The sequence below is a fragment of the Coregonus clupeaformis genome, chromosome 35 (genome assembly GCF_020615455.1).
Source record: "Coregonus clupeaformis isolate EN_2021a chromosome 35, ASM2061545v1, whole genome shotgun sequence".
Lineage (NCBI taxonomy): Eukaryota > Metazoa > Chordata > Actinopteri > Salmoniformes > Salmonidae > Coregonus > Coregonus clupeaformis.
Window position 1 is genome coordinate 17,600,167 of NC_059226.1, and position 121,899 is coordinate 17,722,065.

General features: G+C 43.5%; 3 protein-coding genes across 4 annotated transcripts; all 3 read left to right on the top strand.

Moving 5' to 3' along the window:
* The first annotated feature begins 19,667 nt into the window (after positions 1–19,667).
* Positions 19,668–26,605, top strand: LOC121569605 (tRNA N(3)-methylcytidine methyltransferase METTL2). Its single transcript, XM_041880694.2, has 9 exons — positions 19,668–19,833; positions 20,977–21,065; positions 24,177–24,451; positions 24,683–24,732; positions 24,932–24,992; positions 25,075–25,214; positions 25,342–25,448; positions 25,630–25,695; positions 25,983–26,605. The coding sequence occupies exons 1-9, from the start codon at positions 19,679–19,681 to the stop codon at positions 26,144–26,146; spliced, it is 1,107 nt and encodes a 368-aa protein (XP_041736628.2). The 5' UTR covers positions 19,668–19,678; the 3' UTR covers positions 26,147–26,605.
* Positions 26,606–27,885: 1,280 nt separating this feature from the next.
* Positions 27,886–38,146, top strand: LOC121569606 (serine/threonine-protein kinase tousled-like 2). Of its 2 annotated transcripts, XM_045210886.1 has the most exons (21): positions 27,886–28,511; positions 29,691–29,773; positions 31,712–31,783; positions 31,895–31,964; positions 32,090–32,133; positions 32,240–32,341; positions 32,503–32,604; positions 32,763–32,855; positions 33,071–33,181; positions 33,302–33,438; positions 33,645–33,797; positions 33,888–33,954; positions 34,051–34,148; positions 34,241–34,322; positions 34,701–34,792; positions 34,924–35,013; positions 35,368–35,537; positions 36,087–36,225; positions 36,343–36,454; positions 36,586–36,693; positions 36,893–38,146. In XM_045210886.1, exons 2-21 carry the CDS (start codon positions 29,693–29,695, stop codon positions 37,064–37,066), a joined length of 2,097 nt encoding a protein of 698 aa, XP_045066821.1. In that variant the 5' UTR covers positions 27,886–28,511; positions 29,691–29,692; the 3' UTR covers positions 37,067–38,146. The 2 variants fall into 2 exon arrangements, with proteins under 2 accessions (XP_045066821.1, XP_045066822.1); XM_045210887.1 differs by lacking the exon at positions 32,240–32,341 and having other exon boundaries at positions 27,887–28,511.
* Positions 38,147–41,460: 3,314 nt separating this feature from the next.
* Positions 41,461–80,114, top strand: LOC121570229 (C-type mannose receptor 2). The gene is made up of 29 exons (XM_045210888.1): positions 41,461–41,694; positions 55,418–55,852; positions 58,025–58,198; positions 58,390–58,554; positions 58,865–58,978; positions 59,624–59,767; positions 60,289–60,480; positions 63,214–63,368; positions 63,536–63,640; positions 65,379–65,494; positions 65,615–65,763; positions 66,109–66,329; positions 66,519–66,664; positions 67,073–67,169; positions 67,436–67,565; positions 70,815–70,847; positions 70,952–71,118; positions 71,371–71,539; positions 71,640–71,782; positions 72,031–72,145; positions 72,530–72,696; positions 72,912–73,020; positions 73,236–73,474; positions 73,703–73,868; positions 74,058–74,207; positions 78,374–78,493; positions 78,798–78,977; positions 79,720–79,743; positions 79,874–80,114. The coding sequence occupies exons 1-29, from the start codon at positions 41,577–41,579 to the stop codon at positions 80,092–80,094; spliced, it is 4,464 nt and encodes a 1,487-aa protein (XP_045066823.1). The 5' UTR covers positions 41,461–41,576; the 3' UTR covers positions 80,095–80,114.
* The last annotated feature ends 41,785 nt before the right edge of the window (positions 80,115–121,899 follow it).

The window sequence follows — 121,899 nt, forward strand, 5'->3', positions numbered from 1 at the left end:
GGGGACGAGTGGTTGACGGGTTTCAATACACCGATGGGTCACTTCGAGTATCAGGTGATGCCGTTTGGACTGACCAATGCTCCAGCGGTATTCCAGAGTATGGTGAACGACGTCCTGAGAGATATGATCGGTCTCTTTGTGTTTGTTTACCTGGATGACATTCTGATCTTCTCAAAGGAACCTTCCGACCACGTCCAGCATGTCCGGCAGGTTCTGCAGCGATTGTTGGAGAATCGCCTGTTTGTGAAGGCCGAGAAGTGCGAGTTTCACGCCCACACGACATCCTTTCTCGGGTACATCATCTCCAGGGGAGAGATTAGGATGGACCAGGAGAAGGTTAGAGCGGTTCTGGAATGGGCCCAGCCCGGTACGAGATTGCAGCTCCAGAGATTTTTTGGGGTTTGCGAATTTCTACCGCAGATTCATCCGGGATTACAGCCGTGTGGCCGCTCCGTTAACTGCCTTGACTTCCAGCATCAGGACCTTCAAGTGGAATCCGGAGGCGGATCGAGCGTTTCTGGATTTGAAGAGGCGATTCACCAACGCACCGATTCTCTCTCAACCGGACACGGCCCGTCAGTTCGTCGTTGAAGTGGGACGCGTCTGATGTGGGAGTTGGCGCCATCCTGTCGCAGCGATGCTCCACGGACAGTAAACTCCATCCCTGCGCCTACTACTCTCGTCGCCTTTCGCCTGCGGAGAGGAATTACGATGTGGGTAACCGGGAGCTTCTCGCGGTGAAACTTGCCTTGGAGGAGTGGCGCCACTGGTTGGAGGCGGAGCAACCGTTTATTGTCTGGACGGACCACAAGAATCTTGCTTACGTGCAATCGGCTAAACGTCTCAACTCCCGTCAGGCCAGGTGGGCGTTGTTTTTCGGACGATTCAAGTTTGCCCTGACGTTCCGACCTGGATCTAAGAACGGCAAGGCGGACGCCTTGTCCCGGATGTTCTCCAAGACGGAGGAGAGTGGGTCCAAGACCGAGACAATCCTCCCCCGGAACTGCGTCGTGGGAGCAGTTATGTGGAAGATTGAGGAGGAGGTGCTGGCGGCCCTTCGGACTCAGCCCGGTCCCGGTAACGGTCCACCCGGTCGGTTGTTTGTGCCTGAGTCGGTTCGTCCTGCTGTCCTCAAATGGTCCCACACCAGCAAGATGGCTTGTCACCCTGGCGTGGCTCGGACTATGGCGTTTCTTCGCAGACGTTTTTGGTGGCCTGCCATGGCCGAGGATACTCAGGGTTTTGTTGCTGCCTGTCCAGTGTGTGCGCAGAATAAGAGTACCAATCGGCCCAGCTCTGGACTACTTCACCCCCTTCCTATTCCCCGGCGACCATGGTCGCATCTGGCCCTGGACTTCGTCACGGGGTTGCCCGCTTCTGAGGGGAACACGGTCGTTCTGACTATCGTGGACAGATTCAGCAAGTTCGCCCACTTTGTGCCAATTGCCAAGCTTCCCTCTGCCTCGGAGACGTCCGAGATCCTGGTTAGGGAGGTTTTCAGGGTCCACGGTTTGCCCAGTGATATCGTTTCCGACCGTGGCCCTCAGTTTACCTCTGCTGTCTGGAAGTCCTTCTGTTTGGCCATTGGAGCTACGGTCAGTCTCACATCTGGTTTTCACCCCCAATCCAATGGTCAGGCGGAGAGAGCCAACCAGAAGATGGAATCAACGCTACGCTGTCTGGTCTCTTCCAACCCCACCTCCTGGGTCTCTCAGTTGCCTTGGGTTGAGTATGCCCACAATACTCTTCCTACATCTGCCACTGGGATGTCTCCCTTCCAGTGCCTGTATGGCTACCAACCTCCCCTGTTTCCTTCTCAGGAGAAGGAGCTCTCAGTGCCTTCTGTTCAGGCCCATATTCGGCGTTGCCACCGGACCTGGCATCGGGCCAGAAAGGCACTCCTTAGAGTTTCGGACCGGTATCAGCTCCAGGCGAATCGTCGCCGGATTCCCGCTCCCACCTATACCATCGGAGATAGGGTTTGGTTGGCCACACGGGATCTTCCGTTACGGACTGAGTCTAGGAAGTTGTTACCGAAGTTCATTGGTCCGTTTGTGGTGGAGAAGGTGATCAATCCAGTGGCAGTTCGACTCAAACTACCGAGGACGCTCAGAGTCCATCCCACCTTTCATGTCTCCTGCCTCAAGCCTGTCTTCCTCAGTCCTCTGTTGCCTCCTCCGCCTCCTCCTCCTCCTCCTCGGATGATCGGAGGTGGTCCTGCCTACACGGTGCGTCGCATCATGGATTCCAGACGGCGGGGCCGGGGTTTCCAGTATCTCGTGGACTGGGAGGGGTATGGTCCTGAAGAGAGGAGTTGGATTCCGCGGCGACAGGTCCTAGACGCAGACCTCATCAGTGACTTCTACCGCCTCCATCCTGGCGCTCCGGGAAGTCCGCCCGGTGGCGTTCGTCGGAGGGGGGTACTGTGACGATCCCGGCTGTCTGAGTCGGGTCCTGTCTGGTGACTAGTGTTCCTGCTCGTATTCTCCAGTTTCCCGAGGGTTCGGGAACGCTCCGGGGAGCGCTCTGGTTTTCCGCACCTGCATCCCATCAGCAATCTGCACACCTGGTCCTGATCATCACCCTTCTTAGGCTCTGGCCCAACATCCAGTTCCTGCCGGATCGTTAGCCATGAACAGTATGTTGTCAGCGTATCAGTCTCTGAGCCAGTAGTGTTAGTTTTGTTGTTTTGCACCTTTTTGACTTGCTGTGTACTGACCTCCGTTTTGTTCTGTCTGCAGTCTCTCACCCGGAACCTTCACCCAACCTCTGCCTGATGGTCGGCGGCTGCCGAGCCAGTACCGGACCAACCACTGCACCCTCAACAACCCATCCACGCCACCCGCTCTGTTCCCTGGATTATTCAGCTTCACTCGGACTCTATTAATAAACACTCACCTTTGTCTCACGTACCGTGTCCTGGTCTGCTTCTGGGTTCTGGCTTAGTTAACCGTGACAGATTTAAAAAATTGAGATTACACTCATCAATCTTTCTGTCTTTTTTTGCAATTTTACTCTGCTATGAAACATTTGAGAAAAAATTATCTGCGTTTGTGTTTTCCTTTTTTATATAACATTTTGTAATTTAATGAGTATCAATAATACATAGTGCAAACCAGTACAAACCCGATTTGCCATGGCTAAAGATACGGAGATTTCTGCGCATGTGCAGGATAATGTTTTTACATACAGTGGGGAAAAATTTAGTCAGCCACCAATTGTGCAAGTTCTCCCACTTAAAAAGATGAGAGAGGCCTGTAATTCTCATCATAGGTACACGTCATTTATGACAGACAAAATTAGAAAAAAAAATCCAGAAAATCACATTGTAGGATTTTTAATGAATTTATTTGCAAATTATGGTGGAAAATAAGTATTTGGTCACCTACAAACAAGCAAGATTTCTGGCTCTTGTCGTATATGATGAATGGTGGCAATTATTGCTGATGAACAAAAGGAGTCTGCTCATACTGAACATTGATCATAAGGTTTATTCAGACCACAAGCTTCAGCATGAGTAACAGACTTGCAGGGTCTGGAGAGCAGTGTCCTCCAATTCTAATGGCTGCTCTAACGTCTCATCGTTTAACCCCTATTTATAAACACTGATGCCCCCTCTTCTGGCCAATCACCAGTCTCCCCTGTCTACAACCCACCCCCTGTCTGTGGTATGTGGTATTACACCTAAAACATTCCCTCTTGATACTACCATAAACAACATTCTATTTCTTCATGAAAAACATTTAACAAAGGCATAATCTTCAGATACTATATTCCCCCCTTTCGAGACGAAATAAACGTCTCGAAAACAAACAGAATAAGATTATGACTATTAACCATTTATCTCCTTGAGTATCTTTAACATTAAACCAAACACATTCTCCTCTAGAGTGTAAATACCTTCCTATGAAATACCTGTTTATGAAGTGTGAATACATTACTATGACATATGAAGAAATCTCTATGGAGTGTAAGAGCGAAAAACTGTCCAGCAGCCATCCATCCATATCAATCAAGACAGTAAAATTCTCTCACGGTCCCTCTGCCCCAGGCAACCACCGTCGGTACTCCAGATAACCTCATTAACCATGTAAATGCATTTGAAACTATGATGTAATTAAATACACATGTAAACAAAATCCTATCCATAAATATCCATTGTACGGCTGGTCAACCCATCGAATCGCACAATGAATCTCTCCTTCCTAGACCTTCTCTGTCCCTAAACATTCACCGAAATAAACAAAAGCATCTAAGATCCTCATCTGCATTCAATAACATCAAACATCATTCTACTAAAATCAATACCTAAGAATATGACACAATTATGTATTACACATCAAATATGTCTATATTTCATTGCAGACACTGGAATGTAGTCCACTACACTTCATCTCCCTGTAGTGTCCTCTTCCAATGGACTTGTTGATGATGGAATCAGCCACACCCTCCTTGTTTCATCTCCTCCAGTCATATTCTCCCTTCATATTGTCTTTGTTTGAGTATTCCAATCTCCACATGTTCTCCCAAATGCTTCTGGAATGACAAGAAAATAAACGACCAAACAGTATCCTTTGCAAAACAACCACTTTCAAATTAAACCTCCATTTCACCTAAGAATTTTAAAAAATGATACATAAATGATGCATGAATCACATTAACCTATCCCCCCCTTGATTCATAAATCATACTAAAATCATACTAAAAAAAAAAATGTTTTCCTTGAAACAATAAAAATAAAATGATCAAATAATCAAAAAGGATATTTATCCATTCAGTAGTCCATCTAGACCCCCTCGTCCGTCTTCGTCCAGATCCGGAACAGTCAACACCGGCATCATTCTCCAACCTATTTCAATCTCATAGCTTCCTCAAAAGTCAGTAAGATATTACACCTTGCTATCAAAGCTGTCATTAACCCATCACTGCCCCTACTGGCCTAATTGATCTTGCAACCAAATCCTTTCAAATGCATCCCTTATAATGCATCTATAACCCCAGTGATATTATCTGAACTATCTGGACTCAAAGTATAACTAATATTTATCAATATTATCTTCCCAAATGTTACACCATACCATGAATGAAGTCCCCCCTTCTCCCTTAAACTTATTCTTCAATGATAGGCTTGAAGACTATGACCTGTAGCCATGTCTCTTTTCACCCCATTTTCAACCCTAGCTTCAGATTTCTGTATTGGTACCACTCCTCTTTTAATGGTAAAAACCTCATATGGAAGCTTAAACGTTGACCTGTAACAACATCCTATCCCCCATAGGGTAAGAATATACTCTATCATCACAAACCCACCAAATATCTCTAAAATTCCCATAGTCACATTGTCAGTCAAAAGCTAATCTTTTAACCATCAAAGTCCTGCTTTTCTACTACCTGGTACATAAAAATTACATTATATTTGTCATCTCTAACCTTATGTTCATGCTTATCCAAAGTTATCATATAACATCCCAATATAATATTCCTATAAACATACCCCTTACCTCATATGTTTTATTATAACAACAATAACTTTTAGCCCTCAATGTTTCACCTGAATACTTCAGGTTTCCACTGTTACCTGACCTTACTTTCCATCTAACAATTCCCATAGGGTAATCCATTTACCCAAGAACACTTAACCCTACTGTTCTGACAACTACATTATTTTATCTGTCAATGACTGTTGCCGATACCACAGTCATGACAAAGCATAACCCTGACCCAGACCCGCTAGAGGCTGCGCAACCGTCCAACACGTCTTGGGCTGGCATCCCCAACAGACATCAACCCCCAAGATTCCTCACTGATTCTTACAGAATGAGTTAATCTATCTCTAATTTTCACAACAGAGGAACGAGCAGCACTGATCAGATGCCCCCCCCCTCTGTCATCAAAATCAAAAGACCCCATCCCGCAGCTTCCATGATGAATCTCTCTTCTCCGTTTCAGATTAATCTATATTGCTCTCTACTACTATCTGCTCTACTTTTTAACCCTATTCGTAGTAACCTAAACCCCTGAGTCTCTCTTGCTGCCTCCTTTAATTTCAGAAAAGTTGTCATCCTTCCTACATTTGCTATTACCATCGTATCATTAATCCCTTCCCAAAGTTACCATTAACGTTGTTGATTTAGTTGATGAATTAAAACCCTTAATTCCCTCTAGTGGGAAACTACCAACATCCTATTCAATTATTCCCTATTGGAGTGACTACTGTAATAAACTTATCCTTAACTCCCTCTGTGACTGTGGAAAGTTTTACAGACTTCAAATCTTCCATTATAAGCATCACCTTACAAATTACATAGCCCTTTAACCAATAATTCTTAACCGGAACAAATTTCTATGCTTTCACTAGATAAGTACACATATTCTCCTTGATCTTTATCTGTAACCTTCCGCAAAAATAATCCCTTATTTGAGTAGGTGCAACAGCTCCTACTTCTGATCCTGCTAACAATACTTATTCTCCCTAATTATCTCTCTCTCTCTGTGAAAGAAACGTCATCATCCTAAATGGCATATTATTATTATTATTCTCCTAACCCTCATAACAGTATTTTCCCCCTATAATTGATGCTGAACCCTTATAATCAAATGCGCTATATTTATGGCTTTAATAACTATCAATGTTGAAAGAGTTAAATTGCTTCTTACTGTTGTTATAATAGCCTCACGTGTTGATGTCCTTAGTTACTCCTAATTTTCCCCCAGTTTTCCCCTAAGACTTTGAACTCTTTCCTTGTACTTCCATCCATCACCACTAGTGTCACTTTTTCCCCAAATCGCAGTCCTATCTCTAAATCCCTGACTTTCAAACTTTTGATTACACAAAATACACCTATAATGACCTTGATCTCCCTGCTGGAAACTGTAAATATAGATACTCAATCACCCTCAAATCATTCAGCAACACATACTTTCTCAATGCATCTGCTCCTAATCGATTTAAACTCCTACCATATCTTCCCACTAAACTTTAAAATGTCCTTCCTCACTGTTCTCTCTCTGTCTTACTACTAACTTTGAAACTTAGCTTACTGTCTCAGAGTTCCTTCACCCCTAGTTCTCCTAACTTATTTTAATCTAATCTTTTCTCTCATAACATTTAAAACCTTTTCCCACTGATTTATTGACAAAATTCCTTCCCCACCAATTTTTAGAATACGTGATTGGGAATTCCCCACCTGCTCCTGACTCCTTTACACAGACTTGGCAAAACCGACTAAACACCTTTTAGCCTAACCTCAAATCTCTTAGTGTAAGAATATAACCCAAAATAACAGTCACCCCTATTAAGTTTTTTTTTTTCCCAGACAGATTGTCTAACAGGCAATCTAATACATTATCATCCTTCCTATGATATTATCTTTTAAGCAAATGATTCCCAAAAACCCTACTTCTTAAAATATTCTACCAGACAGTCAGTCATTTAGTGTGCCTCTGATTGAACCCTTCAATTTAAACCATGCATCTCTTCCCACAATATCCTTGATATATTGTCCTAATATTAGTATGTCTATTGTAATTCCTATTTGACTTCTATAACAGAGCTCAATTGATTCCCGAAGAGTAAACTGTTTTACTACTTCAAATCCCTATCCTAACCTAATTAGTTTATTTTACAGAGTGATATGTTTAACCTCTTTAGGCTGAACCCAGATAAGTTTTTCCCCTATTCACTATCACTTCTAATGGTCGGTTGTTTTTACTTCAATTGTTGGCTATTTTCTCTTCTTCTCTAATCGATGCTATCAGCTGATACCCCCCTTCTGGATATTCTAGGCACTCTAGAATATTTAGTGTTCACCTGGAGAACAGGTGATCTTCACTTGCTCCTGTATCTTCCTTAAAAATGTTCTCTTGTTTCCTCCTGACTTGTTGCTGTGGATAGGGAACATCTGGTACCCCCCTTTGCTGGTACAATTGCATTTGATATTGTTCAGTTGAAGCTGTAACAGTGATTGTTGATTTGGTTCACTCTGATTCTTCATACTTTTCTTCTTCTCCACCACCAGTTATAAGTTGTATTTGATTGAGTTTTCTTCGTCCAGTTCTTCTCGTTGTGGACCTATCAGTATTCTTCAAAAGGTTATCTTCTAAGTTCTGTTCTTGAAATATCATCTTCCATCATCTTCTGTGCCAGTCCTTGTAGGACAAACTCCTCTTGAAAATAAAGCACCTTTAATCTCCAAATCTTCATCGCTTTCTTCATCTTCAACTTCCATCAGAGATCAAATCTCTAGTATCCATTTCTTCTTTCCTCTCTTGCCACTTCCCTCTGATCACAGAGTCACCTCCACCCATGACCTCTCATGAATCACTCTCATTCTCCATCATCCTCTTCTCCTTCATCTTTCTAAACCTCCTTCTCTTCGTTTCCAGACATGTCGGTTCTTCTTACTTCTGGAGTTTTGAATTCATCTTCATCGTTGTTTCTGCTGGTACCCTATCTATTATTAATCTATATTTCTGATGCAATAATCACTCCTGGATGATTATTGTAAACTGAGAATAAACCTCCCTAAACTCTACTTTTTAAACCTATCTTATCGCTGACATATTTTATCAATTTCTGTTTGAGAATGAAGGGCAACTTTTGTTTCACTTGCCGGATACCCTAGCAACACTTTAGTTAAAGGATTACCACTATGCACTATATCAACCAATGTACTGACTTTCATAGTCCTGATAATTTTTTACCCACTTGTAACAAGCCTTTCTATTCCTTTATTGTGAACTATCCTATTTTAAACTATATAGGTTATGTAGCCTTCTTCCCTGTAATTCTTAATATAACCTAACAACTCCAAATAAATCCCAATAAGTCCATTAAAAATCATGAATAATTAAAACCAATTTTTATTCCTATATCCTATGTCCCCAATTTATCCATTAGTGTTGACTATATTACCACAACCCATCAAATGCAAATAAATTAGTCAACTCCAAAGCAATCCCAACACAAAGCTTTTAACCCTTCAATGAATGATACAATTCCCATCAAATGCCAGTGATACACAGAGCATCCAAAATGCAATTTTTAATGAAATAGTATTTGCCAAGCCTATGCAAAATCGTCATAAACTCACATATCTTGTAACAGTAACCTGTTTGATGATTTGATCCCTCCACCGCGTCACGTGATCACTTCCTGTATCTCCTCGCTCCCCCTCTCTCCTGTCTCTCATGACAAGGGACAAAGACACAGAAACAGCTTTTAATAGTTAATGCCATCACTGAGTGTTTCCAACCATTCAATATTCGTTCGTTCTACATTCACTCTGAAACTTTAACTCAGGACTAATTATAGATCGCCCAAAAACATTTTGATTTTAATCCGTCATTTAATTATTTAATTCACTCTATTATAATCCGCCACCATATATTTAATTTATAAATTCAATAGGTCCCAAAACAAGTTTCATCTTAACCCACCGCGTGTAAACTTCTAAGATTCGTGTTAAAATCTCTTTATGCGTATTTGTTCCGTCGTCTGTGTTCCTCTGTCTCCCCCTGCAGTTTAACCAATGTGTTGTTTTACAGAATCCCACGCATGCGCAAATATCATTTTAACCTCATGCTTGAGTTGCAGCATCCCATCGTGATGCCGTCTAGTGCCGTAAAACAAAACGTTCCCTAATCTCATGCCATAAACTCCAACTCCCCGTTCTGTAGTGTAATGTCGCAAAATTAAACACATGCCCATACATTTATTAAATAGATCGCTCCAAAACATTTCATTTAATTTTAATCGTCTTTTACCTTAATTAATTATACTCCGTCAACATATATTTGATTTATAACTTTACTACATCTCGCCAAATAGTTTCACGTTCGAACAACAGCCGTTTAACACCTAGGAGATTTTTCCCAAAATCTCTCTATTCTGTGACTATTGTCCCTTGGGGGGACCTATGACCCTTACCCATAATGCCGTGCTTTGTAGGCTTAGCACATAAACACATGTTGTAGTTTTAGCCCCGTAAAATCACACGCATGCGCACATCCCCTTAAGCCCATGCTTCCCACACAATAGACCGATAGCATTACGCTACAGCGTCACTATTTTATACGTTATACTCACACAATTACACATAACAGAGCTCACATTTGCGTAAAACTTTCAGTTCCACCACATACAAACAAGTTTAAGAGGCTTGAATCCATCGCAGTGGACCTCTAAGGTTGAGATTATCATGTAGCACGCAACACAATTAGCCTTTAGCATTAGCCTTTCGCTAACTGCAGCCTACAACATGTAACAAAACCCAGCATTGCGTTCCTTTAATTGAGTACTGTTTCGTTTGCCCTAAATTTATTCTGCCGTGGGTAAGGCTATTTAAGTGAGCGATCCCCCCCAATGCAACTATCCCGTCGAACAGAAGTTGAGCAAGCCATCCCCAATAAATTTTCAACCAAACCCCAGTCCAAGACTGACCTGAAACTCATAATGAGTTGCCAGGATTTTGGCCCACCCTGTTGGTCGCCTCGTCACAAGGGCTTATCTAAACCTGCAATGCTCTAAAATTGTATACATATCTTGGCCCCGACTGTTCTTGACTTACTATTCAAGCAACACATCTCTATAAACAATTTTTAAAATTTGTATAATGATTAGCCAGACCCCAGTCATCAGCAAAAACACCACCTGAGGCACGGTCATAAGGGTACACTCCTCCAGTGTACACAAGCAGTAACAAAACCAACAACTTAGCTGTGTTTGGTCGGGTCATGACTCCAGACCGAAGTTAGCTTGAGTTAGCTTGGCGACTCCAAATGCAGCAAAGAAGGATTGCATCATCCCTCCTGGCAAGCTCGCCATTCTGTCGTATATGATGAATGGTGGCAATTATTGCTGATGAACAAAAGGAGTCTGCTCATACTGAACATTGATCATAAGGTTTATTCAGACCACAAGCTTCAGCATGAGTAACAGACTTGCAGGGTCTGGAGAGCAGTGTCCTCCAATTCTAATGGCTGCTCTAACGTCTCATCGTTTAACCCCTATTTATAAACACTGATGCCCCCTCTTCTGGCCAATCACCAGTCTCCCCTGTCTACAACCCACCCCCTGTCTGTGGTATGTGGTATTACACCTAAAACATTCCCTCTTGATACTACCATAAACAACATTCTATTTCTTCATGAAAAACATTTAACAAAGGCATAATCTTCAGATACTATACTCTCACAGACCTGTAACTTCTTCTTTAAGAGGCTCCTCTGTCCTCCACTCGTTACTTGTATTAATGGCACCTGTTTGAACTTGTTATCAGTATAAAATACACCTGTCCACATCCTCAAACAGTCACACTCCAAACTCCACTATGGCCAAGACCAAAGAGCTGTCAAAGGACACCAGAAACACAATTGTAGACCTGCACCAGGCTGGGAAGACTGAATCTGCAATAGGTAAGCAGCTTGGTTTGAAGAAATCAACTGTGGGAGCAATTATTAGGAAATGGAAGACATACAAGACCACTGATAATCTCCCTCGATCTGGGGCCCCACGCAAGATCTCACCCCGTGGGGTCAAAATGATCACAAGAACGGTGAGCAAAAATCCCAGAACCACACGGGGAACCTAGTGAATGACCTGCAGAGAGCTGGGACCAAAGTAACAAAGCCTACCATCAGTAAAACACTACGCCGCCAGGGACTCAAATCCTGCAGTGCTAGATGTGTCCCCCTGCTTAAGCCAGTACATGTCCAGGCCCATCTGAAGTTTGCTAGAGTGCATTTGGATGATCCAGAAGAGGATTGGGAGAATGTCATATGGTCAGATGAAACCAAAATATAACTTTTTGGTAAAAACTCAACTTGTCGTGTTTGGAGGACAAAGAATGCTGAGTTGCATCCAAAGAACACCATACCTACTGTGAAGCATGGGGGGTGGAAACATCATGCTTTGGGGCTGTTTTTCTGCAATGGGACCAGGACGACTGATCCGTGTAAAGGAAAGAATGAATGGGGCCATGTATCATGAGATTTTGAGTGAAAACCTCCTTCCATCAGCAAGGGCATTGAAGATGAAACGTGGCTGGGTCTTTCAGCATGACAATGATCCCAAACACACCGCCCGGGCAACGAAGGAGTGGCTTCGTAAGAAGCATTTCAAGGTCCTGGAGTGGCTTAGCCAGTCTCCAGATCTCAACCCCATAGAAAATCTTTGGAGGGAGTTGAAAGTCTGTGTTGCCCAGCGACAGCCCCAAAACATCACTGCTCTAGAGGAGATCTGCATGGAGGAATGGGCCAAAATACCAGCAACAGTGTGTGAAAACCTTGTGAAGACTTACAGAAAACGTTTGACATGTGTCATTGCCAATGAAGGGTATATAACAAAGTATTGAGAAACTTTTGTTATTGACCAAATACTTATTTTCCACCATAATTTGCAAATACATTCATTAAAAATCCTACAATGTGATTTTCTGGATTTTTTTTCCTCATTTTGTCTGTCATAGTTGACATGTACCTATGATGCAAATTACAGGCCTCTCTCATCTTTTTAAGTGGGAGAACTTGCACAATTGGTAGCTGACTAAATACTTTTTTTCCCCACTGTAGCTGCTGCCCACTCGGTTGCCTATGAAGCTGCTGCTCAGCTGCCGCTTCCCCCTCCTTGATCAGCGATGAACGCCTTTGTCCGGTGTAGCCTACAAACTTCATGTTGTACACAAAGGACATGTGCATTCCATACCTCAGTAGACTATTAAAGCTGCGCTATGCAGAAATCGCGCTGTGATTTCCTGGTTGCTAAAATTCTAATAGCTGGCCTGATTTCAGATTATGTGACAAAACAAGCAACTATAGTGTAGAGAATTTTGTCGCCTGCATTCCCGCCTTTGCATTGTTAGGGCGGAGACATCTCGTCATTATATACAGATCTCTGGTTTCAGCCACTTGCGAATTATAAAGGATGTTCAGATGCTGGCTTCCCCTAAAGTACATTGATGTTTTGCCAAATTATATAATTACTCCTGTCTAAATAAAATAATTCAAAATACTTTACCAGAGAGTTTGACTTAGCCATAGAGGATCATTAGCTTCTTTTTTTGTTGAATAGCTGTGGATTGTTTCAAATCACAAGTGCATAGGCCTATGCCTATTTGGGAAGCCCGCAATTTGGGCAGTGCGTTTGGCAGTAGGCTGTCAGTGAAAAGCATCTCAAATGTGTGAAGATAATGTGTCTTCAATATCATTTAAAATGTTGAGACAAGAAGAAGGGGAGGTGTGTGGAGAAGATATGGGCGTCTCTCTCCAGAATGCATGCACTCTCCAGAATGTGCTCCACGGTCTCCCGCCAATTCTTGCACATGCATTGTTTCATTGTGTGAATTGCTTGCCCTTTGTTAATTTTGATCAATTTCCCATTACATATGTAACCAGTAGGCCTAGTAAATGTACAGTTAATCCCCATCATTTGGTTACATTAATTTCTGTTAATGCATGTATTACAGTCATTTACCATTCTCATTCTCAGAGTGGAATTGTTTTTGCAGAGTTCACAACCTGCTATACTTGTGAGAAACAAGTTTTGGTTTATTTCATAACCACCATTTAGGAGTTTTGTAAATGTTTTCATTGTCTTTTGTTTGGAGTGCTCCATGTGAGCGTTGAGAGAGTGTGCTAGCCTGAGCACACCAACCTGCTGAGTTGATACAATGTTGCACTTCACTAGCAACAGCTCAAGTCAAGACAGATAGAAAGGGAGGCAGACAGGTGGAGTAGAGAGATTAATGTTATTGAAAGAACCAGAATTTTCCTCAGGATATTTTCTACTGTTTTTATTTGTTGGCTTTAGGCCTATGTACTTTACTTGGTTGACGATGGAAGATATAGGCCTACTGCTGCATTGGCCTATAGGCTATCTCTGAGTTCCACACGCTAATTTCTTTAGCCGCCAATGGATCACGGTGTAGGCCAGTGTTTCCCAACCAGGGGTACTTGGCCTACATTATTGAAATGAAACTGTTCCACGAAAATGCGCATATAAAAAATATTCACCGGCACGCAGATAGGTAGAAATGGTAGGATACATTGAAACTATGGTCTTTATTATAAACCGGGTGGTTTGGATACTGGATGCTGATTGGCTAAAACAGCATTTAGCCGTGTGTATGTGAGACAATATACCATGACGATGACGTTTAGCCTTTTCACATTGATATCATTGAGCCTTTCACCTCGATAAAATGGCTACATCAACAATAGTTTGACATGCCGATGTAGAAAAGAAGCGTTTAGATGAACTTGAGAGAAACCAGAATGAAAAGAACATTGTGAAACAAAAAAAGTGGGCACTTACTTGCTTCACTGACTGGTGTGCAGAAAAATGGATACATTGTGAGTTTGGGAATACAACAAAAATGGAGCTGAACATCATTCTACGGGACTTTTATGGTTCAGTGACAAACATGAACGGCGAAGAATATTGGATTAGCAGCTACACTGGACTCAGAGCTGGTTTGAACTGACCTAATTAATACATAATTGGCATGTTAGTCACTCTAGAAGTGGTGCTAATGCTCGGTTTTTGCATACATTTAATGTAAGCTTGCTAGCTAGCCTGTGGTTATGTTGCATAGCAACCAGTCTTGCAACAAGACTTTTGTCCGGACTACTGGAATTTATTTATTAAAGCAACATTTTCAATTTAGATGTGTAGTTCCTTGCCTTACTGTGTTGGCAACCGGTTTATAAAAGCAATAAGGCACCTCGGGGGTTAGTGGTATTTGGCCTATATTCCACAGCTAAGGGCTGTATCCAGGCACTCCACGTTGCGTCGTGCGTAAGAACAACCCTTAGCCATGGTATACTGGTCATATACCACACCCCTCAGGTCTTATAGCTTAATTATAACACCCTTAACAAAATGTGTGCATGTGAGGTCCCGTGAAAAAAATGGGCCCGCCTATAGAAATTAAAGGCCCATCCAACTGATTCGTTCTGGCGCCAGCCCTGGGAGTCAGACAGGCAGTCAAAGTAGTGTTCTCTTTCAGCAACTCTGGCTAACGGCTACGATAATGTGTAGGGACTGCATCCTTCTTGTGCAACTGCAATTTCCGTTACAACAGACAGAGAAGGTTGTAGCCTTCATAATGATCTTGAATGATTGTTCAAATCGCTGCAGGGTTTTTATTTAGGCTGTTCAGAAATATGAGGAAGAGACATAGGCCGTGTTCGAGAGGATCAAAACAGTAATGTATAATGGGAAAACTGTGATTGACTGACTACTGATCTACAAATAATAATGAGTAATCATTTATGATGCAAAGTTCTTTGTAGATCAGTCATTCGGCAGTCGCCTGCACTGTCGGCTGCAATGTCGAACAAGCCCATAGGCTACATCATCATGGTTCATCATCATGGTTCATCATCATGGTTCATCATCATGGTTCAGAAGAGGGTGAGTAAAAAGACTGCTCATGCTCTCAAAATGTTGGCGCCCAGAGATGACACGTTTCCGAGGTGAGCAGGACGATTATGAGATGAAGTTATGTCGGGATGCCACTGGGAGCAAAGTCAGGAGAAGAGGAATATTGGGACAGGGACATAGAATGGTGGATTTCTGTGGAGGAATGGAGGGGAAAAAAGAGGAAGAAGTCGAAGAGAATGAGGAAAGCAGAGGTTGGATTTGAATTTGAGGAAGATGGTGATAAAAATTGAGATGGAGTGTCGATGAAGATTGGTGTCAAGTGCAAACAGAGTGAGCCGTGCGCCAGACTGAGTTCTAGAGGTAAAATGGAAGTGAATAAGGGCGAGGTGGAAGGTGTGGTGAAGAGCTCGGAACCCAAGCCTGGCATTAATGGACATGAAGAATCTGGTCCAGTAGGAGTTAACTTTTTGGAGAAAGTGGATCCTTGCCTTTAAAAAATGAGTTTGGTGCAGTTGAATCAGTGAAGGTAACCTGTAGTGGACTTGTGATATTTGTTTGTGTTCTTCTGACCAGAGGGAGCGGAAGCTCCGTGTCACGCAACTTGGGTCAAGATCTGTTTCTTGCTTTGCTCTTAGGAACAGGGCACCATTGAAAGGAGTGATTTCTGGGGTCGGTTAAGTGTGGACAGGGAGCAATTGAAGTTGAAGATTCCTGGTGTTTGTGATGCTCACCATTTGATGCGACACAGACCCGTTGGTGAGCGTGGTGAAACAGAGGAGTCACTGTCAGTCATTTTGAGTCAGAGTCTCTACTAGACAAAGTCATGTCAGGATATATCAGTTATCTTGTTAGAGCTTTTGTGCCGAATCCACTGCGCTGTTTCAGGTGCAACATTTATGGTCATGTCGCAGCAGTTTTAGGAGGGAGATTCCAAGTTGTGGGAAGTGTGCAGGAGGGCATGGGATAGAGGGTTGTGTAGTTTCGGTGGATAAAGTTGTGCGTGTCAACAGTAGGGGTGCCCATATTGCTGGGGATCAGAAGTGTTTGGTGCGAGAGAGGGAGGTTGAGGTGGCTAGTGTCAGAGTAGTGAAGAAGGTGTCGTATGCTGAGGCAGTGAAGAAAGTAGAGGAGGATGGGTCAAGGGTGAAGGATCCTGAGAGGATCCTTGTGAGTAGTAGATCTGTGCCAGCACAGAGGGATAGTCCAAAGAGTGATATACAGTATGCTTCAGTAAGGTTGGCTTCTTAGCGTTCATAGCAATGGTTATTGCAGAAATGGAACGTAAATCACAGAAAATAGATGTTGTGATGGCAGCTGCAGAGAAGTATTTGGGTATACGAGATTTGACTTCAGAAGAGTTACAGGGTGTGTTGAGTGGTGTTGTCCCGTCCTCCCAGGACGTTGGCATGGATCTGTAGCTTTGAGAAAGAGGTTTCCTAAGGGTTACCCCCTAGAGTCGATATCTGCACCCCCAAATAAATATAATTAGCATAATACAAAAATACCCATACAAATCTGTGTGATGGAAAATGTATTGTGGGTTGACTGCACAAAGGAGTAAACCACACTATCACTTTAATTAATTTGGCAGTACGCCCAGAACATTGCTCTGGGAACTAGAAGGAGTGATACAATATCTCTGTTTCAAGGTAAGAAGCCTCATGTGGTATAAATCAGTCACATACAGGAACCAACCATGCATATATGATTTGTTTGTGTAGCAGTATAAGAGGACTGAAAGGGAACCTCCCCTTTAGAGTTTCATCAGGCTTGTATTGAGTTTGTGAACCTCTCAACGCGTTAATAAAGATTGCTTCACTTACTTTAATTTTGAGTCCTTAGTGGTGAATTTCCACGACATCCAGACTAACCTAAAGATATCAGTTGTTTTGCATGGGCTGCGTCTCAATCTACCGCATCCGCCGGTCTTCCGCATCTGCGGTGGAAGGTGGTCGAGCTACAGCAGTGTTTGTCAGACCATGAGACATCCCAAAAATCGGTCTTCTCACGAAAACGCCTGTTTAACAAACTAATACTATGGAAAGATGAGACTCAAGAACATGATGGTGTTCCCCATTTTGCTCTACGACCTCCACAAGCATCCACAAGCATCACAGGACTCGTCTGAAGTTGGTACCGCTGATCTGCCAACTTCTGTCTGTAGTGTCCGAACAGTTTGGGCTACACACTAATGGCTCTATGGAAAGGTGACTCTCACAAACACATACATCTCAGTTGTTTTGCTCTAGGATGCCCACAAGCCTCACAAGACTTGTCTGAAGGTAGCCCAGACACTTAAACAAACTTAATTTTTATTAATTTTTTCACTGTCTGTTTTTCCATGTATGAATCTGTTATTCAATGCGTTTCTATGGACCAATAGCAGTGAGGCCAAATTCAATGTTTCATCAAATAATTTTATATATATATATATATATATATATATATATATATATATATATACACATATATATATACCTAAAGGGGTCCTAAAATTCACAATAAAATAGCTAAATTATCCTTGGTATGACCATCTTAAAACAATTCCATATGTTAGCTTAGTGGCGAGTGGCGCAGTGGTCTAACGCACTGCATCGCAGTGCTAGCTGTGCCACTAGAGATCCTGGTTTGAGTCCAGGCTCTGTTGCAGCCGGCCGCGACCGGGAGACCCATGGGCAGCGCACAATTGGTCCAGCGTTGTCCAAGGTAGGGGAGGGTTTGGCCGGCAGGGATGTGGGTTCGTTTCCCACGGGGGGCCAGTATAAAAAAAAATATATATATATATACATGTATGCTTCCACTAACTGTAAGTTGCTCTGGATAAGAGCGTCTGCTAAATGACTAAAATGTAGTAGAGGGACATCCCAAGGATCCCAGATAGCATGGACCGTTTACAGACGGGCGGGGCGGGGACAAAAACTCTGTATTCGCAGCCAAGTCTTCTTCTTCTTTAGGATTTGCTTGGCAGATCGCATCCAACTTTTATGTGCATACACCGCCACCTACTCTACTGGTGTGTGAGGCCTTTCACAACCTACCTACATGAAATTCTTGATATGGTAATACAACATTTGGAAAAAGGAAAATTACCCTGCTAACTATTAGCCCTCTATAAAAAAAAAAACACCCCCCCATTCCACTATTTAACCCTATCTATCCTACTCCAGACCAACAGTCTGAGGACAGAACACTACCACTCAACATCACCTGCAACACCACATTCCTTTGTCTCATGCCCTCCTGCACACTTCTCACATCTAGGAATCTCCCTTCCTACACACTGCTGCAACATGCCCATAAACTTGACACCTAAAACACCGTAGTTACTTACACTTCCTAACTTGACCTTGTCGAGTAAAGACTCTACATCAAAACTCAGCAGGACAGACAATGTTTCCCCACCCGGTCTGCGTCGCACCATACGGCGGGCGTCACAGACACCGGGAATCTTCCATTTCAACTAATCCTCCTCAACACAATGCCATCCCGCTATCAATGACGCCCTGCTCCAGAGAGCAAAGCAAGTCACATTTCTTGTCCCTAATCACGTGATCCGGAGTTCCCGCTCCCTCTGGACTGAAGAAACACAATAAATCATCACTATTCCACTGAGTTACTCTCAACAGTCCCCAACCTCTTATCCACTCATCTTTAACCTGACACCACATATGGATCAGCCAAAATGCAAGGATCCATTCCCTCCACAAATCTTAGTCCCACTGGGCCAGAATCATCCTTTTCATCCTCACTGCAGGTACTACTCCATGAACTCGTCAGGTTCCATCTCTGAGCTACTAGGGGGCGTTTCCCTCTTTTTGCACTTTGCGCCAACCTCCCTCACCACACCACTGCCCTCTACACTCAGCTCCTTCTCGGTGGTCATCACTGCACCTGCCACTCTTTTCACGTTCACTTTCCTTCTCTAGCTCAGTGCGATCCTCCATTCCATATTCCCTCAAAACATATTCCCCTTTTCTCCTTATCCGCCATCTTCTCCTTCACCAGATCTTCCAGAAGGCTTGTGAAATCCCACACTCGATATTTATTAATAATATGTCCACTTTTTTCCTTGTCCGTCATCTTCTTTCGTTTTATCTCCATTCATCCCCGCGCGGTAATCTCACCCGCAGCCACGTCCTCGATAATAATGGCAAATGTAGAGCTATGGCGCCCTCAACTGGTGTAACCGAGTACTCACAGGCAACCCTGATTTACTGACTGTAGTGGGATATCTTGTTGACAATGTAGTCTTTGCTTCAACTTCTCTGGGCATTCCTTCCGGTACGTCAATTCAACATGGCAGCGCCCAGTACTGTGGGAGGGATAGCGGAGAAAAACAGCACCGAAACGGGACAAATATTACCAGAATCCACATGTGGAGAACTGAAAACAACTCAGTTCGGAACCCGTTTCCTGACAGACCCACGTCAAGTTTTTCAACATAACGCATGGTTCGTATTTTAGCATGCATACTACTGGTGGTGGTGGTAGTACACACACGGATAGCCCTTGATCATGACTCTCAGTTCCATTACATTACAAAAGAGTCATTGGACGAAGGTGTCTTCTGTAGGGGGAGTTTTATCGTATCTTTCATATCAGCGAGATATCTTTTTTTTTAAAGTTTAAATTGATACACGCCTTTTTATATAGGGTTACCACACGCCATATTTCCATGTTATCAAATCAAATCAAATGTTATTTGTCACATGCGCCGAATACAACAGGTGTAGACCTTACAGTGAAATGCTTACTTACAAGCCCTTAACCAACAATTCCATTTTAAGAAAGAATACCCACAAACAAATATAATATGAAGTAAAAGTAACAAATATTTAAAGAGCAGCAGTAAAAATAACAATAGCGAGGCTATATACAGTCAATGTGCGGGTGCACCGTTAGTCGAGGTAATTGGGGTAATATGTACATATAGGTAGAGTTATTAAAGTGACTATGCATAGATAATAAACAGAGAGTAGCAGCAGCGTAAAAGAGGGGTGGGGGGGCAATGAAAATAGTCTGGGTAGCCATTTGATTAGATGTTCAGGAGTCTTATGGCTTGGGGGTAGAAGCTGTTTAGAAGCCTCTTGGACCTAGACTTGGCGCTCCGGTACCGCTTGCCGAGCGGTAGCAGAGAGAACAGTCTATGACTAGGGTGGCTGGAGTCTTTGACAATGTTACAGCGCTTGTTTACGGAAAACAGATTATTAGCTATCTGCGTCTTCGATCACCTGTGTGTAAATGGAAGACGGACGCCAGAAACATGTTAATTGTGTTAAACTCGGTTAAAACGGTAAGTGTACATTTTGCATTTGTGAAATTATTTTGATGTGATATGAAAGTAGAGGGATTTATGTTTCTAGAACCTTACTGCAATTGTAAATCGATTCATGTTTAAGTGGAGTATTTGGCTGTTCTGGCTTCCAGAGCCAATTTGCTTTTAAACAGAACATGTAAGGTCCTTGGACTATAAGGAGTAACGTTAGGCTCCATTAGTCTATTATTGGGGTAACATATGGACAGAACAGAACTAGGCATGGGTAGCATGTCTTCCTCATGGTTTCTAATGGTGTTGGTGTCCCATTCACTTTCAGGGACAATGTGGAGTGGACAGAAGAGCAAGAGGCAGCTGCCAAGAAGAAGGTCCAAGAAAACAGTCAGCCCCTCCCTCAAGAGAAGCAAGGTTGGTTCTGAACCAGAATCTGGGCTTACAGGATACGTCCTCCTTTAAGACCAGGAAGCAGCCATTCAACTTGCCATTCACCAGCTTTTCAAGCTTAATAATGTCAAAATACGTTTGGTACTTACCAAAGAAAGAAGTTTCACAGAGCAACTATTGTCATTACTGCCGTCCCTGCCAGTATGTACTTCCAAAAAAGGTCTAAATAAAAAGTTACACGCAACCGAGAAAATGCCTTGTATGGAAAGAATCTAAGTGCCAAATCCACCTCATTACTTCCACCAGAGATCTGTGTATAATGACGAGATGCTCATGTCTCCGCCGATGTTCATATCTCTGGCCGTGTTCAAGAGCATCAAAACGACTGTAGGCGACTGCCGTCTGACTGATCCACAAATCACCTTGCATCATAAGTAACGACTCATTATTATTTGAAGATCTGTCAGTCAGTCACAATTTACCCATGATACATTGCGGTTTTGATCCTCTCGAACATGGCCAATGCCTTGTCTGGATATAATCTAAGTATTGTTTTTGAGCAAGTGCACATGCGCCAAATCCACCTCTTCTGTACCTCCTTCAATATTAATAACACAATTAATATACACTAAATAAATAATATCTCAAAATATACAATCACTGTAAAAATGTACCCTATATTGTCTACTTAATGTACTTACATGAAATATTATTGCATTCTGTGTAGCGCGGTGAAACAACAGATTAGGACGTTCATACACTGTTGTAGGTGATAAAATCAGTTACCTTTCCTGCTGCTGGATCAGCCAACCTGTGCATGGCAGCAGAGAGGAAAAGGCGAAGCGAGAGGTTCCACTCTCGCCAAAATCTGTCCAAAAATAAGTCCAATGCGTTTCTATGGGTTTATTTTGGACCTAAGCTTGCCTTCCCGGATTTGGGACAACGACTACCATTGTTAGGGCGGAGACATGAGCATCTCGTCATTATATACCGATCTCTGGTGGCAGTAATGAGGTTGATTTGGTACATGCGCACTTGCTCAAAAACAATACTTAAGATTCTTTCCATACAAGGCATTTTTTCGGTTGCATGTCACTTTTTATTTAGACCTTTCTTGGAAGTATATACTGGCCGGGACGGCAGTAATGACGATAGTTGCTCAGTAAAACTCCTTTCTTTGGTTTAATTTAAAGGGATACTTCTGGATTTAGGCAACGAAGCCCCTTTATCTACTTCCCCAGAGTCAGATGAACTAATGGATGCCATTTTTATGTCTCTGCATCCATCCATTATGAAGGAAGGTAGTTTCACGAGCCAATACTAACTAGCGTAAGCTTAATGACTGGAAGTCTATGGTATCTACTAGCATGCTAGCAGTTACCAAAGACTTTCAGTCATTGCGCTAAAGCTAGTTAGTATTGGCTCGTGAAACTACCTTCCTTCATAATGGATGGATGCAGAGACATAAAAATGGCATCCATTAGTTCATCTGACTCTGGGGAAGTAGATAAAGGGGCTTCATTGCCAAAATCCAGAAGTATCCCTTTAAATGTGAAAATATTCCTTCAAACTGCACGCAGACATAAAATGATATCCACGAGTTCATCTGACTCTGGGAAAGTAGATAAAGGGCTTCATTGGCAAAATCCTGAAGTATCCCTTTAAGCTTGAAAAGCTGGTGAATGGCAAGTTCAATGGCTGCTTCCTAAGCTTAAAGGAGAATGTCTCCTGTAAACCCAGATTTTGGTTCATTGCACCCCACTGGTTCTTGGGAGCAGGTGGGTGGTGGTGGAGGGTGGGTGTTTCCATGGACAGTAACCAATTGTGGGAACAGTTTCCCAACCTGAGTGTATGGTATCAATTATGTCAGCACTAGACGCTGATAAGTGATCAAACAAACAACCATACATAGGCCTACCAGATAATTTTGTATATGTAGTGTATGTATGTGGACCCCCCTTCAAATGAGTGGATTCGGCTATTTCAGCCACACCCGTTGCTGACAGGTGTATAAAATTGAGCACACTGCCATGCAATCTCCATAGACAAACATTGGAGTAGGATGGCCTTATTGAAGAGCTCAGTGATTTTCAACGTGGCACCGTCATAGGATGCCACCTTTCCAACAAGTCAGTTTGTGAAATTTCTGCCCTGCTAGAGCTGCCCCGGTCAACTGTAAGTGCTGTTATTGTGAAGTGGAAACGTCTAGGAGCAACAATGGCTCAGCCGTGTAGTGGTAGGCCACACAAGCTCACAGAACGGGACCGCTGAGTGCTGAAGCGCGTAGCGTGTAAAAATCATCTTTCCTCTGTTGCAACTCTCACTACCGAGTTCCAAACTGCCTCTGGAAGCAACGTCAGCACAAGAACTGTTAGTTGGGAGCTGCATGAAATGGGTTTCCATGGCCGAGCAGCCGCACACAAGCCTAAGATCACAATGCGCAATGCCAAGCGTCGGCTGGAGTGGTGTAAATCTCGCCGCCATTGGAGCAGTGGAAACACGTTCACTATCTGGCAGTCCGACGGATGAATCTGGGTTTGGCGGATGCCAGGAGAACGCTACCTGCCCGAATGCATAGTGCCAACTGTAAAGTTTGGTGGAGGAGGGATAATGATCTGGGGCTGTTTTTCATGGTTCATTCTAGACGATTCTGTGCTTCCACCTTTGTGGCAACAGTTTGGGGAAGACCCTTTCCTGTTTCAGCATAACAATGCCCCCGTGCACAAAGTGAGGTCCATACAGAAATGGTTTGTCGAGATTGGTGTGGAAGAACTTGACTGGCCTGCACTGAGCCCTGATCTCAACCCCATCGAATACCTTTGGGATGAATTGGAACGCAGACTGCAAGCCAGGCCTAATCGCCCAACATCTGTGCCCGACCTCACTAACGCTCTTGTGGCTGAATGGAAGCAAGTCCCTGCAGCAATGTTCCATCATCTAGTGGAAAGCCTTCCCAGAAGAGTGGAGGCTGTTATAGCAGCAAAGGGGGGACAAACTCCATATTAATGCCTATGATTTTGGAATGAGATGTTCGACGAGCAGGTGTCCACATACTTTTGGTCATGTAGTGTAAGTACCAGAACAAGATCAGTATATGTAATAGTCAATTTGCATCTCTTCCACTGATTTGAACAGAGGACTTTGACTGCCGGGCTAATGAATACTGGAATAAATTCTACACCATCCATGAGAACCGCTTCTTCAAAGACCGCCACTGGCTCTTCACAGAGTTCCCCGAGCTGGCCCCACAGTGTCGCCTCAACCTGGAATCCTGTATTGGGGACCATAGAGCTGAGGACAGTGAACCACATGGTCTCGATCAGAGTCAGGGCCAGAGCAGTGAAGTCACCCCTTTGGCCCCTGGAAATGGTGACTTCCCTGGATCCAGTGCCATGTATCGCATACTGGAGGTGAGGACATATTGTATTGTATCATAGTATGACTGCAGTATCTGTTAGCTTGAGTGTCAGTCTGATTGTGTTATTATGCCAACTCATTGTCAGTCATTGTAATGTCAAACATGTTTGTTGTGAGAATGAGCAATAGAGTTGGCAAGAGCACAAACAGATCTGGGACCAGCTAAGTAAATGTGACCCTCAGGCATAAAGTAGGCTAACCTATGTCCTTGTTTGATTCAATAGGTTGGCTGTGGTGTTGGCAACACCGTCTTTCCCATTCTGAAGACCAACAAGTGAGTGGTGGTTGGGACCATGTGTATGGGGCAGTCCCATTATGCAGGATGCAGCCTGTTCAGTTTGACTTTGTATACTAGCTACTACCCTCTTCGTACGCACATGCTGTATATCTGCTATTCAGATCTCAATATGTTTTAGATGCAACCCTCTTAGCACCTCCATGTTCCCTGACCCTGTCTTCTTTGTGTGTGACAGTGACCCTGGGCTCTTTGTCTACTGCTGTGATTTCTCCAGCACCGCTGTGGAGCTGGTCAAGGTGAGAAGGAGAAATGCTTGATAGATGATGTCATTAGTTGGCTGATAAATAGATTCATGAATCTTGTCCCTTTCACCACCAGGCTAATTCAGAGTATGACCCCGGGCGTTGCTATGCCTTTGTTCATGACCTGGGTGATGAGGGAGCTATTTACCCTGTCCCAGACGCCAGCCTAGACGTTATAGTGCTCATCTTCGTGCTCTCAGCCCTGCATCCTGACAAGTAAGCCGCCCCTGTGTGATGTTTGAGTGTGGCAAGTGTGGGTGCGTGTATGTGTGCTTGCTTGCGTGTGTGTGATAGGGAAAATTAAGTGCAATCAAATTCCCATGTCTTTCTTTTTCTCTGTCAGGATGCAGGCCTCCATCAGCAGACTGGCTCGGCTGCTGAAGCCTGGAGGAGTGCTGCTGCTCAGGGACTATGGACGCTATGACATGGCACAGCTACGCTTCAAGAAAGGTTAGTTACCATAGGCACTCATGCGTGGGACTGTGTGTGATCCAATCAAATTGTATTGGTCACATACACATATTTAGCAGATGGTATTGTGGGTGTAGCGAAATGCTTGTAAATTGTGATTAGCAAGATGTACATGTGTTTGGGAAAATCTATTGAATTATTGAATGTGTTCCTTTTTCAGGAAGGTGTTTGTCAGATAACTTTTATGTCCGGGGTGATGGAACACAAGTCTATTTCTTCACTCAAGGTAATAAATCAATCAAATCAAAAGGCTAGTATGTACTGCTACCCCCCCCTTACCCCAACCCAAACCCCAACCCAAAAACAAAAACAAACAAAAAAAACATTGTAAAGTGGTGATCCCACTGGCTATAAGGTGAATGCACCTATTTGTAAGTCGCTCTGGATAAGAGCGTCTGCTAAATGACGTAAATGTAATGTAAATGTGATTTGCAAGTCAGTTTTGTTTTTGTTTTTTCCTTCTAAACGTTTTTGTTTTTTTGTGTATAATATCTCCATGACATCCCTCTCCAGATGAGCTACATGACTACTTCAGTGAAGCGGGTCTGGAGAAGGTCCAGAACATGGTGGACCGGCGGCTGCAGGTGAACAGAGGCAAGCAGCTGACCATGTACCGTGTCTGGATCCAATGCAAGTACCGCAAGCCTCATACCCAACCAACAGAGACACAGGATTGAGCCAGGAGCAGCAGAGAGAATACTGCGGCTTATGTCTGAACTAGTGTCTGAGGTAGAAGTGGGACTGCAACCCCTAGGAGGGGTGGATAGAATTGGGATACCTCCATGAGACCATTGTGATGATGGACACCATGGAGATGGATTGAGGGGTGATGTGTGCAAAGCATTAGGCATGTTTTGCTATTGGGTTCCTTCAGCCATTTGTCTACACAGCTCTGGGTTCCCCCAGGTGCCTTTTGATAATGTATCTCTGACTGAGAGGGTGACATGACTCAGAAACGGCATATAGAGAAGTCTGGTGAGCTCATGAAACCTGAACAAAGGGCTGGAAACCCAATATACTAATGTTTACGTTCAACAGACTGTTTACCATAATCCATTATTTTAGATAAATTGTGCTGTATGATTAAAAAAATATTTTACATTCACAAAATGATTAAAAAACAATGTGTAAACCCATCATTGTCACATGATTCCTTTCAGATAATTGACTTCACATATCAAAAGATGATTGCATTTACAGCCACCAATTGTGCAAGTTCTCCCACTTAAAAAGATGAGAGAGGCCTGTAATTTTCATCATAGGTACACGTCAACTATGACAGACAAATTGAGAAAAAAAATTCCAGAAAATCACATTGAAGGATTTTTAATGAATTTATTTGCAAATTATGGTGGAAAATAAGTATTTGGTCACCTACAAACAAGCAAGATTTCTGGCTCTCACAGACCTGTAACTTCTTCTTTAAGAGGCTCCTCTGTCCTCCACTCGTTACCTGTATTAATGGCACCTGTTTGAACTTGTTATCAGTATAAAAGACACCTGTTCACAACCTCAAACAGTCACACGCCAAACTCCACTATGGCCAAGACCAAAGAGCTGTCAAAGGACACCAGAAACAAAATTGTAGACCTGCACCAGGCTGGGAAGACTGAATCTGCAATAGGTAAGCAGCTTGGTTTGAAGAAATCAACTGTGGGAGCAATTATTAGGAAATGGAAGACATACAAGACCACTGATAATCTCCCTTGTTTTTCTGCAAAGGGACCAGGACGACTGATCCGTGTAAAGGAAAGAATGAATGGGGCCATGTATCGTGAGATTTTGAGTGAAAACCTCCTTCCATCAGCAAGGGCATTGAAGATGAAACGTGGCTGGGTCTTTCAGCATGACAATGATCCCAAACACACCGCCCGGGCAACGGAGTGGCTTCGTAAGAAGCATTTCAAGGTCCTGGAGTGGCCTAGCCAGTCTCCAGATCTCAACCCCATAGAAAATCTTTGGAGGGAGTTGAAAGTCTGTGTTGCCCAGCGACAGCCCCAAAACATCACTGCTCTAGAGGAGATATTCATGGAGGAATGGGCCAAAATACCAGCAACAGTGTGTGAAAACCTTGTGAAGACTTACAGAAAACGTTTGACCTGTGTCATTGCCAACAAAGGGTATATAACAAAGTATTGATAAACTTTTGTTATTGACCAAATACTTATTTTCCACCATAATTTGCAAATAAATTCATTAAAATCCTACAATGTGATTTTCTGGATTTTCGTTTTCTCATTTTGTCTGTCATAGTTGACGTGTACCTATGATGAAAATTACAGGCCTCTCATCTTTTTAAGTGGGAGAACTTGCACAATTGGTGGCTGACTAAATACTTTTTTCCCCACTGTATGTCTCCCTGAACTGAAACGTTATGGTCAGTTTTAGATTGCATGTAGCTAGTTTGTAAATCGACTTCAATTGGTCTAGACAGTAGGTTTGGCGGCAGGCGTGGTTTGAACAATCTCACGAGATTAAAGGAGATTTACCGATTATTGTTTACATTACAAAAAAAATTAGAAACCGAACCGAATCTATCCGGATTCAACTGAAATGATCGGAACAACGCAACTTCCGTAACAGATTGTTAGCTAGGGCGAGGAAGGTGAAGCCGAACACCAACTTTGTTCTGATTGAGCACAGAATTAGACCGAACATATCAGATCGGAGGACAAAATTATAACACAAAATACCCACATTGTTGGATCTATGCGCGATGAAAAGGGCAAGTGATGGCCATTGTTCGGGATAAAATACCCCAAAAGAGGCATGGTACGGCCCTTGAAGAAAGGAATGTGAACCTGGGGATACCCGTGTAGGGAGTGCAGAAAGGCGGGTTCGGGATACCCCAGGATTTCTAGGCCGAGAAGGGAATTATCAGTCGTTATTGGGGGGCCAAGCAGACGCTCGTCTCCTGACTGGGAACAAATCAACACCGAAGAACGGGGATTTGGACGAGGCCTCGTTTGGCAGTGTCGAGGTAGGGAGACAAGAATATTGGACAAATAAAGATTGGACCCGTGGAAAATATAATTACAACAGGTAACCTTGGTAGAGTTGTATTGTTCATGTTTTACTTCTAACATAAAACTTTGGGTTGGGTCAGAATAATATTCCTGAAAAACAGCAGTTTTCATTTAGCTAACGTTAGCTAGCTAGCTAACGTTACATGTTAGTCGAACATTTGCCATATCGCTATCCATCACCCTTCGCCAAGTAGTTAGCTAACTAGCTATACATTCCTCTCTTAAATTGGCCATTTTGCAAGTAGGTATATTTAGGAAATATAACATATATTGCTTTTTAGTTACCTAGCAGACGTATTCGCCAACGAAGTGACCAACTTGCTAGTTACTAGTTGCACCAGGTGGCTAACGTCTGACGTTAGTTAGGTACTGTAGTTTAACTAGTTAGCTAACACGCCTTTAGCTACAAAAACATGGACGTTTGGAATGCCATCACCAACAAGGCAGCCATACCCATAGACTAGCCAAGGGGGACCTGAATTATTGACACGTCAACTAAGTCGCTCTGGATAAGAGCGTCTGCTAAATGACTTAAATGTAAATGTAATGAACACATGATCATGAGTCATGACCATATCTATCATGTTACTCTCATTGTTAGTATTTTGTCCCCTGCAAGTGGTTGATGGCAAGCTGCCTGTAATATTTGACCAGCTAGTTAGTTAGCTAGCTAGTTCATTTGATATAACATTAACAAGATAGTTGGTCGCTGGCCTGACCCTTCTTGCCAAAACTGTCTGCCTTGTCACCTAGCTAGTTAGCTATGTGGCAAAATGACCCAATCAGATTCACTAATCTTATCACTATACTGTAATCAGTTTTCAAACCATATTTGCTGAAATGTCCCATGTCAGCACTAGAGTATGCATAGCTCTTGCCTGTTTAGTCTTTGCTTGATTTGGTATTGTTGATCAAGTTCTGTTGGAATCAGTGGTGGTAACTTTAGATTTTTAAACAAAAAACAGGTGTGTCCGAGGTTATCCATGAGTCACAGTTTCTAAGAATTTATAGTTGCATGCATCAACACATTCATCTAGACGCAACCCTGAACTGGTTGTGTTACTAAATCATGAAGCTGTTGGCAGATGACTTCCAACCCCTTTTATTCTTACTCTGTGTGATGTGCTTGTCTGTGCTATGGAAAGTGAACAGATGTGATATCAAATTGTGTGGATTTTGCTCATTGTCCCTGCAGCCATGATGGAAGAACTGCACAGCCTGGACCCGCGGCGCCAGGAGCTGCTGGAGGCTCGCTTCACTGGGGTCGGCGTGGCTAAGGTCTGTGTTACTACACTATATCATTGGTGATGAGAGAGGCCTATATAGGGTCCTGCTCCTTTCCCGCTCCACCCTTTCCCCTAATGTAGGACTGACAGAACGGGATCTTAGTATTGCACATTTATTTTAGGACCATATCTATCTTTCTTTGTCTCTCTCTCACCCCTTCTCTTTGTTTCTCCCTTTCTTTGTTTGATTCTCTATTTCTGGTTGAGCTTGGCCAGGGACAGGCTAGCCCCCTCCGCCTCTCTCTGGAGAATGTAGAGCTGTGTGTCTGTGTTTGTTGGCTGGTGTGATATGGTATCCTGTCCTCCTGGCTCATGATGTGGCGGCTGCATATGCAAGTGCCGAGGGCTGCCAAGAAGGGAACGGGCAGGAGGGGGAAGTGGGGCAGGGAAGGGCAGGAATGCCAGTCACCCTCACGCGTAGAAACCCTGGCCAGATGTTATGGCAGTAGCGCGCTGGCTTTTGATTAGAGGTCCTGCCTGGTGGTGCTGAGGTAGACTCCATCTTAGAGAGCTGCCTTTGTGGAAAGTGAACCGGAGCCCAGAGAGCGATTCAAAGCCAGGACTGGGCTCAATGCCAGCCATAGGCAGAACTGAGCCCAGAGCATGGTGCTGTCGCAGAGAAAATGGCGGCTCCCGCTAAGGCATCACACCACGGCCGCCCCGTCTGACCAGGGTCCGTCTGACAGAGTTGCAGTGTGTGGAAAGACTGGGAGAGAAAGAAAGGAAGTATTAGCCTAGAGAGAAATGAGAGACATATAGCCTGCCCTGGTGTTGGAGGTCTGAAAGCCCCAGGATATGGTGGGGGCAGCTCAGCCTGTGTCTCTCGACCTTGAACAGCCCTGTAGCTCTGCTCCCTATCAGTCATCCTGAGCTGCCTTATAAGCGTTGTGGCTGCGGCATAAATCGGTCTGGAATTGGCGGCAGAGAGAAATTTGCTGTTTTTCAGCTAATTTCCTGCAATTCTATGCATTTTTCCATGGCGCTGAGAGCATTTTGCAGAGGGAAAGCTAATTTCCTGCAATTCTAAGCATTTCTGTGTTTTTATGCTTAAACATTATAACATAACCAATGGGGACCCCAATCGGTGTCCCTGGGCATGTGCCCCGTCAGTAATACAGCCATTCCAAAAATACTCCTAAAATCAATGGTTTTGAATTTTTGATTCTCCCTGACTGTCTAGCTAGCTTTTATTTTGGTTATTTCTAGTTCTCAAAGATTATATAGGTCAATTATATTATATCTGTCAGGGGTTAGCCATTGAAGTTTACACTGAAAGCATTTTAACATCCTAAAAATGTATTTACAGGGAAACACTCAAAGCCCTCAATACCCTATCTGAGTAGTAGGATTTTCTAATTATTTGAACAAGGCTGGAGAGAATGAAGATGAAATAATGAAAGGTGAGCATGAGGGAGAAAAAGATTGAGAGAGAGACCTACTCCCACCTGCATTAGTTATGTCTGATGTTCAGCAATTTCAGGTTCAATTTAGTTCCAGGGAGCAGCATTATGTGCCCAGAATGACTAAGTATGTTTCTCTGATATGGCAGAGCCTGGTGAATTCAAAAGTGAGCAGTGAGTCATTTGAGTGACAGGCATCACCTAGGGAACAGACATTTAGAATTGTTAGGGTAGGTACAATGTGAAGACTAATGGTGTTGATATTAGCTCAACCTTATTCCTCTCTGACTCTCTTCTGCTCTCTCTTTCTCTCACAAACAATCACTCACCTTATCTGTTCACCAGACAGTAGCCATGGGGAGAAACAGTCAGTCAAATGAAAACAGAAAGCACAAGCCCCCATCCCTCCCTTCCACACCCCTGGTTTAACTGTGAATTAAGTTTAGTCCCTTCCTGCCCTTGGCATATCCTTCCACTCTTTGTCTGATGTGTAATTGTGTGGGTTTGTTTGTTTGTTTGTTTTTGAACAGGGTTCAGGCCACAATGAGTCATCCAATCAGAGCCTGTGCAGCGTGGGCTCTCTCAGTGACAAAGAGCTGGAGGTCAGCGTCCCACAGCTGTGACGCCATACATCTTTTCACTCTTGTTAGATTATATTTTATACATCATCCACTGTCATAAAGTACAATGTGTTTCTCCTACTCTTTTTCCAGACCCCAGAGAAAAAGCCTAACGACCAGAGAACGAGGAAGAGGAAAGCAGAACCGTATGACGGCAGCCAAGGTGAGGTGTCGCTCCCTTCCTCCATGATCTCTCTCATCCACCTCAGTCGTGCCTTGCCGGCAGCCATTTTGTGTCAGAGTTGATCAACGGCCCACAGATTTTCTGCCTTTTTTTCTCTTCTCCAGGGAAAGGAGGAGCAAGAGGACAGAAAATTAGTGATTATTTTGAGGTGAGTGTGCTCACCTATTGTCAAAACGCATCCATAGCATAGCCTACATAATGTAGCTTTGAATTCCTACTCTTTTCTTCTGACCTTTCCATTCAATCTCTGTCAGTTTGCGGGTGGTAGCGGACCTGGTACCAGTCCTGCCAGGAGTCTCCCTCCAGTTGTCCGCTCCTCCCCACAACATCACTGCCTCTCCAACCCCCCAGGCACGGTGAGCATGCTCCCTCACTTCTCCCTCCTCCCTTTTCACTGTACCTTTTTTCTCCCCCCGTTCCTAACGAACCTATCACGTCCTTCAAACTGACCTGAATGCAAAGCAGAATGTTACTGTGGTCCATGACATGATGTTAGTGGTATGTCTTTGTATCCCAGATGCAGCAGGGCAGCCCGTCCTCTATGGGTTCAGCCAACACAGAGCACTCAACCTGTTCCCTAAAGCCTGTCTCCCTCTACATGAACCACAAAGCCACACAGGTAGCTGTTACCTTACACCATCTGTACACATACACACACAGCACTGGTGATGTCTGTAATAACTCCTGGATGATATGACGTCTCCTTGTTTCTAATGACTGTTTGACTCCATCCTTATCTTCATCTCTATTTCTCGTCCTCCTGTTCTCCTCCTGCAGTCTGACCTGACGGTAGAGAAGCTAACTGCTATGGAGAACAACAAGAACTCTGACCTGGAGAAGAAGGAGGGGAGGATAGATGACTTACTGCGGGTGGGTACACATCTGCTATCAATGCGCCTTTGTTTTCCATTCTTTCTTCTAATGGAATAACATGTTCTTGGCCTCGTGATAAGACAGCATTATGATCCAGATATGGAAACAGATCTCCTCAGAAACTACCAACTAACCAATCTTTAAAACAGCTTTGTTTAATTAGAAGAACAATTAATTAATGTGATTTTGACTCGTGCTGTGTTCTGTTTCAGGCGAACTGTGACCTTCGACGGCAGTTGGATGAGCAGCAGAGGATGCTGGAGCGGTACAAAGAACGCTTGAACAAATGTGTGACCATGAGCAAGAAGCTGCTGATCGAGAAAGTGAGTTCTCCCTCTGTCCCTACCACAGGCTTGGGAGTCTAGAATACCTTAACCCATGTCTTTTGTCTTGACCAAGGACTAGCTTTCCCCAGGTATAATGTGTGTGTTCGCTCCCCCCAGTCGAAGCAGGAGAAGATGGCGTGTCGCGACAAGAGCATGCAGGACCGTCTTCGTCTGGGTCACTTCACCACCGTCCGACATGGTGCCTCATTCACAGAACAGTGGACCGACGGATATGCCTTTCAGAACCTTATCAAGTAAGGGCCACTCAAAAGCCTCTCTCACTCTGCATCTCATCCTCTCCTCCTTCATACTCCTCCTCTCTACCCTCCTCTGTTGTTTTAATCTCACTCTGTCTGTCTCTCTCTGTCTCTCTCACACATATCGGCACTAGAGGGAAAGATAGATTAGCTCAGCCTTACCAGCACTGACCATCCCCGTCACCTGTCTGTCTTGTCTCTAGGCAACAGGAGAGGATTAACTCCCAGCGAGAGGACATAGAGAGACAGAGGAAGGCTCTGGCCAAGAGGAAACCACCCTCCATGGCCCAGACCCCTCCCCCTAGCCTGGAGCAGAACAAACGCAAGAGCAAGGCCAACGGAGCTGAGAGCGACGCGTACGTACCTCGCCTCTTCCCCTCTCTGTTAAAATGCATACATTTTCCCAGGTTTGGTTGTGTATGATGGTGAGTTTCTTCTTCTTACAGGTTATCACAGGCGGAGTATCACGAGCAAGAGGAGATTTTCAAACTAAGACTGGGCCATCTCAAGAAGGTAGGGTGCTGTTTACATGCAGTGTGTATATAGTTTGTGTACTGTTGATCTGTTGGTTCCTGTAAAAGCAGCTAATATGCTTGCTGTGTATTGCAGGAGGAGGCAGAGATCCAGGCTGAGTTGGAGAGGTTGGAGCGCGTACGGAACCTGCACATCCGCGAGCTCAAGAGGATCCACAACGAGGACAACTCCACGTACGTGCTCTCTACCAGTGTTACTGTGTTCTCTTATTTGTGTGGGCTCTCTGTTTGACTTTTAAGCAAAATATGTCTGATTTCCACAACAGGTTCAAAGACCACCCTACGTTGAACGACCGGTACCTACTACTCTACTTACTAGGCCGAGGGGGCTTCAGTGAAGTTTACAAGGTGAGAGCACTCTGCCCGCTCATCAACAGTCATTGAAACTGACCTTTTGTCATCATGGTCAAAAGCATAGTTGTTTACCTATTGAACTAAGTACAGCGACTACATAGTCTACCACCCCGTGTAGCTCAGTTGGTAGAGCATGGCGCTTGCAACACCAGGGTTGTGGGTTCGATTCCCACGGGGGGCCAGTATGAAAATGTATGCACTCACTAACTGTAAGTCGCTCTGGATAAGAGCGTCTGCTAAATGACTAAACTGTAAAAATGGATTTCATATTGGTGCCAGGTTTCTCTCAGATATGATAAAGAATAATGGATGTGATGTTAGAATTATTTATTTGGAATTTATATTGATGTCATGTCTCTATCACTTTTGAAGGCCTTTGATCTAACGGAGCAGAGATACGTCGCAGTCAAAATCCACCAGTTGAACAAGAACTGGAGGGAGGAGAAGAAGGAAAATTACCACAAGTGAGTGTTGTCTATTTCTTATCATAGATGCTTTTGGATAAGACAGACAAACCTTTTTCTCAGAGTGATATGGGTAATAAAAGCACTTTGGTTTTAATATTGGAGTTAAACGTGGTCTCTCTCTGTTTCAGACACGCATGTCGAGAGTATAGAATCCATAAGGAGCTGGACCACCCGCGGATAGTCAAACTCTACGATTACTTTTCACTCGACACAGACTCGTAAGTCCCCCCTCTCAAACAGCAGCAGAACATATCCAACAAATCTTTGGAATAGAACATGAGTTTCTTTGGGGTTTCTAATTCTGGTGTTAATTTTTCTTTCAACTCTGTATCCTACTGTTTTGAAACAGTACCTCACAGTTGGTTCCTTTGTCTCTCGTTGTGGAACAGGCTCTGTATGGTTCTAAACTAAAACAGTACCACACAGCCGATTCAACTTTCGCTCTCGTTGTTCTGTGCGGTTCTAGAGTTACAGTGCCACATCCTTTCTCTCTCTCGTTACTTCACATGGTCTGTACGGTTCAAGATTAAACAATACCTCATCGTGGGTTCCTCTGTCTCGTTGTGTTCCAGGTTCTGTACGGTTCTAGAGTACTGTGAGGGGAACGACCTGGACTTCTACCTGAAGCAGCACAAGCTGATGTCGGAGAAGGAGGGCCGCTCCATCATCATGCAGATGGTCAACGCCCTCAAGTACCTCAACGAGATCCGCCCGCCCATCATCCACTACGACCTCAAACCTGGTGGGTACACACAGCAACGGATCGCACGGACGCTAGCATGGCAGCAGTTACACTGCAATAGTATTACCAGGTCAACACTTACACTGATGCGATCACTTACATGTAAAGCAAGTTGAAAAGATGACGGCAGACTAAAACGAGACAAGATAACTGAGTGAAAGGTCTCTTTTGACTCTTAAGGCTGGTTTACTGTTGATCTATTGACATCGACAGTCTGTAGACTGTTGTCGCAGTGACATGAACATTCTATCGTTGTCTGACATCAAACTTGTCATTGTTGTTATGATATGCATGACAGCAGGGCAATCTTTACCATGACAACACACTACTTTTCATCTGTCTGTGACAAGGAAACTTAGTCTCAACGACGGTCTACAGACATTCCACCGGAGTATAAATTAAATGTTGTTTTGACCAGCGAAACTTGTCGCATTCGAATTGTCTACAGACATGTCGTTAGACCAAGTATAAACCAGCCATGACAGTATATTACTGAGATGTCCATGTTCATTATGAACTTTTGTCTTGACCTCTGATTTGTTGTTTCAGGCAACATCCTCCTGGTGAATGGCACAGCCTGTGGGGAGATCAAAATCACTGACTTCGGCCTGTCCAAGATCATGGACGACGACAGCTACAACTCAGTGGACGGGATGGAGCTGACCTCGCAGGGTGCAGGGACCTACTGGTGAGGCTCCACACAAAATATAACAATATAAAAAAAATGGGGATCTTGTTTGGATGATCGTTCATATGTTATTATTGTGGAAGGAATGTTGCTCTAATAAATAATCTTCCCTTGCAGGTACCTTCCCCCAGAATGCTTTGTGGTGGGTAAAGAGCCTCCTAAAATCTCCAACAAGGTGGACGTGTGGTCAGTGGGAGTCATCTTCTACCAGGCTCTGTATGGACGCAAGGTAATGCAAGCACGCACACACTACTAACTACTCTCAGAATTGTATTCATACTCTTTATATTCCATTAAGAGATGAGGATGTTTTGTGTCGCTAACTTTTACCCTTTGCTGTTTCTTTGTCGTTCCCCCCAGCCCTTTGGCCATAACCAGTCTCAACAGGACATCCTACAGGAGAACACCATACTGAAGGCAACAGAGGTGCAGTTTCCCCCCAAACCAGTGGTCACTCCAGAAGCGAAGGTACTACTTGTTTTCGGTCTGTCCCTCACCTTTCTCTGTCATTTGTTAGTCCATTCCTTAAAATCTTCCTCACCTGATGTTGTTTCTCCATCCCTCTTTCACTTGTCTGTTACTTTACACATTCATCTCTTTCTGCTCTGTACACAATCTCTTCCCCAGTCACACCCTCTCTAAATGTCCCCTCCTTATCTCTCTCCAGGCCTTTATAAGGCGCTGTCTGGTCTACCGGAAGGAGGACCGTATCGATGTGCTCCAGCTAGCCAGTGACCCCTTCCTCATGCCTCACATCCGCAAGTCTGTGGCCACGTCCGGGGCCTCTGGCACGGCTATACCCTCCACCTCCAGCTCCTCCAATAGCAGCGCCTCAAACTGAGCCGTCACTATCGATCTCACTAGGAACTGACTGACTGACCTGAGTGGAAGGTGGAGGTGGGGGTGGCTGCCTGATTCAGCCCCCTCACCACTTACCATCCTGCTATGTCCCGCCATGGGCTCAGCACCCCAGGGAAACCTCTTGGGTGCAGGCAGGGGGAGCGTGAGAAATCATGGGTGAAGGGGAGGGGAGGTAATCTGTGTGTTCCAACTGCAACCTGGAGCCCTCCATCCCCCATGTCCACCCACCCAGCTTCCCTGTCTCTCCCTCCCCTGAGGGGTGGTGTTGTTCTGGGGGTCAAAGCCCTAGGGTCCCCCTACAGTGAGGAGGGGGACATGGCACTGAGTGGAGGAGAAGTGGGGAAATTCAACAATTTTAGATGAGAAGGAAAAGAGAAGAATGGAACAGAGCTGCATTAGCTTTGAGAAATGGAAGGGACTGTTGGAAGACTCTGTTTTCCATATCATATACACACACACCATGCCTCGGAGTCATCCCAGATAGTCTGGGTTCTCCTTTGATAAATGCTTTGGTTGTCATCCAACCCCCTCCCCTGACTGACAGTACCAGTCTAGCCTGCCTTTAGACTGGACCTGAAGAAGACCTATGGCGTTCATTCATTTAAGCTGCTCTCCTGGGTCCAGGTAGTTTTTGAAGGGAGGCATGCGCTCCCCTCACTCCCCCGTGTCTGTTTTAAATCCTATGACCAAAGCTTAAGACTTCCAGATGGTGGCGCTGTTCCGCTGCAGTTTTTATATTGGTTCTAGTTGTGTTACATGATATATATGAAGTGGAAAACTAATGAATGGTCCCTTTTTTTAAGAATTGTTACTTTTATGTTTACCCAATTTTAAGGAAAACAGCAATTGGTGGTTTTTAAATTTTTCTTTTTTTTGTCCTATTCTCTTTTCAGTAATTGCCCTCTTCATGAAAACACATATTTATTTAGGTCTGTTTTAATGAATCTTTTGCCAATAAAATGCAAGGGACTGGTTTATCCATTGTACTGTACTGTTGGGAGGAGATTGGGCCTTAGCAGAGAATTGCATAAACCATTAAATACTATTGGTTAAACTGTGATCTGAGTGTTTTTGGTGGTTTCGGTTGGGTTGTTTCACTCTCAGAAGGCTGGGCAAGCTAATTTCTCTATATCAACAACACATAAAAGCACACTTATCTATAATGTTTATTATCTATAACCTGGAAGTTCCAGGGGGAAAAGGAAACCGGAAAGACCCAGGAACAGCTGGAGGTCTGTGGAGGAAGACCTAAAAGAATCAAGAACATCTTTGAAAGAAGTGGTGGAAACCAAACCTGATGGAGAAAGTTTGAATGACGTATAGATGGGTTGGCTGACTGTCACGAATGATATGCGCGCATTGATGAGGCAGAAGGTCATGTGGTGGTATAATTCAGATAGGTAACAACCATGACAAGAAGCTACAATGTGGGGAATTGTAGGTGGCTCGTTATACCTTGTTATTGATACCATGTCTTTTGTTGAGGTGATGTTATGTCTATGCTAATATGACTCAAATTTGCTAGCTAGCGAACCAACAACTGTAATTATGTATTTGAGAGACAAGTGGTCCTTGTGCAAATGTATTTATGTTTTCAATAAACATTTTGGGGCTAAATATAGTTTACATGTCAACAATTTAAGCGAACCCTGTCTGTTTTGCGCCATCGTTGCGCATGTGTTGGTTTTGTTACTAAACAACCAACCCGTCTATGCTCCACAGGGGTTCTCAAAGTGGGGTACACGGACCCCCAGGTACTGCAGGGGGTCTGCGGTCAGATCTCAAAATCTCTCTCTCTATATATATATATATACACTACCCGTCTAAAGTTTGGACACACCTACTCATTCAAGGGTTTTTCTTTATTGTTACTCTTTTTTACATCGTAGAATAATAGTGAAGACCTCAAAACAATGAAATAACACATATGGAATCATGTAGTAACCAAAAAAGTGTTAAACAAATCAAAATATATTATATGTGAGATTCTTCAAATTAACCACCCTTTGCCTTGATGACAGCTTTGCACACTCTTGGCATTCTCTCAACCAGCTTCATGAGGTAGTCACCTGGAATGCATTTCAATTAACAGGTGTGCCTTCTTAAAAGTTAATTTGTGCAATTTCTTTCCTTCTTAATGCGTTTGAGCCAATCTGTTGTGTTGTGACAAGGTAGGGGTGGTATACAAAAGATAGCCCTATTTGGTAAAAGACCAAGTCCATATTATGGCAAGAACAGCTCAAATAAGCAAAGAGAAAGGACAGTCCATCATTACTTTAAGACATGAAGGTCAGTCAATACGGAAAATTTGCAGTTGCAAAAACCATCCAGCGCTATGATGAAACTGCCTCTCATGAGGACCGCCACAGGAATGGAAGACCCAGAGTTACCAGCCTCAGAAATTGCAGCCCAAATAAATGCTTCACGGAGTTCAAGTAACAGACACATCTCAACATCAACTGTTCAGAGGGGACCGTGTGAATCAGGCCTTCATGGTCGAATTGCTGCAAAGAAACCACTACTAAAGGACACCAATAAGAAGAAGAGACCTGCTTGGGCCAAGAAACACGAGCAATGGACATTAGACCGGTGGAAATGTGTCCTTTGGTCTGGAGTCCAAATTTGAGATTCTTGGTTCCAACCACCGTGTCTTTGTGAGACGTGGTGTGGGTGAACGGATGATCTCCGCATGCGTAGTTCCCACCGTAAAGCATGGAGGAGGAGGTGTTATGGTGTGGGGGTGCTTTGCTGGTGACACTGTCTGTGATTTATTTAGAATTCAAGGCACACTTAACCAGCATGGCTACCACAGCATTCTGCAGCGATACGCCATCCCATCTGGTTTGGGCTTAGTGGGACTATCATTTGACAAGCACTGCCAAAGTCATAGTAGAACTCCTTGTATGCCTTTTTTTATTTTTTTTATCTCACTCCAGTTGTGTTCTGATTATGAGGGGGTCCCTGATGAATTTGCTATTGCAAAAGGGGTCCCGGGCCAATTGGGCTCACACAGTGCTGAATTGATGCCATAAGCGATAACCACTCTACCATTGAACCACACTGGTATAAAAATGTATGGGTAGGCCAAAGAAATAGAATCTCAATCTAGTTCTGTGGGTAGGCTACTACCTCATACGGTGCACGTTGTTTAAAATGTGTGATCAACTGAGACAGTGTGGTTGTGTGCAGTTCACAGTGCACTGTCAAAGCCACAGATCAATAATGATCAGTGAAGAGGGAGACAGCCAGAGCCCTGAGCCATGCATACTGATGCTGATCCAACAATGACTGTGTTCGCAAGAGAGAGGATGAAGCTAACACATCGGTGACACCAGTTTTACACTGTTAGGCTACATGTGCAGATTGTGCACACACACAGACACATTATCCACTGATGTAAGTTTGTTCTGATTGATGCATCATTCTTGCATTTTCCAACAGATTGTCATTGGATTGTTTTCACTCTCCCCCACAACCACCACTACCAATCCCCAACACATAATCATTCCAGGGGTGAATAAAGATTATTCCATGTGAAACTATGTGCACCATGGCAGATGAATTGATTCACGAGGAAGGGACAGCAATACCGTGATAATTAAATAATCCAGAATACTTTCTTCACAACAAGGGAGGCCAAGAAGCCATCACTTTAGTATTTTGTAGACATATTTATGAGTTGGCTTTGAGTCTCTGGTTTTGGAATGGGTAGTAAAACGTCTTTCTTGCTGCAATCTCACTTGGATGATCTGTGTGCATAACTGTCACCCCACTGCTCGTTTGGGGAATGATTTTATGAGCCAGAATCTAGTCAAATAAAACATTTCTGTTTTCTATCTCTACTGTAGTTTTAAATAAGCTAAATAAAGTGTCTATAGGTGTAAAAAAAAAAAAAAAAAATCAAATTATTTGACACTTAAAAATATAAATTCGATTCCAGGCTGAATCACAATCCGGCAGTGATTGGGGTAGGGCGGCGCACAATTGGCCCAGCGTCGTCCGGGTTTGGCCGGTGTAGGCCGTCATTGTAAATAAGAATTTGTTCTTAACTGACGTGCCAAGTCAAATAAAGGTTAAATAAAATAAAATAAAAATGTCAATACTTTTATAGGCTAGCTAGGCTACATATTTGCAGAATGTAGCGTATCACAAGCAGGGATGTTGTTACAATGTAACAGCGGGGCGGATCTCAATAAGATGCAAGGTAACAATGTTGCAAGTCTGAAATACAATGTTGCAAATCTGCAATACAGTGTATCTAGTTTGTGGACAACTGTGTGTGTGTATGTGAGGCGGGCTAAAGTATTGTGACGCTAACGCAGCGCGTCTGCTCCCTTCACTTTTAACAACGCACTAAAAAGAGACAGAGCCCACTCTACTCCTCCTTTCCTCTGCACCCCATCATACTCACCACCACTCTACCCATCCGTCCCGAAAGGAAAGCTCTCCATAAATTGCTCCGATTTACAATTTTCTGAGCAATAGTGGGCATGCCACGCTGCGACCGAAACAAGGATTCGAGGAGAACATGGAAAAATTGCCTTCACTTTTACAAATGCACTTTATATTTATTCATCTTTAGTCTGGAACTAAACAGCAGCGTTTCAGGTAAGAACAATATGTTGCTCTCGAATGCTCCTCGGCTTTTCATTCAAGGAAAACTCTGGAGACCGAGAGTCGGAGACTCTCTTTGTTATTGCATATCTGAATATCCATCTAAAGCTTATTTAGCGTTTTTTTTTGGTAGGAGACCTGGTGGGATTTTACGGGTACTTTTATCCGAACTTCACTCATGCATTGGAATGCCACGCAAGTCCGAATTCTGAGTCGAACCAGATGTGTGTGTGTGTGTGTGTGGGGGGGTCTGCCCTTATTTTATGTGTTTTCTCGTTTAGAAACTTGAAGCGAAGTGCGAAGTGAAGTGCTAATATACCTATAGATACTTCCTTTGGCATCTTATTTGAACACTTAAAATGGTAGATGCACATCCGTGTCCTTCCTTTGTATGCTGGTATGGGACTGACGCGTTGCATATATTTGGCACCCCACGGGCAGATGTGACCTTTACATCCTGTTATACAATTAAGCCGTGCAGCGAAGTTTATCTCTTCTCGGTCCTCTTCTAGTCTTTCTCACTACCTTGTAGGCCTATTGCCACGACAGTGACCTCTCGCTTTTGAACACTGACCTGCCTTACTCCTAGGCATGCTATGGGTCGATTTGTAGAGATTAATTTTCTCTAAGAGTAAGACTTAACTTTAGGTAAAAAAAAAAAAACATGAATGAAGATGGATAACACTAGGCTATAAAAGTCATACCATATTGTCACTCTGAAATGAAGACAAAGTAGGCCCTGTAAACAACTTGACGGTGTTGACAACTTTGGAGTTGGGCCTAACTAAAAACTGTTAAAAAAATAAAAAAATAAATTCTCAATTCCTCCCAAGTGGAAACAGAACTTAAACTTACTTGGTCGGCCCTATATCACAAATCCAGAGTCAATTCAACTTTCAACAGGATGTATTCAGTTCTTTGATATGGAGGTCTACACCAGAATATACATTGTGTGTTATGGGTTCAGAATTAGTTCAGTTAGTACAAGGGAGGGAAAACAGTATCAACAAAGTTGAGTATGATGATTCAAAGTAATCAAGTCAATAAGACGATCATATACTGTAATTCACCAGGTGTTGTTATTACTGTGTTATTACAGTCATTGGTTTAGTTTTCTGTGTGATTTCTCTGAAAGAACAGTTGCGTTGGCTCTCATCTCATCTCAACACAATGTCATGTAGGGCCAGATACATTGTTGTGTCTAACTGTTACACCTGCAGTGCAGATGGTACTGGGTGTGTTTGCCAACTGCAAAGGCAAGACAGATATGTCATGCACATGCTTTCATTCTTGTTTTGCAAAATTGTTATTTCTTCTGTCTTTTAGATGCTTATTCACACACTGAGGTCTACCTGAGTGTACAGGTCTCAGAACAATCCCTCTCTCCTGGAGCTCAGTCTTACCTTTAGGATCATGGAGGAATTTCAGGCACCACCCCTGTGGGGCTGTTCAGGCCAACAGCCTGAACAGCCCCTAACAAATCCCACTCAACCACCCACTAAAGGGCTGATCAGCCCATAACAAATCCCACCCACTCACTGCTGCTTTTCTTCCCACTGAGATGTTTCCTGGGAGGGGGCCTACCACCGCTCCAACAGTTTCAGAGGCTGGCCTGGACTGTCATTAAACAGAACAGAAACAAACACACTAACAGGCTGGAATTTCCTGTCTGTTTGTTGGTTGCTGTTTTTACTGGACAATGAGATGTTCTGTTTTATAACGCTTACCCGTAAAACAAGCTTCCCCTTTCATTTCAAACATCTGTCAAAATAGGAAAAAGGTTCAAGGACAATCCTTTGGTCCCACCACCACACCTTCATCTAGACCTGAGGGGCTTTAACCCGATACCAGAATCTATCATTATTGTTGTTCTTATCTAATAACATCCACCCAAACTTTTACTCCACTTTGCTTCAACATCCATGAGAGTAAAATATTTGTTATCTCAAATTTCTATCACAATATGGTTCCCAGTCCCAGTGCCTCCATCTCTACAGTACGTCTCACCTCAGTGTGGATCAAGTCAGTCACCTTGGTTTCATGTACCTCAGCCTCCACTGGCCCCCCTGGACCTCTGTGCCCTGCTCACACCCCCACGCCCAGAGAGACCTCATCAACACACTGGCCAGAGTTGGAGGAGTGGAAGGTGGTTCTGGGAACATCAGCCTCTCTGTTCTTGGCTCTGCGTGTTCCGTTGTTCTTGGCTGCAGGTTTAAGCCCCTCTCTTTTGCAGCAGGAAACTGGTGTAGGTCTGAGTAGAGTGACGGCACAGGGAGTGGGAGAGAGGGGGAGCAGGGATCAGGCTAGAGGGGTGTTGTTCTGGTTGTACTTTCCCAAGGAAGAACTTTCGGTGAGATTCTGTGAAGCTGTTGATCTGGGCTTTACTGTATTCACATCAAACATTTTCAAATCCACTTCTGGAATTACATTTGAAGTTTGTCTTTTACTTAGCAGAGCCGTCTGAGGTTGAAACCACACTTCAAACACAGCTGCAGGGCCCAGGTGGGAACACTGAGAAGTTAGAGCTTCGACTTCACAACAACAGTAAGATCAGTACCCAGCTTGTTGGGTACTAGTCATGGCCTGCATGAAATGAGTCATTAAGTTCAATGAAGGTCAAATAGGTTGTCCCAGTTTTACTGCCTTGGTATCAACAGAAAAACAACATGTATTTTCTTGTGGCTCTGATTCTCATCATGTGTCACGAGAATTTTACTATCTCAATTGTTGAACTCAACTATCACTCAAGCTTTGAACAATTCCCAGAGGCTGTAAGGCTCTGGTTAATTTAATGAATTAAACAAAGTCCCATTTCTGCAATGAATCAGTAGTTTATTCATTCCAATGTACACATATTTGTTATTCAATTCTGCAACATGTTTCATAATCTTCTCCAAGCCTAACAGTTTCTCCCCTCCCTGAGTTGGAAGGCCTATTTCCTATTGGTTTCACAGTTGTCACAAGTTGTCTGTCAACAGGTCTCCTTGTCCTTTGTTGTCTGACCTAACTCCTACTCATATTTCTAAATAGTAACACAATGTCATAATCTTAATTTGTCCTACGCACACACATTACTAGATTATAGTCTTATTATTCTAATACATTTCACACCGTTATATAGTTCCAGGGTGGAATATTTTAGTCATTACAAATTCTTCTATCAATCCACCCTTTGACTAAATATTACACACACACTTAAAATACATTGTTATAAAATGAAACACACAACAAAGCATACAACTTGTTTTGCATATAAAATGAATCACTCGTATGAATCACACAATAAAAATACAATTTGTCTTGCAGGGGGATACAGATATTGCAAGTTAACACAAGACTCATTCACCACATTCCCAAGTGGCTTGAACAGTTTAACCATGCAGGAATAACCTGACGGAGAGTTAAAGCCCATCAAGGGGAACGGAGTAGTGGTTAACCTAGGTTTAGCTGTTCCACAGGCGTAACAGTCCTCCTTGGACATACAGTGGGGAAAAAAAGTATTTAGTCAGCCACCAATTGTGCAAGTTCTCCCACTTAAAAAGATGAGAGAGGCCTGTAATTTTCATCATAGGTACACGTCAATTATGACAGACAAAATGAGAAAAATAAATCCAGAAAATCACATTGTAGGATTTTTAATGAATTTATTTGCAAATTATGGTGGAAAATAAGTATTTGGTCAATAACAAAAGTTTCTCAATACTTTGTTATATACCCTTTGTTGGCAATGACACAGGTCAAACTTTTTCTGTAAGTCTTCACAAGGTTTTCACACACTGTTGCTGGTATTTTGGCCCATTCCTCCATGCAGATCTCCTCTAGAGCAGTGATGTTTTGGGGCTGTCGCTGGGCAACACGGACTTTCAACTCCCTCCAAAGATTTTCTATGGGGTTGAGATCTGGAGACTGGCTAGGCCACTCCAGGACCTTGAAATGCTTCTTACGAAGCCACTCCTTCGTTGCCCGGGCGGTGTGTTTGGGATCATTGTCATGCTGAAAGACCCAGCCACGTTTCATCTTCAATGCCCTTGCTGATGGAAGGAGGTTTTCACTCAAAATCTCACGATACATTGCGCCATTCATTCTTTCCTTTACACGGATCAGTCGTCCTGGTCCCTTTGCAGAAAAACAGCCCCAAAGCATGATGTTTCCACCCCCATGCTTCACAGTAGGTATGGTGTTCTTTGGATGCAACTCAGCATTCTTTGTCCTCCAAACACGACGAGTTGAGTTTTTACCAAAATGTTATATTTTGGTTTCATCTGACCATATGACATTCTCCCAATCCTCTTCTGGATCATCCAAATGCACTCTAGCAAACTTCAGACGGGCCTGGACATGTACTGGCTTAAGCAGGGGGACACGTCTGGCACTGCAGGATTTGAGTCCCTGGCGGCGTAGTGTGTTACTGATGGTAGGCTTTGTTACTTTGGTCCCAGCTCTCTGCAGGTCATTCACTTGGTCCCCCCGTGTGGTTCTGGGATTTTTGCTCACCGTTCTTGTGATCATTTTGAGATCTTGCGTGGAGCCCCAGATCGAGGGAGATTATCAGTGGTCTTGTATGTCTTCCATTTCCTAATAATTGCTCCCACAGTTGATTTCTTCAAACCAAGCTGCTTACCTATTGCAGATTCAGTCTTCCCAGCCTGGTGCAGGTCTACAATTGTGTTTCTGGTGTCCTTTGACAGCTCTTTGGTCTTGGCCATAGTGGAGTTTGGAGTGTGACTGTTTGAGGTTGTGGACAGGTGTCTTTTATACTGATAACAAGTTCAAACAGGTGCCATTAAGACAGGTAACGAGTGGAGGACAGAGGAGCCTCTTAAAGAGGTTGTTACAGGTCTGTGAGAGCCAGAAATCTTGCTTGTTTTTAGGTGACCAAATACTTATTTTCCACCATAATTTGCAAATAAATTCATTAAAAATCCTACAATGTGATTTTCTGGATTTTTTTTCCTCAATTTGTCTGTCATAGTTGACGTGTACCTATGATGAAAATTACAGGCCTCTCTCATCTTTTTAAGTGGGAGAACTTGCACAATTGGTGGCTGACTAAATACTTTTTTTCACCACTGTAGTTCTTGCCGTATACTGTATCCATTCCAACCATAGGTTCGGATCCCGGAACCCAGTCTCCACTTCCACTACTTCTTTTAGGTCCTTGGTATCCGCTACCTGTATCATTCCCATTGAATTGAATGGTTCAGTTCCTGACCTTTAGAGGAATTCACTATTGTATTATCAGTGGTGAGGTTGTATTGTGATTTGACCTGCTGCTTTTTTACCCGTAGGGGCACTACGGTATCCACTCCATTTTGGTCAAACCCTACATACCATAGAGCGAAATCCATCGGCTGTACCTTTTTTATGTTTATTCGTACTTTTAAACAATATTTCTGTTGTCTGGGGTTACACTCTTTTCCCCTGATGTATTTCCCTGCCTTCACAACCGTCCATCTGGACCCGTAACGGGTGTTCAAATTTACATATCCTGCAGGCTCTGTATGAGCCACAACATGATTCCAGGAGTTACATGGTGACATACAGACATATCGTCCCCAGGTTGCGAGACTCTTAGCCTGCCAATTGGCCAGATTCACCACTTGGTCTATAAAGAACTTGAATGAGATGTCCTTTCCTACAGTCACTAGTACCTCCCCTTTCCCTACGTCAAGCTGTCTTTTCTGCCTGCTTTTGCTTTCCCCGGGCATTACCTTCCTAAATTGAGTTAGGTTAACTACTACTTCTGGCGGGTCAGGAGGGTTTGGGTGTGCCAGGAATATGGCTCCCACAAGCAGACAGCCACCTACCATCAGGAAACATGTAAATCCCACCCTCGTCCTGCAAACATGTCAGACGCCAGAGGCCAACCCATTGCTTTAACTTCTATCGAACTCACACAGGGATGATCAGACAGGGTAAGGGAATCTTTGTTAAGGAGCCAACCCCCGAGCCATAGTGATGATCGGTTCTCTCTCCTAACTCTGTGTTTGTTCGTCAGGTGTGGCTGGGTTTACCTTTTTGCAGTGTGTGACATGCACCCAGGTGGATCTTTCCGCAACTCTTACAGCAAAGGCCGTCACCAACAGGACCTGATATGGACATTCCCAACGGGGCTGCTTCCAGTCTTTCTTCTTTAAGGATTAGATCCACACCCAGTCACCTGGTTGGATAGAGTTGGTTGGATAGAGTGGGTTACCTTCTCCTTTAGTTTTCCTGTTGGGCACAAAACCTTAACACAAGACCACGGGTGTGGTTAATAAACATCCTTCTCATGTGTCCGGCTAGGGTGATCTCAGTTTCTATCTCTGCCTGCTATGGTCCTCCTAACTCGGGCATTCTGTATGGTCTTCCAAATACTTTCTCGAATGGGGACAGTCCATTTTTATCTGGGGTTATCCTTATAGTCATTAATACTATTGGTAAGCATTGTACCCTATTTCTACCAGTGCTCATGTGTGTTTTCCTTAACCCCTCTCTAATCGTACCGTTCATATTAGTATTTTATTTCTAGACTGTACCTAAATAAAAGAAAATACAATTTATTTAAGTATTTAGTCCTCTCCTCCATCTAGTTATCTTTAATCCTACCGTCTACTATCATCCCCCCTGTTGATACGTGGCGTTACCCATGTGTCAATATTGACCCACTTAATCGAACCAGGACTCCACGTTTCATTAAATTCACTAAACCTATAAAATAACAAACCCATAACCACTTTCCGGTAATCTACTGATTTAAACCTGTTGCATTAATTTATTAAAATATAAACCTATTGTTTAATAAATCCATAACCTACGAAAAATGTTTACTACGCCATCAGCCTAATAGTAAAAACGATCTCCCATTGTTCAACGTGAACTGTCTGCATAACTCACTGTTGTATAAACAAACTATTCAGACATCCGCTTCACATTACCCTCTGCTTCATTTACTAAATCCTGGCATTAGTAAATTCTATTAGTAAATTCTATCCACACACCACCAAAAACGAATAACATATTTGCATACACATAACTAGAAAGCATGAATTTAATACCATTCTTGCTTAAACAATGCAAATCAACATTTCTCATCACCCAATTTCTATTACCTTTTTTTTTACACTGGAAACCCTCTACAATCTCTATCCTCTACCGCTGTCTTTCCATCTATCATTACTTTAACAGATAACCAATTATTTTGAAGTTATAGTCAAAACAAACAAAACCTATATTCCCAGAGATGCAACGTAAACTACTGTGTTATACTATCCTCCATGTGTTGCTAGGACAATCTCTTTCGTATAAACTTATCAATTAGACCAGTCAGTCAATGTTATCTTACATACTCTGCTTCCTTCCAACACTGCTTCATTATTCTTAGTGTTTGTTTAATAATCCTATTATTCTCTGAGTTCCCTTACTTCACTTTCCATGAATATAAGACATTCGCTTCTCTAGGCGTCGTAAACTACATCCTATTACCTCTGTTATCAACTAAAATTATAGCCACCTCTTATTAAACCCCCAATCCGTCATTATTTAGAATACAGCAGATCTAGGCAACTGTCCTTTCTAAGTAGGCTACAAGTGACACCGAACACATAGTATTAATATCCAATGTAGTGATTGACATTAAGCCACCATTCTCAATCGTTTATATAGCAAACCATTAGGCAATGAAGTGGCAAATAAATCCCACTACTATCACAATTACAATGGTTTGTCGTCTTACCATCTGATACAAAATTATGTTCCTTCACTTACTACACCTAAGCTCCACTCTGATAATTATTAATGGAAACCCTAAATTGGCTTTGTACAATATTATAATTTACGTCTTTAACCACATTACTTATGGTCAGTTTATTCCTTAATCCTTATCTCTATTACATTATCCAAATATGGTACAAACTTAGAAAACCCATATTAATGATGTCCCACCCATGACATTATGTCAACGTTTGGGTGAGCAAGTTAATATATAATTATTATTCCAATTATTATTTTATGAAATCTCTAGTCTCTCATTCAACACATCCCCTTCATCAACAATACTCCCAGTAGAACCAACAAAGAACAGACTGTGATTTCCAGGACACTGCCCCTTTGTTCTGGCCTCCTATCTCCCCGAGAGTTGCCATGAGATACTCAACTCCCTTCAGGTCTTTCTTACTCCTCTTTTCTCTCCCGTTCTGCTCGTAGTGAACAGCATACCTTTTAACCTCAATCAATGTTGCTGTGCCCCAGCCAATCAGGGTCTCTTTTATTTTTTGGGAGAAATGTCAGGCCTCATTGTTGATGATACGGCTTTTTGCACTCATGGATTTTAGAAAAATCAGCATGTAGTAATAGGTAGTAATAGGTAGTAATCTCTAAGATTGTTACATAGTTGATTAAGTTTATCTCGATACTCTCCGTCTACGGCCCACTGTAAAATAACTCTGTCCCCCCTTCCTGGGGTCCAGTCTCCCTTCACAGCTGCCCAATCCTTTTCTACCATTATCTGTCTCACTGCCCTTTCCAATTCCCCCGTGTTTAACTTAAAACTTGCAGTGAGCCCTTCCATATCTCTCCTGAATCCCTCTATTCCTGTTTTTGGGTCCTGTTCTCGGACCACATCTCTCTGGGTCCATGCCCTGTATACATCTAAGGTTGCCGGGGCTCCCTCAGCCCCTGCCAATGGATTGGGTAAGGCAATCATTGGGTACTGGCCCCCTCCTACTCCCTCATCTCTCTTTCGAGCCTCAGAGAGCCACACCCTAGCAGTATCTAGTCCTTCCACTCACTCTCTTTCTGCTCTCCCCTTATTTACTTTGTGCATCTGTTTTACCATGGATTCGAGTTTGTCTGCGTCCAGACGCCCCTCGAACCCATACCTCTCCCTCCATCTATTTCCATAGTGGAGATTCCTCTTGTCCTTAGACTCCATATATCTCTCATCACCGGTTAACTCCGGTACCTCCTTTGAGGATTTACTTCCCATGGTAACTAAACTCCTCTGCTATTCTCTACTGAGTATTTTGTACAATTATTTTATGCCTATTAACAAATTACTAGGTCTCACTAATTGGGTATGTTTTAATAGTCTCCTTACAAACACCTAAGTATGTTTTATACACTCCTCTCCTTCCCTTGGAATGTTATTCTTAGATGTGACTTTTGAGCAAATATTAGGTCTCACATGTATACAACCTTACATGATTATTGGTTAACACTATCGGTAACCCGGAGTTTGTAAGGCTCCAGTTTCATGAAACGGATAGAGTTACGGCAAATCTACAGTTGTTTATGACTTTTGACTTTATTAATATTCAATTTCTCACACATGCTATTTTAATTCCTGTGTTGATATTTATTGACAGTCCCGGACCGTCTCACATATTCGAATTAGATAACTTATACTTAGAATCTCTAATAATTATTTTATCACTTTTAATTAATTATTAGGTGTCAAATGATTTTATGACTTTTAATGAATTATTAGGTGTCAAATTATTTTACGACTTTTAATGAATTATACGTTTTATTGTATATTCCTTCCTTGAAACAATTAATTATCGCGACTTTCGATGGATCATTAGGTCTCACACGTATACGGACTTAAGTAATCTTCATGATCACTTTTGCTGTTCCTTATGACTTTTGACTTGTTTAATGTATCTATCTCACACTGTAATAATTATTTCCCTTCCTGTTAATATTTTAAAGACTGTATCCATGGACAGTCTAAATATCAACTAGTTTATATTGGGATTGGCCTGTACCTTGAGTCAATTGCGGACCCACTTCCTTCCTTCCTATGCTTACCACTCCGGCAAGTCTTGCTGGATTTCGGTAATTACTCTCTGCCTTATACAAGAATTACAGCAATATTTCTATGTTCTTGCAAGTCAGATCATTCAACCCCAAAATCCATGAATAAAGACTACTGACCTTATCCTTGCAGCTGGGATTTAAATTTTGGTTGGATCTCGTCACCGTTTCTGTCATGTACCAGTTTGCCACCGGCCTGAAATAGACCCTCAATTTCAGAGGTCAGGTCTTTGTCTTACGGATCCTGGACCCACCCGTGCACGGTTTCGGGGTTCCCTGAAACGACAGAAAACGGGTGTTGAGATCCGGCTCGAGGACCAAGTTGTCACGAGAATTTTACTATCTCAATTGTTGAACTCAGCTATCACTCAAGCTTTGAACAATTCCCAGAGGTTGTAAGGCTCTGGTTAATTAATGAATTAAACAAAGTCCCATTTCTGCAATGAATCAGTATTTTATTCATGAGAGCTCTGGCCTTTATACACATACGTCAGACGAAAATCCCACCCCGCTTTAGGCGGGCTGTATTTTTCCACTGTACACATATTTGTTATCTCAATTCTGCAACATGTTTCATAGTCTTCTCCGAGCCTAACAGTTTCTCCCCTCCCTGAGTTGGGAGGCCTATTTCCTATTATTGGTTTCACAGTTGTCACAAGTTGTCTGTCGACAGTTCTCCTTCTCCTCTCCTTTGTTGTCTGACCTAACTCCTACTTAAATTGCTAAATAGTAACACAATGTCATAATCTTAACTTGTCCTACGCACATACATTACTAGATTATAGTCTTATTATTCTAATACATTTCACACCGTTATATAGTTCCAGGGTGGAATATTTTAGTCATTACAAATTCTTCTATCATCATGACAAAAGACAAAATGACATCAGACTGCTTTTAATAACATTTACGTCTCCTAAAAACTCCTCTTACCACACTGTCGTGAGTGTTGCTAAGCCACGTGTTACCATAACCAAAACCATCATTATTTAAGCCTTGTCAAGGAAATCACACACAGAGCAAGATCTGTGCATCCGGCTTAAGTCAACGCTGTAGATGTCAAAAAATAATTCATTGTTCTGTACAGTGTTTTTACACATTTGGAGAAGGACAAAGTTGATCCTGTAATCTGCTCACAGCTGGGATGGATTGCCTGTCACGGCAGAGAAGAGCCCATTAAAAGAACAGATAGAAGGGTTGGATTTATCAGACCGGGGTAACTTGGAGCACTGCTAAATGTTTTGGCATATATCACAAGGTAAGAAAGATCCTTGAATTGAGAGGCATCACAGACTGAGAGACTTTGCTGAGCTGTCTGATCTACAGGGTCCATACTGTATGACATTAACAGGACTCAATCTGTCTTTGCTGTTGGAGAACTGTAGAGAATGCTTGAATAACTGTAGGAAGGTTATTGAACACATTACCTTTAATGAAAATGACAGACAATGAGTTCCCTGGAGAGAAATGAGTCCATGGAAAGGTTGTTCATTTCAGACTGTTATGGATTGTGTTACAATAATAATATAAACTCATGGAAAGGCAGACTTGTCAATGTTAAGACATTCAGTAGCTTTTTGTCTGTTGGAACCTGCCCCTCATTCTTTTACTTCAATGATCCAGGTGCTATCTAGAACCAAAAAGGGTTATTTGGCTGTCCCCATAGGAGAACCCTTTGAAGAACCCCTATTGGTTCCAGGTAGAACCCTTTTGGGTTCCATGTACATGGAACCCAAAAGGGTTCTACCTGGAACCAAAAAGGGTTATCCTATGGTGACAACTGCAGAACCCTTTTGGAACCCTTTTTTCTAAGAGTGCAGAGTAAAGATTTTTCCAGAGGCGCATCATTACCTTGTGAGAAAAGGTATTTTGACTCCTGAATCTTTATTGCATCACAATTAGTGGACAGGAAACAGGCCTAACAACAGGGTGCTACAATGAGATGTCTGCAGCAGTCAGCATCAGCTGGTAATTATATCTGATTACACTGTACAAAGCACTGCCAGTGGAGGCTCACACAGCTCTGTGGAACCACTCAGCCATTGTGTTTTGTAACTACAGCGTTTGCAGAGTCTGGAAGCCGACCAAGGCCACAAGCTGACTATTATTTCTCAACAACGTCACAAAAGAGGTTGAGTGAGGCTGAGAAAAACTAGTGCTACACTGATTGAATGTCTGCATTTATAATGACTTTGTAGGGACTCTTTTATGGAGATTCTCCATTGTTTTAGTATTGTTAGTGCTGCAAGGGAGGTGTTGCTATTTCTGTGAGAGAGCTACAGTGGACTGATTAGATGACTTGAGGAGGGGGTTTAGTACTGCAGGCCAGGACCCCTATTCTGTGTGTGGACTAAAATACCAGAGCCATCTGATTCAGAGGGGTTGGGTTAAATGCAGAAGACACATTTCAGTTGTATGCATTCAGTTGTGCAACTGACTAGGTATCCCCCTTTCCCTATTTTCAGCCCAAAACCCAGTGATCTGTCCCACCTTCCCCACTTTCTGGCCCCTCAGAGGGCCCCGTGAAGGAGGAATGCTGACAGTCTCTCTCTCTATGTTTCTCTTCTCTGGACCCAGATTCACTGAGGAGGGCTTCTGTTTGTTTTGGGGTCATTCCTTTTTTCCCCTTGCTCTTTTTTAAACTTAACATCACAGCTGCACTCCTCCTCCTCTCTTTCTTCCTCTCTTTCTCTCCCTTTCCATCTCTCGCTCTCTCTTCCACCAGTGCACACACTTTTGAGTCGCCTGGCTTTAACCTCCCAATCCCCGTAACCCCCGTTGCAGGAGAAGAAAAATAAAAGCTTAGAGAAGAAGTGGGGATGAGAGAGAACCCCACTGGGTTTTTGGGAAGGCTGTTGGGTTTTCTTCCCAACATTCCAGTCATAGTGGCTGGAGTCCAGCCAGTCTCTAGCTAGCTTAGAGTTAAATGTCTGACTCTCTCGCTACCTCCTCCTCTTATCAGTTCATACAGGGTCAGAGTGTATACAGTAAACTTACTCATGTATTACACAGAGCCTACATTAGAGACCCAATACGCATAGCAAAGTTGCACAGATTCACACTGACATATACATTACTGCATATGGATGAAATAAGACACAGTTCATGACATTTCATAGTACCTTTTTCGAGGATTAACTGTTGGGTCACTCGGTCTGGGTAAATTACTGACATAATTAAGTAAAGTAATGACATGTATATTATCTGATATCTGAACAGAAACATCTTCAAATATGAAACTTTATTATTATGCAAAGTGTTTCCTCAACCAGACATTTTCTCATGATAAAGTTCCAAACCAGTCCCCCAAAACCCCAGACCGCTCAGTCCTCATTTAGTTCTTCAGCCAACCTTCCCTCACATCACATTCAGACCACAGACTCCCCGCGAGGAGAAAGGCCATTCCAGGTCTCACGTCTAAAATGGGGCAAATATCCCAGAATCTGACAGAGAAATAACAAATAAATAGACATTACCAACCTTGCATTAATAAACGTGTGAAAAAACATGTGCAACCACATTTCAATTTTCAAAGCAGCAGCCCCCTCCAATTAACACTTATCTAGACACATAACCTTGGTCAATGTCTGCTTAAGTTGAGGAGATATAACAGTGGGCTAGGTATCATTGTGAGAAAGCTAGCCTTTCAACAGCACCACAACCAGCTGAAAGATGCTTGCTCTAACAAAGCAGGACATCCATTAACAGTGATATTGATCATGTTCCTGCTCTCTCCACATTAGCAGCTAAAGATGGAATAATTTCTGAACAGTGTTATTGACTCCCCCCCCCCTCTCTCGCTTGCCCTCTCTCTCTCTCTCTCTCTCTCTCTCTCTCTCTCTCTCTATCTCTATCTCTATCTCTATCTCTATCTCTATCTCTCTCTCTCTATCTATGTGTCTCTCTTTCTCTCTCTCCACAGAGCCAGTGAATGGTGATGTGTTTGTGTTCTTCCACGAGGGGGCTCAGGGCTGTCTAGGGGTGCAGGGTCACTCCCTGTCCCTGTCCGAGTCCTGCGAGGATGACGCCCAGAAGTGGAAGTGGGTGACCCGGGGCCGGCTCTTCAACCTAGGCTCCTCTCTGTGCCTGGGCCTGACCACGGGCAACTACAGCTCCAGGGAGGATGCCTCACCGCTGGGCGTCTACCCCTGTGACAGAGAGCCTCCCCTGGTCCGCTGGACCTGGTACTGTGCCCAGGTGTTGGAGAACCTCAACCTGTACCTGCCGTCCCCCTCGCACCCTGTTAACCCCTCCGCTAACTCCTCAGTGAAGGCCTCGGATGTAAAGCCCCCACATGAGGGGCTCAAATGGAGGCTCTTTGGGGACGATCAGGACCTTTGTTCTAGGACCTATCGTGGTAAGTAGAAGAGGTTCTGCTGCTGGTTGACAAAGTCATTCTAGTGCATTACAAAGGGCTGATGACGCTATTTTGTACTCTTGATTTTGTTTTGGTATCGAGCAACAAGACCTCAGTTCGACTCTGGTAGGGCAGGGGAGTCAGCCATTTTGAAATAGAAAATTCAAACCAGAATATGGTTTGTCTCTATTTCTCCCACCAGTGCTTGTGAATGAAAAGCTGAGGCAGGGTTAGTCAGCTGTGTTGAACTGTTGAGGAGGGTACAGCTGTATCTGTTCAGATGCATGCTGCAATTTATTGCCCTGGGCCTCTCTGTATGACTGACTGGCAGCCTGCCAGCTAGATAGCTAAGGAAAGCCCTCTCTCTCTGTGTTTGTAAACTCAAGACGTGAACAGTGGAATGCCCTTGCCCTCACATAGCCTACGGTAGAGCTGGGATGATCAACCGGAAATGATTGACACCGACCATACCTATCACTTATCGCAGGCATTTTGCTGATATCGTTCATTACGATAAGTAGCCTATACTAGAGAAATGTGAAGTTTGAAATTAAATAAGTGTGTAAATATGGGTAATTGTTGATGGGACAATTGATGGCTATAACCATCAAACTAGTAGTAGAAGTTTAAAGGAAACGTTTAAAAAACTTGTTGCACATGAATGTTATAAACTATCGTTCTATTTATCGTTATCACATCAATTCAGGCAATTTATCACAATATGGATTTGTCCATATCACCCAGCTCTAGACTACGGTATATTAGTGTTTATGTAGGACCTAGGAGTTGAAGCCCCCGGTTAGGGGTTATCAGTGTGGTTTTGAAGCAAAGCCTTGTTTCCACTGTTATTATTATTATTATTCATACAGATATCAAATGTCATAATTTAAGTGGCATTGACAGCCTTTCTGCTGGGCTTAGTCTGTGAAATAGTGTCTCTAGCCTGTCTGACTGCAATTAAAACCAGATCTCCTACAACTTAAGTCCAGAAAACGACTTCTTAACTTTCCTCCTCTATCTTTCCTCTCCTTTTCCTTTCCTTTTTTGTGGCACAGCAAAAGGCATTTGTAACTTTTAACTGCCATTCCTCACAACTTGCTTTTGTGAAGTCAACACGCTGCTGGATAAAGATAGCCACGGACATTAGTCACCCCGCCGTGTAGCTAGCAGGCTATCAGCTTGACACAAACCAGCCAGTGGTGGAGGAGAGAGGGAAATTAAGGAGGGAGGGAACTTTCTAGGCCTTTCCCCCCCTTTTAACACATATGCCCTACTTTCCATGGGCCTGGCTGGTTCTCTGTGTGTTTTGGTAACATTGCAGACACCCTTCCAGTTTCTCTCTTTACAGCTCTCTCTCTCTCTCTCTCTCTCTCTCTCTCTCTCTCTCTCTCTCTCTTTCCTCGCTCGCTCGCTCGCTCTCTTCCCTCTTCCCTCTTTCTCCCTTTCCCCCTTTAACCCACCCCCCTCTCTCTTTCTCCATCGTGAATTGGAGAGTTGATTTGAGTTTTTCCCCTGCTGCCCTTTCCTTCATACCCCGCTGTCCAGTGGAATGCAGAGGCTACCGTGGCAACCCCTGGGCATTTTGTCAAACTGTGAAGCTCAGGTTTCATTCAAAATAATGTTCATTCACCTCTCCAAGAATAATGGAGTTTAGTTTATACATGGCAGTCTCATAATAGACTGCAAAAAGAACTAAAACAGCTGCTTATAAACTAAACTCATTATTATTTTATTATTTTAGAGAAAGTTTTTTGGAAAGAGTATCCTTTTTACCCTTGTCAATTGCTAGTGAAAATGAAAATGACCTTTTCTGGCATACTTTTTAGTTTGAGGCAGTAATTTAGTTTTTATAAAGCTTTGTCCTGATGTATTTATTTTTCAGTTGTAAATTGTTTGATTGTTTTTCCATTATCTGGTCTATTTTGGTTTATTGTTGACCTCTGATGGTCTTTCCCATACCTTTCCCTGGTCCAAAAGAACACTTTGGCGTGTGTCATCATTTCCTGTAATATATCTTCTATTTATTTATCACGTTTAATTGCACATGTCTTTGAGTACACAGATTTGTTTGCTCAGTAAAAACGATCCACACAAATCAATTTGGGACAGAAAGTGGCGCTTCAGTGCCAGTGCATACTGGGATTTGAAGTCTTTCCATCATGTGCCTTGCAGAGATCTATACTATCCAGGGGAACTCTCGCGGTCTGCCCTGCTACCTGCCCTTCCTGTACGATGGCCAGTGGTTCCACAGCTGCACCAGTATTGGCAGAGAGGACGGTCACCTGTGGTGTGCCACCACCTACAACTACAGCAAGGACGAACGCTGGGGCTTCTGTCCTGTTAAGAGTGAGTCACTGTCTCACACAGATATGTTCCTCTTCCTCTTCCACCTCCACAACCCCCCCCCCCCAAACGCACCACAGACTCTTTCTATGTCTCCCTATGACTATTTCCCCTTGCAATTATATCTGTTTCTCCCTCCCTCCCCTCTCTCTCTCTCCCTCCCCTCTCTCTCCCTCCCTCTCCCCCTCTCACAGGCAATGACTGTGAGACGTTCTGGGACACAGACCCCCTGACAGACAGCTGCTACCAGTTCAACTTCCAGGCCACCCTGTCATGGAGCGAGGCTCGCATCAGCTGCCAACAACAGGGGGCAGACCTGCTCAGTATCACCAAGCTGCATGAACAGACCTACATCAATGGTAAGAGATCAGAGGAGATTCTAAAATCTAGTACTCCATGGTAGTACATGGGAGAGGTTTTCTTCCTTAATCTCAGTTTGATAGAAATGTATTTATAGGTCTGTTATGAACTGATGTTAAACATTATTGATAAACAACTATGTAGTAAGCGTTTATAAGCCATTTAAAAGCATACCTTAAAATCAAGTGTTACCCTCTCTTCCCGACTTACCTCTTCTCTAATAGTTTTAAAGTGGTAGAGTGTGATCTTGTCTTTGTTTATATGAGGACATCTTACGTTTTTAAGAGAAGTCTCTCCCTGATGCTGTAGGTTTGCTGACTGGTTACAGTGCTGCTCTGTGGATCGGACTGAATGACCTGGACATCAGCGGAGGCTGGCAGTGGGCTGACTCCTCCCCTCTCAAATACCTCAACTGGGAGAACGGTGAGAGAACACTGCCTTTAACCCAACCCAACCTCAACCATCCTCAACCATCTTTTTAACCCAACCCAACCTCATCCATCCTCAACCATCTTTCTAACCCGACCCAACTTCAACCATCCTTTTAAAAGCAGATTGACATTTATTGTCATGAATCTTGCCCTGGAGGCAGAACTGAGCGATCTCCGCTAGATGGGCCAGCTGAAAAGTCAAAATTGGCTATATCGTAAAAATGCATGAAAACAAAAATGAGCTTTTTGGTCTTAAGGTTAGGGTTAGGCATTAGGGTTAGCAGTGTGGTTAATGTTAGGGTTAAGGTTATGGTTAGGTTTAAAATCAGATTGCATTACTTTGTGGCTATGCCAGCAAGTGACCACTCTGTAGAGCTGCCTCCAGGGAAAGATTCATGACAATAAATGCCGACCTGCTCCTTTTAACCCAACCCAACCACATACATCCTCAACCAACCTTTTAACCTTATCCATCCTCAACCATCCTTTTAACCCAACCTCATCCATCCTCAACCATCCTTTTAACCCAACCCAACCTCTACCATCTGTTTACAACACTAATACCACAGACTACACAGAGAACTTCTAAGCTTTCCCTTCTTTCTATCTCACAATATTTATTCTATCTCCATCCCAGACCAGCCGAGCCATATGGAGGAGGAGAACTGTGCGGTGATCAGGACAGAGTCATCTGGCCGCTGGCAGAACAGAGACTGCTCTGTAGCCCTTCCCTACGTCTGTAAGAAGAGGCCCAATGCCACCCTGGACCCCTTCACCACCGGTAAGTCTGCCTAGTCACCGGTCGAGTCTCTAGACCTCTCTTATCAAATCCTCCCTGCTAAAATGTTTACAGATGTAGGATCTTAATTTGATCACTCTTTTGTTTCTGAGAATCTTCCTGCAAATCAGGAAAGGCAAACTTGTAGTGTATTTGAGTTTTAAAAAGGCTTCTAATGTTTGTAATTTCCACTTTGAAATTTCAGACTTGATTTTCCCTTACGAAAAATGTATCAACCCCTACAAAAATATCAGTTTGTTAAAATCCACATAATAAATCACATTTCCTGTTACCGCAGGATTATTTTCCTCCTGTACCAAACTGTCTCAAATTAAGATCCTACATCTGTAGCTTGTTGTTTCATGGATAGTTACATACACTGTATGTGAGTAGTTAGAGTCATAAAAAAATTATCACATATTTGTGTTACCATCGGTTATATGCTCTCTACTGTATTAACAAAGAGTTAACAAAGGGTATATTTCCCTTCTGTTTGATCTCTGTCTCTGCTCTGTGGGCTGCAGACTCGTGGGCGGATGATGAGAAGTATGAGTGTGATGTGGGCTGGCAGGCGTTCCAGGCAGGCTGCTACAGACTGACGTCAGAGAAGGTGGACTGGGACGCAGCTCAGAAAACCTGTCAGAAAATGGAGGCCAACCTGGTCAGCCTCCACACCCTGCCTGAACTAGAGTTCATCATCAACAACATCAAGAGAGGTACACAGATAATACAGCATTTCATCGAAAGGCACCTCAACCTGAAGAGAGGTACACAGATAATACAATACTGTACATGCCACTAAAAGAAGCTTCAACCTCAGTGTCAACAGTTTCTCTCTTAGGAGACCGTTTACTTGTTTCTTGTTTGTTTTTAAATATATGCACATATGTACAATTTGAAATAATAAATGAAATAATAAACTATATACAGTGCCTTCGGAAAGTATTCAGACCCCTTGACTTTTTCCACATTTTGATAGGATAAAGCCTTATTCTAAAATTTATTAAATCGTTTTTCTCCCCTCATCAATCTACACACAATACCCCATAATGACAAAGCAAAAACAGGTTTTTAGAAATGTTTGCTAATTTATTACAAACACATTTACATAAGTATTCAGACCCTTTACTCAGTACTTTGTTGAAGCACCTTTGGCAGCAATTACAGCCTTGAGTCTTCTTCGGTATGACACTATAAGCTTGGCACACCTGTATTTGGGGAGTTTCTCCCATTCTTCTCTGCAGATCCTCTCAAGCTCTGTCAGGTTGGATGGGGAGCATTGCTGCACAGCTATTTTCAGGTCTCTCCAGAGATGTTCGATCGGGTTCAAATCCGGTCTCTGGCTGGGCGCTTAGGGTCGTTGTCCTGATGGAAGGCTGTAACGTAACAAAATGTGGAAAAGGTCAAGGGGTCTGTATACTTTCCGAAGGCACTGTATGTATATACACTACCAGTCAAAAGTTTGGACACACCTACTCATTCAAGGGTTTTTCTTTATTTTTACCATTTTTTACATTGTAGAATAATAGTGAAGACATCAAAACTGTGGAATAACACATATGGAATCATGTAGTAACCAAAAAAGTGTTAAACAAATCAAAATACATTTTATATTTGAGATTCTTCAAATAGCCACCAGTTGCCTTGATGACAGCTTTGCACACACATGGAATTCTCTCAACCAGCTTCATGAGGTAGTCACCTGGAATGCATTTTAATTAACAGGTGTGCCTTCTTAAAAGTTAATTTGTGGAATTTCTTTCCTTCTTAATGCGTTTGAGCCAATCAGTTGTGTTGTGACAAGGTAGGGGGGTATACAGAAGATAGCCCTATTTGGTAAAAGACCAAGTTCATATTATGGCAAGAACAGCTCAAATAAGCAAAGAGAAACGACAGTCCATCATTACTTTAAGACATGAAGGTCAGTCAATACGGAACATTTCAAGAACTTTGAACATTTCTTCAAGTGCAGTCACAAAAACCATCAAGCAGTATGATGAAACTGGCTCTCATGAGGACCGCCACAGGAAGACCCAGAGTTACCTCTGCTGCAGAGGATAAGTTCATTAGAGTTACCAGCCTCAGAAATTGCAGCCCAAATAAATGCTTCACAGAGTTCAAGTAACAGACACATCTCAACATCAACTGTTCAGAGGGGACTGTGTGAATTAGGCCTTCATGGTAGAATTGCTGCAAAGAAACCACAACTAAAGGACACCAATAAGAAGAAGAGATTTGCTTGGGCCAAGAAACACGAGCAATGGACATTAGACCGGTGGAAATGTGTCCTTTGTCTGGAGTCCAAATTGGAGATTTTTGGTTCCAACCGCCGTGGCTTTGTGAGACACGGTGTGGGTGAACGGATGATCTCCGCATGTGTATTTCCCACCGTAAAGCATGGAGAAGGAGGTGTTATGGTGTGGGGGTGCTTTGCTGGTGAGACTGTCTGTGATTTATTTAGAATTCAAGACACAGTTAACCAGCATGGTTACCACAGCATTCTGCAGTGATATGCCATCCCATCTGGTTTTTGCTTAGTGGGACTATCATTTGTTTTTCAACAGGACAATGACCCAACACACCTCCAGGCTGTATAAGGGCTATTTTACCAAGAAGGAGAGTGATGGAGTGCTGCATCAGATGACCTGGCTTCCACAATCCCCCAACCTCAACCCAATTGAGATGGTTTGGGATGAGTCGGACCGCAGAGTGAAGGAAAAGCAGCCAACAAGTGCTCAGCATATGTGGGAACTCTTCCAAGACTGTTGGAAAAGCATTCCAGGTGAAGCTGATTGAGAGAATGCCAAGAGTGTGAAAAGCTGTCATCAAGGCAAAGGGTGGCTATTTGGTTACTACATGATTCCATATGTGTTATTTCATAGTTTTGATGTCTTCACTATTATTCTACAATGTAGAAAATAATAAAAATAAAGAAAAACCCTGGAATGAGTAGGTGTGTCCAAACTTTTGACTGGTACTGTATATATATCTAATTGGAGACAGTTATTTACAACGTTTTGCACCACCACACTGTAAAGATAGGGTTTGGCATACTGTAGTTACACCCTACCTACACGCTTAGAAAAAAAGGTGCTATCTAGAACCTAAAAGGGTTCTTCAGCTGTCCTCATAGGAATAACCTTTGAAGAACCCTTTTTGGTTCCAGGTAGAAAGAACCCTTTTAGTTCCAAGTAAATCCCTTTTGGGTTCAAAGTAGAACCCTTTCCATGGAGGGCTCTACATGGAACCCAAAAAGGTTGTACCTAGAACCAAAACGGATTCTCCTATGGGGACAGCTAAAGAACCCTTTTGGAACCCTTTTTTCTAAGAGTGTATAATATTCCAATCCACTCACTGCTTCTCCCATCTTGTTTCTGTCCTAATGTGATTGCTGTAGTGTGTCCTCCTCCCTGCTCTGTGATAGTTATCGTCCTATCTCTGTGTGTCAGATGTGGAGGAGCTGTGGATTGGTCTCCATGACACGGCTATGCAGATGGACTTCCAGTGGACAGACCACACGCCCGTCATCTTCACTTACTGGCACCCCTTTGAGCCCAACAACTTCCAAAACACCCCAGAGGACTGTGTCACCATCTGGGGACCCGTGAGTGACCCTTGACCTTTGACCCCTACAGTCTGGACCCTTCGTCATCTCACAGCTGTCTGTTCTCACTGCCAGCAAGCCTCCCTCCAGAAAGCTGTTGTTTATACTCAGCAGCTGTGTCCTCTCTCTTTCTTTGTGTGTGTGCGCGCGTGTGTGTGTGTGTACAGGAAGGCCGCTGGAATGACAGTCCCTGTAACCAGACCCTGCCGTCCATCTGTAAGAAAGCAGCACAGAAGACTGACGGACAGGCACAGGACCACGGCTGCAAACCAGTAAGACTTACTGTAGTCTCGTTCTCTCTTTCTCTCGTTCTCTCTCTCTCTCTCTCTCTCTCTCTCTCTCTCTCTCTCTCTCTCTCTCTCTCTCTCTCTCTCTCAGTCACTACTTTCTCTCTCCCTCTCTTTCTCACTCCTTCCTCTCAATCCCCCTCTCATTAGTGTGCTTGCTGAAGGCAAACAATTCCATCTGTTATTCCCCTCCTGTATCTATCTTTCTTATTCTCTCTAATCTGTCGTTCCCTTTATCTGTGTTTCCCTTTCTCTCTGTCTCTTTCCCTCTCTCTGTCTGTCTAGAAAGGTTCTATTCACAGTTCTAACAGCGTCACGCTGTTCTAACTCCAGATGCAGACAGTCAGCACTGGTACTCTGAATGCAGATTGTAAATATTTGAGTGCACCCCCTCACACCCTGCCCCCCTCCCTGGGCACCCCTCGCCCTCTGCCCTCCATCTTCCACCCCTCCTCCCCTCCGCCCTCTGACCTCCACTCCTCCACCCCTCCACCCCAGTCTGTATTTGCTCTGAATCACTCCCTCAGGGCCAGGGAGGTCAGCCAGACACCCTACCCCCAGACAACCCCACAAATATGTGTTCACATTCACAAAATTACCCACACACAAATGAACCATATCCACAGGTCTCACATCTGGTAAACCCATCTCTCTCTCTTTCTCTCTCTCTCTCTGTCTACAATTTCACAGACTGTAATTCTCTTCTTTTCTTAAACTAGTTTCCCCCATGGTTGTGTGCTGTCCTCTCCTGCCATATTTCAACCCTCTCCTCCTGTTTAAAGGGTAAAAACAGTTACTCAGGCAGAGGTTTTACTGTTTGATCCTGATGTTTCAGTAATTTAGTGTTTATGTGTTCCCTCACTCCCTCACTAGACATGATGGATAGCCCAGCTAATGCCTCATGGCAAATAATTTACTGCTGTTAGCTTGGTTCCTGCTTGGCGAACTTCTCTGTAGAGTTGACTGGATTGTGTGAGTTGTTTGAGTGAATGCTCGCTTTTTGAGTTAACTCAACATCTGAAGTTAAAGTATGAGACAACCAAGTTGCTGACTTAATGGTTGTGGTTCAGTGATTCTGTCTGAACAATAGGGTCTATATGATCCACAGCTCATTGGCTCATTGGCTCAGGGAACTGTAACACTAGAGATCCCCAGAGAGTGTTGCATTGTGGGTCATGTGACAGGAGAGAACGACAGAGAGAGATAACATACCCATCTGCTTCTCTAGTATGATTCTAATATAGAGGAACGTGGCTCAGCAGCTGGAAGTCTTTGAGGTCTCTTCCTCCCTCCCAAGTGCAGCTGAGCAAAAGCCTGAAGTTGGACTGAATCACACACAGTCACTCACTAACTCTCCCTCTCTCTTCCTCTCTCACATACACACTCACTTCAACACACACATGTACACGACTACACACTCAAACCCTTGTGACCTTTTGTGTGTTGGCTGTGCTCTCGGTCTGTACACGTCTGCAGATAAGAACTGAGAGGAGAGAGAGGGGGTGGAGAGAGAGTGTAGCTCTGAGCCAAGACTTGTTCTTAACCTATGTTGTTTTTAGTACTTTATGCTTGTACATTCCCATCTCATCTGGTTGTGTTTTCATGCAAGTCTCTGGATGTAGATAGTTCTCTTTGGACATGTAGATAGATCTCTTTGGACAGTTATTATTTAAATGCTACTCAATCTTTCTCCTCTCTCTCCCCCACCTCTCTCTCTCGTCAGGGCTGGAGTTGGCACAGTCCGGCCTGCTACTGGGTGGGAGAGGAGCAGGTGACCTTCGAGGATGGCAGGAAGGCCTGCGCTGGCAGCGGAGCTACCCTCGTCACCATCACCAATAGGTACACACACACATGCATACCTGTACATACACTCATGCACGTACGCAAGCACACACAGACACACACACACACTGAGTGTAACCTCTGACCACTGACCCTTGTCCATGTGTGTTGTTGTAGGTTTGAGCAGGCATTTGTCAACAGTCTGGTGTTTGGTCGTTCTGGGGATTCATTCTGGATAGCCCTGCTTGACCAGAACAGCCCCGGAAAATTCCACTGGCTCAGTGGGGATGAAGTGGCCTATACCAACTGGAACAGAGACCAACCAGGTGGGACATGGACCTCTGTCTCTCTATCTGTCCACATAGCTATCATGATGGACATGTTGGTCATGTACTAGTCTTCAGGGTACATGTCTGTACTGTATGCCATATGCCCAGAGCCCTGTCTAAACCCTCACAAACTAGATCTGAGATAAACACTTATCTCTTGAGTATTTATTGTGGCTAAATTGTCAATGACTTAATCAGGTGATTTGTTTACCATTTTTAAGACCCTCTTTTGTTATGATCTCTACCATCCTAACTGGTGTGTCAGTCAGTCAGTTACTCCCAGTCCCAGACTCATACAACTACGTAACATGAACCACTCTCTCACCCCCTCTCCTCTGTCAGGAGGAAACATCAAAGGGGGCTGTGTAACCATGGAGACGGGCTACGCCACAGGCCTATGGGAGGTGAAGGACTGTGCGTCGGCCCGGGCTAAGTTCATCTGTAGACTGAATCAGGACACGTCCCTCAGCCCTGAGCCCCCCGCCCCGCAGCCCACCCCCAGCCTCACTGGATCCTGCCCCAACGGGTGGAAGACAAACGGCAAGCTGCACCACTGCTACAAGGTATCCTACACCTTTACCACTGCTTGATATAACTACACAGAATGCACCATATATTTTAAGCATATGTATTAGTGTAGTCAATATAGATACCATGTATTTGCCTCTAACGCTCCTGTGCCTGTGTCTGTGTGTGTGTGTGTGGGCGTGCGTGCCTGTCTGCCTGCATGCCTGCATGTGTGTGTGTCCCAGATGTTCCACTCGGCCCAGATGGACCAGAAGCTGAGCTGGCTGCAGGCCCACCTAGCCTGTCAGAGACACCATGGAGCCAACCTGCTGAGTGTCAGTGGCCCAGAGGAGGAGCACTTCATACTGCAGATACTACACGAAGCCTTTGGGTGGGTGGACGCTCCACCTTGATCATGCATGGGCTGTTTGAATGGGACTCTGTTACGGGGCCTAGACTGGATGGAGGGAGATTGTGGTTGTTATTTGAAAAGGGGATGGGATGGGTTTGTAATTGAAAGCGGGAATGTGGTGGTAATGATGATGATGATTATAATTGTTGGGGGTGTTTATATTTGTCCTGTTACACACAAGTGTGTAATGGAAATGTGTTTTTTTGCATATTCCAACTCCCCCTGAGATACCCGCAGGGAGTGGGGTCACGGCCAGGGTCGCCATTGTACAGCGCCGCTGGAGCAATTAGGGTTAAGTGCCTGGCTCAAGGGCACAGCGAAAGATTATATATTATTTTTTATGGTGATGACAATGATGATGTTGATGATGATGATGATGGTCCACAGGGAGTCAGAGGACCATGAGCAGCACTGGTTCTGGATCGGACTGAACCGCAGGAACCCCTTGGACAACGGTAGCTGGAAGTGGAGCGACGGACTGGCCGTGAGTCACAGCATCACCATTCAGTCATCCAGCCACAGAATTACTTCACAGCATGTCTATGGAACTAATTAGAGCAGCCAAACCACAGCACTATCTATTATTGACCCAGCATAACACAGCAACCTTAATTTACTGATAGGTACAGCCCAGCTGCAACAACATACAACCTCTTGCACCATATACGTGTAGCTCAAAGCTTATATATATAGCTACCTACTTTGTAGCTACTTTTGTAACATCTCAACCCATCTTCCTCTGTATGTCAGTATACGTACCAGAACTTTGGGCGTTACTACTACGACATCCGTCAGTGTGCAGCAGCAGACCTGGGCACCATGACCTGGCTGGCCATGCGCTGTGACTCTGAACTGGACTGGATCTGCAAGATCCCCAAAGGTAACAGCAAGACAACAGAACCACACATAGACACAGATACAGTCACAAAGCAGTGCTACTGCTGTATACAGACACAATGGAGACACTGACACAAGGGGCCCTTGTTATTGCCTGAAAGCTTTCATTTTGAATATTCAATTCTGTGTTATGTAGTAAAAAATCTCAGTTATTAAACAACTAATTGTCCGACATCGGTTCAATTACTTGAATTCCATTTAGTTCGGGGTTTTTTGGGAGCCCAATGCGCCATTTCTCTAGAGAGAAATCAAATAATACAGGAGAGATATACAGACAATAACTATGTGGGATGTTGGGCTGAAGGGAGTTGTAGTTTTCATTAAGCAAATATGTGACCGATCGGCTCGATTTGGTCTTATGTAACAACATTTGAAATTGTGTTTTTTACATTGGATAAAAGTAGAGACTCAGAGCTAGAAAATTGTATATCATACAATACAGTTGAGGAACAATGGGACAGTAATTCTGCTTTGGAAGTTGATAAACTTGTAACACCACTTTTGAGAAAATGGCCCTTGAATGTTTTGGTACACCTACTGGAGAGCTCTTCTTTGTCTACACCCATTCAGCATCGTTCACACCCTCTTAAGCCTTAGCCCCACCCATCTCTTTAAGGATTCACATGTGAGGCCATGTGCTAAATAGAGTGAGGACGGTAGTGTACTAAACAACCAAAGATTTCAAGACTAAAGGCGGGTATATACTACGTCTATCGACATGTCTGTAGACAGTTGTCGCAGTGACATCATGAACATTCTATTGTCTTCCGACATCAAACTTGTCGTTATGAAAAAGTATAAGCACAAAAATGACAGGCTGCATGACATCAGCAGCCTGGTGGTCCAAAATAGCATAACTGGTGTATTTAAACACCAATAAACGCATCCGTTTAAAAGTAAATTTTGTATATGTCAATCTAGCAAACCAGGCAAATAAAAGCAACTTTCTAAACAATGTTTTGGTTAGTTTCTAGCTTGTTAGCTAGCCAGCTAACTTTAAGTTAGCTGGCTAGCCAGTTCAAATAATGACCATATCATATACAGTAGCTGACAACGTCTAAACTTGAGCTAATTTGTATTTATTATTACAGGAAAATAAACTCACAACAAGATAATTCTTTACAAGTTAATGGTGAGCTAATGACAGAAAATAGCTTACGGTTGTGAGTGTGATGAAATAAAAGCAGGGTATTCTACCTGAGAATTTTTGAACTTGGACACTGTCTCGTTGGCCTAACGTTATATCCTAATTTGACTTTGGTGCAGGTCATGTTGTTCTCACATTACCGTCTCTGGTATACACGCACTATATCAAATATAATCTACGTTTATTGTCACATGCACAGGATACAGAAAGGGTAAATGGTACAGTGAAATGGTTACTTGCATAGTGGAGTCTTTTGTTTAGACATCTAGCTAGCTATTTAAACAATGAACCATAATCCCAACTCATAATGTTACTACCCTGCATGAATCTGCAGGTAGCTAATGCTAACCAGCTAGGTTCAATGTTAGCTAGCTAGCTAACATTAGGCTATAACTAGCAATGCAAATGGCTCTGAGATACGAATAATATTACTACACAGATCATACATGTAACGTTAGCTAACGAGCCATCCAGCTAACATTAGCTAGCTAGCTAACAGTACACTTTAACTTGCTATGAAAACGACTTTCTGACAGAAACGCATAATATCTGAAAATGTAGCTAGCTAGACTCTCTTACCCATATATATGGATGAACGCTTCTCCCTCTCTGCCACGGATGCCATGGTTGCCCTTAGTTTGAAGATGTAATCCGGAGACAGGTGTTTTTTACAACAGCCTTCTGTGTGTTCTCTTTTCGACACCCTCTGCATATTTGCAATCAAACGCCAGAATGTTCTTCATCTCCTTAGCTATCATACTCTGCTTCCACCGGACATTCCTCTGATTTCAAGACTCGGCCTCCAGAAAGTGGAGAGCATTAGCAACACTTTTGCAGCTCTTCGTGATATCTTTTAAAAAAGCCGCGTTAGAAAGGATTACCTACACATACTGAGCAGCTCATGTTATAGACAGAAGCTTGCTACATGGCAGACCAATCCGAACTCATCTCTCGGCATGTCCAGCCCATCCATTATCTCAGCCAATCATGGCTAGCGGGAAAGTTCCTGTCTTTTTCCATGGCTAAAGCAACTAGGCTCGTAATTTAACAATTGTATTCATATTTACAGATGGCATGCAAGTTTGTTATTAAGTCATATGAAGTTTCAGATGTTCCAGAAGGCATTTCTGCCAAAAAACTCATTTTGATAAAAACATTTATGTTTACATTCAAATGCCTTCAAATAAATTAGTGACACGCGACATATGCCTAGTTTCCTGAAACGAGCCACATATTCAACCTAATTCAGCGCAAAAACATTTGTAATTAACTACAATGACCATAATCAATTGCACCAGTTTTTTCAGGCTCAGATAGAGACAGGTCAGAGAGGAAGAGGCAAAGCGAGAGGTTTCAGTCTCGACAAAATCGGTCCAAAATAAGCTCAAAATAAACCCAATGCGTTTCTATGGGCTTATTTTGGACCTAAGCTTGTCGCCTGCCTTCCCGCCTTTGGGACAACGACTCCCATTATTAGGGCGGAGACATAAGCATCACTTCATTATATACAGATCTCTGGACGGATACACTTTTACGCCTGCTACGTTAGGTTGGATACACACAGACTGCATAGACCTCATGAGAGAGGAATGTACACAACACAACAACAGGAGGGACAGAAACAGTTTGTGAAGTATGCCTTATCTACTTTGAACAACTAGTAAAATGATTTTGTCAGACAGCTCTGCAGCATACTTAGGCAGGCTAGCCTAGCTAAATAGGATGACTAAAGACAGTACAGTATGGGAAATAATAAAGTCATTAATTAAGTAATATACACACCTGAAATATTGTATTATTTCATAGTCATTTCATTTTTCTGTTGATGTCTACCCAATGTGTACCTGACAGAGACAATGGAATATTTTCAATGTTTTGGCAATTGAATGTTCACTATTTTTGGTTTTGGAATTTCCATTAAAAAGCTCTAACATCATTGTAGTTATTTCATAATGCTTTTTCTGTTGAAAAGAATAATCGACCCGAAACCGAACCGACCTCAAAAAGCACTAATCACTCAGCACTAGAGTTATGAATTTGTTATCAATTATGAATTCAGACCACTTTGGTGTTTTGTGTTTTCAGGAAAAGTTGATAAGGATCCAAACCCCACTGAAGGTAAACCACACTCCTCTCATTGTCTCTGTTATTTGTATAGTCTCCCATCATAACCCAACTAGCACCTTCTCCTTCTTTGCTTCCCCTCGTTCTCCTCCCCCCAGCCCCCACTCGCAGTGAGTGGGTGGGCTTCCAGGAGGCAGAGTATAAGTTCTTTGACCTCCGGTCTACGTGGGACCAAGCCCAGAGGATCTGTTCCTGGCTCAATGCTTCTCTGGCTTCCATCCACTCTTCTGCAGAGGAGGTTTTCCTGGCCAACACACTGCACAAGGTGCCCCACATAACCTTTATAACCCTTTATTTAAAAAAAACGTTATAACCCTTTTATAACTGCTTCATGTTCATGAAGAACATGACAGAATTAAACATCCACATGGGCACTTTCATAACTCTACAAAAGGTACCAACCATCAACCACCACATGGATGGACATGTGCTGTTTTATCCAAGCCAATAGTCTGTGCTGTACTGTACATCACTGCATGTCACTGGAGGTCATGTGTGTTTTCTCTCTCACCTGCAGATGACCAAGGTAGAGGGGGACCACTGGTGGGTGGGGCTTCATACGTATGAGAACGATGGCCGTTTCCGCTGGTCAGACCACTCTGTGCTCAACTATGTGTCCTGGGCTTTCGGCAGGCCACACCCACTCAGCCGTGACCGCAAATGTGTCCACATGTCAGTCAGCAAAGGTGAGGATTCTGGGATGCTGTACAGTTTGTCTCGTAAATAGCATATTTTGTGTGTTTTTTTTAAACAACATTTCATCTTTCATTCTAAAACGTTCTACAGCGGAGTGGGCAGATCAGAAATGCCACTCAGACCTGCCCTACATCTGTAAGAGAGTGAATGTCACAGGCACCATCCCACCCACACCCTCCACCACCCTGCCCCCCGCGGGTTGCCCCGATGGCTGGGCCCATTTCCTGCACAAGGTAGGGCTCCTGGGTTATGTAGTTCATACTGTACTGATAAAGATGTGAAAGTTATATGAATGTGACATAACTGTGATATGTTATGATTTGATCTTCCATTTTAGCCACTCAGTTGTGATCAGATCTCACGTTAGATCTCAAACTGACCTCTCACCTGAGGTACTGGTTTCTCCTGGGTTATGTTAAGTGTGAGAGCATGATTGTCCTTCCTGACCTGACCTCTCACCTTCCTGTTTGTGTGTGTGTAGTGTTATAAGGTGTTTGGTCATGAGCAGACCCGGAGGGCCACATGGTCAGGAGCCAGGCTCATGTGTGAGTCACAGGGAGGAGCCTTGGCTGTGGTGCCCAATCACGTAGAGCAAGGTAGTTTTATTCTCAACTGACGCACAAACAAACACACGCACGGTTTCACACACACACACAAGGGCACACACACACATACACCATCAAAAACATCAGTGGTTCCCAAACTGTCGGGTGAGATGAACATACGCAATAACTTACTTTTTAAGGAACTCAGTCAGGCTTTCAACTTCTTCTTGAAAGTTGTAATAGTAGAATGCATTACCCAATTTTCGAAATTGGGTAGTGCATCATCAGTTTTGCTCTTGTCATGTCAGTCATTGCAGACCTTAGAGAGCTTTTTATAACTTGTCAGACATGTCCAGTTCCCCAATGATGAAAGGGGGGCATGAGTGAAAAAGTTTGGGAAGCACTGAATAACATCATGCATGCTGTCTCCCACAGCCTTTGTCACCACTCTGCTGTCCAACGTGAGTTTTGACCTGTGGGTGGGGCTGACGTCTGACTCTAAAGGCCACTTCCAGTGGGCTCATCCTGGACTCCTCAGCTACACCAACTGGGCCTCTGGAGAACCCCTGGACAACAGTGGACCACTCCACAACAAGACTCCGGTACATACCACCCTGGTCTCATCTGTTTCTGTATTAATCCAGTCTTGCATCCCAAATGGAACCCTATTCCCTACATAGTGCACTACTTTAGAACCAGTTCACTAGTCGAAAGTAGTGCACTATATATGGAATATGGTGCCATTTGGGACACACACTTGGTCTGTGGTCCAGTCTTTGTCATGTCCATTGTTGATGACATCATTGACACCTGACAGGGTAACTGTGTGGTGATGATCCATGGGAACCCAACAAAGAATACTGGCATGTGGGCGTCCCGGGCCTGTGAGATGGAGAAACATGGCTACATCTGCCAGAAGAAACAAGGTACAGTCACAACTCCAAACTGCACAGCTACTCGCAATGCAACAGTGCATAACATAACTAACCAGTGAATGGTGTAGTAGACAAGCATTCCTGTGTGAATCTGTTACATGGTACTGTACCTACTGAAACACATACCTGATATATTAAACAGTTGTGTTTATATCAGTCAGCAGAAACAGTTTCCTTTATATGCTGATATAACTTTGTCTCCTTAGACCCAGCTCTGCCCTCTGGCCCTGCCCTCCTGCCATCCTCCCTGTCGGGAGCCCTGGAGCTGGGTGGGGTGTCGTACCGCGTAGTGAAGAAGCGTCTGGACTGGACAGGGGCGCTGCATGTGTGCGAGTCTCTGAACGGGACGTTGGCTTCAGTGAGAGACCCCTACCAACAGGCTTACCTCACCCTGCTGATGAACAGCCTACACCTCCCAGCATGGATCGGCCTTTACAACTCTGGGGTGAGGCCCTGGACATGACAAGCTAGGAGGAGTTATGCACATTTACGAGATCTTTATTGGTTTGTTTTGATACAACAACATGGTAAAATGTAGGGTGAGATAATTGTAACACTAAAATATTACATTGATATAATCAGATCTTCAAAGATTGATTTAACTAGATTGGCCAATGAGGTAAGACTTGGAGTCAGAATATTATGATTAACTCCTCCTCTGTTCCACACTCAGGGGCGGAGCTTCAGCTGGTTGGGCGAGGAGGACCTGACTTACACTGCCTGGCGGGATGGGGAGCCTAATAAACTGTCTGGATGTGGTCACATGACCACGGTGGGGCAGTGGACTATGACCCCCTGTGACGCTAAACTGGATGCTGCCATCTGTCAGATTAATACAGGTGTGGGTGTGTGTGTGTGTGTTGTGTGTGTGTGTGTGTGTGTGTGTGTGTGTGTGTGTGTGTGTGTGTGTGTGTGTATTTGTGCATCCGTGTATGTGTGCATGTTTGTGTGTGTGTTTTATCAATAGGATAATGCAGTATATGTGTAAGCCCTGTCCTGCTCTCTCTCTCTCTATCTCTCTCCACCAGAGGAGGCTGTGGTGCACCAGTGGAGTTACCCAGGACAGTGCCCTCACTCTCTGGGCGACTGGGCCTGGGTGCCCTTCAGGAACCACTGCTACTCCTTCAACCTGCAGAACCTACGGCTGCAGACCGACGCCCACTCCTCCTGCAGGAAGGGTAAGGAGAACACTCTGTCACCTGCCAATCACACAGTCCAGACATGCCCTTAGTCAGCCAGACACTCCTTAGTCTCTATACATGACACTATACGTGCACATCGTGTGTGTCCCAAATGGCACCCTATTCCCTATGTAGTACACTACTTTTGATCAGAGCCCTATAGAGAATAGGATGCCATTTGGGACGCACAACAGTGGATTCGGTTAGCTTTTAACAGCTAGGACCGCTATTTCTTGTCCCGGAATCCCGCTTAACTGCTTGAAAGAGCCGCTAACCTAGCTAAGTTGCTAGCCATCAAGCTAACAAAGTTAGTTCCAGATGAGTTTTCCAATGGAGCCCTCTTTGTCTGGAGAAGTAAATGAACGGTTCAAGCGCTGTAGGAGCTGTATCTACTACGCTTTGTTTCGGGACAAACTGGATCACTCAGAGTTCCAATGTGGCTATTGTTTGCTTGCCATGGATTATAGGCTTGAGGTGGCTTCCTTGATCACGCAGGTCGCCAACCTACGTAAGAAACTGGGGGAAACGCAGAGTGGAATGTTTACCTTTTCTACGCCGGTGGCTGGACAGCGTTCACACTTGTTGGATGCATCTCCGCCTTGTCGTTTGTCGTTATTCGACTGGCCGGTGTTGCCCGGAGTTCGTTTGCCAGGGGAGCCATCTCCTGCCTCTCCTCCCCCATCTGATAGCGGAGTCGAAGGAGCACAGCAAGAGGAGCATGGCAATCAACGATGGTCGCATGTCACGAGCCATGGAAGCCAAAGACAGCGGCCTCCCGCAAAGCAGTCTATACTCCCAATGAGAGGCCCGGAGCGGATACAAACAACAAATAGTTTCGCCGCCCTGGAGCCTGATCTTCCTGCACCTTCGTCGCTAGGGGTACCTGTGTGTGCGGCCGCTGTGCCTACTCCTACTCCTTCCCTCAAGAAAAAGCTTCAAACTGTAACCAGTGCCTGCAACCTGGTTCAGGTTATCAGTCAACCTACCAGGGTAGTTACAAACAACACAGGAATGAAATCATCAACATATATTGATCACATCTTTACTAATGCTGCAGAAGTGTGCTTGAAAGCAGTATCCAGATCCAGCGGATGTAGTGATCACAATATAGTAGCCATATCTAGGAAAACCAAAGTTCCAAAGGCTGGGCCTAATATAGTGTATAAGAGGTCAAACAATACGTTTTGTAGTGACTCCTATGTTGTTGATGTAATGAATATTTGTTGGTCCGTGGTGTGTAATGAGGAGCAAACAGACGTTGCATTTGACACATTTATGAAATTGATTATCCCAGTTACTAATAAGCTTGCACCCATTAAGAAAATGACTGTAAAAACTGTTAAATCCCTGTGGATTGATGAGGAATTGAAAAATTGTATGGTTGAGAGGGATGAGGCAAAAGGAATGTCAAATAAGTCAGGCTGCACAACCGATTGGCAAACGTACTGCAAATTGAGAAATCATGTGACTAAACTGAATAAAAAGAAGAAGAAACTACACAATAAAACAAAGATAAATGATACAAAAAGAATGATAGTAAAAAGCTATGGAGCACCTTCAATGACATTTTGGGAAAAAAGGCAAACTCAGCTCCATCATTCATTGAATCAGATGTCTCATTCATCATAAAACCGACTGATATTGCCAACTACTTTAATGATTTTTTCATTGGCAAGATTAGAAAATGTAGGCATGACATGCCAGCAACAAACACTAACACTACACATCCAAGTATATCTGACCAAATTATGAAAGACAAGAATTGTAATTTTGAATTCTGTAAAGTGAGTGTGGAAGAGGTGTCTATCAACAATGACAAGCCACCAGGGTCTGACAACTTGGATGGAAAATTACTGAGGAAAATAGTGGACGATATTGCCACTCCTATTTGCCATATCTTCAATGTAAGCCTAATAGAAAGTGTGTGCCCTCAGGCCTAGAGGGAAGCAAAAGTCATTCCAATCAGCCTGTTACCAACCCTTAGTCAAGTTTAGGAAGAAATGGTGTTTGACCAGATACAATGCTATTTTACAGTAAACAAATTGACAACGTTCTTTCAGCACGCTTATAGGGAAGGACATTCAACAAGCACAGCACTTACACAAATGACTGATGATTGGCTGAGAGAAATTAATGATAAAAACATTGTGGGGGCTGTTTTGTTAGACTTCAGTGTGGCTTTTGACATTATCGATCATAGTCTGCTGCTGGAAAAACATATGTGTTATGGCTTTACATCCCCTGCTATATTGTGGATAAAGAGTTACCTGTCTAACAGAACACAGAGGGTGTTATTTAATGGAAGCCTCTCCAACATAATCCAGGTAGAATCAGGAATTCCCCAGGGCAGCTGTCTAGGCCCCTTACTTTTTTCAATCTTTACTAACGACATGCCACTGGCTTTGAGTAAAGCCAGTGTGTCTATGTATGCGGATGACTCAACACTATACACGTCAGCTATTACAGCGACTGAAATGACTGCAACAATTAACAATGTGCTGTAGTTAGTTTCAGAATGGGTGGCAAGGAATAAGTTAGTCCTAAATATTTCAAAAACTAAAAGCATTGAATTTGGGACAAATCATTCACTAAACCCTAAACCTCAACTATATCTTGTAATAAATAATGTGGAAATTGAGCAAGTTGAGGTGACTAAACTGCTGGGAGTAACCATGGATTGTAAACTGTCATGGTCGAAATATATTGATACAACAGTAGCTAATATGGAGAGAAGTCTGTCCATAATAAAGCCCTGCTCTACCTTCTTAACAGCACTATCAACAAGGCAGGTCCTACAGGCTCTAGTTTTGTCGCACCTGGACTACTGTTCAGTCGTGTGGTCAGGTGCCACAAAGAGGGACTTGGGAAAATTGCAATTGGCTCAGAACAGGGCAGCACGGCTGGCCCTTGGACGTACACAGAGAGCAAACATTAATAATATGGCTCAAAGTGGAGGAGAGATTGACTTCATCACTACTTGTATTTGTGAGAGGTACTGACATGTTGAATGCACCGAGCTGTCTATTTAAACGACTAGCACAGAGCTCAGACAACCATGCATACCCCACAAGACATGCCACCAGAGGTCTCTTCACAGTCCCCAAGTCCAGAACAGACTATAGGAGGCACACAGTACTACGTAGAGCTATGACCAAATGGAACTCTATTCCACATCAGGTAACTGATGCAAGCAGTAGAATCAGATTTAAAAAACAGATACAAATGCACCTTATGGAACAGCGAGGACTGTGAAACAACACACACATAGGCACAGACACATGCTACACACACGATAACATATGCACTATACACACACGTACACATGGATTTTGTGTTGTAGATATGTCGTAGTGGAGTAGGGGCCTGAGGGCACACACTTAGTGTGTTGTGAAATTTGTTATGAATATATTGTAATGTTTTTTAAATTGTATAACTGCCTTAATTTTGCTGGACCCCAGGAAGAGTAGCTTCCTCTCTCCACTCAATCGCTGTTGTCATGGAGAGAGCTTTCAGCGCTCAGCACTGACATCATGACCAAATATGTCAATAAGTCTAAATTAGCTGTGATTCATTGAGCTTTTATTGAAATGCACTCGCTTTATTATCTCCTGATTTCTCGCTTTCATTTTCCTTCTCATCATCCCTCTCTTTCTCTGTTTCACACCTCCCTCTGTCTGTCAACTCTTCTCTGACCGCATTTAATTATCTCAAGATGGTTATCTGACCTTCTCTCTCTCTCTCTCTCTCTCTCTCTCTCTCTCTCTCTCTCTCTCTCTCTCTCTCTCTCTCTCTCTCTCTCTCTCTCTCTCTCTCTCTCTCTCTCTCTCTCTCTCTCTCTCTCTCTCTCTCTCTCTCTCTCTCTCTCTCTCTCTCTCTCTCTCTCTCTCTCTCTCTCTCTCTCTCTCTCTCTCTCTCTCTCTCTCTCTCTCTCTCTCTCTCTCTCTCTCTCTCTCTCTCTCTCTCTCTCTCTCTCTCTCTCTCTCTCTCTCTCTCTCTCTCTCTCTCTCTCTCTCTCTCTCTCTCTCTCTCTCTCTCTCTCTCTCTCTCTCTCTCTCTCTCTCTCTCTCTCTCTCTCTCTCTCTCTCTCTCTCTCTCTCTCTCTCTCTCTCTCTCTCTCTCTCTCTCTCTCTCTCTCTCTCTATGCCCCCCTCTCTCCCCCCCAGTGGGTGCCCAGCTGCTGTCGGTCCTGGATGAAACAGAGAATGGCTTTGTATGGGAGCACATCCAGAGCTACCAGGAGCAGGCCCACGGAGCCTGGCTGGGTATGACCTTTAACTCCAAAGGTAAGGAACTCCTCAGGTAGTACACAGTGAAAGTATACACAGATGATTCTTACTGTTAAAAACATGTAAAGATCATGTACTGTAAGGTCATATAATCTAATGTGTTATGTAAGAAGAGTCAAATATCAGAGTGACATATGCTAGTCATATACTCATTCATATATTAACATACATGATTTGTACCCACCTTTTTGCAATAGGGTATTCCAGGGCTATTTCAAGGTATTCTTCAGACAGGCATGGCCATACTGTGTGAACATCAGTGTGTGTTTGTGTGTGTGTTGTTCCTGGTGTTGTCCTGCAGGGAGCAGTCTGATGTGGTCTGAGAGTGCAGAGGTGAAGTTCACTAACTGGGAGGTGCAGGGCACCAACCTGAGCATGCTGTTTCCCAACACCTGCTTCTGGATCCAGAGCAACACTGGCCTGTGGAAACCAGGCTCCTGCAAGAACCGCACGCACGGAGTCATCTGCAAACGGCCACGCAGTAAGGAAGGCCTCACACTGTAGCACAGACAAATAACAATATGGACAATGTCCTACATGTACATAGTGTCAAAGTCGCGTCAATTCAAATCTGGTATTAGGAACAAAAGAGGTCAACACGACTTCTAAGATATACTAGTTATTTTAATTAATGCAAAAACCTTCAATGGTAAATATGATGTTTCGTATATATGGGCTCTCTGAAACACCTCGCAGGGCACTTCAGAGAACTAACCCATTGTTCTGGGTTCTTGCTCAAATACTCTGACAGAGGGAGTTTCCCACCTCTCTGCTGACCAATTAGAGTAGAGACTTGAGCGTGGTTTAGACTTACTCAGTCAATCCGTTGATGCATCTCTGTTACCAGGCATATGTCCATATCATAACAACCTGTCATAGTAAGAAGAGCCAGCTCCCTTAGACACCATTCCTACGTCCAAGGAAGGTTCACAGATCACAAAGAACCAGTATATTCCAGCATCTGGAGACACAAATCCCTATCTCCCTTTACCCCCTAAAACAGCTCTTCACATCAATCACAGCCTGCCAGGTGTCACAACCTACATTAGCCCAGTCAAGAATGCATTCTTTCTAAGTTAGTCATCCCATCAATTATAAACATAATAAATCTCTCACAATAGTGATAGCAAAGATGTATGACCACTTACTGTGCTTCATTTAAAACTGCCAACAGCAATCTCTGAACTGACAACACAACTCAAATGTTATCTTTTTCGTTGCAGGTCCTGAGGCTTCGGCAGTAGTCTGTAAGTATGGATAGGATATCCTATGTTGTTTGTTCAAGTCATGAAATGTTAGATTTGTTTAAATCTGTAATGCTAATCTGTAAAAAAAATAGTCATTCTCTCTCTCCCCCTCTCTCCCTGTCTGTTTCAGCTGAAGAGGACCACCTGCCCACTCTGATCGTGATCATGGTGACAGGCCTGGTGTTGGTGATCCTCATCGTGGGCATGATCTACCTGTACCGCCGGCGCCAGGCGGGCTCCCTGGGCTCTTACGAGGGGGCGCGCTACAGCCGCACCAACTCCAACCCCTCCGAACAGGCCGAGAAGAACATCCTGGTGTCTGACATGGAGCTCAACGAGCAGCCGGAGTAGCACAGCCAACCAGGACCCCCCCCCCTTTTGGTTTGTTTGTGTGTTTTTTGTCAAAACCAGTGCAGCTGTAGTGAATCCTTCTTCAAATTCTGGTTGTTGTGGTGAAGCTTCTGTTGTTGCCCGTCCCCTGCCCTCCCTCCCTCCCTTCTGTTCTAACTGACACGTCAGCAGAGGCTGGTTGGAAAGCAATACTTACTTCAGTGTGGAAGAGAAGAGGACAGTGATTTTACAGTGACGATTTTAGAGTCCCTGGCCTGTACACCACAACCGCACATACAGTAGGAGAGAGAGAGAGGGGGGAGCCTGAGATTTGACATTGATACAGACTGATACCGTTTTTTTGTCTTGGTACAGTGTGATGGGGAAGATAAGGGTATGACCCCCATTATATCTCAGTATGTAACGTTCTAGAGGGTTTTAGAGGGTTTGTTTTAGCACTTTCTACCACCATCATGAGAAGAGTCAACATTTATTACTTAAAGTAACTGTCCAGTGTTTCCAGATTTCTATGAAATATGACCTATAATGAATTACAATATGAGTGAAATAGTTTTCCTTCCCAAAAAATGGTAATGAAGTATTTTAAAAAGCAGCTTTTCTGTGGTGGAATGGTGTGGGCCTACCACAACAACAGAATGGTGTGGGAGTATACCGGTCATTATATTGATGCGAGTAGACCACTGATTGGCCAGTGAACACGTTTTTTAAACAGTCTGTTTGAGATACAGGTTTGAGGTGGGGGGGTTTCTCCAATTTAAGCTTTGACCACAAATACGAGTATAGGATAAGTCAACAACATTATTTGGTTATGAGTTAACAGAGTATTAACTTTTAAAAGTGAGATTTTCACTAGACAGTTACTTTAAGCAAAGGACAGTGCATTCACTCCTTTGTTCATGCATTATTACTAAGGTACTTTTCAATTGTTTTTGTTTCATTTCCTTCCCTTGGCTTGGCTTTTGGATGGGTAACATGGTGTAAAGTAGGTGAACGTCTGTGTCTCATGACTGGTACGGATGGTTAGGTTTCCCATGTTAATGTTTGTGTTTGTTGGTGGTATGATTACACACTGACCTGCAGCCATGGAAAACATACCCTATATGTACAAAAGTACGTGGACACCCCTTCAAATGAGTGGATTCGGCTATTTCAGTCACAACCTTTGCTGACAGGTGTATAAAATTGAGCACACAGCCATGCAATCAATCGCCATAGACAAACATTGGCAGTAGAATGGCCTTACTGAAGAGCTCAGTGACTTTGATGCCACCTTTCCAACAAGTCAGTTCATCAACTTTCTGCCCTGCTACAGCTGCCCTGGTCAACTGTAAGTGCTGTTATTGTGAAGTGGAAAGTCTAAGAGCAACAACTGCTCAGCCGCGGAGTGGTAGGCCACATAAGCTCACAGAACGGGACCGCCGAGTGCTGAAGCGCCTAGCCCATAAAAATTGTCTGTCCTTGGTTGCAACACTCACTACCGAGTTCCAAACTGCCTCTGGAAGCAACGTCAGCACAAGAACTGTCCGTCAGGAGCTTAATGAAATGGGTTTCCATGGCCGAGCAGCCGCACACAAGCCTAAAATCACTATGTGCAATGCCAAGCGCCGGCTGAAGTGGTGTAAAGCTCGCCACCATAGGACTCTGGAGCAGTGGAAACGCATTCTCTGGAGTGATGAATCACACTTTACCATCTGGCAGTCCGACGAACAAATCTGGTTTTGGCGGATGCCAGGAGAATGCTATCTACCCGAATGCATAGTGCCAACTGTAAAGTTTGGTGGAGGAGGACCTTAGTTCCAGTGAAGGGAAATCTTAATGCTTCAGCATACAATGACATTTTAGACGATTCTGTGCTTCCAACTTTGTGGCAACAGTTTGGGGAAGGCCCTTTCCTGTTTCAGCATGACAATGCCCCCGTACACAAAGCGAGGTCCTGACCTCAACCCCATCGAACACCTTTGGGAGGAATTGGAACGCCGACTGCGAGCCAGGCCTAATCGCCCAACAGAAGCAAGTCCCCGCAGCAATGTTCCAACATCTAGTGGAAAGCCTTCACAGAAGAGTGGAGGCTGTTATAGCAGCAAAGGGGGGACCAACTCCATATTAATGCCCATTATTTTGGAATGAAATGTTAGACGAACAGGTGTCCACATACTTTTGATCATGTGGTGTAGCTTAGGTCACCTGTAGGTCATTCGCTTGAAACGTGACACATCTGAAATGAGTTGTTGCAACAAACTTGTCATTTGTCTGTGGTGTGTTCCACAAGGTACTAGATAACCTTACTTGGGGGAACAACCTCTATATCAATGCAGAATACAGCTAGGAAAACCAAAGTACTAGTTTGAAAAGGGAAATTATCCACCACAATCTTTAAACATTTAGAAATAGAAAGATCAACTTATCCATCGTATTTCCCCTTGTCATGTCATAACCTTGTGTTGTAAATTATTGGGGGGAGGAAATTGGTTTCTAACAGAGCACAACTAGATGTAAGGTAGCGAATCAACCAAAACCCTAACTTCTGGGTTCCCATTTGAATATGGAGGAAAATACAGATGTTTTCTTCCCCCTCATAACATTCCTCCTCCTACAGTTCCCTCCCTGTCATGGCCGGATTTCTGTCCTACTTTGGAGAAGTTTCATATAGAAACTCTTGGTGTGCCAGTGAGCCAGCTCTTTTCTGCTCTGTAAACCAGACGAATGGGGCTGAGGAGAGAGAGGGGGAGGGATGGTGGAAGGAGACGGAGAAGAGAGGGGGGATTGTGTGTGTGTTGTCGTCTCCAACTGTGGAATGTTGAGTCGGCAAGAAGAGCTCAGTGGCAGGTCTGGAACCAATCAGAGCAGAAGGGCTCAGGGCCAAAGAGACGGGTGAGAGAAAGGGATAAAAGGGGGGGGAAAAGAATGGAGAGAGAGAGAGAGACTGACAGGCAGGCAGGCATGTTTGGGGGAAGAATGGGGGCAGGGAGGGAGGAATGGAGATGAGAGAGGAAAAGAGTGAAATGTCGTAGGTTCACCCTGCCGCCTAGTGGATGGTTGCTGTAGCACCCTGCTTCCAAATGACTTTGGCTAACTGGTTGTAATGAATTTGTGCTGCCTACAATTTGGAGCTGCCTACAAAGTGATGATGTGTGAGTCTGGCCCTGATGTTCTGCCCTGTCTGGGACTGACTGTGTGACTGTGGTGGGCTTTTTAAATTTGAGTCCCTGTGAAGAAAGGTTCAAATAAGTACCTGTTATGATTTTTAAAATATTTGTTGTTTTTATATGAAATTAATAAAATATATGTTGGCTAAATTACTGTCAATAGAATTATTTCAACAATTGTTGGTATTTTAGTTACACCATTATATGCACATTATTGTGGGGGGACGAGATGTTTACTGTTGCCTTGTTGTATCATGATTGAACTAGTAAGAGAGGTAGTTGTGATGTTGAAGAACCCCCACCAGAGGGCAGGTCTTGCTCACAGTAACAGCTTGACTGTGTTTCAAATGAGTTCCTCACTTTCCTGGTCTGATGCATCATATTCTCTCTCTCTCTCTCTCTCTCTCTCTCTCTCTCTCTCTCTCTCTCTCTCTCTCTCTCTCTGTCTTTCTCTCTGTCCTCTCTCTCTCTCTCTCTCTCTCTCGACCCCATACATATCTACTGTATGTACATGTTTATGTCTGCTTGAATGTCTGCAGCTTTGTCTCCATCCAGTCTGTTCAGACTCTTAGTACAGGCTGTGATCCTGATCTGCCACACCTCATTGGAGGAGAATGGACCGAGGTCCTCTACCTTTGCTTTGGCAGGGGCTCCTTCTGCCTGGCTTGGCAGGCACCAATAGCTTGTCTATGTGCGGCCTGCCTGTGCCTGTTGATCTGGCAGCGAGGCATTGTGGCTGGCTGCCCCTAGCTGTAGCTGGAGCACTAATGTGCTGTGAGCCATTGTAATGAGTTCAACTGGAGACCCGTAAGACTGAGACAATCAGTGTGTCAGACTGGGTGTGCCAGCCAGGCGGACATGAGGTGTCCGACCGCTCTATCCACTGGCCAGGGGTACACTGTTTGGCATATTATTGGACCTAGGTGTCTGTCCAGGGGTTTGTTCCATGGACCAATGGACCAGGGGTGTAGTGATTAGGCAGAACACTTTTTATATTTGAAGTTATTACAGTATTATTATTTATGTGAATATTTGTATATTTGTTTATATTGATAATATTTCTATCTATTTGGATCATTCCATTATGGATATTTGTATATGAATCCCTCCTTTATATAGGCTAGATGCTCCATTTAGTTTAATCCGTATGACGTCATATCTATGACATCACTGCTTCGATCAGTAGGCGAGAAGAATACCGTTTTTGAACATGTTAAATTCATTTTCTTTGTAAACTTTTCATTGCTATATAAAAGGTCAAACGGATAAACTTTTGAATGTTTTTATTTGCGTCAGACTCACTGCTTTTTACATAGACTACTGTGGTTGAATTTATTGAGAAGCCTGCGCCACTACAATTGGTATTGTTTCTGCAGTTTGAAGAGAGAGTGGACCTGATGCCTCGTCCATTCAGGATAGATGAAGCTCGGTTAGAGGCTGAAGCAGGGCCGGCGACAGAACAAATCAGTTGGACGGGCCTTTGCTATCCATAGGTGGGCACGTTTTTTTCACGGGACCTTCTACGTGTGCACGCGCTTGCATGTTCACCATTTTTGTTTATGGGTCTTATAGTAGACCATGGCAACTCGTGAGTTTCAAGTTTGGGGAAGCTTACAATTTAGCCTACCATATCTACCGATCTGAGTGAGAGTTTTATATGTGCATTTTTGTGGAACAGTTTCATTTCAGTAATAACGTTTTAATTTCTCAAAATCATTGTCACGTGGTTAATCATACAAATCTAAAAGTTAAAATTCAACTAAAGCGAGAGCACCAGCCTCTGCCATATGAAAACATCGATACGCTGTGGTCCATTGGCGGCTAAAGAAATAAGCGCATATAATTCAGAGATAGAGAGCCTATAGGCCAATGCAGCAGTAGGCCTATAACTTCCATCTTTAACTAAGTAAAATACATAGGCCTAAAGCAAACAAATAAAAACAGTAGAAAATATCCTGATGAAAACTCTGTTTTTTTCAATCACATTCATCTCTCTACTCTGCCTCCCTGCCTCCCTTTGACTTGAGCTATTGCTAGTGAAGTGCAACATTGTATCAAATCATCAACTGGGTCTGGCCAGAAGCTGTCACTAGCAAACTTGCAACATTGTATCAACTAGCCTATTCAGGGCCCTCAGAGTTTCCCATGTCAGTGAGCTCGGGACAGACAGCTGTTTTTTTATGAAGTTTTCTCTGGATATATGGGATCATCAGATCATGATATTCTGCTTTTTCACGCCGAGGCTTGGCGATTATTGAGGCCGGGAGTGTTGGAAAGATTTTTCAAAAACGTAGGAACTATTATTTGCAACGGATGTTAAATAAAAACACACTTTTTTTACAATGTGTGAGGTGAAGAAAAAATGACTGAGAAGCTCAGCTTATTTGTGGTGGATGTGGTGAGTTAAGACAATCAGACATTGCCAAATGGGCACGTTCCTACATTTGCACACCGCAGGCCAGGTAAATAACTGTAATTAATACATGCATTAACAGAAATTAATGTAACCAAATGACGGGGATTAACGGTACATTTACCAGGCCTACTGGTGACATATATAATGGGGAATTGATAAAGATTTAAATAAATCGAAGGGCAAACAATTCACAGAATGAAACAATGAATGCACAAGAATTGGCAGGAGACAGCTGAGTGCATTCTGGAGCGAGACAAGCCATATCTTCGCCACACACCCTTCCCCTTTTTCTTGTTGCAACATTTTAAATTATGCTCAAGACACATTATCTTCACAAATATTTTAGATGCTTTTCACTGACAGACACAAATCAATCAGCTAGACATATTGCAAACCAGACATATTGCAACATGGGCGGCCCAAATTGCGGGCTTCCCAAATAGGCATAGGCCTACACACTGAAACAATCCACAGCTATTTTTTTTTACCTCTTAAGGATCGGACCCTTTTTTTCAATTTTTGCCTAAAATGACATACCCAAATCTAACTGCCTGTAGCTCAGGACCTGAAGCAAGGATATGCATATTATTGATATCATTTGAAAGGAAACATTTTGAAGTTTGTGGAAATGTGAAATTAATGTAGGAGATCTGGTAAAAGATAATACAAACAAAAAACATACGTTTTCTATTTATTTTTTTGTAGCATCATCTTTTAACGCAAAAGAAAGACCAGACAGTGATGTAGGATTCTAGATGTAATTTAGATGTTGTCCACCAGATGGCAGCAGTGTGTGTGCAAAGTTTCAGACTGATCCAGTGAAACATTACATCACTACACAATATTTTGTATAAAGCCTTCCAGGAATTTTCCCAAATGTGCCGAATTGGTTTTCAAGTACATAACTATAGAGAACATACAAAAATGCTATGGTAATACAAAATTTAAGTTTGCACACTCCCAGGAATATCATAAATGATGGATCATTAGCTTCCCTACAGAAAAGACACTAACCTTCACACATCTAGATGGCCATGCGGGGTGGGTGTGGAGTCAGAGGTCAAACTGTAGAACCCAGTTCCTACATTTTAATAAAAACATAGATTTTTCAAACAAAACTACACTACATTTTATCTCTGGGACCCTCAGGATGACAAATCAGAGCAAGATTTCTGAATGTAAGTACATTATTTACCTTCAGAGATTAATGTATCAAACCAGTTGCCGTGTTAAGTTTTTTGTTGTTGTGCACTATCCTCAAACAATAGCATGGTATTTTTTTGCTGTAATAGCTACTGTAAATCGGACACTGCAGTTAGATTAACAAGAATTTAAGATTTCTGCCCATAGAAGACATGTCTATGTCCCAGAAAGTTGGCTGCTGTTTACAACACCATTCTAGTCACATATCACATATTGAGCAACAACCGTCCCATATAAGGGACACCGATCCCGTAGAGGTTTTAAGAAGCTAATGATCGATCCTCTGTGGCTAATTCATGCTCTCTGGTGAAGTATTTTTAATGTTTTTATTTATTTATTAATTGTATAATTTGGCCAAAACATAAATTTACTTTAGGGGAAGCCAGCATCCTAACAGTGCACTGTGCACCCGCCAACTTTCCTTTCCAATTCGCAGGAGTCTGAAACCAGAGATCTGTATATAATGACGAGATGCTCATGTCTCCGCCCTAAGAGTGGGAGTCGTTGTCCTGAAGACGGGATAGCAGGCGACAAGTTTAGGTCAGTATATTATGCCACTGAAACGCATTGGGCTTATTCTGGACAGATTTAGGCAAGAGTGAACCCTCTTGCGTCGCCTCTTCCTCTCTGCTGAAACGCTCTCACCGGAGAAAGCATCCCAGTGAGCGAAACAGCGCCCCTCTGTCTTACTATATGTAGCCCATGTATCTGATGCTGTCTGGCCAGAAATAGTATGACATGCTATACTCTTTTGGTCCAGACAGCATCATACATTTACATTTTACATTTTAGTCATTTAGCAGACGCTCTTATCCAGAGCGACTTACATGAGCAATTAGGGTTAAGTGCCTTGCTTAAGGGCACATCGACAGATTTTTCACCTAGCATCAGATACATGGTATACACATACGGAGACAGAAGGGCGCTGTTTCACTCGCTCGTGTGCTTTAAATGAGATTGATACATTTTTCTGTCTACAAATAATTTATCAATATTACAATATTTTATCTGGACGGGCAAGGAGGTACGGTAGGTTGGGCCAGGCCCCCTAAGGCCCTGGCCTGAGGCATCAGTTCATTTTTACACATCCTCACCTCAACCTACCCACACCCCACCTTGAAGCAGACACAGGCAGAGGCAGTGGTAAACTGGGCCGTTGTTGTACTATTGAAGAGCACATTCTGCTGAAGCAGCACTTTACACACAGCAGCCCTGACAATTACCCATCTCTCCCCTCCTGTGTTAACCAAGTCTGGCTGTGGAGGCAGTGGTGGTGGTGGGGTGGTGTCAACAGGAAGGAAGTACGCCCAGAAACTATCTCTCTCTATCTCTCAGGCTTATGACAGTAAGCAGATGGCTTATCTTGATGGGGCGCAGGTGTGTAATGAGGGTTGCCAGGTGTGTGTAATGATGGGTTGCCAGGACGGTGGTTAGTAGACCGGCGACGTCGAGCGCCGGAGTGGGGGAGCGGGAGTAGACGTGACACAGAGGCTGCTGGACAAACTGCTATAATTCTTTATGAACATGAAGCTGTGTCATCATTGCCAAACATCCATGTTGCATCCATGATCTGTGCTTTTAGACACTAACAGATGTGTCTCGCATGCATTGATATTTTTTTATTTGGCTTCACTTGACTTTTGTTTTTAATAACATGAGTTAGTCACAGAGAAGAGGGACAGAGGCCAAAGCAATGACTCAGTGCTTAGCGTCTACTTTTCTTTAATCATCTACATGAGAAACTAGGTGTGCGTTTGGTTCTTCAAAGCTCTGCCTTCTGAGTGTTCATGTGTTAGGTAGGGCTCATTTAATTGAACTGTTTCCGTGGCTAGAAAATTGCATTCATATTGTTTGATCATTTAGTTGAGAAAGTAAAGAGAAAATTGTGTGCGTGCGTGTGCGTATTTTATCATGTACACTATCGTTGAAAAGTTTGGGGTCACTTAGAAATGTCCTTGTTTTCGAATGAAAAGCAATTGTTTTGTCCATTAAAATAGTGTCTAGTTTGAGAAACAGACGCCTCACAGGTCCTCAACTGGCAGCTTCATTAAATAGTACCCGCAAAACACCAGTCTCTACGTCAATAGTGGGACCACCAATACACAAAAATGTATGCACGCATGACCTTAAGTCGCTTTGGATAAAAGCGTCTGCTAAATGGCTTATTATATTATTATTATTATTATTATATTGCTTCTTTAATTAGCACAACAGTTTTCAGCTGTGCTAACATAATTGCAAAAGGGTTTTCTAATGATCAATTAGCCTTTTAAAATGATAAACCTGGATTAGCAAACACAGCGTGCCATTGGAACACAGGACTGATGGTTGCTGATAATGGGCATCTGTACGCCTATGTAGATATTCCATAAAAAATCTGCAGTTTCTAGCTACAATATCCATTTACAACATTAACAATGTCTACACTGTATTTCTGATCAATTTTATGTTATTTTAATGGACAACAAAATAGCTTTTCTTTTGAAAACAAGGACATTTCTAAGTGACCCCAAACTTTTGAACGGTAGTGTATTTCATAGGTAGCACTTCCGGTGAACAGGTCAGGGTTCCATAGGCAGAACAGCAGAAACTGGATCAGCAGCACGACCAGGTGGACAGGGACAGCCAGGAGCATCAGGCCAGGTAGTCTTGAGACATGGTCCTAGGGCTCAGATCCTCCGGGAGGGGGGAGAGAGAGAGAGAAATAGAGAGAGCGAGAGAGCGAGAGAGAGAGAGAGAGGGGGGATTAGAGGGAGCATACCTAAGATCACACAGGACACCATATAAGACAGGAGAATTACACCAAGATAGGACAGACTGACCCTAGCACCCCGGCACATAGACTATTGCAGAATAGATACTGGGGACTGAGACGGGGGGGTCGTGGGACACTGTGGCCCCGTCCAAAGTTACCCCCGGACAGGGCCAACCAAGGCTGAGTATAGCCCACGAAGATCTCCCCCACCGCACAAGCTTGAGGGGGCGCAAAACTGGACATGAACATCACGTCAGTGGCACAACCCACTCAAGCTAAGTATAGTGAAAAAAGCTTGGCATGGCATGATGTACCCTCATAGCGACAGCATTGGAGAGCGCGAGCAAGCCAATGACTCAGCCCCTGTAATAAGGTCAGAGGCAGAGAATCCCATTGGAGAGATGGGAGCCGGCCAGGCAGAGACAGCAAGGGGGGTTGGTCACTCCAGTGCCTTGCCGTTCACCTTCGCACCCCTGGGCCAGACTACACTCATCAATCATAGGACCTACTGAAGATAGTAAAGACATAATCCTTAAGAGTCTATTTAACGCACCCATGCGTCAATCTGCAGTAAGTAACATAATACAAATTTAAGATAGAGATATCTGTTTTTTTGCATGGGCTGCAACTCAATCCACCGCATCCGCCTATGTCGGCCTTCCACATCTGCGGTGAAAGGTGGCCGAGCTACAGCAGTGTTTGTCAGACCATGAGACATCCCAAAAATCGGTCTTCTCATGAAAACGTCTGTAGCGTCCTAATTGTTTGGCCTACAAAAATATGACCACTCTATGGAAAGATAAGACTCTCATGAACACTAAGGTGTTCTCTGTTTTGCTCTACGACTCCCACAAGCCCAACAGGACTCGTCTGAAGTCGGTAACGCTGATGTGCCAACCTCTGTCTGTAGCGTCCGAACCGTTTGGGCTACAAACTAATATGACCACTCTATGGAAAGATGAGACTCTCACGAACATGATGGTGTTCTCCACAAGTGTCACGGGACTCGTCTGAAGGTAACCCATACAAATGAATGGAAGTATGGAGGTAGTTTTGTGCCAACAAAAATATAGGGTTAAATATGTGTGTCCAAAAAAACTAAAATATTTTCTGAGCTTTCTTATATCTCCTAGGTATAGGACAGACACTTCAAATCCTTATTCCTTATGATAAAATTGTTATTGTCTTTTTTGCCATTTATGAATGTGTTGTTCAATGCGTTTCTATGGGCTATAGTAGTAAAGGCCAAATTCAATATTTTATCAAATCATTTTTGTATATATATTTTTTGATATCTAAAGGGGTCCTAAAATTCCAAATCAAATAGCAAAATGATCCATGGTATGACCATCTTGAAACAAAACCATATGTTAGCATAGTAGAACAAATAAAATAAATCCTATGTGTAGCACCTTTAACAGGAAGCCAGCACTGGAGTAATATGATAAAATGTATTGGTTCTAGTCAAGATTCTAGCAGATGTATTTTGCGCTAGCTGATGTTTATGAAGTGCCTTATCTGGATAGCCGGAGAGTAGAGCATTGCAGTAGTCTAATCTTGAAGTGCCAAAAGCATGGTTGAGCTTTTCTGCATAAGTGTTTTTGGAAAAAGGGTTTCTGATTTTTGCAATGTTACGAAGATGGGGAAAAAAGCTGCTCTTAAAATATGTTTTATATGTTCGTCAAAAGAGACATCAGGGTCCAGAATAACGCTGAGGTCCTTCACAGTTTTATTTGAGACAACTGTACAACTATTGAGATCTCTTTGTTTCTTGGGACCTAGAACTAGGGTAGGCAAATTTGAGGCTTCACCATGTTTTATTGAAATGTACAGCTGTTTGTCTTCATAGCAGTGAAAGTTGACATTGTGTTTCCAAATGACATCATCAAGAGGTAGCATATATAGTAAAAAAAACATTATTGGTCCTAGAACGGAACCTTGAGGAACACCGAAATGTACCTTTGATTTGTCGGAGGATAAATCTTCCACAGAGATGGACACTGTATGATGCAGTATGTCAATGTAAAGGTGGAACAACATGGACAAGATGTCATGATGATGATGATGATGATTGTTATGTCTCATGGGTTTCATAGCCACGTCTTTATAACAATTCAATAATGATGAGACAGGAGACAGCAATCAGTTCAACCATTTATCTAGAAAATGTTCGGTCTACAACATACAACTCATATGATGCTCTGCGGCACAAACCCAATATACCACATCTCCCCACCTACTTAAATTGTCCCCATTATGAACAACACTCCTGAGAAGGTGACTGTGAGGCCCTAGGTGATGGCTACTGGGTCAGGGTGTCACCCAGTAACAGTTCTGGACCACTCACGACTGGTGGTTCTGTCGGTGTGGCTTTACTCAACAGTAACTGATCCGTGTCCTTTTCCAGATGACGTCCTCTGCAGCCTGGAAATGTAGGACACAGGACCAGTCTGAGCAATGACTGTAACAGGAACCCATTTTGGTCCTTTGAGGTAGTTCCTGGCTAAGACCGTTTCTCCATGATTGAAAGCTCTGTCCTTTGTTTTCAGTTCACAACGTTTGACTCTCCTGTCTCCTTTGCGTTCAGAGGTTTGAGTAGGTCAGGAAGCTGTTAAAGCATTGGTGCCATATCCCTTGAACGTGAGATGCATTCAAGGCATGTTTCATGGTCTGTACAAACCTCTCTGCCAGCCTGTTGGTTGATGGATGATACGGAGAAGACCTGATGTGCTGTACGCCATTCACCTGTAATAACGTGGCCCTTTCTTGGGACACTAGCTGCAGTCCATTGTCGCTAATGACTTGGCACTCTCTATGAGCATCCACGACCACGAGAAACAGTCTGTCTTTCGAATGGACGTTTCTCCTCAATGCTTCTTGCAATTTCCTTCATGCGAACCATTCCACAATGATCTGAGTGTAGCTGTTGCAACACTGGTTTCTTCAGCGAAGGCTGAAGGATTACTCTCCTCCCACACAGCCGATAACCGGACTGTACTGACACCTCAGGTCTCCTGGAAAGGTAAGGTTTCAGTTCCGGAGCATCTCCTATGGCTTTACCTTTGATGATAATGTCCATCACTTCAGATAACACAGAGTCTGGTGTTTCTCCGCACTTGTGTTGAAGTGACTGGTGCTTGTCTGAAGTAGAAGATGTCCACTTGGCACGACTCTGGCTTGACCAGACGTAGTGGTAACCTGGAAAGTCCATCTGCGTTGCAGTGCGGTTCTGACTTGCGGTACTTGATGTCGTAGGTGTGCGCTAACAACAACAAAGCCTACCTTTGCATTCTGCTTGCAGACAGTGATGGAATCCCAGTATGCGGTCCAAAGATGCTTGTCAGCGCACAATGATCTGTAAGAAGGGTGTCCCTGTGAAGAAAGGTTCAAATAAGCACCTGTATTGATTTTATATATGAAATTAATAAAAAATATGTTGGCTAAATGACTGTCAATATAATTATTTAATAAATTGTTGGTACTTTAGTTACCCCATTATATGCACATTATTACATCATGACTGAACTAGTAACATAACTATTGTAGTTGTGATGTTGAAGAACTCCCACCAGAGGGCAGGTCTTGCTCACCGTAACAGCTTGACTGTGTTTCAAATGAGTTCCTCACTTTCCTGGTCTGATGCATCATACTCTCATACTCTCTCTCTCTCTCTCTGCCTGTCTCTCTCTCAATTCAATTTCAATTCAATTCAATTCAAGTTAAGGGCTTTATTGGCATTGTATGTTAACATTGCCAAAGCAAGTGAAGTAGATAGTAAACAAAAGTGAAATAACAATAAATATTAACAGTAAACATTACACTCAGAAGTTCCAAAAGAATAGACATTTCAAATGTCATATTATGTCTATAAACAGTGTTGTAACAATGTGCAAATAGTTAAAGTACAAATGGGAAAATAAATAAACATAAATAGGGGTTGTATTTACAATGGTGTTTGTTCTTCACTGTTTGCCCTTTTCTTGTGGCAACATGTCACAAATATTGCTGCTGTAATGGCACACTGTGGTATTTCACCCAGTAGATATGGGAGTTTATCAAAACATTTTTTTTTTTTAAATTCTTTGTGGATCTCTGTAATCTCTCTCTCTCTCTCTCTCTCTCTCTCTCTCTCTCTCTCTCTCTCTCTCTCTCTCTCTCTCTCTCTCTCTCTCTCTCTCTCTCTCTCTCTCTCTCTCTCTCTCTCTCTCTCTCTCTCTTCTCTCTCTCTCTCTCTCTCTCTCTCTCTCTCTCTCTCTCTCTCTCTCTCTCTCTCTCTCTCTCTCTCTCTCTCTCTCTCTCTCTCTCTCTTCTCTCTCTCTCTCTCTCTCTCTCTCTCTCTCTCTCTCTCTCTCTCTCTCTCTCTCTCTCTCTCTCTCTCTCTCTCTCTTCTCTCTCTCTCTCTCTCTCTCTCTCTCTCTCTCTCTCTCTCTCTCTCTCTCTCTCTCTCTCTCTCTCTCTCTCTCTCTCTCTCTCTCTCTCTCTCTCTCTCTCTCTCTCTCTCTCTCTCTCTCTCTCTCTCTCTCTCTCTCTCTCTCTCTCTCTCTCTCTCTCTCTCTCTCTCTCTCTCCCTCCACTTCATACATAGCTACTGTATGTGCATGTTTATGTGTGCTTGAATGTCTGCAGCTGTGTCTCCATCCAGTCTGTTCAGACTCTTAGTACAGGCATCGTGGCTGGCTGCCCCTAGCTGTAGCTGGAGCACTAATGTGCTGTGAGCCATTGTAATGAGTTCAACTGGAGACCCGTAAGACTGAGACAATCAGTGTGTCAGACTGGGTGTGCCAGCCAGGCGGACATGAGGTGTCCGACCGCTCTATCCACTGGCCAGGGGTACACTGTTTGGCATATTATTGGACCTAGGTGTCTGTCCAGGGGTTTGTTCCATGGACCAATGGACCAGGGGTGTAGTGATTAGGCAGAACACTTGGATTAATGTTGGTATTTAGGCAGATTGTTTGTGCCCTAATCAAGCGAGAAACCTCTCCGTCTGTGTAGGGAGGGAATCACTCATCCCAAATCAAACAGAGGAAATTGTTTCTCTTGCAGGGAGAGAAAACTAAATGTCTGTGTCATTTATCTCACTTAAGCTGCCTGTCAAAACTCATCTGCCTGAATATTTTACACTGTTAGTGGTATTGGTATTGTCTCTGCAGTTTGCAGAGAGAGTGGACCTGATGCCTCATTGTCCATTCAGGATAGATGAGGCTTGGTTAGAGGCTGAAGCATCAGTTCAGTTTACCCCTCCCAGTGGCGGCTCCTGAAAAAATTCTCAGGAGGGGCAATTTTTCTGATGATTTAGGTGACCTACACACATTTAAAAAAAGATATGTCCAGCAACAACATGAAGACAGGGGCAGCATATAAGTCAATACCAGAAGCATTTATTGACTGATCTCAAAAGTGTTGGCTTACCAGGGTTGGTGGAGCCCTCAGTTTCATCTTTGCCTCGCAAAGCTAACTCAAACACTCCGCAAAACTTCACACACTGGATTAGCCGGCTGAGGATGTGGCGGTTCTTGCTAATGTCGTAGTAAATATATTTGTTATAGTGAATATGGAATATGATATGTTGAGTAAAATGTTGTGCTAAGATCTATTTAGGTCAGGAGCTGGTTATAAGTTATGTTCCTATCCAATAACAATGGACAAAAGGGTCCTATCTTGTCAGCCTTGTCAGCAGGTGGCCAAGGACAACACCCACGCCATAGGCCTCTCAGTTCTTCCAACTCACGAGTTCTTGCTCTGAGGACACACACACACACAAACACACACACACATCATCACTGTTAAACACACACACACACACACACATCATCACTGTTAAACACACACACACACACACACACACACAAAAATCCCCTCTCTTAGGCTGAACATTTGAAGACAGAGAACCCGACTCAGAGCCAATGCAACAGTGACAGTAGCCTGGAGGGGACCTCGCCCAACTCATCAGGACCAATCAGAAGATCAGAACTACTAGATTGAACCTACTTCATTTATTGCATAAAATGTCTGCACACAATGTTTCGGGGCTCTCTTCAGATAATAATAATAATAATAATAATAATATGCCATTTAGCAGACGCTTTTATCCAAAGCGACTTACAGTCATGCGTGCATACATTTTTGTGTATGGGTGGTCCCGGGGATCGAACCCACTACCTTGGCGTTACAAGCACCATGCTCTACCAGCTGAGCTACAGAAAGTGGATACTCATGGATGCGCATTGCAATTGTAAAATGTCAACACAATTGGAGACACCACGTCATTTTTGGAGACATGTTATTGACAGTAAACTATTGTAGATGCGACTGCTAACTAAATAAAACATTTTAGCTGGCTAGCTAATCATCTTAGCTAAATGTGGGGCAAACAATTCAGTTATTTACCGTTAATTTGAGGGATTGGGGTGAAAGAAATCGAGTTACATAGTGATACTTTACGATATACTGTATTGACAATATCGCAATATTTTAGCGCTAGTTGGCTGTACCTGCACCAAAACACCATTATTGTTCCTTCATAGCTTGTTCTCAATCTTTTCACATTGGGAGCCAATTTGTTTTCAGCACTTTTATTTCCATGACTGATCAAAACTCGTTCTCATGGCTTTCTGATCCCTCTGCAACAGACATATGGTGCGCAATAAAATCACAGTATCGAATCGCAATACGTATAGAATCATGAGACTCGCAATGCTGATGCATATATCTTATCGTGAGGTTCCTGGCAATTCCCAGCCCAAGTTCATTTGCCACAACAAATCTCTTCGCTAGCAAACGCAATGTGTCTCCAGCAATGTTTACTTTTTTGACGTTCTATGGCATCTCCACTTTCCAAGCATATATGACCACATGTAATATTTTGGTAAGTGATGCAAATAGTGAACTATGTAGGGCCAGGATGTAAAATATATGTAGCTGCAGCAATTTCTCTTATCTGATATGGTAAGTAATGGGGCTTGATTTATAGCTCCCTAAGAGTTTGACGAACGGGTCCGTGAACGCGATTGCAGATATCTTTACCTCTGAATAAACTGCCTTATATTATACAATTATCCACCTTGTCCAAAAGTCTCTACTTTTTCTCCGTTCTCCAGTAAACTTGTTTTATCAACAATAGTAAGGTTCAATGACACAGAAAGCAGTTCAATGTCGGGTACAGTCGCTCTCTTACCAGGATCGCGGTCCGCTCTGACCAGGGTGAAGGTGGCGGCTCCACCTCTCTGCCAGCAGCGTTTTCATTATTTAGTCCGTTCGTAGCGGGTATGTACACGATCAACAAGATCAGTCCAAAACCGAAGATCAGTCCAAAGCAGAATGTTTGCAGAATGTTTGTAAACTAAGTCTACAAATTAAAAACATAAAATAACGCCACACTGCAGGTCGCAACATAGACGCTGATAGCCGCCATTGTCTTAGTTACGTTCAACGTTACGTCACGTATGACGAAAGCGCGTAAGTGCATGCACACAGACACCCATAGAGAATGTATTGAAAGCTTTGAAATGTGAAAAAAATAGATTTTACATGACAGGCTATGAGAGACTTCTGGGCGATTTTCAACCTGACTGAAATCGCCCAAAAAACGGGCGGGGCCATTTGAAGCACGACTTTAGCCTGATTTGACATTTAGTGGCTGGCAGATCAGACGTGAACACTGATAACTGCTGTTGCCGTGATATAATTTTTTATAAATTTATTTTAAAAAATTATAATTTTTTTTTTTTTTTTTTTTTTTTTATAATTGATTAGAAAAAAAATCCCTTCCTTTTCCCGTTTGGCAGTGCGTCGCCCATATCGCCCTATTGAACAAGCCGTCCCTGCCCCCTCCTAACCTCAACCTACCCACACCCCACCTTGAAGCAGACACAGGCAGAGGCAGTGGTAATTTGGGCTGTTGTTGTACTATTGAAGAACATATTCTGCTGAAGCAGCACTTTCCACACAGCAAGCCTGACAATTACCCATCTCTCCTCTCCTGTGTTAACCAGGTCTGGCTGTGGAGGCGGTGGTGGTGAGGTGGTGTTGACCGGAAGGAAGGACGCCCAGAAACCATCTCTCTCTCTCTCTCAGGCTTATGAGAGCAAGCAGATGGCTTATCTTAATTACATTTATTTCCAGGGCCCTGTTACTGTGGTACCGGTAAGCCAATACACCGGTCATCTTCTCAAGTAGGGCCAGTTTGGGAGAACTCAGAGGGAATGAAAATGGCATTTTCATGCTCATAGTTCGCTTTCTGTTTCTCCAGGCACTCAACTCTCGTCCTTAAGTCTATTGATGCATGTGTGCGTCAATCTAATTAACATAATACACAAATCCCCATCAATTTCCGTCTGTTTAAGCAAGAGATATCAGTTATTTTGGATGGGCTACGTCTCAATCCATCGCATCCACCTACGTCGGCCTTCCGCGTCTGCGGTGGAAAGTGGCAGAGCTATAGTGCTGTTTGTCAGACCAGGAGACATCACGAAAATCGCTCTTCTCATGAAAACATCTGTAGCGTCCTAATTGTTTGGCCTACAAAGATATGACCACTCTATTGATAGATGAGACTCACAAACACAATGGTGTTCTCCGTTTTGCTCTACGACCCCCACAAGCCCCACGGGACTCGTCTGAAGTCGGTAACGTTGATGTGTCAACTTCTGGCTGTAGTGTTCGAACCGTTTGTGAATAATGATGAGAGAGAAAGTTACAGATGCACAAATATCATACCCCAAAGACATGCTAACCTCTCACCATTACAATAACAGGGGAGGTTAGCATTTTGGGGGGGTATGATATTTATGCCTCTGTTCACGATTAATTCAGGATTATCTGTAATCATGATAGCATCCACATTAATTTAGAAGTGTTTAGAAACATATTATATTCTTATTTACAGTAAAAGTGACTCCAAAATGACACAATATATTATTTACCATTCATTTCTATTGGGCACAAAATTATCCGAAACACAACCAAAACAAACATCAAATGTATCCAACACATTTGTAGAGTCACAAGCTTGATTTAGTCATAGCCTGCTTTGAATATAGTAACAAATACTTAACTTTTGACTACTTTAATACACATATAAGTGAATTTGTCCCAATACTTTTGGTCTCCTGAAATGGAGGACTATACAAGAAGTGCTGTAATTTCTAAACTGTTCACCCGATATGGATGAAAATACCCTCAAATTAAAGCTGACAGTCTGCACTTTAAAAGCTGACAGTCTGCTGACAGTCATTGTATCATTTCAAATCCAAAGCATGTCACTGTCCCAATACTTTTAGAGGTCACTGTATATTTCCTGAGCTTCATATACTGTATCTCCTAGATATAGTATAGACACTTCAAATCCTTATTCCTTATGATTAATTTTTTGACTGTCTATTTGCCATTTATGAATGTGTTATTCACTGCGTTTCTATGGGCTATAGTGCGCCAAATTCAATATTTGATCAAATAAAATATAATTGTATATATTTTCTAAATACCTAAAGGGGTCCTAAAATTCACAATCAATTGGCGAAATGATCCACGGTATGACCATTTTAAAGCAATTCCATATATTGATCAAATCATTTTTGTATATTTAAGCAATAAGGCCAGAGGGGGTGTGGTATATGGCCAATATACCACGGCTAAGGGCTGTTCTTAGGCAAGACGCAACGCGTGGTATATTGACCATATATCACAAATCCCCGAGGTGCCTTATTGCTATTATAAACTGGTTACCAATGTAATTAGAGCAGTAAAAATAAATGTTTTGTCGTACCCCGCCCCCCACATCCCTTAGACTTTTAGAGTTTAACTGTGTTTTTTTTTTATTTGGCTTCACTTGACTTTTTTATTTAGTAGATGTGTTAGTCACAGAGGAGAGGGACGAAGGCCAACGAAATGACTCAGTGCTTAGAGTACTTTTCTTTAATCATCTACATGAGAAACCAGGTGTGTGTTTGGTTCTTCAAAGCTCTGCCTTCTGAAGGGACCACATTAGCAGAGTCTGGTGGTGTGTTACGGAGGGCTCATTTGATTGAACTGTTTCCTTGGCAACTAGAAAATTACATTTCTGGTGTTTGATCATAGAGTTGAGAAAGTAAAGAACAAATTGTGTGTGAGTCATACACTTTACTCTAACACCCAGGAGGGAAGTTTGAGCTGAATCCCTGCTTGACAGGCATTTACATCTTGATGACCTGTCTATCAGCCCAAAGGTCCCTAATAGTACCAGTGTATAATAGCTAAACCACCCACAGTGCATTGTGGTTCACAACAGCTTAATAATACAAACACACTAATACAAATACATTTCCTATTAATTACCTGCGTTGATGCGTCAGTAATGGGTGTTACAGCAGTGAGGGGGCAGAGGGCTGACACTGCATGACACAGTACGTCTATGTAAAGTGGCTCAGGTGGAAACCCGCACAGGATCTCATGATGATGATAATGAGGTGTGAGTTCCTTGTGCACAGCAACCCAGAGCATAGCAGCCGTGAACTCTTGTAAGCAGCTCAGCGTAATCAATATCAAATCAAATCAAATCAAATTGTATTTGTCACATGCTCCGAATACAACAGGTGTAGACCTTACAGTGAAATGCTTACTTACAAGCCCTTAACCAACAATGCAATTTTAAGAAAGAATACCAAAAAAATACAAAAAATACATTGAATAACTAAATAATAAGAAAGAAAAGTAACAAATCATTAAAGAGCAGCAGTAAAATAACAATAGCGAGGCTATATACAGGGGGTACCGGTACCGAGTCAATGTGCGGGGGCACCGGTTAGTATGAATATCCTCTTCAACTTCGTTTTTAAAACCTATTCACGCTCTCTCCTCAGTCATTCATTTGGAGTCAGGCCAGAGGGGAAGCAGCTGTTCATCTGGCAGAGAGAGAGAGAGAGAGAGAGAGAGAGAGAGAGAGAGAGAGAGAGAGAGAGAGAGAGAGAGAGAGAGAGAGAGAGAGAGAGAGAGAGAGAGAGAGAGAGAGAGAGACAGAGAGAGAGAGAGAGAGAGAGAGAGGAGAGAGAGAGAGAGAGAGAGAGAGAGAGAGAGAGAGAGGGGAGAGAGAGAGAGAGAGAGAGAGCGAGAGAGAGAGAGAGAGAGAGAGAGAGAGAGAGAGACAGAGAGAGAGAGAGAGAGAGAGAGACAGAGAGAGAGAGAGAGAGAGAGAGAGAGAGAGAGAGAGAGAGAGAGAGAGAGAGAGAGAGAGAGTTGTGTTTGGATATTCCCTCTTCCTCTCCTCTGAAACACAGCAGTGTAATGGGTCTCCATTGAAGTAACTCTCCTAATCGAAACTTGTTCTAGATTAAGATCTGCTTGGTTAGCTTTTATAATCAATGGTTTTCATTACACTTGTCTGAATACAGTTATTCTGGCATATCATTGGCAACCTATATTGCTAAACACTATGATTTTTTCATAATGATTACTTCCCATGTTATTTAGTGTAGTGGACATGAGTCGGTAATGGTCACGTGATGAGTAAGCCCCGCCTGCGAACATCAAAACCAGTGTCTGCCCTCGGTCCAAAAGGGAATTTCTTCTTGTTCTTGTTGGTTTCTCCCGTGGGAGACCCGGGTTTAAATCCTGCGTGTAACAGTATCACAATATGGAATTATTTACGTCACACGGTTCATTGTATGTAGTCTGTGTGATTACCACACTTGTTATCTCCAAAGAATTTCCCCAGCTGTTTCTTTTCAGGCACATAATGCGTCCTTACTGCATGGACTTTACATTGAGGTCCAGCTGTGGTATCCGCAATAGCGTCAATGTGTTGATGAAGAGTGAGGGGTCATACTGTAAAGAACACTCAATTTTCATCCTGTTGGTGGACTTTGATGCTATAGTTCTCCACTTGGGGCGACTGAGAAGTAACATGGGCTCCACAAAGCCTCTCTGAGTAGATGTGCTGATCGAGGATCAGTTTTGCCTTTTAGAACTTAATGAAAAAGATTGTAAGGACCTGATCCCAGATCAGCACTCCTACTCTAAGACACTTTGTGGATACAGCCCCAGGTGAGTCACACTGCCCAGTTGAAAACCAACACCTGACCAACACCTGATCTGCCCAGAGACTCAACACCACGTCCAACACCAGAAGTCCATGTCTGGAATCAGCCATTGATTGATTTCCAGACAAAATGATTTTAAAGCCCATGGAAGCAACCTCTTGTTCTCCAGCTCTGTGTACAGAGATAAAAACAAAACTAATCTCTGGCCAAATCAAAGCCTCCACACTTCAAAGTGGCTGGATCAGCAGCAGCACAGATATACACACAGCAAGCATAAATACTTTTCTCTCACTTTGCAGTCCAAACACATTTTAGCTCCCATCTCTCTTCTCCCCCTTCCCTCCCTCTCTCCTCTACACACAAACACACACACACAGCTGAGGATGAGGGGGATGTCAGAGTTATGTTTTTCCATTTCATTGTTTATATCTCTACATGGACTGGGAGTTCTCTCTGCTCTCTGCTCTGTCAGAACTGTAGCAATAGCAACATAGCAACACCTGGAGGGGGAGAGGGCCTGCAACTGTACCTCATCAGGTGTGTGTGTGCGTGTCTTCCTAAATGCATAATGAGTTGTCAGATTACACCTTCTACCACCACCAGGATCAGCTGTTGTTACAGAGAGGCTGAGGCCATGGAAAGAGGTGGGGGACATAATGGAAGAGGGGGGGGTTCTGAACAGAGGGGGACATGGAGGGCTGGAGGGGCAGGAGGTTAGTTATCTTGTCTGTGCAGATGAGAATCTGTGCCTGCGGAATGCTGCTCTTGCTCAGGCCAGGCCAACGCATGGTGAAAGGGATTATGGGTATTATGTTCCCTGTCCCTGCCTCAGGGAGAAGGAGGGTCTGTGGCGGTCGCCGACCATGCTGGCAATCTTTCAGCCACGTAATTAGCATTCTTAATGTGTCTAATTAAGCCAACACGCTTTGTGCTTTTTCAAGAGCCTTGAAATCCAGCGGATGGATTGATACCAGAACACAGGAGGGACAGGGGGAGGGAGATGTGTCATCGGTACACATCATTGATGTAATCTATCATAAAACCAGACTAATAACTTTCCATTGTTGAGCAGCACAGCTACTTCTGCCCCTGACCCTTTCAGACTGACTCTGCCTCAGTTCACCCACATAACATTAGAGTGTTCTAAAAGGAATAAAATTAGTATGTGAGCATTTAGATTTGTATCTTAGCTAGACTCAGGGAGGATGAGTGTAGGGAATGTATTGATTGTGGCTCATTCACCATGTATTAATGCCTGGTAGTCATTAATAACACCTTAATTAACAGATTCAAACCATCAACAATGACTTACTTTCAAATACAACCTTTAAAGGTATTGATTTCATTTCCTTTTTTCTTGTTCTTTAATAATATATTTTTGTCCTCAAGCACTTCAATATTCAATCAAGCTCTCCTTCCCCAGTCAATCTCCCAAACACTTACTGACAAGGGAGTTAATTCAGAATTTGACCTTCACAGACACACAGACACACAGACACACAGACAGACACACACACACACACACACACACACACACACACACACACACACGCACACACACACACACACACACACACGCACACACACACTAGCACCATTTTGCAGACCAACATAAACACTCACAGAGAGCCATTTTGCTGTCGTCTGTTTATTTCCTATGTTCCTAAATGATTTCTCCTGTTAAGCGTCAGCTGTGCTTGAGTGAGCAGGACTGTTGTTTTGGTTATGGTGGCCTTGGCCCCTGGTGTCACTGAGTCTTACAGAAACCCTCCCTCCCCCAGAAGTACCTGTATGAAAACAATAATACAGTCATATAAACAACAACAACACACATCACTATCGCCCCTAACCAGGGATGGGATTATAGACTTACTCATTTGCATGGATTTCTACCTCCAAAGTAAATATAATGAATGATAAATAACAAACAAATAGAGACAAAAGGTGATGTTAATTTATGGAAATCTGTTCGGCTGCTTTGATGCAGTCTTATGCCTAATCCTATATTAACCTCCCCTACATACACACACACACACACACACACACACACACACACACACACACACACACATCTGCTAAGTGCACTAGCTGTGGTGCAGTGGTGGTGGTGGTGTCTTCTGGGAAATAAAGAGAAAAGGAGGATCTAAGGGAGAGAGATGAGGTCAAACTAAAGACACAGCACAGAGCAACAGCCCAATCCCAGGTCTGTTTACCCTGTCTGGTTTCCAGGGCAATGGGGATGACAGGAGAAGGGAGAAGGCAGCTAACAGGGTCCGCTTTCTGTGATATGAATCCACTGCTCTTAGAGAAGACAATTTTGCCCATGAAGTGAAAACGTCTGTTTTCCATTAACTCAGTCTCAACTAAAGTCTCAAGACTCATGGTCAGTAATGGTCATATCACAGTAACAGCATGGACCTTGTATTCCCATCAATGGTCCTGGCAGGTATACACTCTGTTTGGGCAATACATCTAGCAGTTCAGCTAGAGACATACAGCCACTGAGGCACTGCAGTGTTTTCTCTGTGGGGAGGGCTGGGCTCAGGGCGGAGATGAGCTCCATTGTTGGCATAAATTGCATGGGCCAGCCTGGCCACCTCTCCACTCGGCATCTCTCTCCTCCTGTTAATCGATCTAATCCTCTACCATAATGAGTTTCTCTCCCTGATGGTCTGAGTGGGGTGGGCCACACAAAGGAAGACGTTAGAGAGAGAGAGAGAGAGAGAGAGAGAGAGAGAGAGAGAGAGAGAGAGAGAGAGAGAGAGAGAGAGAGAGAGAGAGAGAGAGAGAGAGAGAGAGAGAGAGAGAGAGAGAGAGAGAGAAAGGGGGAGAGAGAGGGGGGAGAGAGAGAGGGGGGGTGGGGAGGGAGAGAGAGAGAGAAAGAGAGTGAAAGAGAGAGAGTGAGAGAGAGAGAGAGCGAGAGAGAGAGAGAGAGAGAGCGAGAGAGAGAGAGAGAGAGAGAGAGAGAGAGAGAGAGAGAGAGAGAGAGAGAGAGAGAGAGAGAGAGAGGGGGGAGAGAGAGAGGGGGGTGGGGAGGGAGAGAGAGAGCGAGAGAGAAAGAGAGAAAGAGAGAGAGAAAGAGAGAGAGAAAGGGAGAGAAAGAGAGAGAGAAAGGGAAAGCTGTGAACGATCTGAGAGACAAGACAAGGGCCTTCTATGCCATCAAAAGGAACATAAAATGTGACACACCAATTAGGATCTGGCTAAAAATACTTGAATCAGTTATAGAACCCATTGCCCTTTATGGTTGTGAGGTCTGGGGTCCGCTCACCAACCAATAATTCACAAAATGGGACAAACACCAAATTGAGACTCTGCATTCAGATTTCTGCAAAAATATCCTCAGTGTACAATGAAAAACACAAAATAATGCATGCAGAGCAGAATTAGGCCGATACCCGCTATTTATCAAAATCCAGAAAAGTAAATTCTATAACCACTTAAAAGGAAGCGATTCCCAAACCTTCCATAACAAAGCCCTCACCTACAAAGAGATGAACTTGGATAAGAGTCCCCTAAGTAAGCTGGTCCTGGGGCTCTGTTCACAAACACAAACAGATCCCACAGAGCCCCAGGACAACAACAACAACACAATTAGACCCAACCAAATCATGAGAAAACAAAAAGAGGATTACTTGACACAAAAAACAGAGCAAACTAGAATGCTATTTGGCTCTAAACAGAGAGTACACAGTGGCAGAATACCTGACCACTGTGACTGACCCACACTTAAGGAAAGCTTTGACTATGTACAGACTCAGTGAGCATAGCCTTGCTATTGAGAAAGGCCGCCGTAGGCAGACAGTGCACACTGCCCACAAAATGAGGTGGAAACTGAGCTGCACTTCCTAACCTCCTGCCAAATGTATGACCATATTAGAGACACATATTTCCCTCAGATTACACAGACCCACAAAGAATTCGAAAACAAACCCAATTTTGATGAACTCCCTTATCTACTGGGTGAAAAACCACAGTGTGCCATCACAGCAGTAAGATTTGTGACCTGTTGCCACAAGAAAAGGGCAACAAGTGAAGAACAAACACCATTGTAAATACAACGCATATTTATGTTTATTTATTTTCCCATTTGTACTTAAACTGTTTGCACATTGTTACAACACTGTATATATATAAATACTATGACATTTGACATTTCTTTATTCTTTTGGAATTTCTGAGTGTAATGTTTACTGTTAATATCTGGTTTGCTTTGGCAATGTTAACATACGTTTCCCATGCCAATAAAGTCCTTAAATTGAATTTGAAATTGAATTGAGAGAGAGTGAGAGAGAGAGAGAGAGAGAGAGAGAGAGAGAGAGAGAGAGAGAGAGAGAGAGAGAGAGAGAGACAATTTGGGACAGAGCCAATGACTCATGCTGTGCATACTGTGATCTTACCTCTCAATGAGGCCTGACTCTGCTTCAAGCTTCTGACAGCCCATGTGTCCATCTGGGATGTTTCCAAGACTCTCTTCCCTTTCCATGTTTCCCATCCATCTTGTATCCATCTCAGTCAGTTCATTCAAGGTGGAATTATGTTTGGCTTGATGTTTTCATACATTATTCTTGGCTCCCTGTGTCACTGAGAGGGCAGCCATTTTTACACAAACCAAAATGTGTTGCTGTACTGTAGCCTATCAGATGTTGTTTTCTCCCAACTCCTCACCAGCTCTTCATCCATCCAATCCCTCTTTCTCATTTCCTAATCTCATTCTGTTCAACTGTTGGTCAACAAAAGTGACTAAGCTAAGACCTCTCTGAAAATATATGTTGATTGAATAGGGGGACTGAAGCTATTGTAAGGCTGGGGTAAAGAATGATTATCCATGGACACTGCAGCTTCAGATATAGACTCAATGTTTAATTAGAGCAAGCTACACAACTGTAGGGACAAATGAAATATAAAGAGAAATGATATGAGCAGAGAGCTGGCAGCTACTGTAGCTTGGCACCAAACCCTAAACTGAAGAAATATCCCAGCAACCTCTACTATTTATACCCAGAGCAATAGCATCCAGTATCAACATAAAGGTCATCCAATTACAGTCCCACACAATGTTTAGCCTGACAGCCATTTTCCTGACGAGGGCTGGGAATAGCCTGGTGAGACCTGAATCAGAGGAGTCAGTGTTGAGACAGGCTATTTCATTCAGCCTTGTCATCATCTGTATTCAGATGGCTCAAGGCCTCATCCACCACTTCAAACTGTGTCTTCCTGGCTTTATTGTTGCAATGGTGAATGACAATGGCAACCGGATGCCTCTGGAATTCGTAAGCACCCTGGTGAATTTACATAGAAATTATCCCTGATATGTAAACAAATACAATCAAGCCCTAAGGATGGGGTTTCTGTCTGTGTGCTGTTATCTGCATCTGAGCGTCTCTCTCTCTCTCTCTCTCTCTGTGTGTGTGTGTGTGTGTGTGTGTGTGTGTGTGTGTGTGTGTGTGTGTGTGTGTGTGTGTGTGTGTGAGCAAGAGAATTAGAGAGAGAGAAATGCTACATATCTACACTCAAGAGTTAGTGTGAGTTATGTAACTGTTGGATTTGTCTGTGTTGATGTTGATTATCACACGTCTTCTTAATTGTCCCCCACGATGAAATTGGGAAGGGGACTGTGGATCTGTCTCCGTCCGTTAGTACGTTAGTCACACGCTATATCTCAGACAGCACTGGCCATATTTTGACGAAACGTTGGTGAATGATGCGTCTTGCCATAGAGATCCAGCATTTAAAGAATTACACTGATTGGCCCAAGGTGGGAGCTATAATAGTTATTTGAAATGTGTTACATGCGATACCTCAATTGGACCAAGAGGGGGCGCTGCATCATTCATGGGGGATACATGTTTACTGTTGCCTTGTTTCTCTGCTGTTTTCTATCACTAAATAATCTCATTCTAGTTTGCATTAAGCTCTGTCTGAGCACTTACCAGCAAGTGTTTTACAAAATCATAAACCTCAGCTCATTAACTCAGCAAATAACTTTTTGCACATGATGAAAACTGAAAAACACATTATTTCATTAGAGTTCCAATTTGTCACAGTTTGTTAATAAATCTATGATCTGGTCCATGGTAAATCAGCCCCTAATCCCCCAAACCCTGCCAGATGTTACATCTAAGTCCCTATCTTCATTATCATGTCTCTGAATATAAACTGATGAGTCATATAACATGGTGGTATCACCTACATAACACTATGGGCCTAATTAGTGTGGCAGTTACAGCAGACAATCAATAGGGGCCCTTGTCGATTTAATAAAGTTAATTTCTCTCCACCGTGCCATTGCATAGTGTCGTCATTCTGTCTTTCTCAGCAGAACCACACTCTACTCTGTGATGCTGCTGGATAATCTATGTCAGCCTGGTTTAGTTAGAATTTTGCAAACTGTTGTTCTGTTGTGATCTAACAAGATTCATGGCACAATTCAAAAGTACTGTACAACAGTTGTGGGAGCTCTTGAGAGGAGAAGTCTGGGACTGGATCATGTTCCACAAGGGGCAACAATGCAATTGAACGTTCTGATTGATTGTCATTGTGTCATGAGGCCATCATTTAGTTCCCCCTGATTTTGAAGACGTTTGTCGAAAGATTGGTGACTTGGCGAGACCGCTATGATGTTCTAATTTGTCCAGGCCAGACTAAATGTTCAATCACTCAGTATCGCACCATGCCCTCTGACTGAGAACCTCCCCTGTCACTTTCCTAGCCCCTCAGAAGAGGGCGATGGTGTTGTCCCAAGGGGGACATCATAAATCCAGAGGCAGTTCATCTTCTCAGCCACCTTTATTTAACCAGGTAAGCCAGTTGAGAACAAGTCCTCATTTACAACTGCGACCTGGCCAAGATAAAGCAAAGCAGTGCGATTAAAAACAACAACACAGAGTTACATATGGGTAAACAAAACATAAAGTCAAAAATACAACAGAAAATATATATACAGTGTGTGCGAATGTAGTAAATTATGGAGGTAAGGCAATAAATAGGCCATAGTGCAAAATAGTTACAATTTCGTATTAACACTGGAATGATAGATGTGCAAATAGAGATACTGGGGTGCAAATTAGCAAAATAAATAACAATATGGGGATGAGGTAGTTGGATGGGCTAATTACAGATGGGCTGTGTATAGGTGCAGTGATCGGTAAGCTGCTCTGACAACTGATGCCTAAAGTTAGTGAGGGAGATAAGAGTCTCCAGCTTCAGAGATTTTTGCAGTTCGTTCCAGTCATTGGCAGCAGAGAACAGGAAGGAATGGCGGCCAAAGGAGGTGTTGGCTTTGGGGATGACCAGTGAGAGATACCTGCTGGAGCGTAGACCACGGGTGGGTGTTGCTATGGTGACCAGTGAGCTAAGATAAGACGGGGATTTGCCTAGCAGTGATTTATAGATGACCTGGAGCCAGTGGGTTTGAATATGTAGTGAGGGCCAGCCAACAAGAGCGTACAGGTCACAATGGTGGGTAGTATATAGGGATTTGGTGACAAAACGGATGGCACTGTGATAGACTACATCCAATTTGCTGAGTAGAGTGTTGGAGGCTATTTTGTAAATGACATCGCCGAAGTCAAGGATCGGTAGGATAGTCAGTTTTACGAGGGCATGTTTGGCAGCATGAGTGAAGGATGCTTTGTTGCGAAATAGGAAGCTGATTCTAGATCTAACTTTTGATTGGAGGTGCTTAATGTGAGTCTGGAAGGAGAGTTTACAGTCTAACCAGACACCTAGGTATTTGTAGTTGTCCACATACTCTAGGTCAGACCCGTCGAGAGTAGTGATTCTAGTCGGGCAGGTGGGTGCAAGCAGCGTTCGGTTGAAAAGCATGCATTTAGTTTTACTAGTGTTTAAGAGCAGTTGGAGGCTACGGAAGGAGTGTTGTATGGCATTGAAGCTCGTTTGGAGGTTTGTTAACACAGTGTCCAATGAAGGGCCAGATGTATACAAAATGGTGTCGTCCGCATAGAGGTGGATCCGAGCGTCACCAGCAGCAAGAGCAACATCATTGATATACACAGAGAATAGAGTCTGCCTGAGAATTGAACCCTGTGGCACCCCCATAGAGACTGCCATAGGTCCAGACAACAGGCCCTCCGATTTGACACATTGAACTCTATCTGAGAAGTAATTGGTGAACCAGGCGAGGCAGTCATTTGAGAAACCAAGGCTATTTAGTCTGCCAATAAGAATGCGGTGGTTGACAGAGTCGAAAGCCTTGGCCAGGTCGATGAAGACGGCTGCGCAGTACTGTCTTTTATCAATCGCGGTTATAATATCGTTTAGGACCTTGAGCGTGGCTGAGGTGCATCCATGACCAGCTCGGAAACCGGATTGCATAGCGGAGAAGGTACGGTGGGATTCGAAATGGTCGGTGATCTGTTTGTTAACTTGGCTTTCAAAAACTTTCGAAAGGCAGGGCAGGATGGATATAGGTCTGTAACAGTTTGGATCTAGAGTGTCACCCCCTTTGAAGAGGGGGATGACTGCGGCAGCTTTCCAATCACTGGGGATCTCAGATGTTACGAAATCTACATGATTGGTGCTAGACAAGCCTTCAGGAATAAAGAGATTTTCCTGTACCTTTGTATCACCTGGCTGTCCAATCCCTAGTTGAAAGAGATAACTTAAAAGCTTTTGAGCTGATTCCTGTTGTAATCTTTTAAATGCATACTGCCTTGCGAGGCATTATGTAGTGGGCAGTAATATTTTATATGTGTATACAGAGTATATTATATATAGATCACATGCGACTCATAATAAGACTAAGCAATTAGCCTATTAAAATGTTTACCTGACTCCATAAAGATAATTAAAATATACAAGCAAGCATTAGGCAATGAGTTGACTTTGACAAGCAACAACTGGTCTTAGAATTGTCTATATCAAAGGCAGATATGTAATTAACATTGTACAATTCTTGGATTCACCTACAAGGCATAAAGCTTAAGTTATAAAGCATTTACAAGCACTACAAAGCATACTTCTAGGCATATAGATTCTAAGGTTAACTTAGAAGACAAAGCATGAACAAAGAGATGCTCATTAGGACAGAGGCCTAGAAGCCTAGGAAATGAGAATTGATCATACAACCTTCCTCCATGGACTGGATACAGGATAAGAGAGAGAACATACAACCTTCCTCCATGGACTGGATACAGGATAAGAGAGAGAACATACAACCTTCCTCCATGGACTGGATACAGGATAAGAGAGAGATCATACAACCTTCCTCCATGGACTGGATACAGGATAAGAGAGAGAACATACAACCTTCCTCCATGGACTGGATACAGGATAAGAGAGAGAACATACAACCTTCCTCCATGGACTGGATACAGGATAAGAGAGAGATCATACAACCTTCCTCCATGGACTGGATACAGGATAAGAGAGAGAACATACAACCTTCCTCCATGGACTGGACACAGGATAAGAGAGAGAACAAAGGCATTTCATTCCATCTGAAGAAGTAACCTTTCAACCCAAAACCAACTGGCATCAACCAATCAAACAATACCAAGTTTACAGTGTAACCTGACCACCCAGGCCCAATCACAGCATCTAAGAGCTTATGTAAATAAGACAGAATTCCTGAGAAGACAATAAACCCTCTTTGCATTTTACATTTTTACATTTTACGTCATTTAGCAGACGCTCTTATCCAGAGCGACTTACAGTTAGTGAATACATATTTTTTTATACTGGCCCCCCGTGGGAATCGAACCCACAACCCTGGCGTTGCAAACGCCATGCTCTATCAACTGAGCTACATCCCTGCCGGCCATTCCCTCCCTACCCTGGACGACGCTGGGCCAATTGTGCGCCGCCCATGAGTCTCCCGGTCGCGGCCGGCTGCGACAGAGCCTGGATTTGAACCAGGATCTCTAGTGACACAGTTAGCACTGCGATGCAGTGCCTTAGACCACTGCGCCACTCAGGAGACTAGCATGATAGAGTAATTCAGAGTTCACCCTGTACAAATACAAGTAACCACAGAGATCATACATCCATATAGATAGCATCAGAGGTATCCTTAGTGAACAAGTTTCAGATAGAAATCAGACATGGATGCTATAGTATTATTCTATCACATTCAATAGTCATTCATCTGGATACTGTAACAGAGAGATACATTTTGGCACCTCAGAGGGGGAAGGGCTGACTAGTCCTTCAGTATTGTCCTTTGTGCTTTCCTTTTGTCCCTGGACCATTTGGCATGGAGCTCCAGGTGACAGAGAGCACATAAATTACGGCCAAGCCTACATTATCTATGAATACTCAAAATCCTTGAACAGATTTGGATGCTACTGGGTTTTTTCTAACATAGCCAGTGAATCCCGATAAACCATTAAGATAATCCACAGTGCTTGGAAAGCGACAGACCTGTTGTGTCATCAATGAATCCATGCCAGTCTTTGAGGGAGGAAAGGGGGGAGAGATGCAGCTGTCTTGGCTGGGCTACAGAGCCATGCCGAGTTGTGCCAAGCCAAGCCAAGCTGTCTGTTCACTAAACAACAACAGAACCTGAATAACTGAAAAGTATCAGTCACAACGAATAAACAGTGAGAGAGAAATAAAACAGCACCTTTCATATATCAGTTCCCACTTGGCACAAACTTGTTAAATCAAGGTTGTTTCCATGTCATTTCAATGAAATTACGTTGAACCAATGTGGAATAGACGTTGAATTGATGTCTGTGCCCAGTGGGATATATCAGTTCTACCCGTGTGTGGAGACATGAAAGGGCCAGACGGCCACCCCTGGGAGTGTGACTGAGAGGGGAGTCATGGTGTTGTGGCCCGGGGCGTGTGCTGGCTCCCGGCTCTGGGTCTCCGGGTGCCAACCACGTCTTGTGTGTTTACGTCGCCCCGCTCCTCTCCTCTTCCATGCCTCCGAATTAAAGCCCTTCTACCTTATGAATTTTAATGTCCATTCCTGCTCTTGACCCACCCAATAGGCCCAAAATCTCTGTCTCTAAAACATTGACATACTTCTCCCGGCTCGCGCGATACGCTCCGACAAAACAGAAGCAGGGGAGAGTGGTGCTGTTTGCTAAAAGCAAGCATTCTGCTGAATTATTGAAAGGACATTGAGATGGAGATGGGCTATAGAGAGATAGAGGTCAGAATAGCATTGGAGAAACTGAATATTTGAACATTTCTGTTTTGCTTTAAAGAATAACATAATGCGTCAATGAACATTTTATCTCTTTGATTTTTGGGGTTCTAAATTCTTGAGTTGGCTAAATGTTTAAACATGTCAATATTAGATATACTTCGATCAAACAAAGTGTATCTTTAGCTAAACCTCAGTTAGATATAATGCTAAAACCCAGCAGAGAAAAGTAGCAGCAGTAGGCCAAGGCCACAAGCACTGTCATGCATACAGATTAGAGGGTGACGGGGGGTGTGTGTGTGTGTGTGTGTGTGAGAGAGAGAGAGAGAGAGAGGCATACAGTTGGGAGTGCAGTGTGTGTATGAAGATAAAGACAGCAGGCATGCTGGGAAAAATATTTTGATGCAAACCATCATGACTCTGTATCTCTGTGTGAAGACAGGTAGCCATTTACGTCCCACTGACAAACACACACTCACACTCACACTCACACTCACACTCACACTCACACACACACACACACACACACACACACACACACACACACACACACACACACACACACACACACACACACACACACACACACACACACACACACAAACACACACTCACACAGCCGGTGAGAATCAGTAATGTAATGCAAATCAAACATTTTTGTCTCCCTATAGTGACTCACCAATGAGCCAGTAGCAACACTGGCCATTACTGCCCTCTGACTCCAGTCATTTGAATAGGAACAGACTGTGGAAGAGATCCACTCCATCCCTGTGGGTTTAGAAGAGGCATATTCTCCTGGTTGATTGACATCAAAACATAACTAACACAAGCTCTTAGACAATAATATAATCCTTAGGGAAAGTTCTCCCCTTGCTTCTTGGTTGTGTATGTTTGTATGCATATCCAAGCAATGTGTGTGTGTGTATGTGTGTGTTTGTGTGTGTTTGTCTGTGTGGGACAAGCCTCTCTGAAGGCCAGGTTATAATGGGATCCCTGAATGCAGACAACCTCTAAAACAACAGCTGTGAATAAATCCAGTCATCTTCCTCCTCACCACTTTCTGAGCTATCTGTCACTCAACGAGAGGGAGGATGAGTGACAGGTCATAGGGCCACTGATTTAGGGCAGGAGCTCAAGATGGCTGCCGCTCACACAGGATGCTTTCACAACTGGAATGTCAGGCTGCCAAACCGGTCCACCCTGTCACATCATACCAGAGGAATTAGCCATTTCTATCCATTTCTGAAAGCATAACGTTCCTGTACTGCTGCTGTGTTGGTTTTAAGGGCTGGAGAGCTTACAGGACTGTTATTGACTAAGGGGCGGCCTGAGAGCATGATGTTGTGTTATGGCCTCGGTTTCTCATGCGGAAGTGTGTCTGAATTTTATCGACCGGCCGACCAGGGCTTAGCAGCTCCTGAACAAACTACAGCAGCAGGAGGCTGTTTAAAAAAAGCAGGTGTTTTACTACAGGCTCAGCATGTACAGAACACAAGAACACTCACAAGTACACACATACACATCAAAAACACAAGCCCTAAAACAGTCTTAACTAATATTACAATGTTAGACATTAGAGTCGGTGTGTGGAAGGTAGGGTTATGGCTAGGGTTGGAGTTGAATCAGTGTGTGGACACAAGCTAGGGTTAGAATTAGGGTGTAAGTTCCCATTCAGAGGCTGTTCCTCACCTGTCCCTCTGGCAGAGACCTCTGAGCCAGAAACAGAGCAGAGGAACTGGATCAAATATGACTGCAGGGTGCCAATAACATCACAATGGTCCTGTGTGTGAGAGAGCACTGGATGGACAGAATAACCGAGAGTGCATACTCTCTCTCACGCACAGACACACACTTCTACTCTTGGGCAAACGGTCATTGCAGCTTCACCAGTCGATAGAAGCTTATTGTACTGTAGCGCTACTGTTTCTTACTGTGTTTCAACATGCAGTAGAAACCAGTCCGTGTGCATTGCTTGTCAGTGTAATCAGGTTAACAGGTAGAGTCTGTCTGGGGAGGGGTAGTACATTAGAATCACCCATGTAGGAAACATTGTGATGGACAATAGTTTATCGATGGGGATTGTAGAGAGCAATTAAGGTATTCTGTTGTGTTTGAACTCCACATAGGATTCCCGAAACAAATGATGCATTTTTCTGTCCTGTGTAATGTTGTTGTGCTGGGTTATTGCTGTACTGCCGAGCCTCTGTATACAACACAAGTCATTAGCTAGATAATCAAGCTTGCTCCCATTATCGCTGTTCATTTTAATGAGATGTACACATCCACAGCATTTCCCAAATGAGCCAGCATACTCTAATGCTTTTTTAATGTCTCCAAATCAACACAAATAAACCAACATGAATTCAATGTTAAATACTGCAATAAATGTATTCACTTTCAGAAACAAGTGAATGAATATTTTCCGGAAATACTGCAACTGTGCGTTTGACTGTGTGTGTACACTCTCAATCCTGTTCCAAAAAGCATTCTGTCATGTATGATCTCTATTTGGAGACTCGTTGTACACTGCATTCACTCCATAGGAGTATAGGTTAGATTAAACGCATGGCCTGCTCGGCGTACCAAATAAATAATTGATCTCAATCATACACTATATTATTCTAGGTAACACTAAGGTCATAGGGAGACATAAACAAGGAGGAAAGCGAAGCCGAGCAGCGTGGTACAGACAGAGTGGTGAGTATCAGAACTGTACCAGACTGTGAGGGAAGCAGATGTCTTCTCTGACAGGTGTTGTCAGTGGGAATTGTTCGACACTGGTGCTACTCATCTGACTGAACAGACTGTTATCTCAGCTCCACTCTCAGCCATGCATCTCCTTCCATCTCTCTCCCCAGTGGATATTTTTCCATCTCTTTTACTCACTCACTCTCTCTTTCCATCTCGCTCTTTCACCCCCCCGCCTATCCTCCTCTTCCTCTCATTCTCGAAGAGCGGCAGCACAGGTGTTTGAAACCTCTCAAGTTATTTACAGACGCAGCCGATGCTGTTACACTTCGCAATGATTTCCGTTTTACTACAGGCCATCTTCCAACCCCATCTAACAACACTTCATCTGAGGAGAGAGGACAAGAAACGTCAGAGAGCGAAGAGAGGAGCGAGAGAGAGTAGAGAAGTGGAGGTGTGCATGAAACTCTGATGTTTAAGATTGCTCAGCGTCAGAATACAAATTACAGCTGTCAAAAATACACAAAACCCCTGACATTCTGTTAGTTTAAACTGATTTGAACGCTTTTTCTTTCTTAAACACTCAGGGGCTGCATCAGATTTGACATTACTTATGTGTTGGCAAGCTGTAAAAATGCAATTTCCAGTTTAAGTGTTCAAATTGAAGCTTAGAGCGATTCAAGAGCATTAGACTGCCGACTTAATTGGTTTAGCCTCAGTGAGATTGCATTGGGCTGACTTCTCTGCTGTGGCTGTGGCTGCTGTTGAAGGCTGGCTAGAGCAGAATCAGCCGTGGAAGAGATAGAGATAAAGAGTGCAGGTGGAGGGCTATTTGGGGGAGAGGCAGAGGAGAGGAGTAATGTGGAGGTGTGAGGGGGAGTCAGACAGACAGTGATTGGCTTGATTTCCCCAGTGTGTCTATCATCATTTGTTGAGCCAGTCCGGGCTCTATCAGGGAGAGTGGAGATCAGGTTCGGCAACTGATTCTGCTCTCACTTGTCTAAGCGATCTATTTGCAGACAGCAGCAGTGGCTCAATGACAGCCATATTGGTCATCATTGGCTTTTTGGAAAGAGTGAATGAAAACAAGGGAATAGGGGAAGGCAATCAACACAGGGAAGATGAGGTTTGTTGGGTGATCGATATGTCCTCTTCCAATCTCCTGTGTTTTTGATTTCAGAGTATGTTGCACTGTAGATGTCGTTGTTGGCTAATCACCACTGTCATGAAGCTAACCCCATTTAGCCTTGAGCTAGCCTCGAGCCAGGCCCATCTCCCGGCTATCTACCTCTCTGTCAACCGGACGGGACATCCTAGTGTTGACACGGAGCCCCGCCGATCCATCCCGACTGGTCTGCCGACGTAATCGTTTGATGTGGTTTCAACAGGCTTCCCGTTGCGACGTCCACGAAGATCCATCTGCTAGCCCCGGCCCGATGTCATGTATAACTGCTTTATGCCTCTATCTCATGTCAATATGCCTTGCCTATTTCTGTTTCGGTTAGTTCTAACTGTACTTTTTCAATGTAGAGCCCCCAGTCCTGCTCAACCTGTCTCAGATAGCTCCTTTGTCCCACTCCCCACACACGCGGAGACCGGCTCAATCGGTGCCTCCAGTGATGCTATCTCTTTCATCTTTACCCAACGCTTAGGTTTACCTCCACTGTACTCATATCCTTCCATATCCTTGTCTGTACATAATGCCCTGAATCTATTCTACAATGCCCAGAAATCTGCCCCTTTCTTTCTCTGTACCCAACGCACTAGAAGACCAGTTCTTAAAGCCTTTAGCCGTATCCTTATTCTACTCCTCCTCTGTTCCTCTGGTGATGTAGAGGTTAACCCAGGCACTGTAGCCCCCAGTATCACTCCTGCTCCCCAGGTACTATCATTTGTTGACTTCTGTAACCGCAAAAGTCTTGGTTTCTTGCATGTTAACATCAGAAGCATCCTCCCTAAGTTTGAGTTATTCACTGCATTAGCACACTCCGCCAACCCTGATGTTCTAGCAGTGTCTGAATCCTGGCTTAGGAAGGCCACCAAAGATTCTGAAATTTCCATTCCCAACTACAACATTTTCCGTCTAGATAGAACTGCTAAAGGGGGCGGAGTTGCAATCTACTGTAGAGCTCTATCATACTATCCAGGTCTGTGCCCAAACAGTTTGAGCTTCTACTTCTAAAAATCCCTTTCCAGAAATAAGTCTCTCACTGTTGCCACTTGCTACAGACCCCCTCAGCCCCCAGCTGTGCCCTGAACACCATATGTGAATTGATTGCCCCCCATCTATCCTCAGAGTTCATATTGCTTGGTGACCTAAACTGAGATATGCTTAACACCCCGGCCGTCCTACAATCTAAACTAGATGCCCTCAATCTCACACAAATTATCAAGGAACCTACCAGGTACAACCCTAAATCCGTTAACATGGGCACCCTCATAGATATAATCCTGACTAATTTACCATCCGCTATCTTCAACCAGGATCTCAGCGATCACTGCCTCATTGCCTGCGTCCGTAATGGGTCCGCGGTCAAACGACCACCCCTCATCACTGTCAAATGCTCCCTAAAACACTTCAGCGAGCAGGCCTTTCTAATTGACCTGGCCCAGGTATCCTGGATGGATATTGACCTCATTCCGTCAGTAGAGGATGCCTGGTTGTTCTTTAAAAGTGCTTTCCTCTCCATCTTAAATAAGCATGCCCCATTCAAAAAATTCAGAGCTAAGAACAGATATAGCCCCTGGTTCACCCCAGACTTGACTGCCCTTGACCAGCACAAAAACATCCTGTGGCGTACTGCATTAGCATCGAACAGCCCCCGCAATATGCAACTTTTCAGGGAAGTCAGGAACCAATATACACAATCAGTTAGGAAAGCAAAGGCTAACTTTTTCAAACAGAAATGTGCATCCTGTAGCACTAACTCCAAAAAGGTTTGGGACACTGTAAAGTCCATGGAGAATAAGAGCACCTCCTCAAAGCTGCCCACTGCACTGAGGCTAGGAAACACTGTCACTACCGATAAATCTACGATAATCGAAAATGTCAACAAGCATTTTGCTACAACTGGCCATGCTTTTCACCTGGCTACCCCTACCCGGCCACCAGCTCTGCACCCTCCGCTGCAACTTGCCCATGCCCCCCGTTTTAGCTGATGTTCTGAAAGAGCTGTAAAATCTGGACCCCTACAAATCAGCTGGGCTAGACAATCTGGACCCTTTCTTTCTAAAATTAGCCGCCAAAATTGTCGCAACCCCTATTACCAGCCTGTTCAACCTCTCTTTCGTATCGTCTGAGATCCCCAGAGATTGGAAAGCTGCCGCAGTCATCCACCTCTTCAAAGGGGGTGACACTCTAGATCCAAACTGTTACAGACCTATATCCATCCTGCCCTGCCTTTCGAAAGTACTTGAAAGCCAAGTTAACAAACAGATCACCGACCATTTCGAATCCCACGTACCTTCTCCGCTATGCAATCTGGTTTCCGAGTTGGTCATGGGTGTACCTCAGCCACGCTCAAGGTCCTAAACGATATAATAACCGCGATCGATAAAAGACAGTACTGTGCAGCTGTCTTCATCGACCTGGCCAAGGCTTTTGACTCTGTCAATCACCACATTCTTATTGGCAGACTAAATAGCCTTGGTTTCTCAAATGACTGCCTCGCCTGGTTCACCAACTACTTCTCAGATAGAGTTCAATGTGTCAAATCGGAGGGCCTGTTGTCTGGACCTCTGGCAGTCTCTATGGGGGTGCCACAGGGTTCAATTCCCGGGCCGACTCTATTCTCTGTGTATATCAATGATGTCGCTCTTACTGCTGGTGACTCTCAGATCCACCCCTACGCAGATGACACCATTTTGTATACATCTGGCCCTTCATTGGACACTGTGTTAACAAACCTCCAAACAAGCTTCAATGCCATACAACACTCCTTCCGTGGCCTCCAACTGCTCTTAAACGCTAAAAACTAAATGCATGCTCTTCAATCACTACTCTCGGCGGGTTTGACTTAGAATATGTGGACAACTACAAATACCTAGGTGTCTGGTTAGACCGTAAACTCTCCTTCCAGACTCACATTAAGCATCTCCAATCCAAAGTTAAATCTAGAATCGGCTTCCTATTTCGCAACAAAGCCTCCTTCACTCATGCTGCTAAACATTCCCTCGTAAAACTGACTATCCTACCGATCCTTGACTTCGGCGATGTCATTTACAAAATAGCCTCCAACACTCTCCTCAGCAAATTGGATGTAGTCTATCACAGTGCCATCCGTTTTGTCACCAAAGCCCCATATGCTACCCACCATTGTGACCTGTACACTCTCTTTGGCTGGCCCTCACTACATATTCGTCGCCAAACCCACTGGCTCCAGGTCATCTATAAATCACTTCTAGGCAAATCCCCGCCTTATCTTAGCTCATTGGTCACCATAGCAACACCCACCGGTAGTATGCGTTCCAGCAGGTATATCTCACTGGTCATCCCCAAAGCCAACACCTCCTTTGGTCGCCATTCCTTCCAGTTCTCTGCTGCAAATGACTGGAACGAACTGCAAAAATCTCTGAAGCTGGAGACATTTATCTCCCTCACTATCTTTAAGCGTCAGTTGTCAGAGCAGCTTACCGATCACTGTACCTGTACACAGCCCATCTGTAATTAGCCCACCCAACTACCTCATCCCCATATTGTTATTTACATTGTTATTTATTTTGCTAATTTGCACCCCAGTATCTCTATTTGCACATCATCTTCTGCACATCTATCACTCCAGTGTTAATACTAAATTATAATTGTAATTATTTTGCACTATGGCCTATTTATTGCCTTACCTCCATAACTTACTACATTTGCACACACTGTATATAGATTTTCTATTGTGTTATTGACTGTACGTTTTGTTTATTCCATATGTAACTCTGTGTTGTTGTTTTTACCGCACTGCTTTGCTTTATCTTGGCCAGGTCGCAGTTCTCAACTGGCTTACCTGGTTAAATAAAGGGTAAATAAATAAAACATATTTTAAAAATGTTGGGCTGAAAGCTGATCCCTCTCGAATGTATGTATCGTCTGACTGTCCCATATATCATCTGGCTGTCCCATGTATCGTCTGGCAGTTTTATGTATCGTCTGACTTTCCCATTTATTGTCTGGCAGTTTTATGTATCGTCTGACTTTCCCATTTATTGTCTGGCAGTTTTATGTATCGTCTGACTGTCCCATGTATTGTCTGGCAGTTTTATGTATCATCTGACTGTCCCATGTATTGTCTGGCAGTTTTATGTACCGTCTGACTGTCCCATGTATTGTCTGGCAGTTTTATGTATCGTCTGACTTTCCCATGTATCGTCTGACAGTTTTATGTATCATCTGACTGTCCCATGTATCGTCTGACAGTTTTATGTATCATCTGACTGTCCCATGTATCGTCTGACAGTTTTATGTATCGTCTGACTTTCCCATGTATCGTCTGACAGTTTTATGTATCGTCTGACTGTCCCATGTATTGTCTGGCAGTTTTATGTATCGTCTGACTTTCCCATGTATCGTCTGACAGTTTTATGTACCGTCTGACTGTCCCATGTATCGTCTGACAGTTTTATGGATCGTCTGACTGTCCCATGTATCGTCTGACAGTTTTATGTACCGTCTGACTGTCCCATGTATCGTCTGACAGTTTTATGTATCGTCTGACTGTCCCATGTATCGTCTGACAGGAGGGACAGAGAGTGTGAATGTGAGGCCTGTTGTGACACTGTGGGGAGCGGGTGGGCATATTGCAAAGCAGCAGGTGCTCAGCCAATCTGGGATGCTGCCTGCTCTCCCGAGGCGGCTTCCTCAAAGGAGGGAAGGGTTCTGATTGGCTGCCGGACAAGACGGACAGGGGCAGCAGCCGGGGAGTTCTGCCAAAGACCCAGTGGAGGTGCACCTGGCCCAGTGTCACATGACCGGAGATGGTTCAGACTGACTGACTTCACACACTGTCTGTGTTTGTGATTCTGTGCGTATGTGTGTGCATGTGTGTGTGTATGTGTTTGTGTACGTGTGTGTGTTTGCTTGGCTTTTACGTTTTTGGTTCTGGCTTGTTTTTGCTATGCCCACGGGGGAGTTTGGGCCCTAGACCAGCCCGTCTCCCCAGGAGAACTAAGGTTGATGCGTTGCCAGGGGGTGTCAATGGCTGCTGTTGGAGGGGGTTTGGACAATTCTTTGTTTCTCTGCTAATTTGATTTCACTCTCACGTCCATAATCTATCAGAGGGAGAGAGTGGCCACTGTTCTGTCTCTGTGCTATATAAACACCAATAAAACACCTCACCTTAATAATATACTCCATTCTCCGAGGCCCATAGCAACTGTCTCTTTGATGCATGTCTCTTGTATGTATGAATTTGCATGTATGATAGGCCTACAGTATGCTTGCAGTAAGAGTTGGCTACAGAATACTATTGTTGCACTTCTTA

Bases quoted from the DNA above. Each gene is read 5' to 3' on its own strand.
- LOC121569606 (XM_045210886.1), top strand. From the start codon at position 29,693: ATGATGGAAGAACTGCACAGCCTGGACCCGCGGCGCCAGGAGCTGCTG. The intron at 32,342-32,502 runs GTGAGCATGCTC...TTTGTATCCCAG, and splicing joins TCTCCAACCCCCCAGGCACG to ATGCAGCAGGGCAGCCCGTC. The intron at 36,455-36,585 runs GTAATGCAAGCA...CGTTCCCCCCAG, and splicing joins AGGCTCTGTATGGACGCAAG to CCCTTTGGCCATAACCAGTC.
- LOC121570229 (XM_045210888.1), top strand. From the start codon at position 41,577: ATGCCACGCTGCGACCGAAACAAGGATTCGAGGAGAACATGGAAAAAT. The intron at 71,119-71,370 runs GTGCCCCACATA...TCTCACCTGCAG, and splicing joins TGGCCAACACACTGCACAAG to ATGACCAAGGTAGAGGGGGA. The intron at 78,494-78,797 runs GTAAGGAACTCC...GTTGTCCTGCAG, and splicing joins TATGACCTTTAACTCCAAAG to GGAGCAGTCTGATGTGGTCT.
- LOC121569605 (XM_041880694.2), top strand. From the start codon at position 19,679: ATGGCAGCGCCCAGTACTGTGGGAGGGATAGCGGAGAAAAACAGCACC. The intron at 21,066-24,176 runs GTTGGTTCTGAA...TGATTTGAACAG, and splicing joins CCTCCCTCAAGAGAAGCAAG to AGGACTTTGACTGCCGGGCT. The intron at 24,452-24,682 runs GTGAGGACATAT...TTGATTCAATAG, and splicing joins CCATGTATCGCATACTGGAG to GTTGGCTGTGGTGTTGGCAA.